This window comes from Embiotoca jacksoni, unplaced genomic scaffold (assembly GCF_022577435.1).
Source record: "Embiotoca jacksoni isolate LCO1_2020_lvr unplaced genomic scaffold, fEmbJac1.0.p SCAF_19, whole genome shotgun sequence".
Taxonomy (NCBI): Eukaryota; Metazoa; Chordata; class Actinopteri; family Embiotocidae; genus Embiotoca; species Embiotoca jacksoni.
Window position 1 is genome coordinate 9,527,756 of NW_027185329.1, and position 144,179 is coordinate 9,671,934.

The 144,179-nt window shown below is 40.0% G+C and overlaps 3 protein-coding genes, 1 long non-coding RNA gene and 1 pseudogene across 6 annotated transcripts; 2 read left to right on the forward strand and 3 right to left on the reverse strand.

Moving 5' to 3' along the window:
• The first annotated feature begins 29,459 nt into the window (after positions 1 to 29,459).
• Positions 29,460 to 61,131, forward strand: LOC138200597 (uncharacterized). 3 transcript variants are annotated; one of them, XR_011178408.1, is made up of 5 exons: positions 29,460 to 29,752; positions 41,245 to 41,360; positions 41,560 to 41,683; positions 52,667 to 52,805; positions 56,311 to 61,131. It is a non-coding gene; the product is annotated as an uncharacterized lncRNA (long non-coding RNA). The 3 variants fall into 3 exon arrangements; XR_011178409.1 differs by having other exon boundaries at positions 41,564 to 41,683; XR_011178407.1 differs by lacking the exon at positions 41,560 to 41,683 and having other exon boundaries at positions 29,467 to 29,752.
• Positions 61,132 to 63,224: 2,093 nt separating this feature from the next.
• On the reverse strand, positions 63,225 to 73,193 carry LOC138200664 (uncharacterized; annotated as a pseudogene).
• Positions 73,194 to 74,370: 1,177 nt separating this feature from the next.
• On the reverse strand, positions 74,371 to 80,693 carry alpi.2 (alkaline phosphatase, intestinal, tandem duplicate 2). The gene is made up of 11 exons (XM_069152893.1): positions 80,618 to 80,693; positions 79,973 to 80,089; positions 78,932 to 79,047; positions 78,065 to 78,239; positions 77,582 to 77,754; positions 77,029 to 77,154; positions 76,806 to 76,875; positions 76,279 to 76,417; positions 75,572 to 75,762; positions 75,303 to 75,419; positions 74,371 to 74,633 (listed from the first exon to the last, which is right to left on the reverse strand). Exons 1-11 carry the CDS (start codon positions 80,691 to 80,693, stop codon positions 74,371 to 74,373), a joined length of 1,563 nt encoding a protein of 520 aa, XP_069008994.1.
• A 1,942-nt stretch (positions 80,694 to 82,635) lies between these two features.
• On the reverse strand, positions 82,636 to 97,653 carry alpi.1 (alkaline phosphatase, intestinal, tandem duplicate 1). The gene is made up of 12 exons (XM_069152894.1): positions 97,317 to 97,653; positions 93,876 to 93,992; positions 93,068 to 93,193; positions 89,893 to 90,008; positions 88,598 to 88,772; positions 88,311 to 88,483; positions 87,002 to 87,136; positions 86,796 to 86,865; positions 85,695 to 85,829; positions 85,227 to 85,418; positions 84,781 to 84,897; positions 82,636 to 83,863 (listed from the first exon to the last, which is right to left on the reverse strand). The coding sequence occupies exons 1-12, from the start codon at positions 97,363 to 97,365 to the stop codon at positions 83,589 to 83,591; spliced, it is 1,680 nt and encodes a 559-aa protein (XP_069008995.1). The 5' UTR covers positions 97,366 to 97,653; the 3' UTR covers positions 82,636 to 83,588.
• A 6,175-nt stretch (positions 97,654 to 103,828) lies between these two features.
• Positions 103,829 to 109,351, forward strand: srek1ip1 (SREK1-interacting protein 1). The gene is made up of 5 exons (XM_069153408.1): positions 103,829 to 103,934; positions 104,352 to 104,399; positions 104,791 to 104,952; positions 106,892 to 106,970; positions 107,286 to 109,351. Exons 1-5 carry the CDS (start codon positions 103,922 to 103,924, stop codon positions 107,518 to 107,520), a joined length of 537 nt encoding a protein of 178 aa, XP_069009509.1. The 5' UTR covers positions 103,829 to 103,921; the 3' UTR covers positions 107,521 to 109,351.
• The last annotated feature ends 34,828 nt before the right edge of the window (positions 109,352 to 144,179 follow it).

The following is a 144,179-nucleotide window of genomic DNA, read 5'->3' on the forward strand; positions in this document are numbered from 1 at the left end:
TGAGGTCCTCAGTTTACTACTCTTCAAAAACCACAATGGAGGAGAGTGGGAAACAATGGTAGGTTAACATGATTGTGCTTGTGTGTTTGACTAGGCCTGGGAGCTCGCTGTTGTCTTTTCTGCTGCTCTCCCAGTGAAGAGGAAGTGAGGCGTACTGATGACAAAAGCGACGGCTGCTTGGGAACATAAAGGGGCTGGTTAATCACGGCCCTAAACTACAGGAAGTGTCTATTCAATGACTCGTAAGGCAGCGGAGCAACAGTGCAATATGGGTACTGAATCGGACCTGAGTTTAGCATCCGGAAGGTGGTAGCAAAGAACGAATGGAGTTATCACGGACCGATAGCAACATTTTGCTAATGGCTCCAGGGAGGTCAGGAACAGCTCAGTGCCCGACAACATCCGATGAAGGCGCATTTCCATGAGCAACGTAAAACATTTGCACAATGGCAAACATTTTCAATGTCAATGTCAATCCACTGCTTTCCACCTTGCATTTGTCCTGAGTTGTAACTAAACCCTGACTGAGACACTGGGAGATCACTATCGCCTGTAACCCATCTCAGACCAAAGATTCACGACAAGACGAAACCGTTTTAGAACGTTGCAGATAAAAGTTGCTGTAGTGTTAACTGGCCCGTCTCTGGCGGTGTCGCCTGCCACTCAGTTTGTCGAATTGCAAGTGGGTAGTGTTAGACGGTAAGGCAAGCCAGTTTGAGTTTTTGCTGCTAATTATAGGTGACACAGATGCCTCTAAACGAGGGAGCTGTTCCTGTGTTGTTTCAGAAAAAGATGGGAGAAAGTGACAAAAGAGGGAAGCTCTCCTGTCTCAGGTTCTCAACTCACTATCTCTATCTTCATTCATGTTTTAAGATGTTAAAAATCTTATCCAGCTCTGAACAAGCCTGAAAACCCTGCAGTAAAACAGAAGTACAGAGAGTCGCTCCTCTGCAGATGTTACACCCTCTCGTCCAATTGCTTTGATGTAAACTGTCAGGTTTCAGAATATTACAGGCTTGTGATGTGCAAGTAAGTTAGTGGGAAGTTTCAAATTGTCTCGTTGCGAATTTTCGATCTGAACTGGGCCGATGAGAGCCATCATGCCCATATGAACGCATGTGCACGCGCGATGCAGCACAATTTTTCAAGCTGCAGATTATAAACATCGTTGTTTGTTGTTGTTTTTCAAATGAAATAAAGAGTTATATTTCACTCTTTGTCACAGAATTCCGCCCTGGAGGTGGCTGAAAGCAAGCGAGACAGATGGACCAAGAGATGCACTGCCCAGCTCGGTTAGATAGACAGACGAGAAAGATGCAGTGCAAGCTAGCACATCAACTTAACATTACTGTCTGGAGGAGCTATAAAACAGTTCTGAGAATGTGCCTGTTGGAAATGTCTTTCTTTCTTTCTTTCTTTCTTTCTTTCTCTTCTGAGTTACAGATGCATTTTTTTTCTCTGCCCTCACCCTCACCCTTGGAATTTCAACATAATACAATTTAAATTTGTTTCATCTCTGCATGCCAAAGCACTGAAAAAAAAAACATGAAGACAGCAGAAGCCATTAAAAGCAAATGTTTATTATCCAGTTTGGGCGTGCACACATCCTGACTAACTGCTAAACCGATTTTCTGAGCTGAAGACATTAAAATATCTTTCCGATTCCACTGACTTGCACCAGAATTTGTGTGGCTGAAAATAATGAATTGCCTATGCCTCATGTACACAAATGCATCTCTAATGAGTAGTGTCCTACTTGTTCAATTCATTACAGAGATTTTCTGACGCTTTCATCTCGTGCACATGCCTCTGCGTAAAAACTACAAACCTTGTGTCTCACAGAAGTGGTCTGTGCTTTGTATGGGTGTGTGCGTGAGAGAGAGGGGGGGGGGAGTTGGTAGTTTGTACACATCCGTATTATCTCTTTCTGCTCATCCGGCTGAGAAGCTGGCCTTAATTACAACTGTCTGCCTGAGTCACTAGTATGCTCGCCTACCCACACAAATAGACAGCAACAACAGGCAGCATCTCGAAGGAAAGGCAAGAGTGGCTCTGCCTTGTAGCCAGAGGGCAACATCTCCCTGCCAACAAGATACAAAGGTACTATGGGCCCTCGTCCAAATGGATCCCTAGACCCTTTTCCCTTGGGCCTTGTTGACTTCCAATTGCTGTGCAGGGGCTGCAGTTTGGATGAGTAAAATCCATTGTTTATTTTATTTTTTTTGACTCTTGGTTAACTGGTTTTGTTCTCCCATCTCTTTCTAAGCTTTTTAAAATCAGCTGTATCAAATCAAGTTTGAGCTTTGAAATTGTGGCTGAGGGACTGGTTAGGAATTAGGCTCCACATTTTCACAGAAAGTACTTCCATCTAATTCAGACAGTGATCATCCCAGAGGCGTTGTGCTATATCTTGTATGGCTGCTTTGATAGAGTCTTCATGTGTAGGCAACTTTTTATATATATATATCCTTAACTCACTCCCACTGCCTGGAACTGTCTACTAAATGAAAAGCCATACATGGGAACCGTTGGGGCTTCAATTAAACATCTGGAAAGACCAGGCACGGCTCAACTTGGGTGGAAAGCGGGTTAAGACTATAAATAAATTCCATACATTTTCCATGGCCAGAGCCTAGCCCAGCATGCAAATAATTTCATTTGATGTTTCTATAAAGTTATAACAAGCCTTGGACTGCTGCCAACAAGTCTTGTTAGTTTCTCACTATTGACAATGCTCAAGCATAATGTTTTAATAGCTGGCACTGGTCCACTTACAGCCAATAAGACTACCATAAAATGGCAGATTGTAGTCATCTGTGTTGATGAATGTATATGCAAGCAGAAAACATGTAATCAATCACGGTTGGCTAGACCCCAAAACGTGGCTTTTGACTCACTTAACCCTCGTGTTGTCCTCGGGTCAAATTGACCCGCAGCTCTGTTCAACCAAGTTCTATTTTATTTTCATATTTTTTGGGATCATTGGTGACAAGGAGGCTGTGAGGGTTTCTTTAAAGAATGATGACCAATGATCCCAAAAAAATATAAAAATATAGAAATAAAATAGAACTTGGTTGAACACAGCTGCATTTTGACCCAAGGACAACATGAGGGTTAAAACTGAACTAAAAACTGTCTTGCACTTGCAGAAGGGCATTTGCAGGAAATATATAGCAAGTCATTTCAGAGTTTTAGTACTAAACAAACTATTTCTTCATTCTTCATTCTATGCAACATAATGAAATGTTGCATAGTCTGCATTTGAGCACCAGAATGGATTATGTCCCTGTATAGTTCTCCAATTTTTGTTTTGATTAGATTCATTTACAGTCTTATGTTCGTGCATGTTCACAGATGTGGATATATTCATGCCAATAGCAAATTTTCATACAAAATACGTTATTTCTCAAGGTCAAGGTCACCCTTAGTTATTTTATCTGCAGCGCAGATAAAGAAAAGTTATACAATTAAATCAATCTAGATTTGAGATAAATGGCGTGTCAGCTGTCTCAGCCAGATAGCTGCCCAGATTAATTCTGAAATTCAGATTTTTTTTTTTTTTTTTTTTGAAAGGAGGGAAGCACACATTTCTGAACAGTTTTACCGGAGGGACAAAGCCAGAGCGCAGCATGGAGTTAGAAAATATTACACTCAAGTAAGAAATACGATTCGGAGCACAAAATAGCATTCGCAATGCCACTGTAATGCAAGCTCAGCACCTGGAGCCACCGGTGCTGTGTTATTAGTGTGCAGGATGCAGTTCGTTCAGTCAGTCACCCGGTGTGAGGTGGCGGCCGTCTTTGCTCGTCCGGCCGCTGCTCTGCTCCTCTCTCACTGCATTAGCAGCAGGGAGTCGACTCCCGAAGCCTGGAAAAGACACACTCCATTAAGTCTCCTCCGGGATCCAGACACAGCTCAGATACATGACAAGGAGAAAAAAAAAAATCAAGAGAAAGATAACACACCCAGCTCAACCGAAATACTCACAGTCTTTTAGATAAAAAAAAAAAAATAATAAAAAAAAACCTTTGATGTATATATAATAGGTTTATATGGAGTAGAAGCACATAATATATGATTATCAAGTGTGTGTGCAGATCAGATGTCTATGAATATATGTTGAACTGCAGACAGCTTTAATAGACAGACAGGAAGAGAGAAAGTAAGAGCGGCAGTGTGCGTCTGCATGTTGGGACTGGAGCACGGAGGATTGACGTGAGTTGGGAGAAAAATTAAGGAAGGCATGTTTTTGTATGTTTCAGGGCATGTTTGTATTCATGTACAGAGTTCTGTAGGGATGAATTGTGAAGTCCTACAGTTTGCACAAGATCAAGAGAAACTGAAGACATGGTACATTTAAATTTCAATGTGTTAACACGATGACAAACACTTATGGATAGTTACAACAATACTAAAATATGAGGAATTCCAAGAGATTCTACATCAGTGTAGCAGAATTGGTTGTTTATTTTTGGCTCCGTAGAGTGAAGAGATGAGATTTATCCTTTAATTCTGACTGAAGGCTTGACATCACCCATCTCTGTGGCTAACTGCATTATTATGGTTTCTACTGTTTGAGTTTCAGCTGTGCACTTTTTTTAAAGTTCTATAAAACACACGTCGCTCCGTTGTCACAGCACTTCTGTGATGTTGACAAAACAAGCATTGTTGTTGATACTCTCTAAAAATATGTATTTCTTATCCATTTAATTTGAGAGTTAGATCCAAACATGTACAAATGTCTAATCCCTCCGCCCTTCCTTCCACTAAACACAAACCCTTTCGGCTGTGTGTTTGGATTTTGTGTTGTCATGCAGGAATACGCGCATCTTCATAATGACCACAGTTGTGTTGATATTGATTTGGACTACTTTGCAGAGGGACAGAGGCAGAATCAACCTCTTCCTCATCACATACGATGCATCAAAATAATTGTCAGTGCCCAATTATTCTGCGATTCGTGTGCAGGAGATCTGACGAGCCAACTGAAAACGAATCTTTAATCAGGAGAACTCGAGTATGAATGTGTTGCTGGAAGGTCAAAGCGTTTGGATTAAATAGGGCAGTGCAGATTGGTAAAAAAAATATGAAAAAGATGGGCATTGTTTCCATGCACTTCGGATTCTCCACATCAAAATTAAGCACAGAAAAATAATTCAATGACAAGATTTGCTAGTTTATGTGAATGATTCAACTGTGTAGTGCCACATGCAGTTACCTAACAGTCAGATAAAACCATGACTCTTCATGATCAAGAGTTTGTAAAATCATAGAGCTGTGAAACAAATACGGTTTATATAAGAGTCATGTCAGTGTGAACATGGTTGATGGAAATTTTTGTGTGACAAGACAAGTGATCTTTTGTACTCTGTTGTCGGTTGTGTTTGTGTGAGAGCGCAGTACTACCCAGAACTTAAATGTTCTTCCACTACTTATTATATATTATTTTTTACCTTTTAACGCTGAGTTTCTTGTACAAGGTTACTAAAAGCAGAGCATGTTCTTACTCCTAAGGGGACCTAAACTGGTAGATTAGAGTTCAGTTCAGTATGAGCAGCTGAAGAATTGCAACTTTTAAAAATGAATATTAGCTAATGGGCTAACTTATAATACAAACATATTAATGGTTTTAGAAGCAGAGTAAGCTGACAGGCTGTGTAACTTGCAATACCCGTCAAGATTAACAAGGAATCATACCACACATCGATTCCGCCTTTGACATATGTGAGCTACAGTCTCTTTTTAACCTTTTCCAGTGATGGACACTCACAAGAATGGCATAAATAAGAAATGTCTAAAGTCAAAACTCACAGATGACATGAAAGATCAAGAAAGATGTTCAAACACTTTAAGGGGGAAGGACACGGTGATAGGTCAAGCTTGAGACAAAGCACCCAGAACGAACGTCTCCCAAGCATGAAATGTCGTCGCTGTCAATCAGTGGGCAGATGGGATTTAAACTGGCACCAGCAATGACACGAAGGGGCTTCTGTCTGTGTGGATTTTTCATTGTCCTCTTTCAAACAAAAGTAAATTAATTACAATAAATGAAACACTCTGATGGGGAGCGCCTCATTAGCTCAGTGGTTGCGGCGCATGCCACTTGATTGCAATGTTCCTCGTTCAGTCCTCGCTTGGGACCCGTGTTGCATGTCATGTCCTCATCTGTCATCTGACTTTTTGCCTCTCCAGTGTTGACTGTCAAATAAAGGCAAAAAATGCCAAATAAATAAAATGGGAAAAAAACAAAAAAAAACATTAAGTTTAAATTCGGGGTCTCTATATGTCAAGCTAAATTGATAAGATGCTTGAAAGGAATCACATCAGTGTGATGTCAATGAATTAAAAGGATCTTCTCCATTGTGATGTTCCAATGCTTGAGCAGCTGCCCAGTTCCCAACTGGAGCAGAGGATGATAGGATAAACATGTGACAATTTGATAATTTCATACTGGTCACTATAGCAATTAAAGCATGCTAGAGCATACTTCAATTGTTTAAGATAAATGAGCATGAGTAAATCACCCTTGGTAGAAGCTGTGCCTTTTTTTTGAGTTTTTGCAAAAGGATAGACTAATTATGACTTTGTCATGAGAATTAGAAATTGGATGCACAAAATAATTAATTATCCATCACCTTTTATTAATAAAAGAAATGATTTTCAAGATGCACTCTGCACTAGAGGAAAATGTCCCTCGTGAAGAATTGCAGTGAAAAATAAGCTAAATAATGGAAAGGTGGACGAAGAGAGCGGTCAGGATTAGAGTGTGGAAAATATAGCTCTATTCTCTCCTTTATGGAATTCTACCAGATCCCCAGTGGCAATGGGGATGTGAAAGTAAAAGCATCTGTAAAAATATAAAAATTTCCAACAGAAAAATGTTATATCTGTCAATATGTAAAACAAGAGCACAATATACACTATGATGTAATTATGAAATGACAAACTGCATCTCCAAAGGGGCCTGTAATGTCCCTAAAAATCCAGCAAAGGGACATCAAAATATTGTAAAAAATCTCTAGTAAATCTCCAGTAAAACAAAGCAAAAATAAAATTTGTAAAAATCTAAATGTGTTTTTTCAGAATCTGTGTTTTACACAGAAATGTGTAAATATGTGCTGATAAAAGAATAAAAAAGAGAAAACAAAGTAATTTCACATTCATGCTGCTTATTTTTAATTGATCTCAAACTACGAATCATAAGCAGCAGACTTACCTCTTCAAGAAATAATTAATGTCCTGTGCTCGCTTCTGAACCACTCCTCCCCCATATGTTCCTTCTGTACTTTCTCCTGTGTAACAAAAAAAAATTACACATCTATGTCTACGTATTTATCACTGTCATTTTCTTAAGTGCCATTTCTTTATTTTATTTTATATATATCTCGCACCACATTAAGCTAAATCTGTCGTCTTGCTGCTCGGGGTCGACAGTCAAAAGCCTCATCTAAAGGCATTGAATTTAAATGCATAACCCACCAGTTAACACTAATACATGTAATACATACAACTATCTATTGAGATTGCCACTGTGTGACCCTCAGTCCAAAAACATTGAATTTTCTTCCAGCACATTATAAAATCCCATCTGAGATAAATGACAAACTCTGAGTTACCGTGCCGGGGAGGCAGAGGCTACATCGGCTTATGCTTGAGCGAGCATGTAGGCCATACGCCATGGATGCACCACACACCCTGAGGTGAGTGGAGCAGAGCGGTTTTTTCTTTTCATTTTTTTTTTATATATATATATAAACGTCAAGTAAGCTTCAATGCATCCTTGTGACACAACCCCTGCCTCAGAGAGGAGTCAGGCCGGTGCTGAATAAAATAAGCCAGTTATCAGCACGGAATACAGTAGATTGTTAAGGATAAAGATAAACTTGATGGTGTTTGCTAATATTTTAACTGCTTAAAACGAATCGTAATTTTGCTCCTCTCCTAAATCTATTTTCTGTATTTAAGGACACCTTTCACCTTAAGTGTACAGTCGATGCAGTGTTGAGGTAACGATACCGGAAACTAATGCTTATGCCGTGGGAATCGGCGCACACATTGTAGAGCTGGACTTACTAACTTCACCTTTATGAGTGGAAGCTAATTAGTCAAGCTAATTGGGAGTTTGCACTTTCTGAGGTGAATGTTCGGTGGTGTGAACGGACAGACCAGTGTCCAACGTTGTGGAGGCTTGTTGAAGAGTCAAAAGTCAGGAAATGCCTATCAAAAAGTTGGACACTCCTTCCAAAAATATATTAAAATGAGAACTTTTACCTAAGTAATATTATGTAAATCAAGTGAATGACTGATTGTACGTTCCATGTTAGACACGTTACGTTACTATGACAAATCCACTATGATTTTTGCCTTGTCATGGACTCAAACATCTGGTGAAAATGTGTTCCATCCAACCACCTTGTCCTTACACGGACTTTATCCCTCATTGTATTTTGTCACATGACCTTCTTTGACCAGGTTCATCATGTTAAACGCTTTCTCAACCCATCCATCCACCCTGACCTCTACCCTTTGGACATTTTGTGGTGCTATGTTACTTCACTTCGTCCTTTGCTCCCATTGTGGTTACTATGGCCAGTAGAGGGTGCTGTCATAACAAAATGTGACTAAGGCTTATATAAACTGGGAGTACAGTTTTAATTAAACATACTGAGGAGTGTGGTGTAGTCTGTTGCTTGGGAATGTGACCTATCACATCTTATGATGGGAATGGGCAAGCCAATCCTTTTTCCTTGTTAGAAATCCTTGGTGAGATTAGATGTGGAATTTGAATATGAATAAGGATATCTTGGCTAATTATAACCCCTTATCCAGCTGCCTCGTTAGCACCAAGCAATATTCAGTGGAATGAAAAAAAAAAACTCTGAAGGGAGGAGGAAGGCGAGGAGGAGGAGGAGGAAAGGAAGAAAGAGGAGAGAGGAAGAAAGGAGCAAGGAGGGAGGAGTCAAGAGATCAATCCCTAGTTTGGGATTATGTGTGCTCAGATAACATCCTCCACCCCACCCACCCCCACAAAGATCTGCTTCCTTTCAGGGTGAATGCTTCAAGGCTGCTCTGAGTGAGTCCCATAACCCATCGACACACACACTTGCACACATGCACACACAAAAGCACCTTCACTTACACCCTGCACCCCCATCCGGATAATGCTGCTGGCCAAGTTTACACCTAGCTCTGCCGCTACGGTCTCCAAATGCGATTAGCGCTTATCTGAAGGAAGACCAAACTACCTTCATCATCGGGTTCATCATCGTCACATCCATATTCATGCCGTTCAAATCCCCTCTGGAGTAAAACTAAAGGGATTCAAGCACCTGAGAACACACAGCGCTTAGCGGAGGAGGATGGATTGCGGATTTCTCTATTGAGGTCACAGCTCCGTATGAGGCTTTTGAGTAGCTACGTTCCACAAAGAGATATCCGCCACTGTAAAAAAAAGTGACAACTCTTCTCACACAGTGATTGATTGTTCATAATGAGAACAAATTAGGGTGCATTTAAAATGACAGGAGGTGATAGAAGACTGCTTGACTAAATAATCATCGACAATTGAAAATTAATGACTCTTTGCTATAAAATTGAGGGCAAACCTCTCCCATATTTTCTGTTGTGGCCTACCAATTATGATGCGAGTTTCTATGAAGAGTAATCATGGTACCCATTGTGAGATTTAATTATTCAAGCATGTCAGATATTTCAATCACTCACGTATAGACACCCTACACAGATAAAAGATAGTATTCAGTCCGTTGCAACATCCAGCAATCATATCACACATTTCACCACATTTTTTTCCCATTTACAATGTGTGTTTGTACAACTAATCACTGAAGAACAGTAATTAATTGTTAAATAAAAACATCAAAGAAGAACAGTGATGTGGCTTCCTATCAGCCAAATAGATGTGATGTATTACCCTCTGTCAACAGATAAGGGATCACAGAAATAGCTAAGTGCCTTAAACTGCATTACCACCGAGGGCCGCTATGGGTTGGCAACAAAGAGCCTCATACACTCCTATTCAACTTCTCTCATAAAATGCAAAGTTAATACATATTTTTCAAGAGTCATTATGGTGTCATACACTAAAGTCACTCCTCTTATTAGCTTTCTGGTGGTTCATCTGAAAATAATCCCATCATAATTTAGATATTAGGTCTTAAAAAGTGATACATGTGCGGACATATCTGTTTGATTGACATGCCTGTGGTGCAATCAGATTTAGGCTACAGGTGGGTATGGCGTAGCATCCTCTGAGATTGAGTCAGATCTAATACTTACTCCATATATGGTCATTTCTGACTCCAACATATAAAAAGATACTGAACTCAAGGCTGAAGACCCGCAGTTCCCAAACCAATGGGTGACATGACGGTTGGTTGCCCCTTGTAATGGTACATCAGGGTAAATATTTAAAACTGACATTTCAAAAACTCTGTAACCTTTTAGTTGTTTTTTTTTATCCTGATGCTTTGGTTTTCACAATGCATATATATACAGCAAGAGAAGCAAATTGCAACTCCTGTTGACACTGAATGTATGAAAATTGACAAGCGATATGTAGGTTTGGCCTCATGCTCAAATGATTTCTTTGTGTACACATACAGCTATATTTCATTATCTAACAATGTCGGCAAGGGTCTGTGCAAACTGCACACACTGAGTGCATGTGTGAACTCATCTTCTTGTGCAGAGATCCAGTGAAGTATAAGCGCAGCTAGTATTTCAGGGCATTAACTTAGCATGGAGCTTATAGGCAAACAGTGTCTGTACTTGTCAGTATTAAGACACAGAAATCTATATGACATGGATTAATCACCACACATTTCAGTGTGGTTTTAAATTGGCATTTAAGTTTTAGAATGGCTGCCATTCATATTATTTTTTGTATTTCATGTATTCTGTTCAGTTGAAACCCATTACCTGTTGTAAAGGCTTAGAAAAAAAAATGCTTTGAACTCAAAAGCACAATTGAAAGATAACGCCGGTAAAATCAGTTTCCTGACAGTCATGTGAACTTTGCTCTTCAGTCAAAAAACAAACAAAATCAGGTAGTCGTAGCATGCAGCGTTCAGGGTTAGGGCTTGATATAAATGACAGTAAAACTATTGCGGGAGCACAACAGACAATCTGAAAACAAGTGAATGAGAGTGGACTGTACTATTGTACTATTGGGCTGATGAGGAAATGGAAACAGGTGTGTGGATGGTGGTGCGAGGAAGGTCAGATGATGGGGAACAGCTGGTTACTGCAGAGCAAGTCAGAGTAGTTGGATCTGAACTTACAGGATGACAACCTGCAGCATGACCAGTATTGCTGTAACATACATTATTTGTACAGCTTTTGTACTGAACTGTTTCTTCAAGGTTCAACTCCTCTAATTGTAATTTGACTCATAATTTGTACCCTTCAGATGTTAAAACCAGAAGAATAAAAATCCTTTTCTTTTGGTATTTATCTAAAAGCCACAAAGTAAAAGATGTGGTAAACACACAACTTTTTCTTTCACTCTTTTTAAACTCTTCTTCAATTTATTACACTATATCTGCAATATAGTCTTGTTTCTCCATTTTTGTGTCTTCCGATGTCACGACGACAGCTTCTACGCTACTGTAACGAATGTTTCCCGTCATCAGCCACATAGGCCTTCCTTCAAAACCACGGCCTCAACGGTTTCTTACCGCTTCCACCTCCTCTTTCACTGTGTGTGTGTGTGTGTGTGTGTGTGTGTGTGTGTGTGTGAGGGCTGTAAACGGCACACAGCTGCCAAAAAGGCAGTCGAAACCTTGATAACATCATTGCACAGGAAAGAAGCAAGTGAGCAAGACACTAGCTTGTGCTGCTAAATTTGGAGGAAAGGGAAGAAGTGGGGTTAAGTGCTGATCTGTCTCTTTGTGGATAAACCAGATGTTCAGCAGGCATGGGAACTCATCAAACTTGTTCACTGTGGCTTCTCTGTGGAGGTCATGATAGCAACGTGTCCCTATTCAAAGTTTGTTACCACTACTAATTATCTAAGATGGGTGCACACTACGTGTAACCAAGTATTCACACATAGGCTTTAGGTATCTATCAAAAGGAAGATGAAATGCAGCCATCTAGACCTACATCCGTCCTAAAGAATTTTACACCCAAAGTAGTTTCTGATGATATATGTACTATTTTTGGGAGAATTTTGTTATTTGCATTTATGCCTTTTCCCTGACGATAAGGGATCACTGATGCAATGTCATATCAAGATATGTCAATGTAAATTATCAATGGCAGATGTCAAATTTTGTGTTGTGACCACTCACTTCAAGAGCAAGACCTTCTTTGAGGAGCCGCCATCCTGCACGAGCACTGAAAACCATCCGCAGAAGAAATACAGCCACAGTACTGCTGAATACTGAGAACAGAGGGCGGAACCATCAGCCTCCAATGTTCACACGCTTTTTGGCAAGGTTAGTGAAACTGAATTCAGATGCTTGTTCACTAGAGATATTTGGGAGCTACTGTATCTTTGAAATGTACAAAAAGAAATTCCTTGAAGTAGATGAAAGGTTTTGGGACAGGTGGTTACCAAAAACTTAAATACAGAAAACATCATAACATGAAATACATCAAATTTAGTTCATTACGGGAGTACTGAACGTTGGGGGACTAACAAAAGACAGATTAAAAGATGAGCTAAATAGTTCTCTGTATGATGACATTGTGTGTGAAATTGTTGAAGCGAGCGCCTCTTCAAAGGGATTTAAAATGATATCAAAAAATCATGCACACTATTTAATATAGTATTGTGTAGATTAAACTATAGCAACCCAGTATTTTACCGTACTCGATTTCATTTTATGAGATTATTGTAGCTTTTACATGAATAAAGCAACCTGACTGTCTCTCGAACTCTGTATGTGAGGGTCTACCTGGAAGAATTCAAATGCAAGCCTTTGTGAGGCCAGAGGCTAAATACCTACAGTGCACCTGCAGTATTTGTTACATGCCAAGAGTTTGTTTCACAGTATGTGCATTATGTAAATATATGTAAATGTGTACATATTATAAAGTTTCTTTGTTGCTTCTTTATTTTATTCCATAATTAAATATTAAACCAAAGTCATCCTGACTTTTCTAAAGTTTTAATACTGTAATTATTCCCAAGGCAACAGATGCATATCTGTCCACAATCTAGTTTACCAATCAGCTAATCTAATATGCTGCAAGTGAACTTTGTTCACACCCCACATGTTCTATCCCTGTCCCCACTGCCATATCCCTCCTCCCCTTCTCCCTTGCTCCACTCCTTTCATCACTTCACATCCACAGGGGAGATGTAAAGCTTTTGGAGTAAATCAAGGCTTTCTTCTTCATAAACGCCTGTGCAATTAACTTCGCTCTTTTTCCTTCTGATTTACGGCAACCATGTTGGAGACTGGAGTCAGCCAGGCCCTCTGGGTTTCAAAAGAGAAGGCTAGTTGGCTAACTTCCCTCTCTCTCTGTCTGTCTCTCTCTCTCTCACACACACACACACACACACACACACACACACACACACACTTTCAACCACAAAGATTGTATGCACACATGTAGACTCATTTACATCTGCTTCTCCGAAAAGACAATCATGAGTGAAAAGGCAGAAAAGAAAAGAGCACTGAGTGAAATGATGAGTCTTAATGGCAGAAGAATGGATGATTGGAAGTGGCAGTGTAAAGTAATCTGATGTAAGCCTTCTTACAAAGGTGTATATTCATTGACATGAAACACGGGTACAGAGCCTTGGAGTAAAAATTACTGTTCACTTAGCATTAACCATTTAAGAATAGTTGTACTTTTTTAATGTTTCTTTTTACCTTCAAGTAAAACACAAACAAATCTACAACAAATCTAAAATTTCCCTGGTATCATAGTGCCGTAAGAGAGTGATGGTACACACAATGTGGAAAAAACAACCTTGGAATTCTCCATCTGGTTGGTACGAGTTGGAAAAATCAGGGTTTATTGGTTCATTCAGTTTTTCCCACACAGTCGTGGCCTCTCCCTTTGAGGAAGCAACAGTGTTTTACAGACTTTATGTCTTCATTTGTCTCTAACTCTAACTGTAGTAAAGAAATGTGGACACGAATGATAATTAAATGCAACAAGTTCAGTGTCAAAGAGAAAAAAATAGGCATCTACATGATTGTTGCACAACACAGCTGTTGTATAGAGGACACCTGCAACTTTGGTGGTTTTATTTATTGAACTGGAACCAACGATATAGGTTTCATGGACTTTGAAGTTTTGCAAACTGTTAACCCCCGCCCCGTATGAGCTCAGTAATAGGTACATGGGAGGGGACGTGTGGTTGCATGTTTGTTTTTTTACTGTCAAACATCCCTACAATAATTGTTTTTTTCAACAGCTATGATAAACTGACTGTTGCTCTCATGATATATAAATGGAAGGTATACCAATGCAAAGAGAGTTTTTTTAAGTATTTACTGTGCCTGATTGTCATATTGAGGTTGAGAATTTAGAATTACATCATCATTATGATGATGCTAAAACAATCCTCGGTTTTCTTCTTGCCAGAAATGACCATATTTGGATGAGTGGGCGGAGCTGGACAGGAGTGAGGGTTCTTCAACCCAAAGTCACTTTGCTGTCCACATATACCAGCAACCTGACTGCTACCCTGGTTTGTCAGTCAAACCAGACATACTCCAAAACACACCTCTCTTTGAGGCCCGATATACAATTGTTTTTTAAGTTATTTATAGAAGGACCACTAGAACACTGATCAGAAGGAGTGAATTTAGCGAATGACACCATAATCAAAACATTATTGACTTTGTATTTCATGACAGAAGTTGAATGAGAGTGTATGGAGCCTTAGATAGATGCATAGAGCCTTTTTGGAGCCAACCTCAAGTGGCCTACAGTGGTATTGTACTTTTAGATTAAGATATTACATTTTCGCTTTGGCATTACTTTTCAAACCCAGAGATTACGTCTACTTTTAAACACCATCTATGGCTCTACCTTGAGTTCTCAGGTCACACCTACAGTGCACTAGGTAGTGAGATCGTAAATGTTGTCAGCATATTTCAGAGGCACTGCAGTGTACATCCTATACCTCGCATTCAACACAGACGCAGATGTAGTTTCATTATCTTAATCATCTGAAGCACCCTGAAAAATAAATCAGGGTAAAAACAGAAATTTTATCAGAATATTTCACTTAAATTGAACATCATCATACTCAGGTAATGTTTGTATTGATGACAGAATATGCAGTCTCTTTGTCTTCTCCTACTGGAGTTAACACGTTCGTCTTTTACAGCTGCCAAATTCTAATACAACACATATCATATTTCTCGTATTCCATTATCTAATTCTACAAAGAAATTCACAGTGTGAGCCCAGAAATCCAATAATGATGTACCTCCTATATTTTTCCGATGGCTAAGATGCTGTGTTTGCCGGTTCTGTGAAGTTCAGTAGAGTTTCAGCTGACATGAGGGTGAGCAGACAATGACAGACTTTTCATTGTGTGTTCAGCATTTCTTTAAAGGCACTTTTCTGCTCAAATCCTTTGAGTGCTTTTTTTAGACAAGCTTCTAAATTTAGCATGGAAACATCCATGATTTTAATAATTTATTCCCAAACTGGGCTGTAAGGATCAACTCTCACATCCTTCAAGGGCTTTGTACTGCAGATACGACCACAGATCTCCCAGTTTGTCATATTATGAGTCCCAGAATGTCTCGGATTCTATTTGCGACTCTTGTCTATTTACTTAAATGCATTTCAAATGTATAGGCTAGGGCCCCTCCCAAAACCTACCCACATTTCCAAGCCTGCTGTGCCCCTGACACACACCCACACCCACACACACACACACACACACGCCCCTGAAAAACCTCGGGCCCTGCCCTTGTCTGCTAGCTGCTTCACACACACTGGCTCCATTCTTCCACGCCACGGATTGAGAGGGTTAGTGCGTCTGTGCATTTGTGTGTGTGTGTGTGTTAGAGCGTATTGGTGCGTGCAGGGCATAGAGTGTGCTGGGAATCCAGTGTATATGTGTGCCTGTGTGGAAGCAGTGGATTAAAGGCTGCAGTTGTGTGCTTCATGTTTTTGGAGTGATTATACTGTTAGCATGTGTGGAGAAGGCACAGGCTGCAGATGGGCTTAGAGCGAGTTGGAGGCTAATGTGAGCATGACTGTTTGCATGTGACAGACGGATAAAGCGTGTCAGGATGAGTGCAGGAGTATTCAGGCAGATGACCCTCTGCAACCCTCTCTTACTCACCATCTCTCCCTCCCCCCTAGTCCAAACCACAACCACCACCACCACCACCACCACCCCCCCCCCCCCTCACCCAGTACCCCCTCACAAACCCATCCACCCCACCCCACCCAGATCCCCACCCTGCCATGCTCAGGCCAGTACACAATGTTCTCACCGAGGCTGGCCTGTCATGAGATGTCAGAATGGATGTAACTGGTCAGGGTCAGTCTCAAATTATATTTTCACTTGTGGATAAATTATATCAAAGTAGTATGATGCAACTTTATAATTACAAAGGGGAAAATACAAACAGGGAGAAAAGTGATGCCCACAATATGAAACAAAAAGTCACACATTAAAAAAATTATATTTGAAAATGAAACTTTTTCACACCATCACCAATCCATGCACCACATTACAGACCATCCTCGTCTAAAACATGGCTATACATGTCGTCTGTCCGACCAGCTTAATACAACCCATATTTGCATAGTAGCCATAGTAATTAGGAGCAAAGAGGAAGTCAGGTGATGGATTATCAGCAGTGAGAAAGTCCGCGTAGGAGGAGGATAGAGGTGGATAGACTTATTTTAACTCACGTATGTTAACGAAGTTAACGTATTCAACTTTTATCACGCAGACTATGTAATGTTACCTAATATATGTCATTTATGTTATATAATTAATAATATTTCATAGTTAATAATTAGAATACTTATTTGAACCCAAACCATTATCTTTTCTGAAACTTATTCAAGTACTTTTGGATTTTCAAATCTTAACTTGATTTTAAAAACTTTAGAGACCACTGATTTAGTAACTGATTAAATCAATGTTTAATAGTTTAATCATATAAACACACACCGCACACTTGTCTCTTATACTGAACGGGACTTTAGATCTCACAGAAACTCATGTAATAAAGGGTGACAGACTGATTGCACTTGTGGGAGCTGTGCTTTGCTCTGAATAAAAAAAAAAGAAAAAACAAACAATGTCATGGCTGAGAAGATGGAATCAGTATGGCTTATTTTTTTCAGGATGAGACTTTTCTCCAAACTTCTACTTTAAACTAACTGGTTTAAATAATAATGTTATGCTTAAGACTTGCTGCGTAGTTGCTTGCACCAACAATAAAGTAAAAAAACATTGATCTCCCATTTGTTCTCCTACCACGTCCTCAAAAAGATCCTGATAGAAGGGTTTTATAGCGCCAAGCTATAAAAAGGCTGGGGGACGTTATGTTTTTGTAGCTCAGTCAGTTAGCACAGTGGTATTGTTAGTTAGCATACTATTTGTAGGACTGAAAAGTAAAATATTTCACGTGGAATTTGCTCAACTGGGGATTCGGAACGGTAAAAATAGATGTCGGTGTAGGACACACCTGACCACAGAGTGGGGTTATTGCTCTAGCGTACTGCTGGCCGGGAAAATGAAGGGACATGACTGAAGAGGGACAACACTACACTTTTCGATCTATCGAGCGTGTTCCACAGTAGGCAGAGTGGCAAGTAGATTTACTTGACAGGGTGTCGTTGGTTCATTTAATCAATCTAACCCTGGTGGTTTTCTAATAGTTTGGCTTTGTACCACTATTTTCATTAAAGTCCATTGCGAGTGCCACTTGTTTTCCCTCAAAAGGGGGCGGGGCCGTGTTGCAAGCCAAAGTCCCCGGATGTGCCTGTCTGATCTGTTGGCAGTTAGTCTGTTCAGACCCGGTGAGAATCTGGAACGCCTTTGCGACTGTCAGTAGGGGTGAATCAGACCCAAAATCGGCCCAATTATCCCATAGTATGGAGCCAACTTAAACCTAAGCAGACTATGACAGTTTCACGTTATCTACGTTTATTATTATTACTATGACAACAAAGGTCTTGCATGCTTGTCGCTGGTACTCTCTAACGGCCATATATATTGTTTTCAAAAATTAGCTATTCCGTGGTTTGCATGTTGTTTATGGTCCTACAGACGGCCCTTAAAACACTCATATTTGTCGTTTTGGGAGTCACAAAAATAACTGTTCTGTCACTCTCATTCTCTGTCACACAACTATTTTAATATTAGATAAAAAACAATAAATCGTAATGAACAGTGGAATTTGACACAGGCTTTTTCCAGAACGACCAAATTAATGCTGATTTTGATCATAAATTCAACGCGGAACTTTGAGCACTGAATGGGAAAACCACTGCAGTAGGTTATGAATAAAACTAAAACGCACACAATGATGTGGCACGGCGTGTTGCATAAACCCTGAACCTGAAAGCTACCTTTGCTTTCCACTCGGGCACTAAATCACAGAGACAGGAACATAACAGCAGCTTACCTTGGTGTCAGCCCAAGGCACCAAGCGTTTTCTCGCTCCCTACATCTTCACTTTGTTGCCCATGCCAAACACTGTCACCCCAAATCTCCTACTAACCTGCCTCCTTATGGCAGCGGCACTCACGAGGCGACCGCAGTGGCATGGCGGAGCCACACGACACCATCTGCTTCAGCAGGACACGTGGTGGTGGAGTAGAAGGATGGGCTTCCTCCCGTCTTACCAGCACCATCCCCTCCACCTTCTTTATCCAAATCCTGCATCATGTGTCCTGTAGATCAACTCCCTCCGCTCACCACCTCCGGTCCCCACCCAACCCCCCCCAAAAAAATCCTCCCGATAATTTTCAAGGAATGAAGAGTCCCCCACTGCGCTTGGATTTATGAACTCCTGTTGTAGCCATGGCAACCATGAGCAACTTTGTATTTCAGGAGGGGAATAAGGGTGGGTGTGGGATGAAGGGGTTTTTGGGGTTGGAAGGGTGGTAGTGTGTGTGATGGTGGTGGTGGTGGTGGGGGGGGGGGGGGGGTGTCTTCAGCGAGAGAAGAGGCATTGTTGTATTGGTATTCAGAGTGTCAGCAAACCAGAGTAATTGCTGGGTCTTTATAAAGGGTAAGAAGTAAAAACGTGTCTGGGGGGTGCGATCCTCTAAATACTCCCAGCACATGGCTGGAGGGAATAAGCATTTGTCTGTTTATATTGCCTGTTGACTAATATTATTTTTAACATATTTTTTTGCATGACAGTGATGGGAGGGTCAATTCAATTTGTCTAGGAGGAAAATGAGACATGGCAAAACATCTTTTTCTTTTTTTTGCCAAATGTGTCCTGCTTAGTATCCCTTCACCGTGCTTATAGTCGGCCAGCCTTTTACACTCACCCTGTGCCAACACCTCTGTATTATATACCACATGTAAATCCAAGAAAAGTAATGTATGTGATCTGTTTACTGTCTCCCTGGCTGTGTATCTACAGCTCACTCCAGGATGTATATGTCTGCTTTCAGCTTCTTATCAGCCACTCGCAGTGTTCCCTGTAAAGCACAGACTCAACCACTATAGAGACGTACTCGCTGTGAAAAAAAAAAACAGAATGAGAGAGAAAGAGCAGAGTGAGAGAGGAAGGGAGAGAGGGGGATGGAAAAAAAAAAAAAATCCTGACACCTCAGACTCCACTTCACAGCCAGTGAAGGAAGAAAGTGAGCAAGCCACTAAGCCTTCCCTCCCCGCAGCCGCCTGCAAGGTGAAGATATTGCTGTTCACATTTGGACAGATGCGAGAATCCCACCAAACTGTGTGGGTCTGTGTGTGTCTTTGTGTGACCATGTGCGCATGCAGGGTTAAGGCCTTTAACTGTCACTGAGATTTCTGTTTACACTAAATGTCTATTACTGTGTGATTTTTCAGACGTGTTTTCTACACAAACAGCCGAAAACGAAGATGATTCCAAGAAAATCTTGCAACGTCCTAAACTTTGGGAAGAGTGTCAGTGTCAGCGCAGTTGTGGTTGAAGTAACTGTTAGCTTCTACCTACAGGAGACTTGGACGCTCGCTGGTAATGATGGATGCTTGCTGGTTTTATATATCCCAAGTGGTCAAGTTAGCGAGCCTCAAAATTATTTTGTTATGGTCAAATTTCTAAATGCACAGCAGGGTTATTTCTGAGTGTGAGCTTTGAAAGGCTTTATGATCGAGCTGCTATGGGGAGCAAAACAAACACATTGCAAGATTCAGGGGCCCCGATGGGTGTAATACTATGCACTGCATGTGAGATAATAATGGCATAATCAAACATGACATGATCTTACTGCCCTCCAAAGGTCAACTGTTGATTGCAAACAGTCATGATCAGAGAGTGGCCAAGCAAAGGAGAGCAAAGCTTCACAGTTTGAACAAGGTTAAACAAGCTTTTAAAATAGATACTCAAAAATATAACCAGCTGCAGTCAGCATATGAACCTACACAAAATGGTGAACAAGGAGGAAGTCTGAGTGACTTGTCCAAACCCTAGTCTCATGTCTTATGCACTTTCATGTTGCATTATATTTAATTATAGATCATACCGGGGCAGCCCTTAACAGGGTCTGCTTGCCTCACAGGTACAAACAGTTGAATAATTCAGTAGCCGGCGTGTAGGATAGGATGTTGTGCGAGTGCAGCAGGAGAATAAGCTCACTGTTATTCAACTCTCAGCTTTATCTTGCTGCGGGACAAAATGGAGATTCAACGAGGTTAAATGGTAGATTTTTACCAGCTTGTCCCGGGCATAAACCAGCCGGGACACCGCTCTGGTATCCAACAGAAAAAATACCAATACCACCGTTTACGAGAGACTGACAGCAGCTGGCTTCTGTTTCATTTTTAATGCCAGCACAAGTCATTGGCAAGCCATTTATCTGGAAATCAATTGTAACACAGAACAGGCTATAGAGCATTAAACCATGTCCACAGTTTTATACTTTACAGTTTATTACAGGTTGACTGCAATCATTTCCAACCAAACCCATTACCGTTATCTTACTTTTATCCTGTGTGCCCAATATCTTTTTAGACATTCTCCATTATGTGAGGGCAAATTGCAGATGGAGCTATAAATAAAAAAATAAATCGTGTTATGGCTACAAGGAGGGAGAGAGAACGCACTAATTTTTTTTTCTACATTTCTGTTTATTGCAGGAATTAATGGCCTCTGGAATGACCTGAAATGAATGGCAAATCAGGTGGAATGCAATGGAGGTAATATAATCCTGTACTTCCTCACAAAATAATAAGTGGTGTATGCTTCTCAAAAACTACACGTAAGCATGAATAACCAAATTTTACTATAAATTAAGATTTATATAGAGGAAAGCATGGAAAAGGCAAATGTAGTTGAAGGCCTTTGTTTTTGCACAGGTTGAACAGCATTTACAGAACTCCTTTTTGTATGAAACACTACAGTTTCAGCAGAATATAATGTCTAAGTGGGGCATAATTTGAGCTTGCATTTGTGTGATGAGTGCCAAAGTTGGGCCAGAATGAAAGCTGCTTCTTTCATTTTCGCAAACATGGCCAACTTGATTGGGCTGAGGATTCTCAGTGCTCCTGACAGATCTGCTCTTTGTGGAGTCCTCAGTTTGAAGCATCAACTGTAGCGCTTTCCTCTGTAGATTGAATTTAATTGCTGAATGTTCATCAGAGCTTGTTTTAATTGCATTGTGATAAATGTGATATTTTATTAAATGTAAGGCATTTAGCAGTATATCTGAGCTGTAGTTAATAAAGTATGTCTGGCATAGTTATACTCTTATCCAATCTCCGACCCTTGTATCCCCTTGTAAACAATTTGTAACCAAGCGGCAACCAACAGTGACGTCACCCATTGGTTTATAAACAGCTATTATGACGCCTCGAGTTCCGATTTTGGCCATCGCCATTTCGATAGTTCGGATTGGTTTGTTACCTGAAGTAACCATATTTGGACAAGTTGCAGGGAAGCGAATGCTGACTCAATCTGGTTGGAAAACCGACATCATTACGCCCCGCCCACTGATTAAACAGACACGCCCCGAAAACATGTTTTTTTTTTTTAGGCCTAATATCTAATTAATAATGGGATTACTTTCAGATGGAGCACTAGAAAACTAATAAGAAAGAGAGACTTTAGCAAATGAGACCATAACGACTCGGGGGAAAAAAATTACTGGCTTTGTATTTCATAAAACAAGTTGAATGGAAGTCTATAGAGCAGAGGCTTTTTGGAGCCAACCGCCCCAGTTTAAGGCACTTCCGCACTGGCCTGATTTTTCAGACCTGGAAGCTACATCCACTTTTTCATACAGTCATTGCTTGTAACATAAACAGCTGATATATCAACAGAAACTGTAAGTGCCAACAAGTTAAAATTGATTTTGTTTGCTGCTGTTAAATCATCATGGCTTGTAAGACTGGGCTTGCATGGGACAGCTTTTCAGGCTCAGAGTGTTCATGAAGTAAGTGCTTTGTTTTTATTTATAACTATAGATGAAGCCCAATGAAGAAACACACACATAAAGGATAAAGAGCCATTTTTCTCCATCTGCTCAACTGACATAGTAAAATGTAATCAACACTGCAGGAATACTATGGTGTTGTAATTTTACAGTACAGGCACACGTTGGGGGGAAAATAGGCTACAGACACAGTGTAGGAATAAAAAGGATGCTTGTAGTAACATTTTAATGTTTCCAGCTGCTGTCTCTAGCTGCTGTCTCTGCTGACTGTGTTGAAAAGAGGCTTTGGATTCACAGCGGGAGTCAGGGGTGGTGGGAATGTGTTGTGCTCCTTAGTGGTTCCCGCTGAAACTTTAGACTTTAAAAGGAAAACTTTGGATATTTGTGCCATCGTCTTCCCCAACACTCCTGCCAGCTAGATACAGGTTAAAAAAAAAAAAAAAAAGTGATGTATTTCCTGTGGCTTGTGGGATGTAACTCCACTCCAGGTGTTTAAATCCAGGTCAGGCAGTAGTAGTGGGAATATTATTGGAATGTAATACCACATGTGATAAAAGTTCAATTCAGATAGCTTGTGTTTTATTTGAGCAAAGCTACATCATTGTGGTGAATGTCGCCAAAGTTTCCTTCCTGTTTGGAAATTAGTTTGTTGTGCTCTTTATACATATCTTTTAATTCAAAATGTATACAAGTTAATAAAATAAAGGAAAGGGTTTTAGCATGTGTGTGAGAAAATAGAGATGGATAATGGGACAGATAGTAATGAGGAAGACATGGACAGGAGTGACAGATAGAGAAAGAAGAGGGAGAGGGGAGTGGATGCAATGAACAGGAAGCATCCGGAATGAATTCCCAGAGATGGCCACGCATGGCTGGGCTGAACTGGCCTGGATCCGGGAGGTGGAGGCTGGGTGGGCGGGGGGTTGAAAGGCTCTGCAAGTCCAGCTGGACAGAAAGAGAGAGACAGAAAGACGACAGAGGGAAAGAGAGACAGAGGGAAGAGAGAGAGAGAGAGAGAGAGAGAGAGAGAGAGCCCCCGGGCACTGACAGGTGTAGCCCTCCACTCCAGCTGAGGCCTCACAGCTGACCTGGATCTCTGGATATTTCTCTCCATGTCTATGTCTCTCTCTCTCTCCCTCTCTCTCCCCCTGTCAAAACACATGCTCGAACTCTGAGGGTTACACACACGACAAGGTACGGTATGTTACACCATGTTCGCTATTCTTCATTTAATATGGCAAGCCTCCCAACCCGCCAGCGTCACAACCACAATTCATCACACAAACTAGCACTCTAAGTTAAACACCACAAAAGTCTCTCCTCGTGCATAAATCCTGAATTGCGTTGCAGATATTTACTTCTTGACTGATATGCAAAAAGAGACATAGAGGGCAATGTTTTTTAACATCAGTACAACTTTGCAACTTTGTCCAAGGATCACACACAATGCAGCAGCAAACATGTAACAAAGTGGGTCATCTACGGTGGACAGAGCTGTATGTCGCATTCATGAAATCTACTGTCGGAGGAAAAGTAGAGGGACTTCTTTTATGTGATAGGTAATAGTGAAGAAAAGGAAATATGACATGAACTGACTTTGGCTGGATTTACACCCAGGGAACTGTAACTAAACAACCTCCAGGCCAACTGGACCCCACAGAATCACTGAAGATAATCAGTGTGCTGCCATTCCAATTGATGCAATTGCCGCAGAGACATAAACCATATAGAGAATAAAACACTCATGATGAGAGGATTGAAATAGGACCCCAACACTTATTAAATATCTCTACACAACATGCACCACTGATTGTTTGCGTGTCTGAAATTCAAAACCACTTTTCCCATAAATGTTCTTGCCTCATCCAACAAAGATAAAAGAGCTTCCTCAGTGAAAGTTTCGCTCTTTGGTTTTGCAAAGATGATAAATATGCTGAAAATGACTTTTTCACACGCTCCAACTCTGCTTGCAAAGGAACAAAATTGACCTCTTCCTGTTTTGCAATGTAAAAAAATCTCCAAATTCCCCTCATTAAATATGATGGATCAAATAAAACTTAGGATGCAGAACAAAATCTACTGATCCCCCTGAGCAGTAGTTTTGATTCTTTATGGTTAATTATTTGAAAAACCTCTCAAAATCAATGTGGTAATGATTTACTGGTTAAAATGATACCCACAACACATTTCACAAATTTTTAGGTGGTCAAAAAAACTGTCAAATACTATATATTATACAAGATAACCTTCAAGTCCTCATCTTGTGTAATATTATGATATTATAATGATTCAATCTATTAAAATATTAATATTTTACAAATTATCCCTTCCATCTCAAAAACATTCACTTTACCAATTAGTGTTTCTATCATCGCGCAGACCTTTTTTTCATGCACTGTTCTTTGAAATATCAACACGATTAAAAGTAGCCTAGAATTAATTTAATTTGCCTCGCTGCCTCGTTACGTGATGCGACTCTTAACATGATGAGTAAATGAGTATTCCAATATGACAAGTTAAAATGATAAGGTCAGTGCTGCTTAACAAAGAGTGACCATTTTCTGTCATTTGACAAAGTACTAGATTACACTCACGTTAAATAAACAGTGAATTAGAGCGAGTGAACAAGAACAGATTGATTTGCGGTTAGCGGCGCAGCAATTAATCTTACATCATAAATGAGGGAGCAGAAATAAAAAAAAAAAAAAACAAAGAATGAAAAAAATACAATGAGCACCATTGTGAAGGCAGCATGGCTTTGTGTCATTGTCGGAGGTACGAAGTGTAATGTAATGTACTTATTACAAGCTTTGTGTTTTCTCCCTGACAGGGGCTTCATACTTTTCATTTCCTTAAATGAAATACAGAAATCTGCAAATTAGGTCGTTTTGTTTGTTTCTGGTGCAGGTTTTTATGAGAATATCAATAAAAAAAAGTGAGGCAGATAATTCAATTAGCATAATGTCAGTCAGTGTGACATTATTTTAACAGGGTTACTTGATTTGGAAACTTTATTTTATGCATAATCAAGATGTAAGAGTTCAGTTCTACATGAAATTAGTTATTCACAAAGATGTTTCTGCAGAATTGCAGTTTCTTTGTAACTTTTTGTTTTTGCAGATTCCTAAAAGCAAAGGTATTTCTCACGAGGAAGCATATCTGTGCACACTTTTGTACACATTTGCAACCAAACTGCACGACTTAACACATCAGGGACAGGCATTTTTGTCTTAGCTGTGATATTTGACTATTTGGACAAACGTGTAAGCGTGCGCATCCATGCATACCGCAACTCCATCCATCCACACACACACACACACACACACACACACACACACACACACGTACACTCATGTGGATATTATCAGTGGTGCTCAGCTGAGGCTCCAGGCCTGTCCGGTCCCCACGGCGTAGTGGTGACCAGGGGAGGAAGAGCTTATCTCGGCCCCAGGCCCCTCCCTCGGCCCCATGCCTTGGCTCCAGGAGCTGGGAGGCAGATGCCATGCAGGCCCCCAGTGTGGCGTGTTTCTGTGGCCAAAGCGTATTGCGTTTAATGCTTAAGGGACAGGCTTTTTGAACCACGCAGTCCATCTCGTCCGTGTGTTTGTGTGTTAGCGTGTGTGCCTGTGTAGGCCACATAGCAGATGGAGGTAAAGGCTTTTAGTAGGACCAACTCCCACTGGCCCACCTGGACCCGATCACAGCATTTGGTACTGACACACACACACACAGGTGGAAATCAGCTGTACTCCCTGGATGATAATAAATGGGACTGGATTATAACCAGGTGTTGTGTTATTCCTGGAATATTGTCTTCCTCTAGATTCTCGTGGATGCGATCATTGGGATGTGGTGTTAAATTATGTGACGATGGAGATGAGTGATGAAGACGATGTCTTCAAAGATGAATTGGATGATGCTGTGTAAGAGAATGACAGCATCTTTTGGATTTCACATAATATCCATTCTCCCATGTGCAGCTGAGAGAGTCATTGACCTCCTCACATTGATGGCGCGCTCTCACTGTCACACTGCAGCATCACCGCCATTCATTAGAAACTATTTCCTCATTCGCAGGACAACAAAGACAAGAACAGGTGTTTTGGAATGCACAGCTGAAAAACTGCAAATGAGTTTTAAAGAGATGAGGTTAACAGCTTTGAAAAGCTCCTTTCGTCTCAGTGAATTATGCTAAGTGTTCACAAAACATTGGTCTAAATATAGGGCTAGAAGATTAGCTTGCACAGTGATGGGTCTATAAGTCGGCAGTGCAGAGCTGTCTTCCCTCCTTGACTGGCACGGCTTTGAACCCCACAGCTCAGATTCATTCCATGGTGGGTATATATCTGCAACTCTGTGTGTGTGCGTGTGTCTATATTAGCCTGACAGTGGATCTTCGTACATGAACCGAGGGTGAATGGTTTCTCAGTCTTTGGAGCAAATCCTGTGTGTTCAAATGTTTGGCTGAAACTGCTGTTTTGTAAGGCATACAAGGGACTGCAGTAGAATAAAAATGATGCTACGAGAGCACCTTCCTCTTGGCTGTTTGAAGGTATTAAAGAGAGACTGACATTTGGGCTCTCTGGGCTAACTATATCATAACAAGCTTTGAACCCCCGAAAACATTCAATGGTTTGACTTGCTCAAGTCCTGTTTCAACAAAGACAACCATGCTCTAATATTGGAGTCTTGCCTTTGATGTGTCATCACACATGCGCACGTCTTCCACTCACACACTCACATAGGCACAATACATTTGCTGAGATAAAGTGACTGCAGTGTATGACCCATTTTGCAGAGGCAGGGTTTTGCTTTCATAACGATGGAGTGCGAGTGAACGCATGAGCGTATGAATGTGTAACCGGTATCTTACACCGGGATGACGCCGTACGACAGGCTTTAAAATCTTGAAAAGGAAGTGCTAGGCTGGTTTCTTGTAAAAATGCTACTGTCACACGTCCAGTCATAATGCCGTTAGCCATACTCCCCCGGGGCGACAGGCAAGCCGGTACCGAAAGTACTCACAAGTGGCAAGAAAAGGGGAAGCATTATCCCCAGTCAAAAAAATTCAAAAATCTAGAGCATAGGGTGTGTGTTGTGCAATATACTTCATGTTTCTTAAGTGTGGCGACAAGCCTCGAAACCCCTGAACATGCTCCTCAAGCAGTTAATAATCATTGTTTCACGGTGCTGGAGGAGAAAGGCGGAGATAATGTTTTGTGTCGCGATAACGCGTTGCCTTATTCCTGCCGCCTCCCGTTAACGCAGAAGACAAATGGAACGGGCGCATCGCCTTGCAGCCATCCAAATGAGGGTGTCTGCCGTGGAGTGAAGTGAAGTGAAGTGAAGGAGGAGGTGGAGGAAGAAGAGGGGGGGGGGGGGGGGGGCAAGTGCCACAAAAATCAGGGAGCGGCTGCTCGACCCTCGCGGCGCATCACGGCAGCAGTCAAGTGAATGTGAAAACAAGAGAAAGCTTTGCGGAATATCGATTTAATGCTGCAGCCTGAGCAGGGAAAGATGCGTGCTCCAGATTACATGCGCTCTATTTCCCACCCATACAGAACCTTGAGTTCCTCTGTCTCCACACTCCAGAGAACCACAGAGAGACAGAGAGAGGATGCTCTTTTATGTGCTGCTGCTCGTTGTGAAGTCCAACTGTGTAGAAAATAAATGTGGAAATGAAGAAGAAGAAGAAACGGCATAAATATGCGAAACATATCACGCTCCCTTTGTTTCTATACATGTAAGAGGGGATATCAAAAGGACCTTCTGGCCGTAGAGCACCTATAGGTTCTATCGCTTCTTTCCAATTAGCTTCATCTGTCCTAAATAATACATTTGCTTGGGAACTTCTTTGAATCAAAAATGTATTGTAAAAGCTGGTTTAGATCTTTTCAAGCTAAAGAACCAGAAAAAAAAACTTTAAATATTACACCAATTTCAATGTTACATTTAGGCTGAAGGACTGCAATTCGTGATTTTGTTTTTTAAACATCAGAGGGGTTTCTCTTTTTTTTTTTAACTTCTTTTTTTTTCTCATTTGCATGTGAAAATGAGTTGTATTTGAGTCCTACTGTGATAATTTTGTTAATCATGTGAATACATTCTTAATCAACATGCCTGAGTTTATTATCCAGAAGTATGCCACAAATTAAATGACAGGAGGCATAAATTATATAATTTTCTGATCTTGTCATCAACAATACTTGCGCTTTTTTACGTTACATCGCAATACAAATCACATTTAAGTATACATGAGTTGCAAGTTTCCTGAAACTACGTGTCATAATAAACACTGAAAGAATTGTTAATACAATATTGAGGTAAAAACTAAAATTGAAAACTCGTGTTTTTGGAAAAAAGATTGACAGGATGTTATCATCATCACCACCGTCACATCATCATCATCAGTGCATAAAGACACCTTAATGGGCACAGTGCCCTCTAACTGTCTTTTGATGTCTCCAAATACATTTTTAATGGCATTTTTACTTCTTTTTTTTGGGATCATAATTACGAAAACTTCAATATCGTATTAGGCCCCATTTAGATGAAAGCGTTCACGTCCTCAAGTTGACAGCCACTCTGAAGTTGACGTGTAGACTAACCAGACATTTTCATCCATTCCTCTTTTACACAGCAGGAAACAGAATGTGTGCATTTGTCTTCCCGTCGATGACAAAAAAACAGAAAATCATAAGAACAATTTGTTACTTATGCCCCCCCCCCCCCTCCCACAGAGAAACATACACCCCACCCCTCCTGCTGAAAATTATGAACACTGAGCCGCACTCACATTCTTGAGCACAGCCAAGTGAGGAGGCGCCTCCGCTCCAGTCATGGGCCAATGGCGCACAGGGTAGCCTTATCATACTTATCCCCGACTGGCCAATGGCGCACCTCTCCATGGCTCACATGACGCCTTTCTGTGCGCTCTCTGTCCTCTCAGGGCTCAAACCCGGCGAGTGCAGACATCACTGAAGACCTGACATCGGCGGAATCGGACGTCCACTGGCCACGGCAGAACTGACCAGGTGTTATGTTACGCAAACTTTGTTGCCATCCGATGAAGATGACCACCCTCTCGATGCGACTGACCCTGCTTCGCCGGAGGAACACACTTTTTCCGTCTCCAAACGGAGAGACGCAGGGGCGAGACAATAACGCCCAGAAGTTATTGAAATGAATTGTAAGTAGGCGGCGTTATATTTTCCTTCTTCTAATCACTTTATTTGATATAATTCCTGAAAGTAGCGGTAATAGTTTTCATCTATTAGTAGTCTGCTTCATTTGTAAACTGCATGTGTCACTTTTACGCCGTATGCTGTGTCCATTTTTTTTTTCTCCATTCGAAGGAAAATTAAACATCTGAACAAGCTTTATAGTCTTTTATCGCTAAATATGTTTGACTTTACTTGATGCTTGAACGGCTCCGAGTTCATTTCTTGTCTCCTGTCGAGATTCTTTGTGCGTCTCCGTGAATTTTCTCATTGTCAACGTGTGGCTGTCTCCGCGCAGCGCCATAGCATGAAATATAGATAAAAAAGCACACGGTAAACCCGCTGACCCAAGGCGGGCAGGCTGTGCAACCGGGCCACACGGCTCAATGAGGACAATTAGGGAGGGGGACGGGGGGGGGGGGGGGACAGGAGAGGAGAGGACATAAATGGGAGTACTTGAAGCCACTAAAGCAGGGCTGCACTTCACTTCAACCCGTCCATGCAGGACAAGGTTGTATCTTCAGTAACCTTGTGTCATTTTTAATGTAGGACATGACAAAGAAAGATTAAACCTACTTTTTTTTTTTTTTTTTTTTTTTTGTAGAGTCGAGTTCCAGAAACATTTATTTATGTCAAATTCCAGTAAATTGAATTTCATCCTATGAGGTCATGTCACTCACTGAACCCTTTTATTGATTGGAAATTAGGGGGTTCTGGGGTCAGGGTAGTGGGTGGTGAGGGTGGGGCGAACAAAATTTATGTACATTTGGGAGTCAAACCAAAAAAAAAAAAAAAAAAAGGGGGGGTACCCTCTGATTTTCCGTGCTTTCTGCACAATCAGAGGGAAAGAGCGGGGGACCAGGGCCATTTGATGTTTTGAAAGGCTTCAGATGGCTTTAATTAGGACCTATAAAATCCGTCTGCCCTGTTCTCTGAAGCAGCACTCTGGAGAAGCGTGAAGGGGGGGGGGGAACAGGCAAAAAAAAGAAGAAAAAAAAAACAGAAAGAAAGAAAAGCAAACCAACACAGAAAGTCACTTCAGCGAAGGATCGTCTAATCAAATTTTTATAACCCTCCTCTTTTCTTCTCGTTGCTCCCTCCTTTGCCTCTCACCCTCCCTTCCTTGATGCTGGTGGTATGTAGGCAGCCCTCTTATTCCCTCTTTGTTTGGCTGCTGTTTTATCTATACTCAACCCTCCACCACCACCACCCCCCCCCCCCCAACCCAACCTAACCATCGCCTACAGTCAGCCCGACCCCAGACACCTGAAGGCTAGACATAATGATCAAGAGTAGTTCCTGTCTGTCTGGAGCGCAGGCGGTTCTTTTAGGTTTTCTTCTTCTTCTCCTCCCTTCTCTTCTCTTTTTTTTTTTTTTTTCCCATCCTGGCTGGTCCAGCCAGAGTTTCTGCATCTTTTCCTTGCTCCTCATCCACAATCAAGGCACGCTATGTTGTTTGTGAGTTTGTATGTATGTGTGTGTGTGTGTGTGTGTGTGTGTGTGTGTGTGTGTGTGGTATGGTTGCAGTTTCATTGCTACTGTGCTGCTGTCACTGTGTAGCCTATAAGGATCTTGGATGGAGTGTGGGTGACTCACAGAGCTGCAGTACACACACTCATGAGGGAAACATCAAAGACTTCTTCTGTGCTCTATTGTGTGTGTGTGTGTGTGTGTGTGTATATGTGTGTGTCTGGGAGTGCGTGAGAGAGTGAGATTTCAGCTATGTTTTTCTGGCGAGCATTTGCAAGAATATAGGTCTGCGTGAAATCAAATTTTTTTTTTTTCTCATATAACTGGGTTATGTTTTACTACTTGTAAAAAGCATGACATTAGTTTTGCTACATCAATATTGTTCCTTGTTATTCTAGACCACACCTGATGTTTTTCCTGTGTTGGTATTAAACTTCAGTTTTGAACTTGTTCATAAGGATTTGAGTTCATAAAAGGAACAATATCTCATCTTTAATGAACAGCAAATTCATAGAGTTTTTGAAATGTTAAAAAAAAAAAATTTGAACTACTGCTTGATGATTTTGTTTCTACTGTACTGACGGTTTTGAATGAGGCTGTCAGACACGGTGTGTGTGTGTCGTTCCTCAGCTCTGGCAGTGGTGGGTCTTTTGAGTTGAAGCTAAAGGTGAGGTGGCATCTGAAGTCGAGCAATAGGAAACACAAAACCCTAGTTAGAGGTCGGAGTTGGTGAAATTGCTTCTACCCATGTATTTCCTTTTGCATCCGTCTTTGTTTCCTCAACGCGTGTTGGTTAGGGATTACATCATTTGGCTTCTTGCTGCTGTTAGCGAGATAATAAGCTAGCTTGCTTTATGGAAAATGGCTGGTTGGAGTCTTTGTTGGGCAGTCATCGCAGTTACTGGTGGAACAAGGCTGGTGGGTTTTATGTGAATTCAAGAGTTGTTTTTCTCCACAGTGTCCATTTTTTGATAAACTTGTTTGTTAGGAGATTATCCTCTCGTAGCTGGATTGGACTCGCTGCGCATCCACAACAATGTAATCTTCTCTCGGATATAATGTTTTGAAGTACAAGCACTGGTAAAAAAAAAAAAAAAAAAAAATTTGCCGAGAGCTTCAGCTGAAATCCTGCCACTTGCTTGTGTGTGTTTTCCCGAAAGCTAACTCTGTGTATCATGGCATCAGGAAGATTGAGGTAGTCTCTTCTTCTGCCACCACCCTTTGAAGGGGGAAGTAATAAAAAGCTCAATGGGTGCAACAAGCTGTTCTTCCCTCCTACACTTTGAGGCTCTCTACCTGGGGATGAATAGGAGGCCCCTCCATAACGAAGGGGGAGAAGAGAACATTTTATTGAAGGAGAAGGATGTGGGGGGATGCTGCGCTATGGCCTATAGACACTTGGTGTGAAATAGTCTAGTTGTATCAGTTTTCAGAATAGTACCGTTTACTATTCGATTATTATTTCAGGTTCTTTTCAGACACTTACTTATCAACATGTGCACAAATGATGTCAATCTATTAAGAGATAAATAGGTCAAAAGAGTGTTATAGAAATGTTCCCAAATTATTCGGTTAAATCCTGCTCGAAGTAGAATACCGTCTTCATAGCTTGATAATAAAGCATCCATAATAATGACGTTGGACAATCACAAAGCCACAGATTAGGACTTTGGTAACCAGATTTATGCGTGAAGGAGTGAAGTCATGGTCAGGAATGTAAATGGCGGAGTCATTCAATTACCACCGTGCCCTTTCCTGGGAAAAGTCCCCAGCCGTGAAGAGGTTAATTGTTTTTGAATCTCCATCCGAGGGGAGAAAATAGGGGAACGGGAGGGATAATTGAGCCGCTGATAGTTGAGTGGGTTATGGATTACTGTGCCTTTCCAAAAGGAGAAAAGAAAAGGACGTTACCGGGAGAGGAAGGAGAGAAGGAAAGGGAAGGAAGGGGCGTGAAGGGCCGTGTTGTGCTTTGCAGCCGCAGGGGTCGTCTGGCCTTCTTAAAAAAGAGAGGGAGAACTCCAATCCCGTTTAGCCCACGAGGTGACCTTTGCCCCTTTGCATGCTCCTCCCCTGCTCCAAGTGCAAGCCCTCACTGCTGGCAGCTCACACACTACAAGCTAATTTTTCACACACTCTGCCAGCACGGTGGAGAAACGCCAAACGCAGATCCCTTTCACATTTTCACCCCACCCTTCCTCCTTTTTCTTCATTCCTTTCTATTGTCTGGGGTTAAAGATCCGGCATGAAGGGGCCGCCGCGCTGTGAATTTTGGTTATTTCTTCCCCTAATCTATACTCTTAACCAAAAGAATGAATAACTTTTGTTAAATGTGGGGAATGGTTGATTTGACATGGTATAATAATCACAGGAGTGTTAATCAGAGGGACGTCATGTATAATTACGACAGTGTTTGATAACACGGCAGCAAACCACCTCAGGCCATTAGCGAAAGTTTCCCTATGTTATTAATGGACGTCAGTAAAATTCAAGAAAACCCGTATGGAATGAGCCCTTTGCATGGCCCACTGGTTAAAGCACTGTAAGGTTAATGAACCAATTTACATACTTTCTGCTGCCATCTGGGTGGAGTGACTAGGCAGATGCTCCCCACTCTGTACTGTTGCGCTGCTGCGCTGTGCTGTTCAACATGGAGGAATGTGTCAAGTCCGCAGAGGTTGATGAGCACATTTAAGCCCGTGGTTGAAAACATCCGTGAACCAACTGAAAATCAATGTAGCAGAAAGGTCCTGCAGAAACAAGCACTGACCAGACTGCTCCTGTTGTACGCGTTTAATTTCATTAAACCCCGGCGCAAATGGGCGAACAATTGTTCGTCACAGAAAGTAACTCTTAAATGTGGATTATACTCTGACCCCTTCCCATTGGAGGGGGGTAAAAAAAAAAAAAGAAAAAGAAAGAAGAACGACAGGAGAGTGGAGTCTTTTGGGCCTCAGGTGATGAGAAACTTGACAGGGTCAATCCACAAGAATCACCGGAGACCACGCCGGAGACTGGGAGAAAAATAGGATTAGTATCCGTCCACCTCTCTTCCATCCTCATCTGGGTGATCACATTACAAATAGAGCATTCTCGAGGCATAGGAACAAAATGAGGTCTGTCGGCGATCAATAAAGCAGTGTGAAAGCGGAGGGATATACTCAAAAAAATCAAAGGCTCTGGCTGGCATGGCCATCATCTCCCCCCCGTCTGCTGGAATCAGATAAGGGAACGGGGAGGCCTTGCAGAAAAGGATGTTCGGCCCCAGGGCAGCTCGACTTGACGGATAACCCTCCCACTGGCACCCATTGCGGACCGATTTCATCTGCAAAATGGGCAAAATCTAAATGTTTTCAGGATCTATCTGGTGCCTCCCCGATACTGTACATGTAAAGGAACAGCTGACGGTAAAGATGAGTAAAAGGGGAGCAGAGTTTTTAATCCCAGCTGTGTGCATGGAGAGAAAATACACAGCTATTTCCCTAACCCCTCTGTTGTCCTCCACGGTGGATGGCTTTTACCTCATTCTCCACTTACATGATTTAAAGAAAATAAAATCACCCCGGTCTTGCGTTGACAATGTGTCAGAGCCGGTGCGAGTGTTCATCTCAGATTAGCTCTTTGTGCCGTGAGGAGAGAGGAAAGGAGGGGTGGTGGAGGGTGGGTCAGGGATGAGGGAACAATACCGCCACAATCCCAGTTGAAAGAAATCATTTGCACAATTTTATGAAAGCAGTATTTGTCCGGTTGGATGGTTCTATCAAAGCCCAACAGCCATGGCGGAACGTGATTTAAATGACGCGGTGTGCTACAAAGCCGGCGAGATGTCGGGTTAGAGTCATTTCTCAGCTGAACGCTCTCCAGGTAAATGCAGATAATGCGCTCTCGAGTTTCTCTTTCTTTAAGAAGCCTCATTTCTACAGATGGCTCTGAGCTGACACCAGCGCTGCCAGAGCTTCTGTTCTCAGAGCTAAGCTTGTACAACATTTATGTGGTGAAGATGAAAAGACATCATGGCTACACTTTATGCCTGTAAATGTATCCCTGAAAAAACTAGTTCAGAAAAGCACTGCGTTTCTTGTTCTTCTTAAAGTATTAGGAGGGATTTGTTTTTATTTTTCTAATTTTACCCCACTCACTTTTTTTTTTTTTTTTAAACACTTCCGATTCTCACTTTCAAAACTTTGAATATGAGATAAGTACACAAGTTGAGAGTTCAGGTAAGTGAGCAGGAGATGTAATGAGAGGATGAGTGTGATTTGGAATCTGTGGTTCAATTGTAGGGCAGATAAAAGAAGATTTGCCTCTGCCCATATCTGTTGTTATCTTCAATTTCAGAACCCCCTCCAGTACTTCCTGGTGACTCACTTCTCTCCGAGCCATTGATGCTTGAAAACGTCCTGAGGATGAAGCACACATATTCTGAGTTTTATCGTCATTGAGGGACCATTGGGCATAATGAAGTTCTGTTTCCCAGCGTGAGTTTGGGAGGCTCATGATTACAAATGCTCTTCTCATTGTCTCCCATCATCTCCTCCCTAATTGAAGACAATATAACGAGACAATGGGGTCTCGCTCATCATTCTGCATCAGTGCCATGCTCTATGGAACGTGCCAGTCTGTTAAAAGCGGGATGGTGATGGTGGGCGGGGTGCGTTTGTGTTTGTTTGTTTGTGTTTGTGTGTGTGTGTGTGTGTGTGTGGATACTTAAATGCGCTCGAGCTTGTTTAATTTGGACCAAGAAGACGGACAATTAAACTACAGCTCCCAGGGGGGCTGTTCATTTTGGTGAACTTCCCCACTTCATGGCCGCCTGCCCCTTGTAAATGCTCCTGGATGTGTCTGGGTCATGACTTGAGGGGAGGGGAGTGCGTGGAGGTTGGGGGGGGGTTTGTAGGCGGGAAGGTCTGCCTCTGGAGGGGTTGTCTCAGATGATTAGGACAGCCAAGTGAGGAGAGTCCCTCAGTGGCTGGCCCCCCTTCACCTCCCTAATATGCTCTGAATAAGTCCCCCTCCACTCTTGAGTTTGTTGTGGGGTTTGGGTGGGGGGGGGGGGGGGGGGGGGGGATTATGTCTGGCCCTGGTTTAGGAGTGTTTGTCATCTGCCCCCTTGAGGCCTACATTGGCTCCTTTGTCTGAGTGTCAGGCGTACAACGTCAAATTGCACAATGTGCCCATGCAATCAGGGCATCAAGGGTGAGGATGTGACACAGGATTTCACGTTGCAACGTTTCTTTCTTCACGACTTTAATTCTCTTTAGGAAAGATAATTAAAACAGGCAATTTACTTACTTTTTATGCTTACTTTGCAGTTAAAAACTTACAAATTGACACTGCATCACTTTTCGGGCTCAATTCCTTAGTTAAATTTGTTTATGTTGTATTTCACTCAATTACATGGACAACCCCATTGTAAAGCAGTAAACGGATTTTCTCCGAGTATTATCAGGTAGAGGTGCATTTTTTTTTATCTACGAGTAAACAATAGGTTTTGGTACGAGTCGAAAAACGATCTCTGCTATGTTGCACTGATGCTCAACAGTTACAAGAGGGGAAAAAAAAAAATCCATTACCGACGAGGAAGGGATGCTCAATTCTGGCATCAATAAACCAGAATGCTTTGCAGCGACAGATTGCATCTTTGTTAATTTATGATTGCCAATGTGAGAAATCCATCAAACTCTTTAACAGCTTTTTTACTAATGTGAACAATAAGGCATTCTGCTGTGTGTTCCCCAGTCTCACTTAATGTTGAATTTGAAATGAAAGTTCACTGCTATTGCTAATTTGCTCTTTTCTGCATGCAGGTTGTTGAAAAGCAGTATGAGAAACGAAGGATACCGAAGCAGGGCTAGAAGACGCTGGTTTACAGGAAATCACAGTTGCAATAGTAGAGGAAGAAAGACAGAAAACTCTTGATTCATTAAACTGGATCAGTGATATCTTTGATAGAATTAATTTTAAATCAGGGGCTTATACTTCATAACAGTTTATATAGAAAGTCCTCTTCCTGGTGGCTACACATAGTCGGGAGATCGGTTTAGTGGTCTCAAAGGTGTCTCTATGGTTTCACACAGAGCATCTCTGTATGAAATTTGGAAGAAAGATTCATTCATCTCCGCACAATGGCTAACAAAGAAGGCACTGAGTCCCGGCCAAATATCACAAGTTTCGCTGAAAACAAACAAAACGGTCGCCTTGCTGTGTACCGAGGAGGCAAAACCTCCCAGTGACTGATAACAGCGCTGCACGATTAAGGCGCTGTGGGAGAAATGGCCTCTGTGGCTTTGCATTCAACTCATTTTGGCCATTTGGAGCACCAGGAAATGACAAACATTCCTCATTCTCAGTGACAAAATAAACTCTTCAAACTTATCCACAACTAGTGTGTGTGTGTAAAATTCCACTGTTAATGACTGAAATTATGAAAATGATTCATTATCTTCATACTACTGCATTTTTAATCAAAATTGGAGTTCAAACATGGAGACCCTTGTGATTAAAATTTAAGGTTTCTTAAACTGAAGCATTCTTACACAAAACCTTTCTGTAATTTCAAAGTGTTATGTTTAATTTTGGAAGTAATCTTTGAGAAATAGAAACACAGGCACACATCCACATTACATTAATACGGAGACAAAGCCTTTCCAGCTCAACTAAATTAACAAAAATGGAATAAAAGCGTTACATTTTGGCCATCCCGAATCATACAGTGACCTCTGGAAACACACTTGGCGTCTTGACTTTTCTCAAATTAAAACTTGCTTCTCAGTCTGACTCACAAAGGGACACTGCAGTGACTAATCGTATCGCAATTCCCTCTTTACAATTTACATTGCTTATTATGTGCACTCTCCAAGGGTGTACCTTCCTACTTTGCAGATGAGTAAATAGACTGAGAAGTTTGATGACACCCAACAAGACTATTTATAAAGACTTATGCCTTCGCACATGATTGGGAGTGGGAGTTTTAGGTGTTTGCGCTTGGATTCGGTCTTACAGGTTGTGTTTTTTGCATTGACAGAAAAGATTTCAAGTTATTTAATGATATCATACTTGTACTTTATCTGCCTCAGCTGATCGTGGCAGTTTATTTTTTAGCTTTGAAGTAGTTGTTTGTTTGAAGTTACATTAAACCTATTTTTATGTAGATTACTGAATAAGTAACCGAGCATTTTAATTTAATTTTTTCACAGCTGAGGTTTTGAAGGAGAATAAATAGACACATGTGTGTGTGTCATTACAGTTGTGTGTGTAATTGGGGTTTGAGGGTGAAACTGACTATTAGCATGTTTTTGCTGCTCTTCTAAAAGCCTGTATCACATTTAGATTTGTGTAATTTTGCTGATTATACATTTTCAAAATTATTTTTCTGAGACTCTGATCAATACACTGGCAAACGTATCAGTCTATGCAAATCATCAAATGAAGTCTGCCTTTTTTTTTTTTTCTGGAGGTACAAGAAAGCTAATCCAGTACTGATGATCTCTGTGTGGGCAGGAAGCCTTGAAGGTTTGCATCATGTCTGCCACGTTCTACCCGAGGGCATTTGGGCCTCCTTGCATGGAGAGAAACACGCGCACACACACACACACACACACACACACACACGCACACGCTCCCGTTTTTCCTCAGCGCAGCATGAGTCTGTCTTCATCTGTCCTATTGATTAATGAAGCAGACGCAGCGGGTGTCAGGAGTCTAGATCAAGGCTTTGAGCTGCATCACTGGCGTAGTCGCACCACGCAGACACACACTAGCCCCCATTCACACACTCGCACACTCTTGCCCTGTCTCTGTCATGTTCTCTCTGTGTCTGTCACAGCAGACACCGTAGACACAGGCGGCCATGACACGCAAGTGTACATGCATACTGAGAGACGTGACACGCACATCATCATTGCTCACAAACACACAGTATCACACTTGCGCACTCACACGCGCTCAGAATGAATTGAATTGATATGGTTTGGTTGTGTGGGTGCCTAAACTGGAAAGGCGTTTTCTAGAAACATAATGTTTGTAGATTAGTCGGGGTTAATGATCCGATTGCCTCAGAGCTGCCATGGCGTGTGTGTGCGTGCGCGCGTGCATACATGTGTGTTTTTGGCCATGGGTAAAAGGTACAGCTCTACTGTGCTGTCTCTCTCACTTCCAAATGAGACATGGCCCAGGCACCATTACAAGAGCAGCATTTATGCTATTAGGGAACTGGGTTTGCCACGCTAGCTGTGGTACCAGAACGAAACGGCTAAAATTATGTCTGGACTAACCTCAGTGGGCAGGTCCAGTATTTTCTTTGCATAAATGAGAAATTACACGTTGTGTACTTTAAGGCTATTTTTACAAATGGCCTGTTTGAATATCACGCACATTATTTCTGAGCCATGTAAATGTAAAAGCCAAGGAACAAAGCTGTTTGTCATTTCAGAATAGAAATCAAAATGTTTTTTTTTTTCTTCTCCCTTTTCCATCTTTACTTTAGTGTTTAAAATTAGTTTCCCTGTTGAAACCAGAAATAATCCTCTGCAAACGGCTTTCAGCAAGTCTCAGTCTCGTGGAGTCGGTGGGTTCACTGAGGGTGTGGTTCCTTGAAACCCACCTCCTTCCCTCCCCACAAATGCCTTCTGAGAAACCCCTCTCTCTCTCTTATGGAATGCTGAATGGATAGAAAAGTGCCCAAATGAAAGAGAGGGGAGAAAGAATGACAGAAAAATAACTGTAAGACCCCTCGATTTTTTTTTTTTTTAAGTGCCCCCCCACACACACACCTACATTTCCCCTCCTTCGTTCCCTCCCTCCCTCCCTCCCCTCCAGCGTTCCTGTCGAGGCATGCCTCTGTCCCCGCCAACCAGCATCTCGTTCAGGGCAGGGTGAGGGGGCAAGAAGAGAAGAGGGGAGGAGGACAAACAAAGGAGCACTGTTGCTGCCTTGCTGGAGGGTCGACACCAGACTGGAGGGGTGCGGTTGGAGGGGTACAGACGGAGAGAGAGTGTGACTGAGGAGGTTTATCATTAAGAAAAGAGATTAAAATTAATGGGAGGGGGGAGAAGGGGTGTCTGTTCTGTTCACAGTAATAAAGAGACAAGCGGTGCCAGTCATTTCTTCATACATACACAGTTGGCACGCTCGTAGCCAATACTGCAGTTAGTGTGTGTGTGTGTGTGTGTGTGTGTGTGTGTGAGTGATAGGGGAGGGACGGAGTTGGTGCATTGTTTTCTGGCCATTGTACAATATTTGCTTAACCCTCGTGCTTTATCTGTGCAGCTGTACACTACAAATGAGATGGCGAAAAGAGAGTGTGTGTGTGTGCGCATGATGGCGGCTGTCACAGCTGCTAGTAATTTCATCAGTGCACTCTAAGACACCCCCCGCCCGCGTGCCCGCACAACACACACACACACACACACACACACAGCCAGTTTTTACAATGCAGTTTAGTCACGATAAAAGTATTATCCAAACTGCACAATTGCACGTCATCTCCGTCTATGTACACAAAAGCAGAAAGATGAAGCTGACACAGTAACAAGCCAACACGGGTATGCAAACCATCATAGCCATATAGCAACATAACAATCCTATATGCTCCTGTCTTCCTGAACCCTACTTGAACCTTATTCTTTGTTATACTGAGCAAAATTGTTCTGTGCTACAAATACGATCAGGATAACTCAGCATTTCTCGCATTTTTCAAATGTGCAGGTTTTTTTTTAATTTTTTTACTTTAAGCAGGCGCTGTTGGTGTCGTGAACTGCACCGATTTGTTACCGCTGCGCTTCTCTTGTTCTTACGTGACGAAGGAAGGAGGTTTTGAAAGACAACTAAATTGCTGGCAATACATTTTGTCCCACAAGGCCCAACGCTGTGAATGAAGAGATTTATTTATTTATTTATTTTTCTTGACGTCGTCAGATGCCGAGAGAGATATCTCTATTCCTCTCAAACAGTTCCTTAATGGTTCCTTTCCCCTTTACGTCCTTTGCCCTGTCAGGTCATGAAAGGAGCTGGCTCAAGAATGAGAAACGGAAGAGGGCTCGCAGCGCTGGTAGACCCCCCCCCCCCCTCCGAGCAGAATGCAAAGGGAAAGACGAGAGTGATTAAAGAGAGGTAAGAGAGCTCAGTTCCCTCTAACGTTATACATTGTCTTGTCTGTGTGCGTGTGTCGGTTGCCTTTCCACCTGGTTGCCTGAGTCGGCTGTGCACCTGGGGTTGATTTGGTATTTGCATGTGTGTTTTTTTGTTAAGTGAAACAGTGTGTCTGTTTGTTTTGTGTGTGTGTGTGTGTGTGTGTGTCCCTGTTGTCAAGCCAGAGACGCCAGGTGAAGAACGTGTCATCCTTTCCGAGTCATCTACTGCATCACCAGCTCCTCTGTCTTGTTTTCCACTCATTCATTTCTCTGTACTGATGAGGGCCTCACCACCAAGTCAATGTACGTTGATAAATTTCTTTATTTTTTTTTATAATTTTGCCTCTGTAGAAAGTACATGTATTGGGACAAGTTGATTGGCTGTTTGTCTACTGAAGATGAGCCTGGAATTAGATTTCTTTGCTCATTTAACATTAAAAATATATTTTTTTTAAATCTAGTTTGCAGTTTATTTTGTTTTATTCAATATAAATAAGCAATATGCATCACGTTGGTCTGAGAAACCATTGAAATAAAAACAATTTAAATCCACCCTGAGGGAGATTTTAAGGAAAACAAAACAAATCTAAGCATTTCCTGTTGTCTTTGTTCATGAATACATAATTAAGATAGAGGGCAAAGAAGTGTAATAATATCAGCCTATCTTAATATGTATTATTTTTGCTGAACCTCCTCACCATTACTGTATCCCACTGCATACAAACTTCACCTGTTATCCCAGATAATAAGCCCTTTCCTGTTTTATGTCAGAATACAGCTGATCCATTTTATGTTGTGAGGATTTGACCTTTTATCCTCAGTATCCGTTAAAATAAAAAAACAAAATCTCAGCAATGCAGTGAGGAAAAAAAAACAAACAAAAAAAAAAACATTGGAGTACTGCATATCCAAAAGGCAAAACACAGGAGTGAGAATGGGAGAAGAGCCACCTTATCGTCTTAACTGTGTTTCAACGGTTCCCAAAGTGAGCAGTCTCTCCGAGGCTAATCTTCTCTCTCTCTCTCTCTGTGTGTGAGCGCAGCAGTAAATCATTTTCCGCCATGCGGGCATGGACAGAATGGCTGCCACCATACACAGATAGGGGGATGGTTAAAGAGGAAGAGACAGCGAGAGCAAAAGGAAAATGTTTCTCTCGGTTCTTGTCATCCTCCCTTCTGACGAGACTCTCCTCCACCTCAACCTTCCACCCCGAGGTTACAATAGCAGAGTGGTTTCTCATTCAAAGCTTTCTTTCAGTCCAGTCCAGGGTTTCTTCCTTTTAGACACATAATAGATCCACTGCACTTCATGTTACTATTATTACCACTACTTCTCCTTGATCCCTCCCATAAATGTAGGTACTTATTGCATTATTACTGTTGTTATTATATTGTAGGCACCATAAAAGGCAACGTGCAGGTTCTCTACTTCCTTTCTTTTGGGTGATTCGGCTGACGGGGATTAAACCCGTGACTCTTCTGTTGCATAATGTGTACTGCCTTGGTGCTGTGCCCTCCCCAGTAAAAATGTCAATTTTGCCACTCTCTCTGTATTCGTCTGTCCAGCTCTGTGTGCAGTGCTTTCAAAATGAACTGCACCTCGCATTGATGTCCTATAGAAGACCGAGCAAATTCAATTCAGGGTATTTCAGTTCACTTCATTTCAGGTTAACTCGTTTTATCGCAACCCGGTCCAGTTGCACGCAGTTCTCTCTTCTAGTCTTGCACTCGCCTATTTTCAATCTGACTGAGCCAACGCTGCCTTCTGTCTCTTCTTACTTTTTCAGCTCCCTACAGTTCTTTTCTTTTTCTCTTCATCAACCACAGTTTCTCCTCCCCTGCCGTTCTCAGGTTTATGGACATGCAACTTTATCTTTATTTACGTCCTTCCATCACTTTCTTCTGAAGAAAAGTACTCACACTGCTGCTGCTTGATACAATCTTTCTATTGTCCACGACCACCAAAAACAGGGCATTCCACCACTTTAAAATGATAGGAGATGATGATGAAAGCTATTAGGGGGGGTCATGGGGTGTAGAGGGATGAATAGAAAACTATCATCCAAGGGGCTGTCAAAAATTCCAGTTGCAATAAGTTTTAATTATTGGGCTTTCTCCCATCTAGCATCTGTCCAAATTTCCCCAGCTGGACACAAAATTATCTTTTTTTTTTTTTTAATGGAAATGGTTTGAGGAAGCCTTCTTCTTCTTCTTCTTCTTCTTCTTCTTCTTTCCTCGCTCTTTTGATGGATGTGTCAACCGTCTGGGATTCGTTGAGTCACAAGTTGCACACAACTCCATTGTTTTACGGACTGGTCAAATGATGTAAGGGTAATCTCGGAAAGAAAAAAAGGGAAAAAGGTGGAGGATGTTGTAAGCAATTGTCCAGACATGCCACTGCTCTTTCTCCTCCGACCCTCCTTTTTCTTTCCTCTCAAGTGCGTCTGCCCTCTGCTCCCTTGGAAGAAGGGCCTTTCAGGAGAGGCCGAGTCTGTCTGTAAGCTGGCTTTAAAAGCTGCAGGAATCAAGTAGTAGCGTGGTTCTCCTACTGGTGTCCGTTTGTGCAAACGGAGGCGGGGTTGCGAGGTTCAAGCCACAGTGTGTCACAAGGTTTCATATTTCAAATGTACGTGTGAAAATGACAGGGAAATGAGTCACTCCGTCATGTCATATTGATTCACTGCGGGACTCGGGGACAGAGCGAGTAATTGTCAGTTTCATGCTCACGCAAAGTAACTGGCACATGATGGACAGTGGTGTACAATGGGGAGGGGGGAACACACTCAGTTGGGGAACAACCATGAAAACCTAATGGACAAGTGTCGCACAAAGAACTCCATGAAACAACAGAGTGCTCTTCTATCAAAGACGACGACAACCCCCCCTCCTCTCTCTCTCTCACACACACACACACCCTCCAAGCAGAGGATTGAAGATTAGAGCTTTTATCGAGTTTGAAGCTGCAGCAGTTTCAAAATGGATGGATGGGTGAAAGATTGATAGGGATGAGGAGGCAGAGATGGAAAAATTAAAAAGAGAGAGGAGGTGGTTGGCAGACAAGAATTCACAGAGTGGGAACCAACACAAAAAGAAAAGAGATGTCTGCAGAGAAAGTGAGAGAATTATCTCGAAGTGAAAACTAAAAAGTCTAGAGCTACTGTGGAAAGGGTAAATAGAGAAGTGAGGCAAGTGCCAATGGAGCGGTGCCTCTAATGTCTTTATAAGGTCATAAAATACTGCACTTCCTGCCCTCTCTCTAATTGCTGCGAGGAATGGGATGGGAGGGGGGGGGGAAGAGGTGGGGTGGGCTCTACTCTACCTGGCTACTAAATGAGGCCCCTAAATCCTCACTGCTTGGCCTTGGGGGCTTTCAGATTGCTATGCCAGTAACATGGACGTAGAGATAGAGCAATTCACAGAAGGTCTAAGTTTGTTTTAAGGAAGTCTTTCTCGCTCCTCTGCTCAAGATTGAAGTTGAAAAAGAAAATGTTGAGAAATGCCAAGAACGACATGAAGAGAGAAGGTAAAGTAGTTCTGTACTCTAATGATCCCCATTGAGATATCTTGCAGGAAAATAATGGTGAATGACAGAAAAGGGAGCAAGAGGGAAAAATCCAAACATAGAGAGCATACGAGTAAGAATACAATCTACTTATGCTATTCCTAGCAATAACCAATTTAAATTACAGCTGAGAAGAGAGAGGAGAGAAGAGTTTTATTGACTCAGCAGGAAAAGACTAGAAATGACTACGCTTCCACGAGGAGCTGTATGCTGAACTCTTAAAAACGTGAACAGTAACGCCTGCCATCATTGGAAGCGAAAACATTTTCATTTCATAAACTGCTTGTCTAAGGGACCTCTAACCCACAAATAAGCACAGTAATGAACAGAGCCTACAGAGAAGAAAAGCTCCGTTTTTTTTTTTTTTTAAACCATGTGGCAGAAGCTGTAAAAATCACTCAAGACTATTCCAGAGATAAGTGAAGAACGGAAGAACCATTAATTCCAATAGTTGTTTGTGAGACGGCATCGGTTTGAAAACGGTGTTATGAAATGATTTAGAGCATGAATCATAAAAGAAAAAAAAAAAAAAAAAGGTCCTTATTTATGGTAACCACATGTCCACAGATGTAATGCATGTAATGATGGGCAGAAAAGTAGGATTCAAAGTTTCGCTGGCAAAATAAATGTCGTTCAATAGATTGGCAGTGGTAACAACAGGCCATGTCATGCATGTTAAAGGAATTGTAATGCTATTTCTATATCATTAATAGTCTGCTGTCATTTGTCACTGCTGTGCATCATTGAAAATAATTTAAACTAGTCTTTACCATTGTTTTGCACCCCCAAGCTCATACTTCCATACTGTATATTTGAAATGAATGGTAATTTCAGGCATTGTGATTTTGTTTTCCAAAATGTAAATTCCAGTCTTTATCCTTTATCAGTGACTTATGAGTTCATGAGCTGCATGCCTAACTTTTTTTATTTTGATGACGAGGCTGTGGGGGTGAGTGTTGTATTGTCACTAAACTTGCCACACTGCTAGAGCTGTATAACAGTTGCTTTTTTTTTTTTTTTGCACTGGGTTTTATCAGTGGGTGAGAGAATGAAAAGGAGTCAAAGGCAGCCCCCTAAGCTTTTCATAATGCGTCCCGAGAGGAGACAAAGGCCCGCATTCACTGCAGGGTGTCGATAAGACCTATCATTAGTCTGCCATTGGAGGTATTACTGACACACACAAACACACGTACACACACACATGCACAGAGTGCAGCAGGGTACTTATTCCTTCACCCATTCTGTTTTTCTTTTTCTTTTTTTCCACATACAAGTACATAAATATTCCTATGCGTGCCAGAAGTAAAAGAGACAGCCTGGCTCGGGTTGAATCGAATAAAGGCAGAGGAGTGGACCCCCTGCTGCTTTCCCATCATTGCAGAATTAATTCAGCCTCACATAGCAGGGCCATCCACACTCGGCTATACCTTGTCGGTGACTGCATTTGTGCTCCTCCATGTGTGGCTGCAACTTCGAACAGCTGTTAAGTAGCTAATGATAAAGACTGTAAAGTACTCTGATAGTAATGTGTTTGTGTGTATATATACAGTATACCAAACCTTTCATGTGTACTTATGTTAGAGAACTTTGGGAAAACTAAATGAAGCCATGGTGAACGTCTTTTTAAAAGGTGGTATGTGTCGCATTTGTAATTGGCAGTATTGTGAACACAGGATGTTTCAAAACAGAGTGCTTCAATTAGTTGAACCGCGATTAAAACATTTGAAGACTTCGTCAGTTAGAAATAATATAAAAATAAACCTCCAGGAATTATAATAAAAATCAAGAGCAATTAAAATAAAAAAAAAAGACATGGTGCTCGTAAAACAAAGCAGTAACATAGATAATCAATCTTTTAAAATGATAATACGTTTTTTCGGAATTATTTAGAATTTGTCACTAATTTTTATATCTGTTTCAGAGGGGCCGATCACCCCAAGTCTTAAGCACGGACATGGGGATAAAAAAACCAAAACACAGATCTTGGTGGAGCAGCAATAAGGCAATATTAATAAAATTGTAGCAAATATTGCCCAAACAACTAGTGGTTTTTACGCTGATGTTAAAAGAAGTGTGTCGTAAAGTAGTGTTTTGTGCAGTAAAGCACAGATTGACAAAATCCAACCAAGTGGTTAAAAGCCATTAAAAAGGCCGGGGGAACATGCCAGCCATCTCGATGATTGAACTCCTTGTTTACAGTAATAATACCAATGGCCCAGAATTAATGTGCTATTGACTTATTGATGATAACATGCAACATGTAGTACATTTACTTAACCAGACAGGAGTAAAATTAGGTACAGAAGAGGAGTCTGTTTCCCATTAGCCTTTTTTTTTTTTTTTTTTACTGTATGTGTGTGTTTGTGTGTCTTGTCAACTGGAGGGGGAGGAAGACGGCACTGCTGTCCAGCTCCTAAGTAGATGATGGACCGTAGCTCGTATTCCAATTCCCTCTCATTAGCTCAGCCCCCTTGAGAATATATATGAGGTTACTTACCTTCGCTTGCTCCGAGTTCCCGGCCAAACGCCAAGCATCGGATCAGGGTCATTAGCCTCGCTACTTGGAACAAATGGCCTCCGATAGCATCTCAGCTAAAACACAACAGAAGTAGATTAACCCCTTGATCCTTGAAGGAAAGCATATTGAAAACATTAGGAGGGAAGCAGTGGACAAGCCGATGACCATTTATCTATTTTTTAACCTGTTTTGTCTTAAATTACCTCTTTCGTACTTGTGTACTTTTTTTTTTTTTTCCTCAAGCAGATTTTGACAATCGACTCTTTTTTTGTGGGCCTTGGAATCTCATTGCACTTCAGCTAAACATCACAGCTGTTTGCCTGACAAAAAAAACAACAACACAGAGACAAGTGGGCAGAGGATCAAAGCCCGAGGAGGATTTGTCTGGCAGATAGTCGCTGGGGTCCTGCCTGAGTAGAGACTCTCTGTCTTTGTAGGTCTCTCTGCACACCGCACGGTACACATCATGAAAAACAACAGTGTAGTCGCAACAACATCCTCCCCGGAGCAATTACCTCCTTAATACAGCGTATATGTGGGTGCACATGCACGCATCTAAGCATCTAAGGGCCTGCCATTGCGCAGGTTTTGATATTGCGTTTTTTTTAGTATCGCAAATAATTCACTTGCTTGATTTTGAAAGCCTTCAGATTTGTTATCAAAAGAAGCTCTGCAGGAACGTTTAATGTCCGCGATCACTTACACGTCTTAAGGAGGAGATAATCCAAATCTAAACGATATAAAATCAGGTTGTCTTTCAGTAAAAATAACTGAATACCGCAATACTGAATATGTTTATTTCCATCTAAGGTCAGCGTGTTCACCCAAATGTTCCTTCCACAAGGCCTCTTCATGAGGTTTGTGGCCTATTGGTTGGGTTGGGCGGGGCGGAGGGGGGCTGGGGGTGGGGGGTGGTTCAGATGTCTGTTTTGAGCCCAAAGACACGCCCAGAGAATGGATATAATTAAGACGAGTGCCTTTTTTTTTTTTGGTGAGTGAGGAGAGTGTTTGGGTAACTGCTCTGGGTGGTCTAGCTCTACATGTCTGTTCTAGTTTTATTGCAAACAGGCACAATATGCTAAGAACACAGACATATACAGACAAAGCGCAAGGACAACATGTACAGTGCGACATAAACGTAGACGTGAAACCAGCCATGTCCCTTGTTTCCTGCTCTGGTCGCCCTGTTGGTTGTCTGGACATGGCACAGCACATTTACAAAAAGCAGAATTCATCAAAGCAGTTGGCAGACATACCTGACATTCATAGATGTGCACTTAAAATTGGCTCCTTGGCTTCACAAAGCACAACAGTGAATCAGTGATTCTGCATTTCATCACATAACTAACTTTAGCCTTCATCCAGGCCTCTATTTAGGCGCTAAATAGAAGCCAGATGAGCCAAAAAAAAGGGCTTACATTTATGTGCATAAGGTTACCATAAAAACCATAAATGCATCTGTAGTCTTTGAAATGTATTTATTTCCTCTGCGCACTTATGTAGCTCAAAGAAACCGAGACAATATATTTACTAAACTGCAGGAATTTTAAAGAGCAGACATCTCTCGGTCTATCAGGTATCTTGCGTTTTAACCCTGGGTGGCCCAGTGGAAGTTGAACGTTAGCAATGTTGCTTTCTAACGATTACAGAGCATTGAAGCACAAGTATAGAATTTACCTTGAACTGCAAAAGGGCTGTTAATTAAGACCATCTAGTTTGGTGTATTGCTTGACCTTGTAGCTCCTCTGTAAAAGACACATGGCCATCTAGAAGATTTTAGGATCTTGAGAATGTTGGACATCTTCAATCACTTTTGGTGGTCAGAGGGATGACAAAGCTAACTATGTTTAGGGAAAAATCAAGATATAGAGGATTCAGTGTTTTCAATAGTGCAGTTTTCTTAGTTATCTTGTTAAAGTTAAACCACATCTAATAGTATCTATTGTGGAAACAAACTAATTTATATAATTTTTCCTTTACTTTGATTAAAAAAACAAAAACTGTCAACCGTGATTAATAGTGTCCTCTCATTAACACATAAACACCACCAAACGTCTATCAATTTGCAACCTTTTTCCTTCTGTGTGAATTGCCTCACTTAGCCGGCAGGGATAACACAGATCTCTATTGTTGCATTTTGTTTTGAAAATATGGGTGGTCCCTTTTTCTTTTTTTTTTTTGCACTGAGAGTATAAGTCTGTGACTGTGTGCTGGGTCTTTAATGATGGAGGTACCCTCCCTGGTCTCAGCAAGTCTGCTTACTGGAGCAGAGAGACGGAGTTGGGAGTGTGAGAGAGAGAGAAAACAAGGAGAGAGGTGGAAGATAAATGATGCAGGAAGTGGTTTGAAAAAAAAAAAAAAAAAAAAAAAAAAAAGTAGGAAGCACCATGCCATAGAAAAGAGCAGTAACTGAAGGTTATATTAACTTGTACAGACAGAAATAGCATGTATATTCCAGCAGATGCAGGCAATTGAACAGAGGTGGACTTTTAGAAAGGGAAACGAGGGAGGCAGCAGCTCTTAGGCGGGATAAAAGGTTTAATTTCTCCTTCGGCTGTGGCGAGCAGCTTTCCTGTGCTGCCCCGTTTCACTGTGTTTAACATCAAAGTGAAGTATGAACAATTGAGGCAATATTTCATCTGGCCAAGGTCAATCATTGTTCGTTCTCTGTGAATGTAGATCCGGCTGAGAGGAATTCAGAGGCACCATATTTTACTGGCAAGTCTATTTTAGCAACTCACCTTTTAACAACCTTTTGAACCGATTTTTTTTTTTTTTTCCCCCTTTTTAGTTTTTAATGTCTTTTAACTTGCAGCTACATTTTTATATTGTACATGTAATTACTGTGAATTTTCAGGTCGATTTATTACAGCTTTGGTGTTATTCTTTTTAAGCATGGGTTTCATTAAAGTTGTGTCTCGACTGTTTTAAATGAAACGTGCAACTAGCTGCATGTGATACGAGACAAAAAGAAGGTTGATATGATGATTGCCACAACATATAAATGAAATGTCAGAGTTTAACTTGGCCTTAAATTCTGCACACAAATTTGTAATTTAAGACGGGGAATCTGATCTTGGATCAGATTTAAGATCCAAAACTTCCACTAGGGATGTTTTCACAAACCAGAAATGGAACTGTTTGAGGTACGTGTAGAATATTCAACAGCTTATTTAGGACTTGTAGGCATGTTTAGTAAGAGGCACTTGTCACATCCAACCATGACCACTCGCTTGTGTTGTTGCCAGGGACCGAATAGTTGTTGAATCAAAGGAAATGGAAGTAAAAAGGACTCCAAGGGACTACTTAAAACTACGAATTGCAGGGTGTTTAAAGAAGTCATTAATACGGCTAAAGTGGCTCAAAAAGAAACATTTATGAATATGACGTCCACCGGAACTTTGATGTTCTTTTCGACCGCAAATTAACCGGCAGCTTTCAGAGTACACAGTGTGACTCATTATTTGTCACAATGGGAGACCAAAAGGCACTCGAATCAAAGAAAACATTAGGGGAGGCTGAGAAGAGAAAAAAAACAACTGGCTAACGGAAAAACTGAGGTGATTCAATACTAAACGATTACAAACAATCTAATTTATAATAATATGCTTTGTTTTTCCTTTATTGTCAGATGTGCCCACACATCCCATAATTAGTGCAGTCATAATTTCTAAGCTTTCCTGATGCTCCAGTATGGATGTTAATTAGGCTTGATCTACATTTTGATTTGCCGAAGGTGCAGAAAGTGATTTCTGGGAAATGTAGCACTAAAGCAGAATTATTATCTGGACCATGACGAGATTATGCCACTGCACACTTTAAATCTGAAACAGTTAGTTGACAGAAAATGAATCCCCAGTTACTTTAATTCAGCAAATCAGGAAATTTCAGGATTTGATCTGACTTTTTATTTTTTAGTTATCTGACAAGCTTTAGAGAAAATGACAAATCGATTTACCAAGAAAATAATAAGCAGATTATTTTAGTTATGAAAAGTATAATTAGCTGCAGCCATAGTTAACTTTTCTTTTCTTGGTTTCTTTTTCGCTCTTTTGTGTAAAAAAAAAAAAAAATGCAGCAGTGTTAAAAATGTAGTCATCTTTTATGTTTTTTTATCGGTCTGACACACTCATAATTTTTCTGCCGAGATCTCTGAGATTAAGTTAAATACATATTTGCCACATTGTTAATTATGTTTCTATACTTAATGTGTTTTTTCAAACACAATAAATAATAAGTACAGTTGAATATTAGGAAGGCTACAGTTCTGACCCCCCCCTGCATCTCCAGGTTGAACAGATTTTATTTTCCTCCCTTTCCATCTGGTCAATTTAAGATTTTACACTCAGAAATTCTTTTTGATAATTCATTCTGTCTCAGCGCACAGCCCTCTCAGGCTCATCGCGTTGCCGGCATGTCAGCGAGCCAGCTCTGTATAATACATTACAGTCAGTGCCATCATAATCCAGAAATTCTTTATTGTGTTTAGGGCACCACATTAAAGCACATCACTGACATAGCAGCTTTATTAAAAGAGACAGAACAGCCATCGCAACACACAATCACGAGCGTGTTGTATCAAGATCTGATATTAGAGACTGCAAAGGGACTTCAAAGGCTCATTCCATATGTTTGTGCTAGCGGGGGTCTTGTACTTGAGGCCTCAGTATTTTTTTTTTTTTTTTTCTTAAACCACATAGCTTACATCCATTATTATTATTTTTTTTTTTTTTTTTTTTTTTAAGATGAATCACATGTTAATGTACACATGCTGGCTCCTTGTCATTGTTTCTCAGGACCACCCAGAGTGTTTATAGGAACAGGCTTGTGAGTGGGCTTGTACATAAAAAAGAAAGGGAAAAAAAAGTGAGCTTTTTAGAGGGGATGAAGTGTCGAGTTAATACAGCTAATACTGTTCACACATCAGTCAGTGCTGTTTAATAATTTAAGACACATTTCAGCACTACAAACATATTTGGAGATGGAGCCGTTTAAACCATTTAGTGTGAAAGAGTACGTCAAATGCGGCGCAATAAAACAGGGTTGGTTACAAGAATTTGTTGCATACGTGTGTGCGCGTGTTTCTTTCTGATTCATTAACTGAAACTACATATCTCTGTGTGTGTGTATGGCATTTTAATAACATGGTTCACCAAACAACACCTGAATTTATCCTGTGCTTTCTTCTCCGTTTGTTTTCTTCCCAGGTCCAGACATGAAGGAGGCAAGCAAGCCTTCACACACACTCACTCTCTCTCTCACACACACACACTCTCACACGCACAGTGGCACCTGGAGTCTGTCTGCGGTCTACCACCATCTACCACACACACACACACATTTACGGTAAGAATCAGAGACTACCGAGTCAGGAGGATAATAATGTCATGAATGTGAGAAAATAAACTCATTATCTGCCGTTCCAAGTTATTGAAAACGACAAATTGACAACTTATAAATTCCCGAATGCCTAAACTTCAGCCATTTAAAGTGAATTAGATGAACTCAAACAACACAAGATACACTCCGAGAGGTCGTTTCTTGGTCTGATTTAAAAGGCTATTTAAAAATGTCTTTGAATCAAATTTTATTTAAGAAGTAATTGTAATGCATGTCATCTGTAACGTGTCCGTGTGTGCATGTATGTGGTAAACCTGCTTCATTTATTTATTTATTTTTTTTTGGTCTTTCCATCAGTCAAAACCAATCCACACATCAAATTTAACAGTTATACCACATATCCTGCAATCCCCTTTAACTCACCCAGCGTTCCAAAAAAAACAAAAACACATGTTGAAATTACAGTGCGTGAAGCTGCATTGTGGGAAACCCATCCCTCCATCGCACTCACTCACTGTATTTGACCTTATCCGTTTTCCCTCATCCCTCTACTGTTTTGGATGAGGTTGGGCAAAGTTTTATTTTGATGTTCATTAAACTGTCAAACAGCTGCCAGAGCTGATTTGCATCTACAATTACAGTGACTAAAGTTCAGAATGAGGTTAACAAGGTCAGAATGCAGGTTGGCCGCCTTGTATTGATTTTTTTATTTTTATTATTTGCTTGCCTTTAATAATTACAGTTAGGATGATAGTGTGTCCAGTTTTGAAGGGAGACGGAGTGTTTTATGACCTCCAATGAATACAACTCATTAGCCAGATTAATTCATTTAACTTAAATCTTCTGTTCAGTACATCTCCAGGTTATCACATTGAAGCGTGCAAAACTATAACACTATAAAAGTAAAATTGCTAAGGTTTTTAGTGAATTTAACCAAATTGGAGAAATTAACAGTGTGGACTTAGTTTATGGTTCAGTTTTAACTGCCAGCTTTCCCTGTAACCATGCAAATAATCATTGTGAGCAGCGATTGCTAGTAAAGACAATAGTGCCAGTGTTTTGACCATGACAAAACATTTGGCTCAACCTTGTGACCACCAACATAAATATTACATTACAATCAATTTCCCTCTCCTTTAGATCTAACCATTGCAACTCCAACTCGAGCTCTATGAACTTGTTCAAAAAGACATACCTCCTCGGATTTAGAAACAACCACACCCGCACCAGCTGACAACAATCCTTGCTCCTCCAAAGCATACAACAGCTGATCCTTAATCACTACTGAATGTTAAACTTTTCAGCAATGAGTTCAAGATTTTCCTGTAGTACACCCCTCCAACTTGTCGAGTTGGGTGACTAATAACATTTTCCAGATTAAACTACATTGTAGCGCAGACAATTAGAATGACAATATAGAATTAGGTACAAAGAAACCCCTTCAACAATGGAAAAAAAAAAAACCCAGCAGCTACACCTCGAGACAGCAGCCCCGCCCCATTCAGTGTTTCCATATCATGCATGTGTTTTCATGTACACACCAAAACTGAGCCCACCAGCAATCCACTTGGGCAACCAGAGTGTTGCAAAAGCTACAAATACTGTGTACAAGTACTCGGAAAGAACAAAGTACTCCATCAACAATAGCCCAAAGGCACGACACACAAAAGTGGTAATGCGACGTCACGAAAACCGCACATACCTGAAACAGATGGTTTTGTGAGCTCCCAAATATGTCACGGCCAAAAGGGGGAGGACCTGGAGCACGCCCTCTTAAACTAACTAAGATGGATAAACTAAACGAACAAATAACAACGCTTTTTTTTTCTTTTAAACTGAAAACTGGTCTACAAGGCCTCAATCCTCAAAAGAATAAAAGCAGACAGTCAGAGAGGGCTGCTTTGTTAAAGAGAGACAAAGCATGTTCTCCAACCTCCCGTACGGAGGCTGAAGTGGGCGGTGCCGTGCACTGATTACAGATCAGAAACACCTGAAGAAGAGAGGGAGAAGAACACAGCCAGCTGCACAGGCTTAACATAATATTCAACTCAAAAGAAAACCATCTGATTGCTGGTGTTAAAGCTACTTATAAGAGACAGCGGCACCACGCTCTTGGTTTCCAGCCCCAGGTTAACTGACAGCACCGCCCTCGCAGCGACCGTGTTACCAAGCAGCTGCAATGATACACTCCATCAGTTCAGCTTTGCCTGTACGGGGTTAGCTTGGTTACCAGTTGGCCGATGTGCAGCTTGCGAGCGCGTGTGTCTATGCCAGCTATTAAAGCACTTCAGAATCAGAGAGGAAAGGACTCGCAGTGCTAATGGATGTGTCTATTGATGTTCCCATTTAGCAGCACACTGTAAACGATAGGGCAATGATTGTGTTGAAGACGGAAGGAGGTGGAGGAGGAGAGGAGCGAGCGGTTCGGCTGGGCAGTGATAATGACAAGGAAGGTTATTATTTGGCACCCCGTGGAGTCTCACTCTTCTTTGTGTGTGTGTGTGTGTGTGATGGAGAGAGAGGGAGTCGAGTGGGCCTCTCTTCCTCCATGTCTCTCATCCCTGTCGCCTATTGGCTATTATTCACTTCTCGCTTTTTCTCCGCAGTCCTCTCTGACATTACTTAGTGCTGCTAGTCTACATCCAATTGTGTCTGTCTCTTTTCCACATCCACTTTTATTTCTCTTTTCTCAGTGGGCCTACCTTCTTTTTTTTTTTTTTTTTTAGTAGTGCACACACCTTTTGTGACGTTCGATAAAATAGCTTAAAAATTATTATTTTTTAAAACGCAGAATAAGGCGGCAAAATAGTTTCACGTTATAACATTTTCACGATAGCAGGTTGCACTTCAAATATTGATTTACTTCACCAGTGTTTTTTTTTTTTTCTCCCCAGCTGTGTGTGTTCTGTCAGTTTCAATCTGTGCGTGTGTGATGAATATGAATACAGTCAGCCTGCCTGCAGGGTTTGGCAAGAGACCACCTCCAGCTGGACTCAGACCCCTAGTCAAGTGTGTCTGTGTGTGTTTTGTGAGCGTGGTTGTACAAGTCAGCTTGTATCTGTCAGTGTGGTGACAACCTCAGGAGAAAATACCCCCAAAAATTACATATATAACATAACACGCCGTCTGGCACACCGTGTATCGCACAAAGGGTTGAATCAATGTTAAACTGCAGTATATTTGCACTCTCTGCTCTTCTTATTTAAAATGCACAAAGAATCTGCACAGGTTGGAAAGCACTGAAATTATATATTTGTCAGATTCAGGTGTTGCTAATCTCATGTCCATATTTTTAAGTCTGCCGTCACCACTTCATTTGCCACAATTACTTCAATCAACCTATTTCTCTCCAATCAAGCTCGTCGGTCCTTATGTGTATGTTTTCTTGTTGGTGGCATGTTGTTTGCTAGAAGATGTATAGTGGGTGAAATCATTTGCAAATATCTTGTCAGTGTAATAAAAACAACAAAAAAACTAAAACATGTATCATTCTCTGTGTCTGTAATCGCAGGGCAGCAGATAAAGAGGAAGACGCCATTCCAGCTGTGAGGAGATGGAAGAATACGCTCTGTCTCTCTCGCTCTCTCTCTCTCTCTCACACACACACACACACACACACACACACACAGAGAGAGAGAGAGAGCCAGAGGAGTGTGAGCAGGTGAGCATTAAGTCAGGCAGCTAAACAGATCACGTCGTGGTATGATATCTGCAGACAGGCAGACAGAGGAGGCCGGTCTGTACCTGCAGGGAGAGAGCAACAACTCACAGCACCCTCGCCAGGAATTTCCTCCCCCTCCTGGGAGAAAGAGAGCAAGGGAGGGACGGAGGGAGGGAGGGAGGGAGGAAGAGTGAAGGTGAAACACAGGCATAAACTGGAGTTTCCACTTATTTTGTAAACAAACCTAGCTTTTGCAAAACATTTTAAATGACAAAAAACACATCTGCTGGTAAATGGACCTTTTTGTAAAAAAAAAAAAAAAAAAAATGTCTAAATTCCTTAAATGTTCCAAAATGTTTTAAACAGTTTACTCTTGAACAGTTCCAGTTTTTGTGACAAACATTTGGTTCATATCTACACAGAAAGATGTACATGCAGTTCCCATTTCATTTCAAGTGCATTTAAAAAAATATGACACTATAGATATTTAAATATTACCAAAATTAGCTGATATTAAAAGCCTCTAACACCTATGCATGATTGTTTTAATATTTATATTTTGCATATTAAAGTAAATTAAATAAAATTAAAAAATATATATTTTTTTTATTATTAACTTTTAGATTTAGATTTTAGATTTCCTCTTATTTTTTTGAAAGTTTTCTTTCCAAATGTTCTTTTCTTTCATTTTTAAAATTAGTTTGATAAAAGGAACCTTGTATCCCAGATGTTATTTTTTACTTTCATCCATATTTCTTTCCCAAGCTAAAGCTTACTTTTGGACGGGCCAAATTAGCTTCATTTTGAGATAAAAAATGAAAAGCTTCCCTTAATAAGTGAGATGGAGAAAGGCAGTTTGAGAGTAGGGGGAAAAGCTACAAATCCTGTCTGGACAAAAAAGCAGCACAAAACCCGTCCCAAGATGCTCCGTCTTATGGCCGGCGACATTTTTTTTTTTGGTCTAATATTCTCGCTTAACCTTAAGCTGATGAAATGATATCCTTTGACAGTAATAGAAGAACAGTTTATTCACACGCTTCGGCGAAATCAAGTTCAGACAGTTCTTTTATTGTTTTGTAGTAATCTGAACACCTCCCGTATGATTTGTCTGTCTGGAGTTATTAAAGTCTGTTTTGACAGGGTCCACAGCGCTAGTTGTGGAAAAACTGACAGGATCCATTACACAAACTTGTTCTGCCAGTTTCCTGTTGTCAGCACTCCTTAAAGCAGTTTTGAAACTTCATTAACAATCTGCTCAGCATATGTGGCCTTAATCTGCGGCATCCTGGTTCACGTCGACGGTAATTCTACATTGCTTTATTCCCGCTACAGTTGTGGTCTCTGACTGTTGGCCACCGACGCTGCGTCACTGAAGCAACTGTGACTTATCGTGTTGCTCAGGAGAACCTCAACACTAGCTGACCTTCCCCTGCACAGATTTTTTTTTTCCAACTGCTCCGACAGTTCCCCGCCCCTTACATCACAAACCTGCGGATTTTCTCCTTAATTTACCCTTGTCCTCAAACTGACGTTGCTTCTACCATTAGGCAGATTATCCGCGTTCTGTGATCAGCATTATTCCCTAGCTGAGGTTTTTATTGTCTCTTTCAAAGCTCTTCATATTTAGCCTGAAAAAAAAAAAAAAAAAAAAAAAATGCCTCCTGGAATTTTTACAAGTCTCAACTCTCCCCAGCACATCCGCTTATCTAAAAATGACTCAGTGGTTAAATGTCAGAGCTGTCCGTGCCATTAAGGCCAGCATGTTTGAAGGAAGGACATCCTTGCCTGCCCCGTCCCTCCTCCCTCTTCCCTCCTCTGTCTCTTCTTATTCCTCTCGCTCTCTCTCCCTTCTCCTTCCTCTCTCCCCTTAGCTTCCTCATCATCATCCACCACCACCCCCGCTCACTCAGGCCAGGCTGGTCTGAGGGCTGATGTGCAGACCTTGTCATTCAGATTAGGGCCACATTGTCAGCTCAGGGCCCTTCTCTCTCTGGTTGCGTGTCCCGGATCTTTCTTCCTACTGTCACCCTCGTCCTGCGGCCAGAGAAGACCTTATAAAGCTACATCCCTTCTCATCCACTTCTGTCAATTCCAACACTGTCACTCAAATCACTGCTGAGAGTGAAGAGAGAACGTGTCCGCGGTGTCCCTCGCAGCAAGGACTGTGCTTTTTGGTCCGAGCTTGGGTGATGTGTCATCAGCCAGCAAACAGTTTTTTTTTTTTTTTAATTTGTTATTTTGAGATAATAATATGTATTTTGTTTTTACTCGGCACTTACGAGCTTTTCGGAACAATACATGAACTGATATAGAAATGATATGACACAGTAGAAGCAGCTCCGGTAAGCAGAATGAGTGAGGAGAAGCAGGCCACTCCGTTAAAGCTCATTGTGTTGCCGCTTAGTAGTAAAGACAGTCATGCTGTTATTTTTAAGTCTCTGTTTTTGATGTGTAAGGAGTATTTGGCAGGAGATGACACATCCACCACATCATCTTAGTCACTCCTTATGCTGCCCTGTAAAAGCATCCCGACACCGTATTTATCATCCGACCACATCTTGATTCACTGCCACAGTTAACGTCACGTCACATCTAATTGCTACGGGAGCTCTGTGGCATTTGATTTTTGTGCTTCTCTGCACAAACTATCTCAAGATGAGCAATGATTCAGCACCGTGTAATAAAACTTATCATACAGGATGGTGGACAGTTTCTTTACTGGTATTAACGCAAGACGAAGGAGAAAAACAAAAGAAGAAAAAACACCCCGGTTGTCAGCCACAGTGCCACATCATAGCGGAACAACAGATGCTATTGATCAGGGGTGAGTCGACAGTTTCGTACTCAGTGTCTTCCTCGTTCTCCACCTTGCGTGGAGCCATTGAGGCATGCTGGTGTCTCTGTGGAGGCTACGCCGTTGTTCAACACAGCATATGACAACAGCCTGCAGCCTCCACCCAGGTGTCGTGTTTACTGAAACCCACTATGAGTCAGGAGTTTCAAGATGACATCCCTCATCTAACTGCTACTTGCAGCGTGTTCCCATATGCTGACACTTTCTTTGGTGCAATAATGACCACGTATCATGGAACAGTGCAAACAGCACACCACGGCGTTGCCAAGATGGAAGAAGATGGTTTTTTTTTTTAACCAGGACGGTGGTGGAAGAAGCTCTCTCAGTAATGAAATCAACTCTGCAGGGTTTGGTCCAAGAAATATTAGATACCTCCAGCAGTTAAGTGTCTACTTTTAATCATTTCATTTGATGTGTATCTTAGCATGTTTGATGCCTTAAATAAGTCCTATTGTGCCTCTCTTTAGGTACTATGCGTTAACAAGAAACACAAAGATCCAAAGCTTATTTTGATGACCTTCAGAAATAATGTATTCTTGTACTAACAAGGTTACTTGTTTTTAGTTATCGTCAAATGTTTCTAATTTGCGACTGGAATTAGCACTACTAATGTAAATGGGTATCGGATAATATTTAATTTAGAAAAGATAGTGTCAACAAAGTTTGGTAAAACACATACGACCTTTTCAGTGTCCTTCCTGAGAATGAAAGAGAGAGATTAAGTGAAAGAGTTAGAAGCCTCTCCACCCACAGAGAAGACGCGCTCCCTCTGCATCTCTAAAGCAGACTGTCATCCCTGGTCACCATCAGGTCTGTGCCTGCCCCAGTGAACATTCAACGCTGTCGGTGAGTTTGGGCTAAATTGAAAAAACCATCGACCGTTGACTGTACCCTGTGGCCAGCTTTTGTCACTCGGTGTCTCCAAAAAAAAAAAAAAAAAGGAGTCAAACAAATGCAGAAACCTGCACACAGGCACGGCCAATGACTCATTGAAAAAAAAAAATATTGTATCATTCACATTACATGAAGAGCACAGCGTCCCTTCTACATAAAATATGCAAAATACTTCCAGCTTCCAAACCACAGCAAAGGTCACAATCAACATTCATTGCTGTCGGTGGGTTTAACTGTGTGGTAGAGCTCACTGAACGATGAATGCAACTGTGTCCCAGATTTCATCCGACCGTCACAAGGAATAGTGTCACGATATGCTGATGATGGCATTATTTATTTCTCCGCCTGTCCCCCCCCCCCCCCCCCCCCCCCTGCCTCCCCTCAACAACGGCCGCACATGAGCGGTGTGAATTGACAGGCAGTTCAGATTGCATCTCGATCACACTGGCTGCTGCAGAGGGGTCTGAGTTTGGCTATAGGAGCCGGGGGGGCGGAAGAAGAAAAAAGATGCAAGAGATAGTTGGAAAAATGACCTTTGAAGAATAATACGCGCATGGCTTGCATTGCGAGGTTTTTGTAAATAATTTACTTGTAAATATTGAATGAAAAACAAAAGAATGCGCTCAGTATGAATAGATACGATTAATATAGAATGACAAGTGACCTTTCTGAAATAAAAATAACTTGGTCATAATTTTATGAGAAATTTATCAGACAAATTACTTTCGAATAGTAAATGTGTCCTTTTTGAACAAGTTGTTATGTCTTTGCTCTTCCCTCGTAGCGTGTTTGCTTTTTGTCTGACAAACCAGTAAAGAAACATGAAATTATATAACTTTATTGTGTTTTCCTGATAATTTGACAGGGTGTGTACTTTTTATTTTTGTATTTTATCGAATAAATTATCACCATTTCAACCATCAGAGCGGTGCTGGTTCTTTCTCAATATTCTTTGGCTTCGTTAGAGGACGTGACAGTGATGTAGTCAAAGCCCTCTTTCGTATATTAATTAAAGTATAAAGTATCTGCCATACATTAACACCACTTATGTAATGCATACTTAAATGAAGTCAACATTGAGTTAAGTATCACAGCCGGCAAATTATTTATCGCTTTTGTAACGGTTTTCATATTTTGTGTGTACTTTTGGATCATACAGTATATCATTTACATTACGGCCATTTACTCTTAACTTTAATGCAATTTTGCTGCACTTAAAACACATTTTACAGACAAGCTTTTTCAAGCTGTTTCTGGGTATTAAAAAAAAAATTATTAATCATATTTTTCATGTTCATATATGAATCTGTTTGATGTTTATATTTGTTAAATTCAATTTTTGGTTTTCCTACATGCTATATAAATATATGATTGATAATTATAATATTTTAAAATAACTTTTGCTGTGTCAGATACATTTATATTAAATGATCCAATTTAAATTGTATATCACAAGTTGTGCCATACATCTTTGGATACGGTATATAGAAATCTCTTTTTGATTAATGAATCGGTGATCGCAAAAAGTGATGACACATGACCGAGCCATCTGAGCAGTCAGCACAGTTCAAATCAAAACAGCTTGCAAGAGACAACGACCTTTGCAAAGCTGTTCTCCACCTCATTTGCTCAATCTGCGACTAAAAGCAATGCAAGGGTATTATGCAAGGGCCATATTCGTATTCTCCTTAATTTTACGCTACATGGAATTTTACATTTATTTATAATGAGAGTAATTTATTTGATGTCTGTACTGTGTCCTTTCTTAGTGTAGCTGTGCGTCTGACCGCTTTTTATTTTATTTTGCACTGCATAAGAGGATCACAAAAGAAATAAGAGACAAGTAGTTCCTCACTGTTTAGCTAGCATGATGTATTTCACGGTTAAAGTATGCTTTACATAACTGACTTTCATAGTCTGTTGAGTGCGTTATTTCCTAACGACTGCTGTTCTACTCTCTCAGCAAAGTACCTGCTTAGTATTTAAATGAAAAACTGACGCGTGCCGATTCTTTATTACAACCACTTCTTGACCAGCAGAAATTTTAAAACAATAGTGGTTCGACTGAACCCCCCCTCCCCAACATACTCTTTTAGTTTAATTTCTGCACCACATGGGTCATAACTGTAATTTCAAGGTTTTGAAATAGCCTTGCAGTAAAGTATATTAAACATTTTTAGATGTACCTCTATTTTATACCCGTCTACACTGCATTACACTTATCCTGCAGATTTTTAAGATCATTATCTAAAGAGTTAATTGTGGGCCGAGTGCATGGAAAAGCAATTACTCAGAAGAGATACTATATGCAGCCCTTCTCTGTCAGATCATTTAATGCGTCAGTGAGGTCACTGGGAGTTTCAGCTCTGACACTCTACACAAATAGAGGACATTTGTGGTGTTGTAGTGTCAGCCATGATGATGCTTGTAAGAAAATACTGCCTAACCGCAAGCAAGAAGCTATAGATGAAACTGAATGAGTCATGATAACAGTAATTAAAAGCCATTCTTCCAAAATTAGATGTGCATCCTTTAACAAGAGAAAAACTCACTCTCGCAAATCAATCGAGTGCACGCGAAACTGCCTAAATTACTTCTTTTTTTTTTGTAGGAATGAACACAGAAGCCCTTGTTGGCAAAATTGAACACATTCATACAAACTGTTTCTCAGTGATTATTATTGAAATTAGGGCTGTGAGAATGAATGAGGTTTTTTTTTTGTTTGTTTTTAAATCTTGTTAAATAGAGGTATAAGACTTAAATACTATATACAAGTCTTCATGAAATAACTGCTTCTAATATTAACACCTAACTCTATTGTATTGAATCATAGTAGAAGTTCAGTTACTATATAAAGAGAAAAGCTCTGTACTGAAGAACAAAATTAATGACATCCTTTGTCCACTAGAGGGACACCAAAGAACAGGACATGAAAAGGACCAAACTCACCCAGTTCAGGTTTATAGAGTGTATTTTTTTTCCGTCTACAATTAAATAAATGCAAAAAAAGGGGCAAGACAACATAGCAGTGGTAGGAGTTAGTATAATGTTCATTAAATGTATTAAAAAAAAATATAGATGAATTGTTGCACAGGACAAATCAAAAACTACTCAGAAAAACAGATTACAGTGAAAGGCTTCATTTCTAAAACAATAAAAACCTCAAGGCTTCTGTGGCATCTACACACACTTTTGTGTACAATTAAGCGTTTAATATTGTTGCTGATATAGGTAATTATGCTCATGCGAAGTTCATGCTTTATATCATAGGTCTTGATTTTAAACCTGGAAATTGGGATGTAAAAAAATATTTTTCCTAAATTAAAATTTAGGTTTGCAACTTTTAGTATTAATGCTTAAAATATGTGCAGCTTCCAGATGACTTATCAATTGTAATACCCTGAGGAGATAATGGAACATCTGTGAAGCTCAGTTTCCTGGTCGTTAGCAAACTGAAAATGAGATGAGATTGTGAGACAAAGTGACTTGAGGTTACATTTTGAGTATGTCTCTATTTTTCATTTATTTGACTGCAGGAGCAGATCAGATTATGGAGATTATGACACCAAATAGCATCTGTAGCCTTGGAGATAACAGCATGCAGTCTAAATACCATGCTTACTACAACATGAATCCGTTTCATGTTGTAGTAAACAACTCACAAGTTCTGCTACAAATCCCAGAAACTCTTCTGATGTTGAAGTTTCAGTGTGCAGGATATAGGTTGATCTGCTTGGAGAAATGTAATATAATATTCATAATTCTGTTTTTATTAATCGCCTGAAACTGAAAATAGTTGTGCTTCCGTTAACCTCCAAATGAGGAGCGGGTCCTCACGTCATGCTGCGTTTCCACAGTAGCCCAGAAGGGCCAAATCAAACACTGACTCTGCAGAGCACCTCTCATGCCAGTCTCACGGCCCTCATTTATTCTCTTACATACTGAGGGTGGGGTGAGGCAGGTGGTGTTTTCCGTTGATTGCAATCTACAACAGCTAGTGTTAGATTGGATCAGCCGGAGGGATGGTCTGCCTGTGATTGGTTGTAATGTTGTGGGAGGGCTAGGAGTCGGGACTTATTAAATTGAGTGACAGTGACACAACAAATCACAACAGCGGTGACTTGGGCGATTGCGTCCCTCCGGCCGATCCAGTCTAGCACCAACCTTTTTAAACCTCGCGACTAGGTGCTACCAAAACCTACACACTGCTAAGAGCCGCCGTTCTTACTACAAACTAAATCACCCCGATGTATTTACATAACAAATACCATTCCAACGCGATCATATCATCAGCTCGCCTGCAGCAAAAGTACTTTTTTCTTAAAAACCGGACGGCACAACAAGTAAAATGGGAATCCAGCCATGTAAACTAACTATATCGCATTTTAACAAACACTGCGCTTTTAGGAAACCTATCAAGCTAAGCAAGATTTAGAAACCACTGGTAAATTCACGATCACATCTTTTTTTTTAACACTTCACACGATTAAAACTAAACGGTTTGACTGCCAGGCTTCCATTATTTGTACCGCTCTCTCGATTTCTTTGGAAAATATTTTAAGACATTGTGGATCTACTTGTGCAATGTAACAGCAGTCGGTTTGATGAAGCTGAAATACGCTTGAACTGGGTGATCAATTTGAAATAGTTATTAGCAAAACAACGGTGAAGAAAAATGTCCCACTAGGAAAAATGCTTATTTGTCTTCGGGACGATTCCATTATTCTTAATCTATAAACGGTTCTTTTGCTCCACCTTTGTGGAATCATTAGTCTTTCGTCAAATTTGGGCAGATTAGAGGAGATATGTTAAGGTAATGCATCGCCGCGTCCAAAATAAAGTAATGCAAAGTCTGCATTTTCAAGCCAAATGATCCAAAGTTTAAAGAATATAAACATTACCAGAAAATGTCACATAGGGTTGGGTGATTAATCAAATAAATCAATTCACGATCGTTATGACCAATCTAATTTCAGTCATGGTGATATGTTCAACCAATGAACTCTTTCACACAGGCTGTCACACTGCCCTTAATGCTCTGAGGATGCCTTCATTTACTTCTAACTTCAAGAATGAGTTAAAGGTCATCAGATATAAAATAATATTTTTTTTAAAATAGCTACTTTTACAGATAAGCAGTTTGTTAAACTAACACAATAGAGCACTAGAGTCAGGATGTTGCTGTAAAAGCAAATATAAAAAACAACAATAAAAAGCTTTGCAAAAGCAAAATCTTAAAAGTTATGGCAGGTCAGTGATGGTAATTCTAAAAGTTACAAGTGCGTATTTACAAAATAATGATATTGATTTTAGGTGATATCGCCCAGCCTAATGCCACATTTGATCAACTGTATCTCACTGGCAACTGAAACATCGGAGTCATTGTACAGCAGAAAGATAATCGAATGCCGCATGACGGCCTAAGAGCGCTTCATGTTGTGAACATCACCCAATTTTTGACCAACACAGGATTTCTTTGTGTTGTGAAGTAGTGGCATTTCCCCGTCTGTGCGTTGGCATTGTGCTGCTGCTGGTGTGTCCCTCCACCGGGCGTCTACTGTCTGATGTCTGCTGGTCTGAGCTGTCGCTCACCCTCGGCCAGGAAGATCTGCATGGCCCGGTATAGCAGGTGGGTCCCGAGTTCCCGTTTCCTCTTCCCCTGCCAGCTGGACACTACGCCATAGAAATCCCCCCCGCTTCTGATTGGTGAGCATCTTCAACCCTGGGACAATTCAACTGGTTACTGATGGGCGCAATGAGGAGGGGAGGGGAGGGGAGGATGGGACTGCGTTTCATCTCTTTAGAAACTAACATTCTATCATTTTGTGCTACTGGCGCTTTATATCCAAGTCAATTCATACACTCCCGAGTGAAGCATATAAATGAGAAACTTTGTGCTTCGCTGGTAGTGACAGCGCAAGGAGTGTAACAACAAGCAGCAAGTAGATGTCAACAATTAAGCAGTGATCACGTTTTCAAGATTATCATTTGTTGAAAGGTAAAACTGTCCTGTAACTTCACGCGAGTAAAGATTATACTTGTATTATCTTCAATAAAAGCGTATTTTTCTAAATCTTGAGACACCTGATGTATGGAAGTTAGACAGACATTTCCTCTGCTCATTACTGTGCAACAATCTACACTGTGTACTTCAAAAGCCTCAAAGGCCCTTGTGACAGGCACATAGAAACCTCCCATCATGGTGTGAGTTTCAAACCCACAATACATATTTAGCCCCCCCCCCCACACACACACACACACCCACCCCCTAAAAAAAAAAAAAAAAAAAAAACGTTTAGCGTCACCTCCGCTGCTACAGCTCCTTCTTATGGGACACACAACTCGGCTGTATTTTCTAATTTACTATTTCAACATAAAATATTAAGTGAGTCTAGATTGAATGAGAATGTTACAGCTGCTTTTGCCCTCTACTTCCAACTATCACATTATAGATTTCATATGACACTAATAACCAGCTGATATGCAGCTGATATGTGACAAGGTGATACAAGACCCTGATACAAAGCTGATAGGGTCTGTCTCTTTACACAGGAGTTCTCCCGTGGATGAACTCACTTGTTTAGCACTTGACAGATATCTTCTGTGATGAGTTTAACCCCACTCATACTCACCGATGGCCTCCACCATGCAGGCTTCTCTTGTGTAAGCCTCCACTGGGATGACATTCTGGAAACAGTGCAGAGAGACGACGCCCTGCTCGGCGTTCCACACCTGAAGGATGTGCTGCACTTTGGGACACAATTTCTGTCACAGACGAGAAAGAATCAAGTGGTTTTTACACATGTATCGTATCTCAATTCAAGTTTAGATCCATTGTAAGGCTGATCATTGTGTGCTGCCTTACCTTGGAGGTCTTGTCCCCTTTATAGTACTCTAGAGCCTCATAAAGGTGACTGTAGGGGCGGGAGCGTTTTCCTTTCCCCACATAAAATATCGCATGGACAAAAGTCTGGAAACACTCCTGTGGAGTCATGGTGTGATTGCGGAATGGGAGGTTTTTCGTCACCCTGACAGAAAAGAAAAGAAAATCCATTTCATTATTTGTAGGAGAGTAAAAGGCGTTTAACTCTGTTTTAGGAACAACTTTAGACTCAAATCACCCAATGAACCAGTCTTGTTCGCTCAGTTTTAGTTAAGTTTAATGAATAACAGGTGATGTGATCATAAGAGGTTTGTAGCGGTGAGTTTAACCCATGTTACTACTAAAGCACTTCTCCCGATTCAGCAAAGGTTTTGCTTGATTTTTAAGATTTTTGGGCCACATTTTATTCATCAAGTAAAAAACAGCTAAATATGCTAATACGACCCCGTTTCCCCAAAAAGTTGTGACACTATGTAAAATGTAAATAAAAACAGAACGTGATCATTTGTAAATCATGTAAACCCATATGTAATGCAGTATTTTCACGTGACCTTTCAGCTCAGCTTCAACTCAGCTCGCTTAAAACATCTACAGAAGTGATTAAAAAAAAAAAAGTCCCGGGTGCCATTCACAAATTCTGTCGGATGGAAAACCAAAAAAAGCGAGTAGAGCTTGAGCCAAGCCATTTGACGAAATGAAAGAGGGGCTTCAATCATTTTCACGTAAAATTAAAATGAAATTATCCCATCACATTTGCACAACAGTTAGTAACAACTTTTCTTGAAGAGCTGGCAACACTGCGCAGAAGAAAGCAAAACAAAACAAATGGTAATGAGAGACAGAAGACCTTGGGTCAAGTAGCAGGTAGTTGAAGCTGGACTTGATGATGCCCTCCCTCCACTTCCTGTTCTGATCGGGTTGGTCAAACTGCTGGCACAGAGCCTGCTCGTCAGCATGGCAAGCGGGCAGCTTGAAGGTCTGCAGAACCCGACACAATTCTGGACTGTAACCTAAATCTACAGATATAATTTTTTTAAAAAAGTACAGAAAATTACACACCGAGTCAGTGACAGTGATGATAAATTCAGTGACAATAAGTGTATCATATTGCCTCATTTGTTCTTGGGCTCTAATCTAATTCACCCACAAAGTGATTGAATCCCTTCACAGTGGGGCTGAGCTTCAATACCAAGTAATGAGTTTAATTCTCAATTGTTATGCTTCTTTATAAGAAGGATTTTGCTGTCAAATAAAGGCAATAACTTCACAAACATGTATTTAAATGGCAACAGAATTCTGAATTTAAAATCACATTAATATTAATAGTACCCTCTCTCTCTCTCTCTCACACATCATTTCACCCCAAAACTGCAAACAAAATCATATTTTAAATGAGATTAATAATCTGGAACATCAGAGGGCAAAAGTGTTACCTGTTTGTGATTGGTCTATCTGCTTTTGGTGATGTGGTGATTGGGAGTTTGATTCCTGCAGCAGGCGGCCCAGCCTTTGCATGTAGGTGGGCCTGGTGCGGCTGCTGATGGGACCCGGACTTTCCCCCAGCTCCACCAGCCTCAGTCTCAGCTCCTTGTCTGTTATCCCTCTCATTTCTGGCAACAATTTCTCCTCACACACAATATTTTTCTCCTTCTGAGCCACAACCTTAGGTTTCCGGTTCTCCTTTCCTTTGTTGGCCCTCATGTCCGTCTGCAAAGAACGCCAGTCATAAAGGATGGTCTCCTCACTGCTGGTGGTACTCATGCTGGAGCTGAGTGAGGTGTCAGCGGTAGGTGGGACGTGAGTCTCGATCAGCTTGTGGCCCTGTTCTGTATCAGTGTAGAGGTACTCCACTGGTTCTTCCAGATCCTGAATGAGCGGACGCCCTCCAGGGGTATATGACAGGTTTGCCAGGTGCTGCAGCCTGTGGCAGCCTGACAGCCTGCTCATGCTGTATCTCGGTGTGCATCCGGTGCCTGGGGTGCAGGGGAGGTCCGAGTCTTCCCTGGACCTCCTTGGGGAAAAGTAGCTGGAGGTGGGTGAAGATGAAGATAATGTGGAGTCTGGCTGAGAGCTACGATCCTCACTGATCCAGACATCTTCCTTGTTTTGGCTGTCTACCCGCTCCTCATCAGGGGCATCATTCACATTTCCCTTTGTAGTTGTTTCATCTGCACTTGTCAGATCATCAGTCAGAAAGTACCTCCCTTCGGCGAGATCCCGGTCCTGTCTTTGCATAGCAAGAACTATCTCTGCAAGGTTATTTTCATAAGCGTCCACTGAATTATCTTGGTTTTTATCGAGTGCAATTGTGTCACATAAAGTCTGTGATTCCACAAGTACACTCTTGGGAAGGATGAGTGTATCAGCCAGACTGCTGCTGACACTTGAATTGACTCCAAGAGTGCTGCACTGTGTGTCCTGGCAATCCGCAGGCAAGGAGTCTCCTCCTGTGCTGCTCCCAGAATAGGAAGGTGTATAGCAAGGTGCGTGTGGTGAGCTGTAAAAGTCCTTACTGCTCTGAGACCTGGGCGTCTGGCGGCGTGTTCGAACCGGAGTGGGAAGGGTCTCCTCAAACAAAGACGACGTAAGGAGGCTCTCTGGGGTTCTGCTGGTTATCAGTGAGTAGCGACTCAACCTCGAGCCGGTCCTGCCGGTCACGAAAGGACTGGGTGTGAATGGGAGGTCGGCGTTTTGTTCCAATGCTTCACTTGCATCAAATCTGGTGTCTGCCACTGGCCTGTCAACACCTCCTTCATTTAAAAGGTCAACAACAGGACCACTACAAGCCTCCACTATATCATTGTTTGGGTGCTTTGCCTCAGACAAGCTCAGTTTGTCAAGCATCCCCAATAAAGTTTCCGATGTTGAATCTATTTTAACTTCTGCTTGAACAGGTGGAATATTCCCATTTTGTCCGCTGATTTCAGAATCAGTGGAAATCTGAGTGCTTTTGTCAGATTCAGCTCCAGCAGAATCTCTATCCACCGCAGGCCGTATAAGATGTCTGGGTGATACGGAAACATCCAGAGCGCTAGTGTAATGGTCGCTCTCACAGTTAGTGTAGTGACTGCTCCCAGTCCCGCTGCTACTGCTGCCAATACTGGAAAACGCTCGCTGTTGAGTTGCCCTCACCTGAGACTCTTTTACATTTTCCCCTTCCAGTTCATCGTCACTCTCTTTGAAAGCAAACTGACTGACGACCGTTTTCTCCAAATCCTCTTTTGTGCACTCGCTGCTTTCCCTGCAAAAAACATAAACGTGATCCGGTGATGTGACATCGATGCCCTGCCTCTGTGAAATAGTGGCCATGCGTTCTGGATGCAGGAAATCAGAGTACTCAGACTTGTCAAAAGGCATTGTGCCATCGACAGGGGGACACTGTTTGGGAGATTCAAGACTAAAAACAGGGAAATATTCATCCATATCTCTGAAGCTTACACTCTTTCCACATGCTTGCCTGGTAAACGATGGAAGAGTGTCTCTTCTGGAAGGAGAGATTCTGCCATCAGTTGTAGCAGCCTGTTCATTTCCTTTTGATGTGAACACGCCGATGTCAGCACATAAATCATTATTTTTGAGAATCGGCATTGCCGTTGCGGGTCCCACTGCAGACATGCGGGTGCTTGATAGTATGGAGGGACCAGAAAGTCTGTTGTATGAAATACCTCTGCAACTTGGTCTCCCATTAATGTTAGACAGGTTGAAGAATGACGAGCGCCTCGTGCTGCTCAATGGGGCTTCGCCGAAGTCACTTATCATAGACGAATGGGAACTTAAGCTGTATTCGGATTCAGGATAGCTGGACATGTCTGTCTGGTCTGAATACACAGCTGTGGAGAAAGAAAAAAGGGGTCCGATAAATGAAAAATTCAGGAAAAATATAGCTGCAACTCTTCTGATTTAGTCGTTATACACTGCCAGACAGTTTGGTAGATGTTTAGCCTTGTGTCTCTGTTTTCATTTGACAGGAAAATAATGATTGTTACAGGTAAATGTTGCAGCAAATAAGGTACTGATGGCAGGCATTGACAAAGTATTTTCTTTGGTGCCCTACCTCAACATACAATATCCAAAATCAAGCTCAGCTTTAAGGAAAAAAAAAATGTAAGTTTAATTTGTGTTCTATGAAAAACGATTTGAAAAATAACTTTTAATTAGTTTACAATTAGTGTTATAACTGTGTAATTATTATGATGTGGAAATCTACTAGCAGACAAGCACAACACTAAACACTTGACTTGGGAAAGTATTACTATGACAATGATGGATCTAGTGAAAACTGGACAACCAAAGTTAACTCTTTAAGGACTGGAGATTTTTAACAGGACAAAGCTTTTCACAGTTCTTACAGTATTGGAACTGAGGCAAGTCATCCTCCTCTGTTTCCACGGAGCTGGCCTGGTGATTCTGCAGGAGACGGGCACAATTTCGATTTTCCTTTTGCTGTGCAAGCCGCCGTGGTGTGTTCCCTTCCTACATTAACAAAAAGATATGAGGAGTGAAGCAAACTGAAACACACATTCAAGGCCAAACACTGCTGCTTGTTATCTTGTAACACAAGTCTCTGTATTGATTCATCTGTAATACAGACGTCCAAAAATAACTTTACAATCACCCTGTATCTGTATGTCTAGCTGTGAATTGTTTTCAGATGTCCCCCTCAGCTGTCTAAAACTTGATCCATGCAAAAAACCTTATAGCAAATGATATATTTAAGCTAAAAGTATCTCTTACATCATCTTTAAAGTTTGGGTTCCCTCCATTATTTAAGAGCAGCTTGAGGTTTTGATAACATCCCCACAGTGCAGCAACATGAAGAGGAGTCAGGCCCTCTGATGACCTGAGAGAAACACAAGAAAAACACGACATTAAATTGTATTTAATGTCACTGCAGGGCTCATATGACCCAAAATGCAAAGACCAAATAAAAGCACATGGATATAACACATTAAGGAAACTGACTACAAGATACTTTGCAAATATTTTCACACATATGGATATATATGAAAGTCATGTCAAAGGCTGACATTGTTACATGTCACTGTGTTAGTAACTGTACCTTGTGTTGGGGTCCGCTCCATGTTGCAGCAACATTTTCAAGCAGCGAGTGTTCTTCTCTGTTTCTTTGCCAACCGCCAGGTGTATCGCAGCCACCCCTTCACTGCCCACCATGTTGGGGCTCGCACCCTGTGAAAGAAGCAGCTGCACGGATCTGTCGACAGAGAGACATCTGTTACATAAACGGTTTTAACGGCATTACTGAACTACAAACAAGAGTCATTAGTTCAATTCATTGCTGACTGATCGATGTAAAAGCTGTAGATTTCTTGTTTATCAGTCCGTGTTTTGTAAATCGGTGATGCATTTCTCATTACCGTGCTTAACACACAAACACTGACGTGGGAAACAATTATAATTGTTATTATTATATACTAGACTCCACAACCCTGTAATATACCACGGAGCACTGCAGTCATCCCCAGATTGATATTTACTGTATGACTATTATAATCACGTGTTTGTGGCACCTTTTTTTTTTTCTATAAACCATTAGTGAACATTAAGTCTTAGTAGAGTAGCAGTGTTTCCCAAAGCCCAAGACGAAGCAAAAAAAAAAAAAAAAAAAAAAAAAAAGTGCTGTTTAGTCCCAACCAGCAGTCCACAACCAAAACATATAGTTTATTGCAATAAGGACCGGAGGAACCAGAAAATATTAATTTAAACAACTGGAATCAGATAATTTAATGGAGCAATTTATTATCATGTAGTAGCGGATTCATGTTACGTCCACCAAGAAATCGTTTCAACTGTAACAACAAACGCATACAAAGGATCTAATCACTTTAACACAATTTAAGTCAACTCGGAAAAAGTTTACGTAAAAAAAAAAAAAATGGCTTGCAACCTCCGAACATGTTTGTGAAAGGGGTGAAAATGTCCATGTTTTTAGTGGCTCTCGCGTTTTTTTTTTTTGTTTTTTTTTTTATTACTCGCAGACATGTTCGACAAAACAAAGAGAAAGAGGGCTGAACGTCACCTGGGTTCTCCATCGCTCACGGCTTTACACAGCTGACTTTCCAGCCTCTTCGTGTTTCGGTCCATGGCTGAAGTTGTTGATACGTTTTGTTTTTTTTTTTAATCTAAATGAGGACCAGCATCTTCCGAATTAGCTCATGGCTAAAAAAAAAAAAAAAAAAAAAAAATCGTCCAGCGAGGTTCGGATAACTTTAAATAAAGGATAGCATTAGCTTAAGGAGCTAACAGAGACTGATAGGCTGCAAAAAAAAAAAAAAGGGTTTCCAGTGCTTGCACACATTGAACCACGCTCTTCGGTGTAGTCGGTGCTGCACCTTAAATACTTAGGGAGAGCTCTTTTCCAACACTAAACGTTTACTGATAAATAGTTTCTCCACGTAGTTCTACTTTTCGACGAAGCTGCGCGTCTATTTTAGTTAAACTTCCCTCCATCTGCAGCAAGCGGAAGTACCGCCCACAGGCGTCTCTGATTGGACAAGTCTTCACCAATGAGGTGAGTCGTTAAATGAAAACGAGCAGTGCCATTGAGTGTCTGTCTGTGAAAGTAAGATGTACATTTCAGGATCTACTTTTCGATCAAAATGTTTGGTGCTCCGTGAAATAATTATTAATACTTTGAGACATCATAGCAGGACTTAACAAAACTGCTTCGACTGCATCAATCTCATAACTTTTAGAAGATCTATTTTAATTAAATGACAGAATGAAGTAAAAATGCAGATGTTTATTACTTATTTTCATCATGAACACACACTGTTCTCTTTTTCTTTTTATAGAACGTAGAAAATGCATTACCCCCACAATAAATGTGGTGTCTTGGGTGTTTTAACTTTATTGTGTATAAAATTATGTTTATGTGTCAAAATAATGATGAAACAATACATGTAAGGCAGGGTGACAAATAATTAAACGTGAATAATGAAAAGACATGAAAAGAATGCTTGACAATTGTTTATATTTGTCTAATATCATTAGAAAGTCACTTAATTATTCAAAATATTTCTAAATAATTACAACCATACTTTTATGTACATAAGCATATGCAGTAATAACAGTAAGGTTTTTCAAAACTATGTTATCTGAAGTAAATATCCCTCAAAATAACACTGATATCAAAATCCGTGCCACTGTAGAACTCTTAAATTCATCACAGCACAGCGTAAAGAATAATTAATTTTCATATTAAAATGTCACAAAGCCCTGTTAGTCCATGGTCAGGACTGAGTCTCTAAAGGCATTAATCTCAGACAGAGCAGAGGGTGAGAAGGAGGCCCATCAGAAGGAGCAGCAGGCTGGGGTGGACTGCTCCAGCGAGGTTGGGGAGTGTGCAGTTCTCGTAGGGCTCAAGACAGGCAGCGTAGGCCATGACATGTGCAATGTAGCTCTGCTCCTGGACCCCGTGGAAAAGGTGTGACATGGGACCTTTGGCAAAGATGGCTACATCCTCTATGCCGTGGGTCTCTGAGTCAAGAGGGACAGGAGCTTGTTGATGGTAGTCTTTTTGCGCTGTAGGAAAATGGGACAGAGGAGCATTGCAGTGTGTTAGCTATATCAGAGTTTTCTGACACATAAACCAACAAACTGCAAACCGCAGTTAGCACAGACAGAGGTTGTTAAAATGACGAGGACACATAACGATCAAATCATAAGATCAAATCCAATACAGCTAAACTGGAAACAATTGAATATCAAAAACTTTATAATGATTGTATTTATTGCAGAGCCATATCATTATTGATATCCTTATATTATCGCAGTAGTGATCAGTCATAACATAAGTTAGACAGTCTATGATAAATTCAAGGAGTGGTCCAAGTTGTTGGACAGGGTAATAATATTAATGTATTTTTTTTGTATTATATGTTGTTATGTATTCATGATTTGATAACATTTATGTTGGGATTAAAGAGGTCTTCTGTTTTTGATTGTAAAACGATCTATGGTATCTGCTGTGTAAAGTTCCTGTCCAAACATTTATACTGCTGGTAAAGTGCTTACATTGTCATCCTTAAAAAATGCTATCATCATTTTGGACGTGTTGCCATTTTTTCATCAAACTGAGTTTCTGTGACAGTAAACCGATAGATTCAGTTATTTGTGCCTGTACAGTAGATATTGTGTCACACCACAAGATGGAGCTATTCTTCCTCAAAAAGGGTATCAATGATCGCTTACATGAAATCGTCTCATTCACATCTGGGCGTGTTCCATTCACAATCTGGTATCCTGGTCCATTACCATACAAAGCAGTGGTAAAGTGCTTGTTGTCTTCAGCCAGTTCACGAGACACTCCTGTAAATCACAGTAATGATCATGTAATATTGTTTTATTAAAAAGTTAACATCATTGGATGTTTGTTCAAACATCAGATTATATTAACTTTTTTTTTATTACAAATTCTCTCGGTTTAGATCAAATGATTTTTTTCCAAAAGTGCATTTTACCTAGAACTGAGTTCCCTCTGGCAGAATAACCTCCAAAAGAGAAGACATGGGAGTGGTCAGCAGTGACAACAGACAGAGTGTCCAGTTCATTGGTGAGCTCAGCTGCTCGCCCGATTGCTCGATCAAACTCCACAGCTTCATAGAGAGCCTTTTTGGCTGTCCCTCCGTGGTGGCCATGATCGATTCTCCCTCTTAAAGTCCATAAGAAATACATTGACATATAAGCATCACTAGTACATTTCTCTAATGAATAATAATATTGTCCATTGAAGGGGCTTGGATTTGCAAGGTGTTCTCAGTTTTGTTGTATATTTCATTTTATACAAAATATTATTGCATGTATTGAAATTTTACAATGAACTAACCAATTAATGATCATGCAACTCCAACGTGTCTAACTAAGATGGTACATTTTCAAAATAAGATATCCACTATTTGATGAGCTAATAATCCCAAAAGAATGATCAGTGGTGTCACTGCTACTTGGTGTCTAAATTAATCACCACTCAGCTGATCCCTGAATCTCTGATAAGTGTGTTTGGTGCAAGCTTAACATCTTTGCGTTTAACTTGTGGTGCCAATGTGCCAATGAGTCAGTGTTTATATAAACATAACTGATCATATAAAAGGTTATTTCAAAAGCTGACCTTTGATTTGACATTCATTGGATTGTTCACTGTCTGGGAAAGACATGCAGACAGAAATACTTATCTTCTACAAAGAGGAAAAATCCTTTGGGGTTCTTTCTGAGAATCTTAATTGCTTTCTCTGTCATCTCTGTAAGGGAGGGGTCCGTGGCCGGATTACGTTCCAACTCGTAGCGGCAGTCTTTGGGCTCAAACAGACCTGAATGGAGAAAGATGTTGCAGGCCTCACTTTTCCCAGCGAACAAATGCCATGTGTAAAAATATGTAAGCTTTTCTGTGAAAAATATTATTTTCTAATTATATATAAACTGCAAATCCACATTGTAAAAGAATAAAAGCAGCCCATTCTTCTTACTCAGATTAGGTGGTTATTTAAGCACAAACATAAAGGTTTTACTTGATTATTAAAAACATATTGTGATTATAAAAGTTGTCAATATTTATCCAGAAGCTGAGAGGTTTTAGATCTCTCTTGAAATTTGGAAGATACTTTTCAGTATTCAGAGCACCAAACTCTTGACAGTGTTTATAGACTTTGTTCTAAATATGGGGTGATTGTAACTGGTGAACTGAACAGTTCTTCTTACCCATCAGGAAGTCTGTTTTTTCAGACTTGACAGCATCAAATTCTGCTTTGTTCCAAACATATTCGGCTCTCTGCAGGCAACAATGAACAATGACAAACAAATGGGCAAAGTTAGAAATAATTAATGCTGATGTATGACAGTGAGGGAGAATGAGTGACAATAATATTATTATACATACTCAAACTTGAAACCACTGAATACACTTGTGGCAGATACCATTTACCTTTTTGTTCTTTAACCACTCCAAAGCAAGATTTTTTCCATCATCTCGGTCTCCTGTCACTTTTGGATACTCTGGGTCTTGCATGGTTTTGGGAAACATATACTGACGACCTCCACCAAGAATGACCTGCGTGGAGAGATGTGAGGTGAGAGACATACAATTTCAACCATTTCTATTCATACTCTTACACTGTCAGCTTCTAGCAAATCTTCTGATCCAGTGTGATCCTACTATGCTCTTCAACTGCCCTTTTGATTTACACTGCATGTCTGTGAAACACTAACAGCTACGGAATGAGAGATTTATTTGTAGAGAACTCCTGTGGTAGTGTGTTTTCTGTCAGGTCTCAGACTATAGAAAAATGTGAAGTAGCAGCGAAATCACAAAAACTAGACTTGGTGTTTGGCCTTGAAGACATGTCACCACTTATCAAAGAGATGTTATCAGGTTTACTGACTACTGAGACAATAGCCAGACCTTTTGCTTTTTTATTGCGTCTTTGTGGGAGTTCTTAGACGTTTTGCTTCAGAAATACCTTCATATTAAGACTTACATCTATCTCTGTGTTGTTAACCAGCTGGTAGGCGATATCAGTGCAGCCATTTTGTTTCGCCTCGGGGGTGAGATAAGAGTCAGCATACCAGCCGCGGTTGGCAGAGTGAGCGTAGCTCGCAGCTGGGGAGGCGTGCTGCACTCTAGTTGTAGTTACAATTCCCACAGATTTTCCTAAAACACACAAATCTTTATTATTTTATACTGGAATCCGTGTTTTCTAATGCCTGGTTAAGCTCTCAATACATCTCAAATGTATCTAGTTTTTTTATTTAATATTTTGTCGTGAATCAACTAAACATGCAGAAGTATTTTCATTCTATTCCAGAGCCAAATAGTGAGCCAATACTGTTAACTGCAACCTGATTAAAAAAAAAACTATTTCAGTAATTATGTGCCCTAAAAATTCATTTCGCTGTATTTCATAACATTCAGCAACTGCACTGCACAAATAATATTGTAAGCTTTGTGGATGTGGGCCTACCTGCTTGCTTGGCACGGTGCAGAATAGATGTGACTTCATTCCCATAGGTAGTACGACAGTTGTGCCTTTGGGTGGTAGCAGTGACACCCACGGTGCCATAGTTGGCTTTAACACCACATAAGTACGCTGTTGCTGTGCCAGCACTGTCTGGCATCTGCTGGTCCACATTGTACGTCTGAAGGGGCCAAAAACAATCACACAATTTAACATCACCATTTATCTCAGGTATTTCCTCAGCTTTCACAAGCCTTTCTCTCTTGAGTGTGTCAGCCTTAGTAAGCTGAACATTAGTAAGTAAGTCGTTGCCTATTGAATTGGGCGGCAAAGCAGGATCAAATTCCGCTTTGTAAATGTTGCAGCAGTAATGAACTTTGTGCCTCCTAACTCGAACCTGACCTTAAGTTATTCTAAGCGTCCACTCTCGTACACAGTCTATGTCACAGATTGACCGACTTGGTTCAAGTAATCTGCATGTCACTTCCCCACACTCCTATCGAATAAAGGCAAAAAATCCCCACAAAAATAAGCTTCTAAAAGAGAAAGTTAAGATTTGCAATAAAAGTGTGAGGTAAAATAGAGGTTGAAAATACTTTAAAAATTCAAATAAAAATATTTTGTTTTTAAATACTTTAATGTTGTGGGATGCTTTTATTCCGCTAAAGCAATAAATATGTGACATTTCATAATTAGGTGTATTAGCTAGTAATAGTAGTATTAGCTGTGTTTCATGGCATGTCTGTATTTTACAGTAATATTGGTCATTATTATTTTATGATAAAAGTAGCATAAAAGAATGTGTGGAATCTTTGAACAGTTAAAACACATTCCTACTAAGCAGTCTGAATGTGATGCTCAAAGTGGGCTGACCTTAGACAGTGCCAGGTGAGGAAAGGTATCCATGACCAGACTAGTCTCCTCCCCAGATTGTCCGGCCAACTGGCCTTTGAGGATCCGGGCAGCAGTCACTGTTGGTACCCCCATACCTGAAAGTAGAGTAGATAACATCAGCCGGGGAGGCACGGGGCTGCCATTGTGTTCTATGAACCTCATAATGCTCAGCTGATGTGAGAGTTTGAAGGGGAGTAAAATACATCCAAGTTATTTACAGTCACCCATGGTTGAAGATATGCAAAGCAAAATACAGTGTTATTTATTTTCCCCGACACACTTTTGTGTATTTCTGGAAAAATCCAGGGTTGCTTGTCTTGTCTTCATATTACAGAATCAGATTCGGTGATGTATTTGATAGTTATGCATCTGTGCTGTTTACGGATTGTCTGTCCATCCGTCTCATGCTGGTGAATCAATCAGGAATGCCCCGAAGGAATTTCTTCAAATTTGGAACAAACATTCACCGGGTTCCAAGGATGAACTGATTAGAATTTGGTGGTCAAAAGTCACTGTGACCTCACAAAACAAATGCGTGGTTACAACTCAATAATTCATACGCTAAGTACAACAAAATGTCACACAAATGTCTAGTAAGATAAATGTATGAAGTCCTCACATTTTAATATATGTAAAAGGTCAAAGGTGGCTTTGTGATTGACCTTTTTTGGTGTTAAAATCCATTAAAGATCCATAAAGGAAATTGCTACACATGCAGTGTAGACTGTGGTCTGGCTTCAGTTCATTTTGTTAGAGTTGGCTCTCCAAGCAGGTGATCAAATATCAACGTTCATCTCCTTCAACCCATAAACCCATGATCTTTTGGGGTCAAAAAGAGCATTTGGCTTAGAGTGCAGTCTCACTCTTTTCTTGGTTAACACCACAATGATGACGAGACTCACTCTTTTGAGCTCCAATGGCCTCTTTTCACCTGAATAAATGAACTGAGGTAGAGGGTGAAATACTTGGCAATTTAAAGAAACCACTTAAATAGGAATAGGAAGAAAAATGAAGACTCACCATCCCCCAAGAAGAGGATGAGGTTCTTGGCTTTGTGCAGATTTGGCTGAATATTCAGGGCAGTGTGAAGTGACTGCTTCCCTTTGTTGTTCCAGTAGTCAGCATGAAGCTCTTCCTCTGTTCCAAGACAAAGGCAACATGATGGTGCCATCCACAACCTTATATACACAACTCATATAGGTGAAGCTTTTTTTGTAAGAATAAAGGTACATACTCATCAGTTCTAGCATTATGGACATCAAAAGAGAATTATACTAATAAAAGGACAATGAGAAAAAAAAAAATCAAATAATATTAGAATAAAGACACACAACAAAATACAAACTAATGACATGAGGTTGATCTTGTGACCTTGTGCAGTCATTACATTAAATTGTAAGCATTTTTTCACACTGTTTTGTGTGTAAAGGAATGGTATAATACATTTGATATTGTTACGCATTCCTTTTTTATGTAAATTATTTTTTAGAGCAGGTACATTTTCCTGCAGCCTCAAAAGAGTTTGTGTAATTTTCTCTTTACTAAGGGAATAATATAATAATATGTAACTTTTTGTATTTTTTTTCTTACAAAAATTCAAAGCTAATACGATCATATTTGCATTAAGTGTCTTTACATTGTCCTTGAAATGTAACAACAACTTACCTTGAATGCACAAAGTCCATTGCACAGAGATGAAAATCAATAATCCCGTAAAGATGAGCTTGTGTTTGCTGGCCATTCTGTTCACTATGTGAAATTAAAAAAAAAAAAAAAAGCATAAACTTAGTACAGTAGCATTTGTCTGCACTCTGAGGTCCCTTTACAGCTGCAGCCTGGGAGCAAAGGGCACATGGGGTGTGAACATGAAGTTATGTACACCACACACATGCGCACATACAGACACACATAGAAGAGGGGACGAGGCATTAAACTGCACATTGGCATTTGAAAAGTATACAACAGGATCTAAAAATGGTGTGCAGTAACCAAGTACAGTATGTGGGGTGTTATTAATAAGGCGAGATATGACAGGAGTGTTTGTAGTTCACTTTGTTAAGTATTACACGATAACAGTATACAGTTGTGTGGATGGTACATTTTTTGGCAAATAGAGTGAACATTTTGCAAGGTTTTCTCACAACAGCTGCAGTTATCATGCCTAACAGCTAATTTCAACTCTCATCGCATATCTTGACGTCCCTTTGCACACAACAGTCACATCAGACTTGTTACAAAATTTTGCTATATTATCATATGTTGTTTTCCTCACTAGAGATCATAAAAAAATGTTGTTTTAATATGTTTTGTTATTGGTACATTGGACGGAAATGCTACATTCTTCTTGACTTTGTTCTGAAGTAAGTCTGTTACAGTGCAAAGTTTGCCACAGCAATTTGGACATTTGATCAAGTTTCTGATTTATTAATCTTGATTGTGAGCCCTTATTTATCTTTTTATTGTTGTGTTTATTAGATTCAAATCTGTTTAAGTACAAGCACACCCATAATTCAAAATGCTTCCTGTTGAATGTTAACCAGCAGGTCACTATTGTCTTATAGCCACTATAAATCATAACATAATGGTAACGATGATGTTAACTTGTATTGCATTATTGTAGATCTGTAGAGCTTATGTTTAACCCGACCACAATTGAGCCAGCATTCACTTCATTAAACCAGTTGTCTAACATTGTTGCAGAATTGACTGATGACATGTGAGTCTGTGTGTGTTCAGGTGGGTCTGACTGTACCTCTGTGTAGTGTTTTTGCAGTGTGGTTTAAAAGCCTCAGTACTTCAAACTTGACTGACCGTTGTGGTTCAGACGGGGTCTAATAGTTTTTTGTCAGTATCAGCATTTGGACGTTTTACAGCAAATGATTTTAGAAGAACTGGTGGACTTCTGACGGAGTCAGTGGAGTGCACATTGTCATTGTTAAAATGACATTCATCGGGGGTGTGTGTGTGTGTGTGTGGGGGGGGGGGGGGGGGGGGTAAAGTAAATAAATACTGCTGAAATAGCCACAGCATTTCACAGATTGTTTTGCAGGAAGACAGACTGGCAAATCTTCAAAAGGACAATGTCAGTTTTATGTGACTAGAAATGTTTTCTTGAATGTTTGTTTCTGAGTGACATTGTGATAAACTGACAAACTGCTCACAACGCTAACAACAACCTTGTATAAACTGTGTGACTGTAATACAATGGAAGGTGTGTCATTTTTGCACTTTGCTTTTACTTGCTGCCAGTACAATCGATGTATGAAAACTTTCATTACTTGATTGCTTTTGCTTCGATGTATTTTCATGTGGCAATTTGTTTTAATTTCCAGTTCTGGAAACACAAAGTCATGTGTTAATACTTCTTCTGTGTGTACTTATATGACACACCGTAGTTTCACTCTGGCTGACTATAATAATTGGCCTACTATTTTTCACCTTGTTTTAAATGGTTTAACTATAAATGTTTACATTTGACAAAAATGTGCCATGCCACTTTTGTTATGTTTTTCCATAGATATTAGCAAGACCTATCCTGATTAACACCTTCAATATCAGCTCCTTTTGAGGTTATCTTTATGAAACTCAGAGACCGATAAAATAAAGTGTTATGTTAAAGTAACTGTGATGAAATGAACTGGAGAATAGACTAAAAAGAAAACCAGATTTTTTTTTTATGCTCTCATACACTTGCAGAAAAAACTGTATAAAAATACATGTAAAATTTTCTTACAAAATACATTCATATACAATCCAAGTGGATTACATCAAGTGATACACAATTCAGCAAAGACCATGTACGATTAGAAACCAATGAGGTCGATTTGCATACTTGATAAAAATAAAAATAAAAAAAAAGCTACATATTTTCGACTCCTGAAAGACCCAAAAAGATGAACAGCATCTTTATGAGTTCTTGAAAAGTCTGTTGGTGTTGCAGCTCGGCATGGCATGATGGAAGCGATCGAAATCCACATTTCTGCTACCATCATAGAAATTTTTTTTTACCATCTGGACGGTGACAAGCTGTGTCCTGCCTATCTGTCCAAAAGTTGAACAATGACCCTCAGCCTGCTTGTGTGTTTCAAGTTATTCTGGGCAAACCCTCAGATTAATGTGTAAATAGTAAATTACAGCTCATTGTGAGCTTTGCTAGCAGTGATTGTATTTAATTTGTGAATGCAAGGCAAAACTGGAATGAAATGACTTGTTAGTGCAGGTTAGTCACATTGCAAGTATAAGTTGGAAATAGTTTAAATAAAAGATAGCAAGTATTGATGGTCTTGCAATGGAAACAATCGTAGGGTGTGTTTCCTGAATTACTGTTCATGCTGTCATATTTGCATGTGCACAAGCCTGCACTACCTGCCTTTTAGTATGACCCTGAAAAGAGTTAACACAAGCATGTTTAAGCCTGCATCCATGTTATGTACAAGTGCATGTCAATAGTTGAGTGATGTATTTTTCGGTCAACAAATACAGTACCGTGTACGTTAATCCCTGCATTACATTTTGCCAGCCTGTGCGCATACAGTACAAATGTGTGCATGTGCTCTGTGTTTAGTGCATAGTCTGTATTGCTGCATGCGTACAATGCAATCGTGTGACTGTGTGTTGATATGTATGTGTTTGGGGGTCATCTGATCAACCAAAGGAGGCCAAGCAGGCCAAGCATTAGGTTGAGAGGTGTGTTCACACGCCCAGTGGAGGAACGACTGTGAGGGTGAGGAGGGCAGTTCGTGTAGGGCTCCAGACAAGCAGCATAGGCCATGACGTGGGCCACATAGTTCTGCTCCTTCACCCCGTGGAACAGGTGAGCCATTGGACCTTTGGCATAAATCGCTACATCTTCTCCACCATGTGTCTCAGCATCTAATGGGACGGCAGCCTGCTGCATGTACTCCTCATCATCTGGACAGAAACAAGTAGAGCACAGAAGTGTGTCACCAAACAATGTTTATGCCTTTGAGGCAATGCCACCACCTTCACTGTAGTTTTTTTTTTTTTTTTTCAATGTGACTGTGTCACCTTCAGTAATCTATTCACTGAGACGCTGGACTATAAAAATGAAGTCTATTTTACTAAAAATTATTTTAGCACTGCTGTTTTCAAAACCCAGAATGTAATTTAAGTCCCTGAAATTACAGCAAACTTTCTGAAATGAAACAAACAATGCTGGAAAACAAGTGTAATAAAGTATTTTAGTATCTTTGGTGTGCTCTATACAAAGGGTCATTATGCAGTATTGTAAATAGATTGTTGCAAAAATCAGTTGGAAACCTGTATTTTCTTTTACCATTACTTTTCTAAAGATTGCAATATTATTTTGGCTTCATAGTCTTCATCAGGATATAGATGCTGAGTTTTGCAGTGCTTCATATTTTTCCAGATGGATAGGTTACATATTATTTTGAAAAATAAATCTTTCACTTGTAATTACACATTTACCCAAGGTGCCAGATGGGTTTCAAAAACACAAAATTGGGGATTTTAAAGGGTAATTCATCCCTAGGTAGAGGTCATTTTCTACACTCACGCAAGAACTACAGTGAATGATGCAGAACAAGAGGACGAGGAACTGGATCATTACTGTCCAATGTTCCACAAAGAAATACAAATAACCTTTTTAAGTACAGTACATGTAGAATATGAGGCCTGTGCAAAGAACAGAACAGATGGGATCATGAATACCATAAACATCATATTTCATGTTTTGCTTTCCAGAGAAAAACACAGACATGAGTCAGCTGTGACCACATCAGTTCAAGTTGTGTGCACACATCAGCACAGACGAGCGCTGCATCTGAAAGACATTAGTTTGTACTTACAATAATCCACCATTGTGATGTTCCCTCTGGTTCCATTTATATGGACATAACCGGGACCGTTAGCGTACAGGATGCTGGTGAAAGGCATTTTGTCATCAGCTTTCTTTGGTGCCAGACCTGAATTACAAAGAAATATATGTTTTGGTCTTGTATTTTACATGAAGGTAAAATAAGCACATACACCTTATAACTCTGAGGCCAATTCATTAAAAGTATTCAACATGCAAGTTAAATAGCCAAAATTATTTTTTTTCTTTATTATACAATCACCTACATGTATGAGTATCTGAAAACAAGATGGATAGGCAAGTTCCACCATTTTCCGCATACTAAAAATCCATTATTCACTTTGTTATTCTTACTCATTTTCACCCTCTGTGTAAATTATATGTTTGAGTATGACTTTAATCTGAACAGCATCCAAGTGTTGGTGCTCTGAATCGTACCAAAGATGGGATTCCCTCGAGGTGTGTTACCACCAAAGGTGAAGACATGAGAGTGGTCAGCAGTGACCACTGTCAGTGTATCAGACTCTCTCGTGAGCTGCGCCGCGCGTTGAATGGCACGGTCGAACATCACAGCTTCTGTCAGGGCTAGTTTGGCAATGCCATCATGGTGGCCATGATCAATTCTCCCTCGTAACAGAAGATAAAAGAAAAGGCACTTAAACCTTGCCCAAAACATATTATATATATTTTTTTTAATTAAGAAATAAGTACACAATTTTGGATTGAAGGTTTTCCACATATACCTCAGTATACTTGGGCTTTATACAAGTTTTAAGATTCCATGGGTTATAAATTTCACTCAAAGCAAATATGACCATTTAAACAATTACATTTTCTAACATGCCAAATAAGAATATTCTTGCTGAGTTTTAAGATTAGAGAATTGTCGTAGCCTATAATACTCATCTTCCACAAACAGGAAGTATCCTTTGGGATTCTTCTTCAGGATTTGAATGGCCTTTTCTGTCATTTCCACAATGGATGGGTCGCGGGTGTTATTCCGGAAAACCTCAAATCTCATGTCCTTGGGCTCAAACAGACCTGGAACCGCAGACAAAAAGGAAGTAAGAAGTGTGATGTTTGTTCAGATGGTAGCATGTAAAAGATGCAGCAGCATGCAGACAGCAATGTTGAACTAAATCTAAATGGGATGCATAAAAGTACAGCTTGAGAGACGATAGATAAATTACTAGAGGACTAAAAGTCAAATGCAAGACTAATGCAGGAGGACTGAACAGTTAGAAACTACTAACTAATCTACTTACCTGGTTATCTGTGGCTACAAAGCTTTGCCTTCTCAATTATAATCCATGCTGCTTACGAGATCATGAAAACCATTACAAATTACTACATTTATTTATCCCCGCTTATTATATTCACATTTGCTATCTTAATTTATATATTTTTTTTAAAAGTTGGTAACAGTGTTGAGACATACCCTTTCAGGCAGCCATCTGACTGACTGAAAACCTACTTATATCATGGTGACAATTTTAAGGAGCTAACTGCTAGCTTTTGGAAAAGCCTACTTTGTCTCTCTGGGATTCCTTATTTTAAGTATAAGAACACTTTCAAAAGCAGAAGGGATTTCAGACAGTACACATTCATTTCTAACATGAAAGCTGTATAAGTGTGCAAGATGATAAACATGATGACTCTGAGCTGTTGGCAGCTACACACCTGTATTACTGTCATACACATGGTCATAGCCAGGAACGCACCCTTTGATTTTTTTTTGTATCACTGGCTGTGAAGATGAAAACACGAGTTTATTGGTCTCGTGTCTAAAGCTTTGGGTAGGTTTCATAAGTTTACTTGTCAATATGTGTATAGCATTAGCAGAGAGCAAATATATGGGGTGTTTCTTTTTTGCCAGTTTATGCTGTGTATGTGTGTTTTGTAAAGGCTACTGCAGTGAGCTGTATGGTGTGTGATGTGTGTCTGCTTATCAGCAACATCTGATGCACAGTATGTTATGTGTTTAACAGACTGACTGTCTATACCCACCCATGAGACGATCAGTAGTTTTAATATTAATCTCATCGAACTGTGTCCTGTGCCAAACGTAGTGAGATTTCTTGTTCTGAAACACAAACCAGAGCACACACAAATCTGTGAGTAGTAGTAATGGTCATCAAAAATAAAGAAACATCTCATGCCAAAATAATGTTAAATAATCATTAACATTCAATAACTGTGTTGAATAATCGTACTGGTTTAGCCTTCAGCCACACATCAATGAGGTTTTTCTTGTCTTTGCGGTCCCCCTTGCGAGAGTTGGAGGTGGGGTACTCGGGGTCGGGGGTGCCTTTAGGTGTCATGTATATCCTGCCTCCCCCCAGAATCACCTTAAAAGGACACGAAACAGAATGTCGCCATCACACAGAGAAAGTGTGCTGCCCTGTCATTCCAGTTTTCACTTACTGCTAATATCCTACCAGGTATTTATCTGGATTCACTTTACATGTGATGCAAATCATTCTCTGATTTGATGACTAAAACTAAACAGTACGGATTCTTGAGGATCAAGAAGGAAAATGATTATGAGTATAGAATGTTCATATGTTTGAAGCCTTTTTGAATTGTATTGATATTTTGAAGAAGAAAAACCCACATTTTCTATTTATATTCTTAGTATATATCACAGGTGTGACCTAGTTTTGTCATTGTTGGATCTGCATGTCTGTGTCTGTAAGGTAGTGGGTTAAAAAGAGACAGTGTTGCCTGAACAGCAAAGCATTACAATCAGTTTGGTGGTTTCATCGATTAAAAAAGATGCCTCTCATCGGCTGTTCATAAAGTCATTGAAGATCTTCTGACTGCAGATCAATGCACCATCAGTACATCAAGTTCTATTCTATATCAGACACCCGGATTTACAGTAATAGCTCACCCCTGTTGTATTGTGTTAAAAGCTACTGTAGACTTTATACCGTCTGATATGTTTCCTTAGTGTGGCATGCATCCCAAAAGGGAAATTATCAAAACTAAATGCAATATGCAGCAACTACCAGTAGAACATACAAACTTAAAGTCGTCACTATACTTTAATGAACTCAATTGCCAGGTGTCTAAAATCAGTGGGACACCACCTACAACAATACAAGTATGAGAAAGGAAGCTAATGGATGAATTTAAAGATGGATATAGTTCAGTGTATGCACTGTACTCTCAAACTTAGTCCTGTGTTTTATGTTTTTTGCTACACCATGTTTATCAGTCCTATTCTGTGTCTGTCTTGTAGTGTCTTAAAAAACATTTAAATGGATCAAAGTCCTTGAGCACTTATTTCACTTTCCAAAGAAAATGAGTCATATTCCAGTAAACTCCCTTATATACTTTTGAGCGGCATATTGCAAGGTGATATTACAACCCCTATTATCAATATGAAATTAAAACAATCATAAAAGAGCACATTACTAGTGAAGAGAAGCTTTGTTTCAATTATGCAGTGATATACTAATGTGTATTATACAGAAGTTGCAATAATTGTTTTTTCAGATAGTTTTTGTTCTTACATACATCAATGTCAACGTTGGTGACCAGTTGGGTGGCAATGTCGATACAACCCTGCCGCCGGGCACTGGAAGGGAGATCTACATCACTGTACCAGCTGCGGCTGACAGAGTGGGCGTAGGCAGCAGCAGGGGAGGCATGCTGGACACGGGTGGTGGTCACTATACCTACTGATTTACCTAGACAACAAAAAGACAGCAGTCCTTGCCTATCTTCAGATAAGAATATAATCCAAACTGGCTGATCTCTTTAAGACACACACACAAAACAGCTGAGCCATCCAGTGTCTTTACCTTGTGCTTTAGCACGTCGTAGCACTGAGTATACTTCATTGCCGAAGGTTGTGTTGCACTCATAGGCCACTGCTTTAGCACTGAGTCCTACTGTCTTAGCGTTGGCCTTCACCCCACAGTGGTAGGCTGTGGCCGTGCTAGCGCTGTCAGCTACCTGCTTATCCACACTGTAGGTCTGTGGAGGAGAAACACCAATACAATTAAAGCGAGAGGAGGAAATAAACAGATAGTGGATTAAAACAAGAAGTCAGACCGGTTCACCTTTTGCAGATTTGATTGTGTTGTAGATTTTATTGTAAATAGATAACATTGCTATTTTTGCTCGTCAATCTAACCCCATTAACCCAATTTCCTGCAAATCAGTTAAAAATTTAAAACTGAATTATCTCATTTCAAAAAGTATTTGGATATCTACAACACAATCAAATCTGCAAAAAGTGAAGGAATATTTTCTGAATCCACCATATATAGAATAGATAACCAGTCACTCAGGCCGCAGGTCATCCGAGAGAAGATCTACCAGATTTAGCCAATATACATTTTTCTTGAATTCAGCAAATGCAGACTTGATTATAGGCTGAGACATCACCAAAGACATTAAATACTCATTCATTGTTGCAATTACACATAAGTCACAATAATTTATGGTTTATGTTTGTGTGTTGATTCTAACTAAATCCCTTGAAACTCTTTTGACATAGAGATTTGAGGGCTTTGGCTGCAGGGGATAGTATAAAACAAGATACGGCATGTTAAGGAAACAAAGCATGTGAAAAATGGATACATACACAAGCCCTCAACCCACCCTTGTACAAACAGGAGTATCCATCTGCAGTGCATGTTTCTCTGTCTCTATTTTTCCCATCACTCTTCTTTTTCATCACTGTTCTCCTTCTCTCTATGTGTCACACTGTACTGATTTACCAAGCAACCACAGACACATTTAAAGAATTATATGCATGCACAAGCATGAATACATGCTTGGTAAGCACTTAGCATGTGGTAGCCCTTTCTCTCTTGTTCTCACTTTCTGTCTTACATACACACACACATAATCTAAGTGTGTGTATGTGTGTGTGTGTGTGTGTGTGTGTGTGTGTGTGTGTGTGTGTGTGTGTGTGTGTCTGTGTGTGTTGTGTTTGTGTTAGAGGTCACAGAGTGCAAGAACATGTATCTGTGTTCCTGCAACTGTCTTTTTGTCTGAAGTAGAATAAAATACATTTGAAAAAAAAAAAAACAGCTCAAGTTATATGATGACTCTCTTAAACTGCATTGTTTTCTACACTTGTTGTCACCTTAGACAGGGCCACGTATGGGAAGGTGTCCATGGCCAGCACCATTTCTTCCCCAGAGCCACCCTCCATCTGGCCTCGCAGGATTCGAGCTGCTGACACTGTGGACACGCCCATTCCTGTGAGACAATGATTGACAAATGAAGGTCACTGACGTGGAACATCTACAGTTCATTTTTTAGCTTCACATCTCAATCGACTGACATAATGAATTACGTATTAAAGATACAGTGGTTTAGAAATCTGTATTCTGAATGCATTCACATTACATGAAAGTGTTGTTGTTCTAATAGTTGCTTTAAAGGAGGTATTAAAATGTGTCTGTTTCAAAAGCTCTGACTAAAATTGTCATGTTGACAAAAAATAATAGAATAGAATCATTTTCTAATTCAACAAAGTCAAAGCATGTTAAATCCAATAAAATCAATTGAACCCACATATGGACAGGACATTTAAAGCAGTGGTTTTCTAGGAGAACCACATTTTCCAACAAAATCATCACCACGACCAACACTGACTCTTCCGGAAACAATTCAGATACAGTTGGTAGAATATTTAACACATCAACACAAGTTACTGCTGTGTCAAACAATATTCTGTATTCGATCACTTTTTCTAAAGAACATTAAGGAATCTGTTTTAATCTTTTGCTGTGAACTGTTTTAATGTTCTCTCCTGACTTTAAAAAGCCACTTTGGTGCATTTAACTCCCCCTTGAAAGTGACATTCATGAATCTGAGAGGAGGCTCTGAGCAGGACAGACGCACAAAGAAAACTCAGCGCCGACCACCCAGAAATATGACTCAGTAGGTTTGATTCAAAGCAAAAATTGTCATAAACAAAGAAACAGTCTTAAATCATTGCCTTTAAACCTTTAAACACCATCGCTTACAAAAATCAATTTAATGCCTCGCCAGCTGTAAATGCACCACACAAGTGATAATTCATGTAAGAAGTTTTTTCCAATCAAATCTAATCCAGATGGAAACTTTCCCCAACTGGCAGTAGTTGTCCCAACATATCGTAGTGTCAGGGAAGTTTTATTGTTCAGTCCTGACATAATCTGACACTCCTCTGATGTGGGGTCAAGGTCCGATCAGTACACCCTGACCTTATGAACTAACTGCTCGAGATGAGTGTTGATTATACCTAAACTGGAGACAGCCTGGCTGACTATCTGTTGAACAAAATCAAGTCAAGGACACATTTATGTCCTTATCTGGAAGAATGTGTTGATTATAACTGAGCCCGTGTGACAGTTCAGGCAGTGAGGTTTAGCAACCTGGCTCTGCAACATGGTAAGACATCTCTCCTTGAACGAGCTGCTGCCAATAAACATCATTGAGTTGTCATCCGAACAGTCTCCTTTGGCTTCTTCAGTTCATCTCTCCAATTTTTATCACATACAGTACCATATTATTTTGCTAAAGGGGGACACATCTAGTGCCAAGTGGATCTTTAAGGTGGCACACTCAGCACAAAGATGCCCTGTGAAGTTGTTGACCACTAGTGACGTTACAGGGAAACATTTTTGCAAGTAGGCGACAGCTGTGGCCGGAGGCATTACTTCTTCTGCTTGTCTCTTGAACACAATCTCTCTTGAGGGAATTTCTTCATATTTGTCACAGTCATTTTGAATCAAGAGTGAACTGATTGGAATTTGGTGGTCAAAGTTCGCTGTGACTTCACAAATCACAGTTGTAGCCACGACTCAAGAATTAATGTGCTAATTATAACACAATTTCACCCAAATCTCAAACAGTATAGAAGGATGAAGTGAGGAGATTTGATATCCAAAAGGTCAACTTCATTATGACATCATCACACTCTGCAATAACACTTATCTGGACATTATTCAATGCCATAACTCAGGAACAGAATGAGGAATTTTGATCCATGTTTCACATTTGGTTAGACACCAAATTAGACACTAACCTTGGGTGTCCACCTTGAAACTGTGGTGATTATATAGATCTTATGTGCTGCCAGGTTGAAGATTTGTGTGGAGCTTCCACATTTTAGAATGTGTAGCTTCTTTGCAGCAACATACATATTTGAAGCATTCTCTATTGTACTGGCAACAACTTAGTGTTCAATCAGAATAAGCGTGGTCAAGCATGTGAAAACATACACGGAATATGTTTTTTGCTTCTTTCAATGAAATTAAACACTAATACAGCAGAGATAGCAGAACAATGAAACCAAATCAAACGAAACAGTCTGATTAACTTCATAAAATTCCTTCAAAGTCTTCCCAACATATATAATATGAATCTGGACAGACGTGGATTTAAACTGCAATTTGAATGATTGTGCAAGGCATAAACCCTGAGCAGGTAGTTCTACAGTTTTTTTTTAATCGTGCACATATAGGGGGATGTACATGCACCTATGCAGGTAGAAGCACGTGTTGTTGGTTTTTTTTTTAGCAAGGACTGTAATCCAACTGTTGATAGGAGGAAAGATCCACACTTGAGTGACTTGAGTTTCTTGTAACCTGTCTGATTAACCATCATATATAAACGCTAGAGCACACTGTCTTCGTAGTGTGTCTTAATTTACGGCACGTCTATTCTGCTGAGAGCTGCATGTCATGTATGAAATATAGCAGAGTCGCCTATTTCTCTAGATGATGCGCTGCAGCCACAAGGCATGACAAACACATCTCACAGACTGTGCAGGTGGTCTCTCCTATTAAAATGAGCGTTGAAATGAAAATCAAGACATTTCACAACTGCCGCGCACACGACACTCAAGCAGTGCACGTGTCCCAAGCCTGAGAGATGAATGTCACACTGCGTTATTTCAATCACTACTCACACAACTTCAAGAGTTTGTTTGTCAATTCCACACTAACATAAATTTAAAAAGCAGATTTAGCAGTTTGAACAAAGGAATAAAACTTTCCAAAGTTTTTTTTCCCCAGTCTCATCAGCCCCTTCAAATCGAGACACACACTCTTGCACTACTATTACAGTCCACTGTTCAAACAGTTTATCAATTCTGAGTACAGCAAGAATATCTGTAAAATCTGAATGCAGTTACAGTTTATACTAATTTGCATATTGAGCTGCATTTGTCAACACAGTGGAAAGTAGCACCTTTTCTGAATAAACTTTAACCACAACTAGGTCAGAACTGACTGTTCACTAGAGTTAATTTTATAGCATGAACCTACCGTCACCGAGGAACAGGATGATGTTCTTGGCCTGGTGCTCCCGAGGACGGAGTGTCAGCGCAGCTTCCAGTGTTTTCTTTGCTTGTGCATCCCAATATCCTGGCTCCCTCTCGAGCTCATGCAGCACTGCTCCATGAAAACACACACATGTAGAATGAGATGGATGCAGGGGGACTGTGAATGGATATGGGCAGATCTCTGAGATAGATTTCGTTGATAAAGATTAAGGCATGTGTGGGATATTGACTGCTTACTATGTGCAGGTGTGGTATGTTAAAGGTCTGCTGCAGAGGAGTTTTACACAAATTGTAAAGTGTCAGTGGGAGTACACACTGATTTTTCTTTGCTTTTCCCTGACACTTTGACACATATTTTGCCTTGGGACAAACAAGAAAAGGGGTTTCTCAAGATGTGTCAAAATGACAAAAACAGCCGAGAAGACACTTTGGTCTCTGTCCATTCATGCCCACTGAGAGGCTCACAGTCAAAAAGGAACATTCCTCCAGCCACACACCAAAATAACGGAAAGACAAACAGTCCATCCCACCGCTTACATAAACAGGTGGGCACAAGCAAAAATATACTGACACAGGTTTTTGTTCATCCACATTAACACACTCCATTACACCCACACACCTGAGTTTGTGCTCATGCACCAAAGCAGTTCAAGGTGTCAAGAACAGTCTGTCCTCTCACACTCAGGTTGAGGTTACCTGCTGGAGCCTCCCTGCGCGTCCATTTGTCTGCCCACAAAGTGCTACTAATATCCCAACCTCAGGCGCCAATAATAACTCTGTCGTCTCCTCACCTTGGCTGTCTGCAGTGTCCCGGCCCAGAGCCATCAGGACGGGGCCCAGAAGGATAACCAAAAGTTTGGGGGCCCTGCAGTGTGGCGTCAGCATCTCGATTCCACGCGACCTGGAGGCTGGAGAGGTTGACATAGCCAGCTTTCAGAGCAGCACCCAGACCAAGAGGCAGAGGCACAGGCAGAGAGTGTGTGTGTGGCTGCTGAGACCTCCAGCCCTGCCTTTATAAAGCCCTGCTGGGTGTGCAGTAAGGAAGGGCCCACGCCAGCTCATAGGCTTAAAGCCACAAAAGGGGGAAGAGGGAATGTGAGAGAAGGAGGAAGAGCCAGGAGAGAGACAGAAAGAGAGAAAGAGAAGCTTGGACCACACACGAGCAGTGTAGCATCACAGCCCCTCGACTTACTTTGACTCCTGAAAAAGCACCCGCCCTGTTTTATTGTTTTAAAAGGTTGCATTAATTTTGTTCCCCCTGCCTTTCCTGCAGGCTCTCACTCTGTATGATAGAGGTTCGAATGGTTCTTTGATGTGGTAAATGTCTAATGGGTTTTTTCATGCAGCAGTCCCCTTTAACAGGGGAGAGAAAAAAAAATGGCTACCCAATTTGTGTTGGCATCCATCATGATACAAATCATAACCGTGCCTCTTTCCATCCCTCCACCCACCCCACCCCCATCAATGTCTTGATTGAGTCTTGATGTGCTCTGGTTTTTATGTCAGGAAAATGGTCATATTTCCATTTCCCCCTCTCTGAATTTTTGCATTTAAAAGACCCCAATATTTTTTCTCTCTCACCAAGTCAACTTGGCTGGTTTTTCAGTGGGAAGTGAAGCAGGGTTAGCATTTTTCTTCTGTGAGGTAGTGGAGCCCGCCTGCAAAATGAAAATATCTTCTCTCTTCTATGCAAACACAACAGTTAATGTGTGAAATGAGGTGAATAGGGCCGACTTTGTTCCACACAGCCAGAAGAATCAAATTCCTGGTGAACGGCTCTCGCCTTGTGAACCCACGAGGTTGAATCGTGTTACGATTCAGAGCTCTGGAAGACCTCTGCTTTCTGCCAACCACTCACCCGTTGCCAACAGGGGTTTGTAGTTAGTCACATGTGCCTAATCAAGGATGCAATAAAATCACAGCAGCAATCTGGGTAAAGAGGCCTCACATGATGTGGCCCACACCACATGAACTGGAAAGACCAGCGGTAATGTGCAAAAGCAGGAAAACCTGTATAGGCATGTCTGTCTGTTCATTTGTTATGGGTTTGCCCCTGGGAGAAAGTCTAGCTTTGGTTGGGAAAGTCAAATTAGTTTCCTGTAAGACAAGCGTAAACACCTAATGGCTGTTTTAGGGCTCAGCGTGGATCAACCATCCACCTCAAGGTGCATAGGCGCTTTTGTTGACTGATTATATGGCAAGCTTGAATGCCCTTGAACTCCTGGGAGTTTAATAGACTGACGTGAACAAAACAAAGCACAACAACAACAACAACAACTCTGATGTATACGTCACATACAGTTCGGTAATAGATTGAATTCTCTGATAAGCAAAATTCAAACTCAATCAAAGCCACAGTACTTAACCGTATTCAGATGTACATTATATTCCTCATATCAAATCTTGGATTTTAAATGCAATCATTTGTAATAGTTATATTTAATGTTTTTGTAGTTTAACAACACCTCATATTTCATTTGCCCCAAGTAAAACGGCAGTGACTACTTAACCTGGCTTCTGATGGAGAGTAACTGGGATATTTATAATATAGCAGATGGTGACTTGTGTACACTATTGAGATCACGAATCCGTGGAAACCGCACAGTGCGGGGCTTTTCTTTGTCATGTGGGGAGTTTAAACAGACTTCCTGTCCTCTCCGACTAAAAAAAAGCACATATCCACAAATCTCAAAAGTATGAAGGATCGATCCTGCTAAAGAATAATCATGATCCATTCTGAAGACTAATACTAGCTGTTGCTGAAATAGTTTTAGCGTTAGTTTTGACTATTTAACTCAGAGACACCTATTGCTTCATAGTGATCTCAAATATCACATACAATGATAAATATTTAACTTGTGGAAGAAGCTCTTTTATATTCTGTTTTGCTGGTTTTGTCTTTTTGTTTCCTCAGTTGATGAAGGGTCCTTTTAGGTGTTGACTGTTACAGTTCATATCAAAAGAACCTAAAACAGACCTCTTTAAGGTACATATAAAACATAAAGCACTCCTTCATTTCAGCATCTGGAGTCAGACTCCTCTAAAAGTGAATTACAAACGTTACACTCCACGCAGCTTCTTTCTTCTCTGCTCTTACCATGCCGGGCTCCTTTAACCTATAGATTCTGTAAATTACAGTGGTTAGCTAGATTTTGCGTTTAGATTACAACTGGTGCATGGAAATGTTTAGGTTCAGGTTGTCAAAGCGAGTATATACATGTGGGTGGTGCCAGACCACACAGCCACAGTTTCAAAGAAAGGGCCAAATCCTTTCCTTTGACTTTTAAGACATGGTTTTAAAAAGAAAATGTACAGATAACAAAGATATAGGAAAAATAGATTGAGACAGGGATATTGATGGTGAACGCTGTAGATGCTTGAGAGGGCATCTTTGAGAAGGAGAGGGAAAGAGGGAAAAGACAGTCTGGCTGCCAGATCTTAAAGAGAATAAAAACAGAGACAGCACTGGTGGAACAATTAAACTATGTCTGCAATGATGCTTGTGATCTATTTTGGCCTTGTCACAAATACCCCCCTTTCCCTCAAACACACACTCATGGAGATTGATATCCACAAGACAGATGACTAATATATCTAGATCAATTTAAGGAGGTACCATAAATGATGTAACCCATATTTATGAGAAGCGCTGGTGACTGAGATCCCATCTCGGAATAGTTGGAAGGACAGTCATAAAAGGTTTTACTGCTGCATGGCATGCAACTCAATTGGGGGACAATTAGAGGTGAAGTACCATGAGACCCACGACTAGCCTCGAGACAGCATACTCACAGCAGCTGTGGCAAGAGGTGGCTACCTCAACATCAAACAATCTGACAGCTTTGAGAAGTGGCCTCACTTAGTTTTTAATTGGACTCATAAAATAAATATGGAGCTTATCCTAATTAGGCAAGAGTGTGAGTGTGTGTGTGCACGTTATTCTGTGTGTTTGTTTGTATGAATATAAACATGCCTACCACTCTGTGATGTATTACACTTGTGTTATATCTGATTTCATACCAACAAGCCATAACATGGAAAAAAGTAAATTACAGTAAACCCATTTCCAGGCACATAGAATATATTGCATTTGACATCGTGTCATAAAAAAATGCTTTCATGGCTTCATGGTGACCACATCAAATCTTTGCTTATGGTCGTTGTTGGTTTGTTAACCTTTGCTCTGCTATTTGCTGCCTTAGAAACATCACAAATATAAAATTCTGACTCACCTGTGCAGCCAAATCTCGTAAGGAGAAGTACGATTATATACAGTATCATCTTGCCTCTGCGCCTGAGAATCTCTTCAGCTGTCAGACTTAATTATTTTTCCCCCCAACACTGGTACAGTTCTCCTCACTTCCCTCTTCTTGCTGCTCCACTTTTTCTTCTTATGCTTCTCCCACTTTCTTGGTTCCCTAAATTCTTTGCAATTACAATTTGGTTCTTTTACCTCCTTCTATAACAATAGCTGGCAAGATTTCTCACATCCAAGGTGTCCAGAGAGGTAATAAATAACTGATGTAAAACAAAAAAGTTATTTTCCATCCACCACAACCATTTTGTAGCCTTGGCTTACATCTTTTGTTTGAGACAGAGGCAGAGGAGGATGGGGAAACACACTTATTTTAACACGCACACACATGTCTGCACCACCAGCAGCACTCACCTTTTTACCAGTGTGCGTCAGAAATATCCATCAAATCAGAGAGCGGGCCCATTTCCCTCCCCACACTGCCCATCTTTTCCCTCCACAATGCATCAAATCAAAGTGGTTTCTTCTCGCAGTCCTTTGTGGACACGTGTCTGTCAGCAGCTCACACAGGTTTGTGCTTTGTAGTTGGCTGCAGGAAAAGTCTGAATTGGTTTCAGAGGAGTCAAAGTGGGGCAAAGGGTTTGAGGAATGCAGCGCAGAGTCAAAATGCTGTACAATGCAGAGACAGGCATGTGAAAGTAAACGTGTACTACTAAGCTAACTGTTAACTGAAAACCAGGATTATGAAGGAGCACAGATACAGTAGAACTCAGAGATGCATTCATATTCAGGATGGTAGAGCGTGGTCTGATGGGACAAAGGAAGACTTCTAATCAACGCACACAACCGTGTCGTACCTGCCTCCCATTCCTCGTTTCCCACTCAACTAAGCACTCTGCTTAACCTAGATCTCCTCCACATCAAACAGCCGTCATTACAGAGGCCATCAAACATGCACAGAAAGATTCAGGGAAGGAGAACAAGAGAGCCGGGAGGGAGGAAGGGAGGTAGTGGTGGTGGTGGTGGTGTGTGTGTGTGTGTGTGTGTGTGTGTGTGAGGGGGAGGAGGGTGCAAGAACACTCTTACCGCATACAGAAGCATCATTCAAAACAAATCAATTCCAGCTACTATTTGCCTCACCTGGCAAGACCTTGGGCAAGACCAGGCTGGAACACAAGTTTCCAAAAAAAGTGTAACAAGATTCCCAAATCAGTTTTTTTTTTTTTTAGGCTGGGTGAAAGTAAGGGAAGGCCACAAAAATGAATGTTAGTAAATCAAGAGTCCAGTCAGTGTGGTGGAAAAGCATAAAGTGAAAGTTATGTTGTTCTTCATCATAGCTTTTGTTTTCCTTTTTGAAAGAGCGCCAAAGTGAGTTCCTTTTTCCTGCATGGCCACCCAGGCATGATGCCTTATGGGAGGAACATTGTGTCAGGTGGTGAGGTCAGGAGACTCTGTGACTGGCGCTTGAGGTCAGACTTAGGTTTATTTTCTGAGCCAGGCCTCTGTCCAAAACCATCCTCTGCAGCATCCTCAATATTCTCCAGGTGCTGACCAGACACAGTCTGTCAGCAGCACAAGGAGAACTGCCGTGAGATGGGCTGTTTTTTTTTCATTCAATTAGTTTAGAGCGCTTCATCTCTATTTATAAATTGGTCATTTAGGTCACACAGTCATGCATGGATTACCAATGTGGCTGACATTTTTTGGGGGTCACATTGGACCACCCAGGGGACTAAATGTACTAAAGCGAAATTGTAATTCACAAGCTTTTAAGTAAACTATAAGCTTCATCACTGACCTGCAAGCATTGTGACAACAGCATCATTTTACTTTGTCTTTTACACAGTCCACAGTTATGATGATTTTTCCTGTTCAGTAATTTAGGATTCCTGACCTTCATTAACTTGGAATGTAATGTCGCTGGGGGAAACATAGATGTTAAAAGGTTGTTTTTTTTGTGTCTGTTATGTGTTTATCTGCTATATTTCAGAACCCATTATACAGCTGATGGTCAAAGAAAGGATATCACACTCTTGGAGCCCTTGTCCAAATTTCTCTAAATTTTCAGCCATGCCACTCGTGTGGTTCCAAGGGATAGAAATTATAGACTGTAAACAAGACTTGGATGGATTAAGAAGCAATTTTGTAATAACACTGATGGTGTCTGCTGTCTTTGCTAATCCCCTGACTTTTCCTTTTGGCAGCACATTTTGGCTTTTTAGTGACACACCTTAAAAACAATTGCTTGTCAATGGATTTCAATATTGATTAATCACCAATACACTGACTTTCTGTATCGCTCCACCAGCAGGACAAAGTTTGCAGTGAACAAAATATTTTAATATGTACAGTCTTTACAGAAATTCCTAGTCCTTATAGGATAAATTGTATTGACTAATTTCCTTTTCTCTTTGGCCACTCTGAGGTTTATATTTTTGGTTCGGAGTAAAATACTAACAATCAGTGTATGGATTGCTGTGAAATTTGTCACACACATTCATGTTCCCATTAAAAAGAAATTAACTATTGTTGTTTTAACATCTAACTCCACCATCAGGTACTTTTTATTGTCTTAATACAACAAAATACAGAATTTGTCACTAAATACCTGCTGTACTTTGTGTTTGGTGTTGATGTTTGCATGCTAACATTGTAATCTTAGATGTTTTATCATTTAGCTCGCTCAGTATAGCATCAAAGACCCTGTATACTCTTAATCTTGTTTTCTGAATTTCTTGTGAAAACTTTGCCTCTCTGATTACAAACTGTTAACTGATGTAAGAGTGAGCATAAAGGGTGAAAGCATCTTGTTCAAGAACTCTTCATAAAAATGTGTGTTTTTGGAGATGATGATTTATCCAGCTCATGGTCAATCTAAATATTATTCAAAGAAAACTGGACTTGCTTGAAACTCTTTCTCCAAAAGGCTTCTTCACTTCTAACCCAGTTCTAACACAGACCTCATACATAAACATTGTTCTGCCCCCAGCCCAATTTTCCAGATGCTTGTTGGGGTAACATAAAACTGGGTGACAACAACATTCTGGTTGGGAAAAAAAGGTTCAAGGAACCACCAGAGTATTTTGTGTGAGGCCGCAGTTTGAAGCTGTGTCTCTGACTTGTGTTTGTGCCACAAAGATGTGAATAATGAATCTGAATGCATGCAAAAGCTGGTAACAAGGAAATAGGCTTTAAATTTAATTCACTGTGGAGCCTCACTGTAGAGTGCAGATTGTTCCAATGTCTTATGAGCTGTGCTCATAAACACATTGCCAAAACTTTATTAAAGCCATTTAGTAATGAATCGACTTTGTTGTGTGAAGACCATGATTCATCTCAGTTGGAGAATTTCACCAATCCTGTCAAGAAATAGGAGCCACTTTGATCACAACTCAAATTATATTGCATGTTGTTACTTCTTAAATCTTAAGTTTTAAAAAGTTATGTTTTTTTTGTTTGACCAGAAACAACAAAATGTTTTTTTTTCACAGTTGTTGAAAGAAGTCACAGATGATGCAGACAAACATTAATGTCTGTTTATGACAGAAGATTAAACCAAATCTATGATGAATTGCATGAGGAATTTAATGGGACTATTTTTACTGGAGACACAAGACATACAGGTCATTTCATTTTTAAAAACACAACTATCCTGTTTTTTTGGGTTTTTTTTTGATCAAGTAGCAGATGGCAATATAGAGGACACACTCCAATTAGGATGGAAACAAAGTATCAGCAGCATATACCTCCTGAGGAATGTTTTAACAGTCTTATTGCAATTCTCAGAGAGCTTTTTATATGTGCAAAGATGTAGACAAGTCTATGAGCCAGCCTTCAAGCAGGTACCAATAAAGCCCACTTTAGAGGCCCAATCTACCATTTAAAGAGTTTCAAGTTTAAAATCGACATGACAAAATCAGCTAGTTTCTCTTCTTGTTGATGATACTTCAAAATACTCAGTAGGCTTGAATCACTGAGAAGGTTAGCAGACTTCACAAACTTTGGGCTGACTTTTAGGCATCACAAAGTTGATTAACTTTTGACAAAGCTACATCCCCATCACAGCAGATTCAGCTGAATCATAATCTCCATAGGCTCCCAAAATCAAAACAGTGCCATATTCAGAATAAACTGACGAGAAGCAATGCGTACCAAATATAATCAATTTGCTTTTCCTGATAATTATACGTTGTATTAAAAGAGATATACTTTGGAGAATAAACAGTGACACGTGATAGCATGCAATTACAATACATATATGCTATAATGTAGTTGATCAACCAGCTAAAAATTTGCTTTGTCAGGCTCATCTGTGATTAACAGAGCTTGGATTTAACAAAAACCAAGTAACCAAAAGAGAGACTCGCCAAATTTAATTTAGAGCTTTGTGCATATGAATCAGTTTATATTTGGATCTTCAGACCCTGTTTAAGGCAATGCAACTTTGAAGATAAATGAGCTGGTGCACTGTTTCCAAGTGGATAATTTAATTAGATCCAGGCATGAGCTAGTGGAGACGTAAATAAAACTGGAAAGGACATCTGGAATAGCAGTTTCAGATCAACTGCATTTAACTGTGTAATATGATATATACAGTAAAGTAATAGCCAGCATGGGAGTCTGTGATCCCTTTCACACTGATCCCTCTCCAAAACAGTGAGTGAACAGTGAGTAGCCTAATAAAGTTCAACAATGATTGCCTCTTGCTGAGTGTTCTTTGCACCTTCCAGTGGCTGGAAAGTGAATTTACTGTAAACTGTCCCCACAGCAGAAAAAAGTCACAGCAAACAGCTGCATATGTTTCTGACAAATAGTCTTTGAGTTTTAATCTCTCACCTGGGGCAATAAACCAACAGAGATAAAGCATGCGCCTTCGAACTGCGTCTTTGGTGTCTTAAATAACGTGTGCTTCTTAACATACCTTGAATAGGTAGCACTTTAGTAGTGCTTAAAATGGCACTTACTTATAGCACTTTGTAGTTTGGCTTTCTTGAAGAAAATTGTACTTTCTTGATTCTTGTTGTTCTGGGTCTGTACCCTCATGGTTGAATGCACTTATTGTCAGTCGCTTTGGATAAAAGCGTCAGCTAAATGAAATGTAATGTAATGTAATGAGAGCTGAAGTTTGTTTCAAAAGCCCAGAGAAAGTACTCATACTGGGTATTGTAATGTTTAATAGGAGACATATTAATGGGCTAAAAGGAAATGTAAAAGAAAAACATCAGTATTTTGAACAAAAACACAATGCCCTACTTCAATGCTAATATGACCGTAATACTCAAATTAAACCTTTATATCCGGAGAATTACATTTTAGGGAAAATGCTTTAAAGATTGAATGATAGGAACCAAAGGAGCTTTAAAATCAACAACATTTCTACCATTGCCATGGCCTTAACATTTGAATATATATGCAAAAACTCAGGGTATAGGGGCATCTGTTCGCACAGTAGGGTCATGTGTTTTAAAGTAGATGAGGTGACTGCAAGAGTAGTACAAGAAAAGATAAGGTGAGGAGTAAAAGATCAAAGTTCTCTGGTTGAGTTGAATTTCAGAGCTTTGAGGTAGCATGTTGTGAGCCATCACCTGTTGAGATAACACTGTAATAATTTAAATTATTATTGTTAAATGAAGTTATTGTTATTGTTATTGTTATTGTTAAATACATTGAATTGGAGTATTAATTCTGGCAGTGTCTGAGGCAGATGGCATCATCAAAAGATCAGGCTTTAGATGGTGTGTATGTGTGAATGTGTGTGTGAGCCTGTGTTTATGTCACAGCCACAGACATGATGATGAGAGCATGTCTGGGGGCCCTGCATCCGTCAACATTTTCCATCTGCCAGTCTGACTCTGGCTGCCTTAAATTAACCCCTGACAAAAACCACAATTGGCTTTACTGGGAAAGCAATCAGGCATGCTGCAAATATTGCTGAAAATGCTTATTATTGTTTTACTACAGTAAGTTGATGCATGAAAATTCTGGAAACACAGACAAGATATACTGTAATTCACAGTATATGATGATTTAAATGTTTAAGCACCATATAGCAACCCCTGTCCATGCAGCACCTTAAGATCATCAAATAAACATTGAAAAATATGAAAATACATTAGCTTTTATTATTCATTCAAGTGTATAATACAGAGGAGAGAGAGCATTTTGCCTCTTCACTTCTTTTTCTAAACGCAGCTTTTGCTTTTGTCCAAATCGCTGGATTAACACAGGCATTTAAAATAGTGTCTCTCAGGTTTTATGGTTTAAAACATTCCACAGTTCTTTGGAGCTTTCTTTGGAGTGAAGCTGCTTTTAATGAAGAAAATACTTCAGATGATAAAAACCAGGTAGCCTATAATGCGGTCTACTGCTCCAAACCGCCGTCCAGATGGTGGCGATAATTCACCACTAACCCGGTTTTCCCACCCGCTAATGGAGAGAAGACCAAAAGTAGTAGGAACACAAGTTCGTAGAAACAATGTTTCCGGTCGAGGTTATTTTGCGGAAGGACTGGAGGAATTCGGTTGGTGCGCGCTAAAACAATCATACGTTTTGTACTTTTCCTGCTTTATCGTGGAAGGTTCAATGGCTGCACCGGGTAAATATTTGAATTTAATCCTGTAACTCTTATAAATTCGCATGTTCTGTATCTTTCAATGTGTAAACTACACACACACACACACACACACACACACAAAACTAGGGACAGTAACGTCATGGTTACGAAAAGTGGTGCTGGCGTTAGCTTAACGTTAGCTCCGAAGACCAACAAACATTTAAAAATAAAAAAAATAATAATCCGTGCTGTGAAAAGTCTTCGTTTCCGTCGGTGTCTTATGAAGCAGTACTTACAGCCGCGGTTTATTTTGTATTAAACGAGAGTCGAGCGTCGTAACAAATGACGGTAAATGCAGTTCTGCACGTATTTTACCCGCCGGATGGTCTGTTCATCTTGTATTTGGACACGTACGCGTGATTCTTTCAAACATCGATGAACTCTTTTATTATCTCGCAGGTCCTAATAAGGACAACATCAGAGCCGGGTGCAAGAAATGTGGATATCGTAAGTGAAACTTTTAACTTACCAGTTCAATTTCAAGTTAAAGGAGGAAATGTGCGTGATGCTGTTACCCCCCCTTTTATTATTATTATTATTATTATTATTATTATTATTAATTACTGGTTTTATAGTATCACGGTAAAAGTAAAACTCCAGTTTGGATGTTGTGCAGCTATAACGGATTGGTTTCAGAAAAAAATAAAATGTTGGTCGTGACTTGTAAAATGACAATTAACTGCAAACATTTTTCTGCCGATTCATACAGCAGCTGCAATGTTTTTAATGTTAAAAATGGAAATGATGTTTTATAATTCAAAACTTTCAACGAAGAAATTGTCCCGCTCTGCTCACAGTAACGCATCGATGCTTTCTTTCTTTGACTTTCATACATCAGCGGGACACTTGACGTTCGAGTGCCGGAATTTTGTCCGAGTTGACCCCCAGAAAGACATCGTCCTGGACGTGAGCAGCACCAGCACGGAGGAGAGCGAAGAAGACGAGGCGCCCGTGGTGCAACGCAGCGAGAAGCTGGGGCGAAGTGGCCAGCATCGTAAAGGTCAGGCTTCATTTACCTTCCTTTTTGTTTTTCTTCGACTTTCAAAATGTTCAACATGTGTCAAATAATGACCGGAGCGTGCGATATTGCGTGCCCGTGCAATTTGCATCGCTGGTGGACATTTATTTATAAATTCAAACTCAATCCAGAAGTTGCGTAACTTTACCAATAACAAAGTGTTTTTCTCTTCTGGCTCCTGTCAAGTGAAAGCGAGATAGAGCCCGAGTTAACTTGGAGTTATGTTCGGAGCTCCCGATCCAATAATCTTCTTGCAAAATTCAGCCGATATGTCCTCACAAAACGACATCAGAAAAAAAAAAACAACCCGAGCGTTTGCGCACACAGCCCGGGCTCCGTAAAAGGGAAACAAACAAACGGATTCATAGAGCCCGACACGCTGGGACAAATGCTGAACACCTCGAAATAATCGCGTTGTCGGGAGAAGAGACGGCTAAGGAACAGCCAAAAAAGGAAAAATGTCAGAAGCTGCGTTCACACCGTTGAGGTTCCCCCCACTGGTCGACGGACGCACAAGAGTTGAAAAGCATGAAGACGGAAGCAAAGGTTGCCGTGTCTGCTTGACAGGTGGGTGACGTCAGATCCTGTTTATCGACGTGAGCTCGGCGTGCAGACGCCGCGCATCCCCCTAAACGCAGCAATGAGTGAGACGTGCTGACGACAGTCTGATTAACATTTTTTTTTTAGCGAGTGCGTCCATAAAAATGTTGAGTTAAATACTCTGTGCCGGCGTTCATGTTCATATTTAGCCTGAGTGTATTTGCGGAGTTAGTTGTTGTTTCGTTTACATGCGGCGATTCAGAGCGAGCCGCCAGCTTCTAACAAAGCCTGCGAGAGATCGTTGCTGTTAATTCGGATGACTGTTTTCTGATCATTGCTCAGTGGCCGTTGCAGCGACTTATCATTTTCATACCCTGTGCGGTGTGCACGCCCTCGTACACTACGGTAGCAGGAGAGTGATGAGTGTCGTTGTCTGGAGCTGGTGTGCTGCCTCTGAGAAACGGTCTCGTCCTCCCTGCGTCGTTAGCTGCGCTGTGACAACTGGAGTGGCAGCTTGCTGACGCACAACGTAGGTCATGCTGGTTATATTGGTCGCTTTGTCATTGTTCGCTGTGCATCGTGATATTTGTTCCCAGAAGGGGTTTTTTATAGCCAAGAGGACCTAAAAACACAACTTTTGCTGGCACAGTGGGATCGTTTAGGACGACGCCTAATTTGAAATGCTTTGCCAGGGAACGTTATTTTCCTTTGTTGGCTTTGCTTCCGACCTACATTTGTCTCTTCGGTCACGGTGGTTTTGTAAAAACAATCGGAACGACCAACTGTTGCTCGTTTTGACTGTTCACTTATTATGTTCTACATCCGGCCATCATTTATTCCCGCTTTATCCTAAGCAGGAGTCTGTTCCAGCTGACTCTGGGCAAAGGCAAAGTACACCCTGCACAAGGACGCCAGTCCATCACAAGGCCGGCACAGAAAGACAGACCAATTACGCTCAGATTCACTTCTGTCGGCATTTTAGAATCGCTAATTAATCTAACAGTCACGTTAGGGAGGTTGGAGGAAGCCAGAGTACACAGAGGAAAAAAAAAAAAACCCACAGGCACAGGGATAACATGCGAACTCCAGACGGAAAGGCGACAGTAGGAATCACTGCACCAGTTCAAATATCAACAATCTTTCTCCATGTTCATTGACTTCACCTTTAAATACAACGTTTTGGGGATTTTTGTCATTGTACACGTGAACAGCAGCAATCATAGTGGCACTAGTGCTGTAAACAGTTACAATGGTAAAACATAGATGTATTAGTCATTGTTTTTTTGGATATTACAGGTGCTGTGCTACTTGTGATATGGGCAGCTCTTTTTCCAGTTGAAAAAAATGCTCTCAATTTTCACTATACATTTGTGTCTGCTAGGTTCCCATGATGATGACAATGATGACAGAAAAAAAAGACACAAAAGGAAGAAAAGCAAAGACGGAAAGTCCAAAAAACGGTACGTTTTCAGAGATTACATTTTTTATACATTAACACGGAAAAGGTCATCTTTTACCTGCCTTACTGTTTTTCTGGTGTCGCACTAAACCGGAAAATCCCTCTTTTTTTACTTGATTAGTCATTTCTAAACAGAAATTTCAAGTATGCCTCACATTTCTATTACGTGATTGGATACATTAAAACTGAAAATTAGGTGTTACGGAGTGAAATCAGACGCACACTCTGAGGCAATGATTATTTTACTCGTAGTACTCGTCTAATATTGAAGACATTGCTTTGGATTGATCCCAGCTGCATTTTCTCCTTTACCTAGATCTGATTCATCATCGAGTGATGAGGAGTCCTCAAAAAAGAAAAAGAAGCGCAGCAGTTCATCCTCATCATCTGACGAAGAGGAAAGGAAGAAGAAGAAAAAACTAAAAAGCCACAGCAAGAAAAGCAAAAAGAACAAAAGAGAGCACGGGAAGCATCACAAGAAGAGACAGAAGAAAAGGAAACACGAATCATCTTCCTCTACCAGTTCCAGTGACTCCTCAGAAAGTGACTGAGCCAACAAACGGAGCAGCTTCTGGATGACTAACATATTTCTGTAGTTCATGAAACGTTGTATAGATAAGGCACCTCATCTTGTTCCATACAAGTATCAATTCCTAGGCGAAAGAGGATAATGATTATTAATTAGAGTACACTGTTGACAACAGAGACTCATGACGACACCATGTGGCACCATTATGCAAATTAGAAACCCGGTAAGACTGTCTATTTTCTAGTAATGTGATTATCAAAGCCACTTGTTAAAAACCAACTGGACTTTTAAAGACTTGATACCAAAACATTTATTGATGTCAATTTTAAGAACTCTCAACTTGGCCACTTGCTTTGTTATTTCTTGTTCACCATTTATATTCTGTTGAACTAAAATATATATTTGTAAAAAAAACAACAACTGTCAATCTGTTTAGACTTTGAAATAATTCCTATTTACATCAATACAAGTTGCAACGTGACTGAAAATATTGATGGCGATTGTAAAGAGAAACCTTTTGACAACCTGCTCTACATAGTAATGGAGCAGATACAGGACAGTCTTGTTTTAGGTAGAGGGCAGCAAAACACCTAAAATGTCTGAGAACCTGACCGAATGGGTTGAAGGATAATCCCCGGAAAAATCTTTTTATCGTCGTTTGCAAGCAGATGTGTTGCTCCAGCACGTAAGAACCGAACCTGTCCCCTGCACGTCTCCTCCAATATACATGTTCCTGTATGAAATGGTAAATATTTACCTGCAAATCATAGGTGCAAGAAAAGTAAAAGAAAACATGAATACGCACAAAGAAAACTAGAAAGAAACGGCAGATGGCAAAAACAATAAATAATATGAACCATGATATGAAAGTAAGGCTTTAAGGCTGAAGATAGCAAAAAAAAAAAAAAAAAAATACATCATGAAACAGACCCATTATATTTGAAATACTCATACTTTCCACACCTTTTCTGTATAGCGTTACTCCACCTGGTGGTCATTGTGTGAACGTTCAGAAACTCGACTGAATCGACCACTGCCACAGTCCTCCAGATAAGGTGCAAATGGAAGTGGGCCAGCAGACTAAGACTTACGGGAGTGTTACAAAACTTCCGGAATCTTGTTTGATTTACCAAATAATCATGAATAGATACACTTTGCTTGGCTCCTTTATGGAAGAGGCACCTGTGACAAACATCAATCTCACTTTGCTGCAGTAAACGGTTGCAGGCAATCAGATAAACACACAGACTCTTTTATATCAAGTCCTCACACGGAGATCCAATTCATGTATTCAGTAAAGCCTTTTGAAGCCACACAAACAAACGTTCTTGTTGCAAGATGCAGGGTAGAAACACCGAAAAAAGCTTCATGCCGTTTTCCGAGAGTTTCAGCGGCAAGAGTCCCTCAGGTTGAAGAGGTGACGCCGGGACTAAATCACCTCCTCCCTTCGCAGTCATAGTTCTACCTCCATGCTGTCAAGAAGACATGAAACAGTAAAAACATCCACAGAGCCTAAAATAAAGAAAAACAAAAATAAGGATCTTTGGAACCTTTCTGCTTTTTAATCTTAGCTGTGTGACAGGTGTTTATAAATTGGCAAGCCATTAACTTCACTTTGCCTTGGGGAAGGTTATATCTTTTTAAAACATCTGCAACATCCTGACAGCTACACACATGGCTGCTGATCAGAGCCCAGCATTACAGCAAGCCATATCCTGCTCTACAATCTTTGAGGTCTAGAGTAATTAAAAAAAATAAAATTCCTCTTAAAAAAAAAAAGAAAACTGTTCTGATGCGACTTGACGGCTTGGTTAGGGCGGACAAACGGGAAATAAAGTTTCTGTTAATTTGGACTTTGTGATGTTTCATACCTGTTTGATGCACTTGCAGTTTGAAACCTGTATTTGGTTTGGTTTTGGTGTTCTTTGTGTGGTACTGCTACAGAATATATTAACAGTAAATAGATCTTATTAGGTTGCCAAAGTAACATTTGCCTTTACCAAAGCTGAAAAAGTGCCATCTATAGAGACTCAAATGTGTTGTAAAAATCACTTTGAATGTTGCGAATATTTGCACATGACACTTAAATAAGCTTTGCAAAGTGTTGACAAAAGAAACTTAGATTAGGAAACTTCGTAATTGCCCAGATGGTATGAGGACAACTTGATACAGAGGAGCAAATGAAGTCGAAGGAGTGCTGCCATGTGCAGCCGCACTGAGCAAACCATATGCTGTTTGTATAAGACAACAACTAGGTTTTCCTGTTTGCATCAGCTCATTGGCTTTTATTGAGGCTGTTGGAAAGCAGAAAACAAATGAGACTCCACTGAGCCATTTAAATGAAAATGAGATGGTCAAAGTCATCTCTCTCTCTCTCTCTCTCTCTCTCTCAGAGAGTTTAGCTGCAGCAGAATAACGATTTAGCTTCCATGTAAACATCTTTGATGCATTGATCTCAAAGTGCGCAAATCCTTTTTGTAAAATGACTAACCTGAATGATTGAAATAGGGGTAAATGACCTCTCATTAACATGAGGTGTGTTTTTCAATTTGTTTATATAACTTTAGCAGTTCACTCTCTGACATTTGTGGGCAGCCTGGTCGCCGGCACCAAAGTCTGTTTTTAACCTTTTTTTGGGGGATTTGGGCACACATGCTCTTTTTTTCCAGCAACGCCCTTCTTCACATTTGCACAGTTACATTCATCCAACCTGGGAGCGGCCCAGTACAACCACAGTCTACTACTGAAGGCAGTGCACAGCTCCACTGGAGAAACTGTTAAATGCTTGGCTCAAAGGCACCTCAGTGGAATGGCTGTTGAAGGAGGATAGCATAACTCTCTCTGCTTTACCATTCGGCCTGGGAACCTGCAACCTTCTGGTCCTCAGTTTCTTAACTTAGGATAACCACCACTACACAGCAAAGCATAATATCTTCCCAGAAATAAAATGAAAATCCCTTATGCTGCACTTTGGAGGGAACAACCCAAGCTGAGAGATGGCGCCGGTTTTGCGTCTGTAACCACTGTTGAAATATTATTTCAGAGGCAAGCCGTCCCCGCATCTTGGAGCACGGTGAGCGAGCACTTGAAAAACGCATTAGGGCCAAGGGGCAAGTCGGAGGCTATACATTTGCTACCAATTTAGTTCCTGCATCTTAGATTTCGTTCCTCTCTTCCTCTCTTGGCCCCGAAACCAGGCCTAATGTAGTAAATGACCTCTAGGATAAATAGACAGCAGGCTATATGACCCCAGCCATCAAAAACGGAGGCTGTAATAAATACTACATAGCTTTACAGGAAGCATGTTCGACATTCTCCCAAAACCTGCAGGGAAAGAAAACGAGGGGGCGAATGGGGTAAGTCTCTGTTCACCGCTCTCTCTTTGGTCAAAACTTTTTTTCCTCAGGTCTGTTATTACCGGCCTAGTTCCTGGGTTCTCATTCAGAGTAAAGCTTGTTCATATAAACCTTGAGGTTTTGAGGCATTGCTGGACTGACTGGGTGGCTTTCACCGGGGAATTAGCACTGGGTCGCATTGGATCACGATCTGTAGGCTCTCCATAGCTAACCTGCATTGGACCGGGCTGCTGGTGGAGTTGGTGGTGGTGAGGACAAATTTCCTGGCTCTGGAATATGGGTCAGACAGAACCCAGGATGTGTAGGCCCTGATACTGCGAACCATGGATCCTTCTGATGCTTTTCTACCTACTGTATCACTTCCAAATCATTTCATTCCACCACCGTTTTCCAGATTGGTCTTGGTGAGATTGGTAATCTCTTCTACTGTAAGACCCACCGTTTTTTGTTTTTTTTAATAGCTTGAGGGAAAACTCCAGCCACCCTGTTCGAGATAAAGTGGGCATAGATGATAGATGAATGGACTCCTTTCCATAACACGGCCGTTGTTATGAACAGTGATCACACAATGTATTGATTTAATTAATTCTGTTTACTGCACTTGGGATGAAGTTAACTAAAAGATTATTTTTTTTTTAAGTTTTAACTTTGAAGTTACTTTTTAAACTATCCACAGGAATATGAAACAAGAATATGTCCCTGTCTGCCCCACTTGAGAAAAATAGATATAATTTACAGTGTCCCATTTGTCCTTGCTAGATCTTCACATTCATAATATGGTTATTGGTACCAATACTATGTCAATTCAGCAGTCTGAGTCTCTGTCTCAGTAAGCTCCTTAACTTGGTGGAACACAGTCTGCATACCAGACCTGTTGTCCGTGATCATTTACGGCGTTTTCAAACCTGTAAATCTGGATCGAGGTCCAAACCAAAGTTCCTGTTTTTGTTACATTGTGTGCATTTGATCTGGTTAATTAGCGTTTCACATTGCAATTTTGCAAGTGGGCTAAAGAATGTTGGAGGACATACATTCTGTTGTAGTCATCTACGTAGGCTGCATCTCCTTATACTTGACAAAGATCGGTTTGCAGACGTGTGTGCGTCTGATGTCGGCTTGTTGTCATTTCACCCAGTAGCCTTTTCTGTTTGATTGGATAAAAAAGTGAACGATTAATTTTGTTTCCCCTGTACTGTTGTTATTATGTCATTACTATCATTGACTACCTACCACTGCCACTGACATGACACTGTTATGCTTTTATTTAAGTTGACTTTTGATTTTGTTCATCAGACCAAAAAACAAGTCTCCTCCTCTCCTCTTGTGCTAGAGCAGCTCATTTTTACTTCTCTTTCGATTCATTCACCTTTTATCTTTTATTGTTTAAGGGGTGTCAATAGCCTACCTCAAATTCCTGTAATTGGTTAGAAAGTCTGACCCCTCCAAAAAGTCCATAGCAGAGTTCCCTTCGATCCAGACTCAGACCACCTCTTGTTGGTCTGGAAAATCTGAAGGTCTGAACCAAACATTAAAACACCCTTAGTTCCCTTCCTTCTCTGTATTTGTTAGATTTCTCCTCATTCCCCTTTCACTTTTTTTTTTTTTTTTTTTTTTTTTTTTTTTTTACCTTTTATTGCCTTTCTTTTGCGCAAGCTACACAAACTAATTTGTGAATATCTAGTAATCTCTTAGTCAGTCAAGTTAAGTTCACCCACAAGTACTAGAAAGTAATTTTCGTGTAGCTTTTAGGGTGACGTCTATTGTCTTGTATGCTTTTGACTACTGTGTTTTTACGTCCTCCTCTGCTGCATTCAATCTGTCCTTAAAAAAAGTCCAGAAGGTGGCAGGAGTGGCACTGCTGACAACTTACCAGCAGAAAAGAAAGTGACAACAGACCGAACAGCTTCAGCACCACAGATCCTTTCCTCTCTGCTCCTCGAATGACGATAGACATTTTACATGTCCCCAACATCAGACACATGTGGGTTTTTCAAAGACCGACGACATGGTGTCATCTCTGTGTCGGGCACATCTGCTCACTCTTACTCTGGTTTTAGTGTTCTTTCCACTCCACATTTATATGGAAAGTGTTGTGTGCCTTTGTTCTGTTCTGTGGGGGGTTTCTGTCCCTTTGTTTGAAAGAGACATCAAACAGATCCAGAGGGGCACATGATGGCTTGAACATGATCGACATGGTTATTTTTTGTTCTAGTACTCTGTCACTATTCATCATAAGACTCAAAAAAGCACTCTGGCACAGATGTCATCACTTTCTTTCCTTATACACAGCTGTTGACAACTCTGCTAAAGTCTGTTCGCTGTTTATTTCAAGTGAGGTTTAAGGTATTTAGTCTTGTTTTAGTGGCAACTTAAGGGCATACGGATTTTAACAGATGCTTACAAAGAATGCTTCATTTTGAGCACATCCCATGTTTTGCGTTTTTACAAAGGTGAATTCTATTGTAATTATTTATTCAATTTGGGAATCTGAAAAAAAGTTTGCTGTTTTATAACCCTTGTGTTGTCCTTGGGTCAAAATGACCCGCAGCTGTGTTCAACCAAGTTCTATTTTATTTTCATATTTCTTGGGATCATTGGTGACAAGGAGGCTGTGAGGGTTTCTTTAAAGAATGATGACCAATGATCCCAAAAAAATATAAAAATATAGAAATGAAATAGAACTTGGTTGAATACAGCTGCCAGGTCATTTTGACCCAAGGACAACACGAGGGTTAAGCAAAGTCCAGTCTTACATTCTTTCCTAAAACAGACACCCAGTTGTCACAAATGGTTTTATTGGGTTTTTTTGGAGCAGTGCTCAAGAACATTTGGCAAATAAGTGCCATTCTCAAAGTCAACTTGACATCAGCCAGTGTACTTTTGGAATTCTCTTATGCTTGTCTAAACCCATATTATTTGAAGGTGTAATGACTGAATGTTGGATCATAATTTTATATTGTTTTATGTGAAAACTTTTACATATATAGTTAGAATTTTTCCATTTTTTTCCATATTTCAGGTGGGTGAGGAACCACATTTTGATGAAAGATCCATGTGAAAACCTATACGTTAAACCCCTTCTCTTCCCATTTTCTAAGGAGTGAGATATACATGTACGTGCACCATTTGTGTCACACTTGCTGTGTGAGGAGCTCTTAATTTTTTTCAGCAGGTTATGTTTTTAAATGACAGAGAAATAGAGGGATGTTGATAAAGAGTAACACTTTATGCCATTGTGAAACAAGAGGAGAAGGTGATCTCTTTTTTGCCTTTTTCAATGTCTTTTACCATGACTGATAGATAACAGCAATATTCGTAAATTGAAAAAGGTATGAGGCTGATCATTTACCTCAAGGTACAAGGCCTTGTGATATCTACGCCACATGGAGCACTATTTTATGGTCAGATTTTGCTGCTCTTTCATGACTGTAGCAAATTGTTTCTTCTTAAGCGCACTATCTGGCCATAAACTGTAAAAAGTTCCCAAGGCAAAATGAGCAGACTCTGTAATTGTCTAAGTGGTTGGGTGTATGGGTTTGTAAGATTGGAAAAGAGAAAAAGGATGGCAAAGGAAGTGGAAGTTAAGCTTATTAGGCAGTGGGAAAAAAGTAAATCCTGTGTGGGTTTGTTTTAGTGTGGGGTTGCTTGCTAACGCCTTATTCAAAGGATCATTTATGGAGTCAAGCCCGTGACGAGCTTAGCTTTTAATTCTGAACATCAATTAAGCTTAATATCCTGGCAATTAATTGGCAAATTGTAGACTAATCACCTTTTTTACTTTGCAATATCACAGAGAGCAGCTCTCTGTGGAATATCCTTGTGATTCACACAGATGGTTTTATCTTCAATGTCAGCAGGCTTGTTCTCTCAACAGTGGCTTGGGAAAATACTCCCTTTTAGAGAACAGCACGACTTGATTATTACCTCAATCTGGGGTTTGACGAATAAGTTTTCTTACAACCTATACCTTACTGGGGATATATGAAAAATAATCAGGGAAAACAGGGACATACGGAGTTGCTATTGCAAAGCTCCCAGAACCAGTCCACTTTGTGCTATATGTAGGCAAAGTGAAAGCTGTTAATGAAATTGTTTCACCACAAAGTCCATATAGTAGCTGCCAAGAAGTTTTTGATTGTATTACATGATCTTCACCAGCATATGAGGAGAGTTTGCACAGTTGTGAACTGTCCTACCTCAGCTAGACTAAAACCACTTCATGGTGTTGCCTGAGACTCGGGTTGTCAAGTCGCAAATGGTTAATTTGAATGTTCGACATTATTGTGTTTTTTTCTGCCACCATCTATCCCGATCATTTCTTTGTTCCAGTGATAAACTTGTATCACAAATCAGCTGTAAAACAGGTGACAAGTATGGCCAGAGGAGCTGCTGAACAGACTTTGTGTTGAGATTGTTTTGTCATCAAATGATTTCATGGTCAACAATGAACAAGAATGGCATGCATTATTAAGACGATTAACTGCAGTCTTTCTTTTCTATCTTTAAATTTGCAAAATAGGAACGGATTATTAACTGAAGCATTGATTTTACATATTGAGACAAGTCTTTAACATGTACTAGAAGTTATGGTGACACATTGACATTCCAAGAGAACTTGGACTCAATATTCAATTTTGTTGAAAGTTGCAGCCTGCATTACGCAGTTTGTTTTTTGTTGTAAACCTTACCTGCCAGAAAATTATCACTTTATCATGGATACTATTTTAACCTTAAATGAATGACTCTTTTACAGTCACTGTTGGTATTTATTTAAGAAATGGCAAATTTACAATTCTGTGCAAGTGTAGCTCTTTGCCTGACCCTTCTTCCTCTGTTTTTTAAGAACATTTGCACTCGCTTGATTAAAGCGTTTGATCACAGAAATAAGAAGCAGAAAGACTGAATACAGCCCAACGCTTGCATGCAGCACTTGAGTGAGGTTTCTAATTGCCAGTGAATAGCTCTCACCCACTGGAGAGTATTGCAATTTTTCATTCATGACTTCAAACAGACCAGTTGTAAAGATTGGTAAGAAGCATAGCCACAGAGACGGTGGTAACCAGAGATGTTTTCTCTGTAATTCCCTCTTGGATTTGGGTATAACCACGCCTGCAGTGTATGGGAAAGACAGTTCACAGCACCGGTGAACAAGGGAAAAGGAAAGAGAGACACTGAGATAATAAAGAAAGTTGGAAGGAGGAATCATGAAAGACTAGAACTAGGAAGACTGAGTGTGAGAGCACATATGGAACAACATGTGGACAATGATGACTGCAAAACAAATAAAAGTTCAAAAACATAGCTTACAATAATACAGAACTTTAGTAAGGAGTTACAATTTAAATATTTAAAACTAAACCACTTTTTATTTTATACATCATTCTGGGCTGCATTAGAAAATCAGACTAAACTACATCCTAAGTGCAAGAAAAGCAATTTTAGTAAAAAGGGTTTCGTTATTTGTAAATGCATAACAAGATATGCGTCAGTCGTTTCCACTTTGCACGGGTAAGAATGGTACAATTGGAACATTAAAATTGTAAAAGAAGTCGCTGATGTGCTGTGGCTTTGATTGGACTTGGGAGAAAACCAGACCTGTGAACCTAGAAGTGCAGTTGTAGGAGTACAATATCAGTACAGTATTATAATTTCATAAATAAAGTCTCAAGTTAAGTCAAGTTCCTTTTTCACTCTTTTTGCTTTGAATCCCCAAATATCTTAAGGTGCTATGGTTGTTGTTGTTTTTTTTTTTTATGGGAGGACAGTCTTTATTTAGGGTAGAGGGAGTAGCGTTTAATCCATATAAGATCAATCTTTTCGTCTCTGATGGGAAATGTTGAGGTACACAGCTGTGCTGATTAAAGCTCGAGGGTCGTTTCAACCTTGTGCGTAAGCTGCTAGTGTAAAGAATTTAAACGTCTTTATGTTTTAGGGGTACAGGAGTTTCATTCCCAACAAGGGTTCTTTGCTCGCCTGGCCCTGCCAGACTATTGCTAACAACTTCAGTTTTCTTTGCTGTCATTATTGTCTTGAAACTCTGTTCACAATCATTTTTGCACAGCCACTTTTAAGGGTGGACCAAACAACGACCAGTGTCAATGGTTAAGTGCGAATAGATGTGTATTACTGTATATGGGTGAGCAGCTACAGGTATTTGTCAGGCCTGTTGGATTGGTAGGGGTACAGTAGCAAGGCAGAGTCTTTCATCGATCCATGGTTGACCAGTGCTAAACTACTTTGATTGATCTGGGTAGGACATTAGTCTTTGCCTGTATAGGGGCATGTTGTTCTTTGTTCTGGCTATGACTAATTATATCAGTTTAGGGTAAGTAGTAGTTGACCTACCGATTTTCAAATTTGATATATAATATATTATGTGAGGGTAAACAAAGTGGACAGAGGTGTGCATCCAACTGTCTGATTACAGATCAACATCTGTCCTGCTGCGTTCAGATGGCTGCAGAGATTTAATGTCGGAGAAACCTTTCGTAAAGTATTGAGTTAGTTATCAAATTAGCATATTCATTTTTACAGACTGCTTTACCAATGTTCCTGCTTTAACTAGCCTACAATAAAGAATATGTTTTGTTGCCAATTTAACTGAATCCTTTGGCGGTTGAGTATAAAATTTTAATTATATATTTTAACCTTGATTAGGTTATTGTTAATTAGCACAAGGGTACAGTACATACTGTACAAGAGGCTAATGAGAATGTCTTAATTTTTGGCAGGTATTTCATGATCAAAAAAGCTGTACATCGGATACATCTTCTGGGAACCATGAACGTCTGCACTAAAATTTCATGACAAGCCATACAATAGGTATCCAAAGTGCTGGACAGACAGACATTGCCATTAGTAAATCTGTTAGCATGGCTGGTAAGTAACCTTAACAACAACACCATCTACCTCATGTCTGTAGAGACTTGGATTAATTCACTGAATTTCAATGGGAGGATACAGGGCATCTTTGTCATGTGAGGCAGCAGTTCTAAGTGTGGCCTGCATTGGCTTTTATCAAAGTCATTTATATTTTCAGTGGCTTAGGTTTTATATGTGGCAGCTGTTGTTTTTGTAATGTCTGATTAACTGCATGAACTACGGTAATTATTCTTCTCCATTTTGCTGCAGTCACCATAAAAACAGAAGCTAGTGGAGTACAAGAAAGCGTGAGAAATGGGGAAAAAGGCGAGAGACAAGGCTGAAGAATAGGACTGGGGTAATGGATAGCGTTTGTGTGTGTGTGTGTGTGTGTGTGTGTGTGTGTGTGTGTGTGTGTGTGTGTGCGCGTGCGTGCGTGCGTGTGCGTGCGCGTGCATGTAACTGAATGTTTAAAATTGTGACACTGCAGCACCATGTTGGCTTTCCCCTTTCACTGCTAGATGTCTTGAGATCTGAGGTTTGCTGACACACATTAATAATTAAGTGGAACATTTATGTTTGTTTTTTTTATAAAGTATTTCCATTGAGTTTGAGGTATGTTTTTTTTTTCTTGTTTGTTATTTAAACATACCTTGCATTTTAGTTTTCTTTGTCCATTTGGTCCATTTTACCCACACCTATAGTTTCCCTGAGAGGTCAGAGCACTGCAACTTGAGATAACGTGCAAATAGACAAAACACAAGCAAATCAGGAAAATATCTTCATAAATGTACACGTGCAGCTCCAAAAATAACTGGTATGCTGGTTGGCCAAGGCGAATAGTAGGCCTCTGATTCTTTGAGACTCTGCTTTGTGTCGTTTTAGTTCCAGAACTTTTAATCCTTTTTATTTATTTTAAACAGTTTTATTTTTGCAATGTAGGTACTTGGTAATGTTTGTATTTTAGGGTTTTCTTGTCATTTAGTAGCTTTTTCTGGCCTTATTTTACATTATTGTTAAAATCTTTCTTGGAATCATTTCAAATTTTTTGTGACCTTTGGGAACCCAATGCTGTCCTCTCCCTGATAACAAAATCCTAAACTATAGTTTTATTAAAAAAAAAAAAAATAAATAAAAAAATAAATCTGTGTAGTAGGTTTTATCATTTCTCAGTGACGTTCATAAATTGTTAGTTTCAGTCCTGCTCCTCTATCCTACAGCCCTGACAGGTACAGTCATACACACTCTATTCCTTTTGAGCTGGGCGTTTGCCCTTTAGGCCATACCAGCTGACAACAAAAGTAACAAAAACAAGAAGACAGTAAAGGTATTACATTTTGGATGGAAGTTGATCCAAAAGCAGAATGTATTGTTGGTTCATCTTCTCAGCTGTCATTGTTTGGAAAAGGTCAAGGTAATTGAAAACCAAAGCAAGTCAACCTTGAGTTTTTTATTTTTCCCGGTCCTCCCAGAATACATTTAAACAACTTTAAATTGATGATGTCACTATTTGGACCACAGAAACAGTTTGATCTTCCGGGGTCATGCTGCCAACTCGTACTTTGTTGTACTCAGTGAGAGTTTTGTGCTCACTGAGAGGCACTTTACTGAAAAGATTAAACCTTTTTCCTTTGGAGCCCCAGTTTGATAGATTGAAGTAGATTTCAAAGCGGTTGGGTGAAGGAATTATTTCCCTTTGGCCAGACTGAGCAAACTGAAAACCAGTATTACGTAGTTTGACAGAATCTTTGATCTCAGTTCAGGTGGTGGCTACTGTTTTGACCCTTATGTCAAGTTAGCTGCAAACAGTAGTTCAAACAGAGGACATAAAGAATGCAGGTATAATTAGATAATGGTGCTTCCCTTTGAGACAAAAAGTCTTTGTACTTCTGAAATCATCATTATTACCTAGGCCTGAATTCAGCATCCTTAAAATGTATGCTTGCTGAGCGACATTAGCAAAACTTTACAACTTAAGCACTTGTGAGATCTAATAGTTTTATGTCAGCATAACCAAACTATCAGAGTTTGATTTATTCAAGGTGACGTTATAAGATTTGTTATAACTTAAACTGCAGTGACTTATTTTAATATTTACAATAAGCCTATTATTTATATTTGTTTGGGTAGAAAATATTTAGAAAATAATTTTCAATTGGCGGAATTAGATTAAAAAGAACATAGACACGAAGATCTGAACCTCTGCCTCCAACCCAAATTGTTATGGTGCTGAAGGGTGTGTGTGTGTGTGTGTGTATGGGTGGTTCAAGGTAAAAGTCAAGTTCATTCTCTGACCCTTGGATAGCAGAGATTTTAATATGCTCTTTTCAGAAATAGCTGAGTCATATTTTAGGAAGTTGAGATTGATATAAATATAGGAAGAGAGTAGAGCACATTAAAGTCAAGCACTGATGTAACACCAAACAATGACGTCATCTAGTGGTGGATTGCTGCTATGTGACATGAAACAAATACCAAAGGATGACATTCAATTTAAACTGATTTTTTAGGGGAAAAAAAAAGACTAGCAGACTAAAACTTCATCACGTCATATATCATTCGCGCTAAGTAATTCTAGATAAGACCAACATAAGGGGACAGCAACATACATATTTTTAGAATAAATTGAAGTTGTGATTCATTAACAATTCCGAATTCAGTAGAGAGGTATGATGAGTTAATGTTGAGAAAAACTAATCTGAAGGGTGTCTAAATGTTTCCACTGTAGCACTCTTTGGAAAATCCAATTAACACAAATTTGTCATCAATTCGCTTTGAGGTTATGTTGACTAAGGACAGTCAGTTCGGTATATGCAGATGGAAAATTCCAAAAGAAAGTCATAGGTTGAGGAAAGATTCTTTTTGCATGTAGCACTGGTGCTGAAGAACAGCTCCACACTGTCCACTGGCCTCTAACATGACACACTGGGCTGTTCTGATATTTGAAGTTGACACAGTTTTTAATACTGGATAGTCATCACATGATGTGATATTCATGAAGATTGCAAGAAGTTTCAAGATAATTATCTTAAGGTTAACCATGAATTTTGAAACACCAACAAACTGCACAATAGGCTCAGAAATGCAACGCACATCACCTATAGATGTAATGCTAGTGTTGTAGGGTATTGAAAATACAACTCTCCTTTGAGCCAAAGTATAGCTACTGTAGGTGGGTCAAACTCTTTTCACAAGCTTCTGGGCTGGAGGCCAAGGAAAATAGGCCACTCCCCTTCCATTGCAACAGCTCTTTTATGAGTTTTTAACAAAGCTCTTGATATGTTTTTCTTTGCACACAGTTATACTCTTGAATTGCTTTTGCTGGATGGGTGCAGGTTCATTTTGTATTTTCAAGATGAGTTAATTGCATCAGTTTCTCCCACGATCCCTCAACCTTGTTAAGAGAGCTTATTAGGAATCACAAATCTTCAACAGGACTGCTGAAGTTTGCCACAGTTATACCACTATATCAGTATAACAGATACCGCCTATACATACTAACTTGATTTTACGATAGGCTAAGATATAATGAGTATTCTATAACACTTTAATTCTCTAAGTATCACCTTTTCTCTGCCATACAGTAGGTATTTCATTACCCCATTCAACACTACAACTCCCAGCCCCTCTTCTCATTAACCTGGGGCCTCTATGTTCATGAAGTCAGCATCTGTCCAGCTTTCCACCTGCATTGCCAAAGAACAAAGGCCTTTCCATTACTGCCCTGGGAAAGTGAACAATTATAGGCATCAGCAGTACACACAGTTGTGAGATATCTTAAAGATACTGAGGCCTGTGGGAACTTGTCTGTGTGCTCAGTGTATATGTCATTGTACGTAAACATAAATATGAGATTTCATGACAGTATTACAATCTTGGCATCTTGGGTTTCTTAAAATTAGAATGTGTTTTTTGGAGGCATGCTCTTTCCAACTTCCGACATAATTTCTGTAGCCGTACTTTATATCTGTTGGTTCCATTCGCTTCTCTTCTCCTTCAGCAGGGCAAGAAGCCTACAGGCTAAAGAAGCCCAGGGATTTCCATCTTGTCATGGAAATGACACCAATGCCCTTGTGAAATCCCCTTGAGTGATAAGTGATATCACTGGTTATGTTATGATGACTGCTGAGTCTGAGGGATGTAGTTATATAGGATTGCTCTCATCAAGGGTCCCTTTCTAATTATAGTAGTGCATTGCCATGACTGTCATCCAGAAACGATGGGTGATCCCCAAAGTCTATCCCTCATTAGCAGCATCAAATTAGCCTTCTTAGCCAAACATAAATCCCTTCGTGAATACCCCACATTGAGAATTAAAAAAGCAAACCATGTGTACAGTGTCCAGGCCTGGAGATTTATTACAGGTCTGATTCGCTTTTCAACCTCTCATGTACCCCAGTAAATCACCACATGGCATTTTGACTGAACAAGTTCTGATCCAACATGAAAAGAAAAGAAGGCCTTAAGTCAATTGAAATTGGCTCAACGTTGTTGACAGGAAGCCTCAATGGCCCATTAAAGCTCGGGCAGGCAAGAGAAATACAGCAGCAAACAGACAGATGGGCAGACCTGTAGAGTGCCTGCTTCTGTACTTCCTAAACTATAGGAAAGCCCTTCACACAGTGAAACATCCTGAGGATTCCCTGCTAGCATTTACCTGCCCAGCACGTTGCTGCTTCAGGGAACTGGTTTTATTGTGAGAAACTACCATGCTGGATACTATGCATACTGGGCTGGATGTTGCAATGTTGCAACCAAAATAACTCAATAAACTTTTAGTGGGAAAGTTTAATACCTATGCAGCTCTTGTGTGGTCTCCTTTTCATGATAAAGGCCTCATTTTCCACTCAAGCTTTGGAAACTCAAACTCCACAGTAACTTTAGTGGAGTTATTCGGTCCTACATGGGGGCATGACGCCAAGTTTCTGGAGAGCTGGGCCCCTGACAATCCCTCTGTCCTAATTAAGCTGAAAAAGGTCCACCTCTGTGTCCCAAGGCCTCCAAATGATGCTGGAATATTTTGGTATTACAAATGAAGTCATGACATGAATGTGTAATTGAAGTGAAATAGCTGAAGTTTTAGATTTTCTCATTTCATCACAAGTAACCAAAAAACAAAGTGTATATGTTAAATTGTTATCAATCTTTTTACCACTTGTCATTTTAAGTTAAGCTGCATCAGGATTTGATGTGCCTCAGAAACATGAACTTAGACGAATAGAGCATGTAAGCTTTGAGGGCTTACATATGCTAAGGGGTCAAAGTGGTTTGCTTGTTTGGCAAAACCCATAGACATCTCCAAAGTGCCAAAAGAAAAATATAGTAACGAAAGCAAAACTGTTAGTTAAAAAAAATTATCCTATGTTCTGCATTACACAAAATCTGTTAAATGGTATCAGGTGAAAACTGTTAAAAACAGACTGTTCTCTGTGGAATCTGCCTCATATTTATTACAGAGACAATGATTTATGAGTAAAGACAAAATGAGAGATAAAATGAGAGATAAGGCCTTGTAACACTGTTTACAACATATAAACATGAAATCTGTCAAACGTGTCTTTACCTGCTTAGTTTAATCACAGATGAGAGGAAGAAGTTGTTAAAATGAAAATGAGGCCACTAACCATTAGAAAATAGATCACTTATCATTAACCACATTTTGGTGCCACCCACACAGAGGACACACTTTTTCTTTTCACTATTTCTCTAAAAAGTACAATTATACAACAGGGCATCAGTCTATCACAAAATAAATACTGACTACTGTATGTTGATTTGTTTTTATTATTCATGAGGTGGCTAAGAAATTGCCTTAGGACATAAATTACCTGCACAGTAAGTTTGTCTTATAAGTGTACCACCACACAAAGATGATGTGAAGTAAGGTTATCTGTGTAGCATTTTTCAATCACAAAGACAATTCAAAGAGTTATAAGATGTGGAAAACTTTAAAGGGCCAGTTTAGGATTTAAGGTAATATATTGTCAGAAATTGAATAGAATTTTCATAATCATGTTATAATTGGTTTATAGTCACCTGAAACAAATAGTTGTGTTTATGTTAACTTAAATTGAGTCCTTCATATTTACATAGGTAGCGGGTCCTCTCCATAGTGCCCACCATGTTGCACTACCATCTTTCTGCTGTAGCCCAGATCAGAAAAAACAAACATTGGCTAAAGAGGGGGCCTTTGGGGTTTTTCAGAAATTTTGCAGCCACAGTAGATTCTCTACATGCTTAAAAGGGGAGGGTGAATTGAGTGGCATTCAGATGGTTGCAAGCCTGCAAACTGCTCCTTTGAATTAAGACAATCAGGGCTTCAAGATTTCCCCCTACACGCTACATCTGTCTAAGAACTGAGTCTGCCTCTCTCTGGATAGCCTTTTGTTTATTGGTGCAGGGTACACCTCTCATTTCAAGCATATTGTTTCCTGTTAGTATAAAGTTGACAGTAAAAGAGATGACAACAGGAATGTGTTTCACTTTTCTGGTGTAACTGTGGCGCATGCTGACTTGTACCCCACTCCACAATGATGACCCTAGGAAACTATGATCTAGAATCTGATCTCTGGATAATGCTTTATCCTGGCTTATGATTCAAAAAAGCACATTTGTATCAGAGGAAAGATAGGCAAGGAATAACAGACAAAACATCCTTGGTTATTTTGTGTTGGACCACTGGACCGTCGTGTTCGAAGGGATTTGGTTCAGTGCTCTCTTTTTTGCTTTTCCCAGATATTTCTCTAATAGGATAAGAAGCCAAAAACAATAGATATGGAATATGAGTTCTGAAAAAAGCATGTCAAGTCTACTGAAAACAATTTAAATACATCAGGTGCCTTTTCCAGTACTTCAAGTTACTCTTAAGAGACAAATATGTTGGTTTTTTTTGCCTCAGCAAGCAGTCTGCCCCTCTGGTCAGGGATGAAAATAACCTGTGGGAATGGTCCATGGAGCATCTTTGCTCCTCTTTGTGCCACATATGTGCAGACATTAAGGCAGAAAACGAGTCCCTGTTAAAGTGTACTACACCCATAATGGATTTCCTGTCTATCGCCATAATGTGTCATTGCACATAATGCTTTATTTACAGAGACCTTTATTGGCTAGACCCAGAAGTCCCCCAACCTGAATGACTACATGTTTCATTTGTCCCAGCTCTATAGGATCTACAGTATATAGCATAGATATTAGTAAATATAGCATAGATAAATTGTGCTTGTTTGATTAGATTTAAGCACAAAAATTAGCTTCAGCAAGGTTAAAGTCATGTAACTATCATTGACAGCCAGCTTGAAAAGGGAACAGCAGTCTTCCAACTTCCAACATTTTATTGACCCATCCATCCACCCTGACCATGTCTGTATTTGAATGTTGTGACTCTATAACTACATTTCTTCCTGCTTTGGCTCTGTCATAATTACTTTGCTGATGAGAGGGTATTGTCATAATAAAACGTAACTATATGTGTTCTGTTAAGCAGCCCACACCAGCGACCTATAGGGACATTTTTCATGAGAGTATAATCTCTTGTTTTCACTTGGCAGATGAGCAAAGGCATTTAGGGTTTTTGTAGTAGTTGAATGTGTGACTGCCCTGCTTGTGTGATGCACTGTAAAGTAACTGGGTGGAGGCTTTGGAAAATAATTTGTATGAAACTGTAGTTGAGGTGTACTGACTATGAAACATCTCTAATAATGTCAAGTATTTATGAAATATTGTGCCTCTGACACTGTGTACATACAGCATGTGCAGTGCATTACCATCAACTTCCGTGTGTCTAGAGGAGGCGTTCAGGCACAGCACTGAGTTTTGGGTTGCAAACATTTATTCAACACTCATACCCCAATACATAATCACTGCAGTTACATGGTAACAGAAAAAAATAGCATGTAGATAGTAAGTCAACTCTGACAATCCTGATAGGGTAAAGCCCATCTAATAACACAATTAACAATGATGCAGAGAACAAGTTGTTGAGTGAGATAGATTTGTAAAAGATAATTGAGAATGTTCCATAACATATTACTGCAATGATATGATGTACACTGCTAATCATGGCATTACTAGGCACAAAATATGTACATTTCATGTCATTCTCTGACGGAAATAGTAGTATTGCGTTATAAAATATAAATCTACAACTGATTTGGGTTTAAATTGAATTACATAATATTCATCTACAGTACACTGCACTCTAATACAATATTGTATTAGCTCAGTTGTCCCATACTGTGTCCATAGCAGGAATGTTTTATTCAAGGCAAGTAGTCAAATACTACAGCAGACATGTACCTCATACATTCCGCCCATCAGCATGCATTTGTTTTGATAGCCTTCAAAAAATAAAATAGAATAAAATGCAGTCTGCGTTCTATTTTAAAACCAGTTCCTTTTCCATTTGTGGAGCGGTCTTTTCCGCAAGTTTGATTTGTAAAACAGCCCTGTAAACCTGATCCTTTGGAGACCACAAGCAGTTGTGCATGAGTGTGCACTTTAACTTTATTATGTAGGTCAATGTGTTATTTCTTGAAGTTTTCTTAACTACTTAGTTACTTTATGGTGACAATGGAATGAACACTGGTTACCAGTACTGGTTTCTCTGTGATTCTTTCAAAGGCGCTCTGTGCCTGAGAAAGTTTGTAGTTATCAAATAGGTTGTGACTGCTCAACTTTTCTGCTCTAGTGCTGCCTGCGGAGGGTGTTGATAAGCTATGCAAAAAGACCAGCATTTTCAGTCCTGTTATTGTCAAAGCTTTCTTATGCCAGATCTACCCTGGCGATTGTCAGGCTTCATAAAATAAATGCTTCTTTCATCCATGTATCAGGATGTGGCAAAGCATATGAAATGGCAATATTGAAAGTACTCCCCAAGGAGAACGATTCCTGACATGCCAAAGTTGTTTGCTCCAAAGCGCTCAAGGGGGTAAAATATTGGCTTCGTACTGGACCTGTGCTTAGGTTGCAGTAATTACTATACATATATTCATACATTGCTTTGTATTGGGAGGCAGGCTATATGCTTTGAGTCACAGACTCATTGGATGGCGCTCAGCACTGTAGCCAGTTGGCTCAGGTTGCATAGGAAATTAGCATTCTGTCTTATAAAGCCTTTTAGTATGAAGTATGCACCCAAATACACCCTAGATCTCCTGAACTGAAGGTGTGTGCACACACACTCACATGTGCGTGCACAGTTGTCTGAAAAGAGGAAAGGTTCCAGACTTTGATGTTGATTTAAGCTATACTTTGATGGATATTGTAATGCATTAAAAAATGAAATTCTTCAAAACATATAGAATAGATACAGCATGTGCTAATGTCAGCATGACAACCCACTACCTCTCTAAAATCCTCAAACTAAGGCAATTGTAATATTATTAATCCTCGCTATCTGTTGAAATATTCTATTCCAGTTGCGTCATGTCCTTTTATTAACAGGAAAAAGATCGCCCACAGTGTTCACATTTCGCAATAGTGTAGCCTATAATTCAGTTTATTTACCTGAATTCTTCACTTGGAGGAAGACTGCCTGGGGTAATGCTTCCCGTACAAAGTGAGATCCCAAGGTTTTTGGCCTGATTATTACATATGCATACCAGTTTTACAGTAAACAATTAGGTCACACGGTCTGATAGATCAAGCTTACTTAATCTAATACTAATGTTATGGTGTCAAATATATGACCTCATAGTTTCTGCTTATAAAGTCAGCATCTTCACAAAGAAACAAAATTGATATCAATAAATATGGTTGATTTTAGTCACACCTAACAAAAATGAAATATAAATACTGACTAGTTGACCCATTTAGTCTAGGCTGTACTGCAGTAAGCACTGTTCTCTTATTATATTCTAGATTCTCAGTGATCAAAAATCTTTGATCCCTGAACCCTAAAAGACTTAGACAGTTAAAAGATCATTACATGAATTCATAATTACATGAATGCTAAAAAAAAAACACGAAAAGCATGGTCTCTAGTACTTGGCATATTGTACAGACAGGTGATTACGTATAATGTATATATATTAAAAAAGAGTTGAGTACAATAGAATATAGCAGGAATTAAAAAAAAAAAAAAAAAAAAAAAAAATCCCATTGCTGTATGTGTGTTTCTAACGCCGTGGCACTCATTGGTGTGCCCCATAAAGTTATGCTTTGCAATTAGGGGTCTGCCATAATTGGAGGTTGAACCATGCCTTGCACCTTTTTCACATGCCCAGAGAGGGTAAGCTTGTGCACATGAAAATAGGTTAGCCTCCTTGATCAAATTAGTCGCTGCATAATTAAGTCACAATGTTCCACATCACTCAGAACCAACACAAAGAAAAACGCCAAAGCCACACAGTTGGAATGCAGGGTTTACATGACCTCTGATATGAGTAGGCATAGATATTCCTGGCACGCACCTCTTCACAAAAGAAAACCAGGGAAAGAATCCCAGCTGCTTTTGCTTGAGGATCACTGGGTACTGGGTACAAAACCAGGCAACCAATAAAAATGAATGCCAAAAAAGGACGGAAAAAGGGGGAAAATGTGGAGAATGAGGAAAAATAGCCATTGATATGTTGCGCCAGACTGGGAGAAAAGTAGCATTGTCTTGATCTTTTTGTTTGCAACAGCAGGGGTAGGTTTTGAGTGAGAACTCAGGCGTATCACGTGCTTTACTTCAACCAGTGAAAGAGCAGAGAGAAGGCCAAAACTCAGTCTGAGAGACTGTTAAAGTCTTTGAAGTCGAATAAAGCCACCTCATCGATCACTGATTCAAAAGCCTTTTTTCCTTCTTTCACCCTTTATTTCTTTTCACTCTTGGGAAGCTTTTGTTTATTGTACAAATGAACCTGTTATAAAGCTACCTCACTTCCCTTAAAAAAAAAAGTCCAAACACAAATTCTCAGATAGACTGGATTATATAGATTTGGATTTTTCATGTTAGGGTGTGACATGTCATCACCATGATTTATACAAACCCTGACATTAATGACCCCTACAGAAATATGCCTATTGTACAGTATAAAACTATTATCATTTTGGGCAGATCTGACTTTGCGTCACAACTTTTGACACCTCCAGTTGCCATCCTAATTCCCTTAACATTACAGTGTACAGCGGATTGAGGATGGTGGCTTGACTTTGAAAATGCATTTGCTTAACTTGTAATAAAGGTGTATTAAAAATGTTTTGTTTAGATTTGCAATGTTTCAATAAATAAAACAGACTTGCAAGATAAGGAAATTGCTTTCCAGTCTAAAAATCCAACTCTCTTGAACCTGAAGTTCAGAAAGATTTGTAAGTCAAATTGTAAAAATCTCAGACAGATCTTTTACACCCAAGTATTTAACATATTCTAATTTTACATTTGTGAGCCAAGCCTTCTTTTATATTTTTAGCAACAAGAAAACAATTAAGTGTTCTGACGACATTAAAAATAGGCTCAACACGGAAAGATATTAGTTCTAAAAGAGGGTTTGACAATTAGACTTTTACATGAGTGTTTTAATAATGTGTTAAACAATTTAAACAGTCCTATGATAATGGAGCCCAGATGCACTAGTGCAGGAGCATTACAAGCTGTTGGGAGGTCGTCTAAGAAATATACTGTAACTGCACTTGTATCTTTTGCTGCTGACATTGATATCCCATGACAAACATCCAGGTGAAGAATCTCACCTGAATACACTCAGAGAAGTTACCTTTGAAATCTTCTTGTGAAAATTGTGATGGCCAAATTAGGGCAATTATTCAGAATTCATAGAACCATCGCTGCATTTGTAACTCTTATTTTTGCTTGGGAATTTATGTTCCCTGCAACATCATGGCTTCTGCCTCAGGGTCACAAGGTGTCCCATTAATTGCAAAGAACCTTGCAGCCACCAGCTAACAGGATTGGGAATCCATGGAGTTGTTATCAGTGCTTCTTCTGACCTAGTATGACAGCCTGCTTGAGTGGCACATGGCGTTTGTCACTCAGGTCTTGTGAATGTGATGGGCTCTCTAAGAGCAGCTCAGATCAGAATTAATTTACAATACTTTTAAAGCCTCGGCCTCCTTCTGTATAAAGATGAAATTAAGTGAAGATGAAGACATCCTAAAAATAATTAGTCAGAGACCCACTTAAAATGGACATGCACCATTATGGATAAATCAAGTGATGCAAACATTATGTGCCACTTGTGTGCTCACAAGTTCTTTCAAAAGTGCATTGTAGGTGACAGATGTTGGCATATCAACACAGGAGAGGGTTTAGTTTAATGTTTTATGATAAATGCAACCATATGCATCATAAGTTATTATTTGGTTTTATATATATATAAAAATAAGAATAAAAATTAAAGGCCTATCCATGAGCTCTCAAAAATAATTTGTAAATGCACTACAATAATCACCTAGTTTAGTACCATCATTAATATCTGTTAATTGAAAAATAACACAAAAAAACCCCCACTGGTGTTACATAGATGATGATGATGTTATGTTTTTTAGTTAACAAAAGTTAAAAAACAAAGAAAGAAACAACCCTGGTAAGAGAGAGAATAACCTGAAGAAGATTAAACAAATAAGAGTTAAATGCTGTGCTAAAGGCATCATACCCAGTTAGAGCTCTCAGATCATTGCTGAAGGGCTGGACTACCGGTTCTCATGGACTGAAGGAAAATTCATTCATTTTACCATTCAAAGGAAGGACAGGAATACTGGGCCATGATCTAATACTTTCCATACTTCCTTTTTTAAAATACTCTCACAGGGCCGCCGTCGAAGATTTTACCGTTTTTAGAACGGCAAAAGTGACACCTGAAATGTACAATAAGCCAATCGGAAGTATGGCTTAAATTAATTTGCAGTGGCTTTGCCTTCAGGAACCATTCCTTAGCCCTTTGCTGATGACCTCGACTGGGTTGTTCACAGTTAATTGCTTAAGTCATGTTTTGGTAAACCTGAACCCCTAATCGTTCTTGCTCACTCTGTCTTGCTCTCTATTTCCACCCCTCCCCTCTGTTTCTATTTCTCCTGCTTGTGGCTTCTTGCTCTCTTTCACTCGCTTCCCCTCTTCAGTGTTACTGCAGTTTTTGTGAGTGCTCCCCCACCCTCCCACATTTCCGCTGGTGCAAGTTGTGGGAGAGCTCAGCCAAGGGTCACTGGTGTACTCTTGCTACCTCTGTCCATGTGCACCTCTTTTACTCTCTTCATCTTTTGCCGCAATCATGCTCATAGATCTGCGATTTCACCCTCAATCACCAGCAGCTATGCTACCAAGGGCGCACACTGTCCTCCTTCTTGTGCAACATGTCATACATGGGACTCTTGATCATAATTAGAACAGAATGATACCAATATCCAATCTTCTCAAATCTTCATAAGGAACCACATCAAATGTTTAAAGTGAAAACCAATAAAGTAATGGTTATAGAACTCAAAGACCAAAGTAGGATTATATTTTCATGGGAAAACCCTTTAGGTGAGAACTTTTAAGAACGTTGGTGTCAATTCATCCTCAGAGACACCAGGTGCTGTTATAATTTGTTTGGACAGGGAAAAAAAAGAGTCCCACAAAAAAAAAAATCAATCATGAACATGCTCTCGTTTCAAGTTTTAAAGTAGCTATTGATATTTAACTGAGAAAAAAAAAACATAAATACATATATATCTGTTATTTCAGGTTGAGAGATAGTAGACTAGTGGAAATCTTAAATATCCTATTAAGTTAAAGAATACTTGGAAGAGAAAGTCATTGTTAAGTTGAAAAATGGAAATTTTGTATAAACTTTGTTATATACTAATATAAACTTGAGTAATGACAGATTTTTACGTATGTTAGAGGAAAGGCCTCACTCACATGGGAAATGTTTTGGTTTAGCAAAAAAAGGCTTTCCGAAAAGATGCCACTTTGAGACTTGGAATAAACACTGTCTGTCACTGTAGATTATGTTTGATTTAGTCCAGTCTGTTGCCAGTTGGCTGGGTTTCACCAAATGGGTAAATACAAAGAAATCTGGAAAGTTTAGGCCACTAAGAGATGTTTAAAAAGGTCAATTTCATGTACTTTTCCAAGACTGACAATTTACCTGAGGCTATCACAGTTGTTCTTATGCTCTAAATATCAACCAACTGGTACATCAAACAAAATGCTTACGGAGAAGGAGAGGGAAATTAAGTTTCCTTTCCTTTGAAAATTCGAAAGGTTCCGTTTCCATAACTGATTGCTTAAAAGTCATGTCATTGGACAATTGGCATACTCATTTAGCTTTAATTGCATTATACACTGACGACACTTATGAGTTATAATATGTAGGTTTTTTTTTTATAAAGAATTAAGAAAAAAAAAGATCAAAGTATCTGAGATATTGTGTTCACCGTGGGAAAGGGATGTGAACTCAGTGATCGAAAGCTTTCACCACCAACAGCTTGTCAGTTCATCCTTGACTCAAAGTGAATGTTTGTGCCAAATTTGAAGAAATCATTTCAAGGCATTCCTGAAATATTGCGCTCAGAAGAATGGGAAAGATGTGAGGTCACAGTGGCCTTAAGCTTTGACCACCAAAATTGTATCAGTTCATCATTGGTACGTTAAGTGGATGTTTTTGCATAGTTTGAAGAAATCCACTTTAGGCTTTCTTGAACAGGATGGACGGCTGAGGTCACACCTTGAACTCTGACCTTTGACCAACAAACTGTGATCAATTCTTCCTTGAGGACAAGTGAACGGTGGTGTAAAATTTAAAGAAATTCCTTCCAGGCATTATTTAGATATCATGGTCATGTGAATGTGTCAAATTGGGTCACAGAGCTTGACCATGGACCCTTGACCCTCAAACTTTAATCACTTCTTCCTTGGTATCAACAAATGTTTTTGCCAAGTTTGAAGAAATCCCTTCAAGGCTTTCTTGAGATATTGTGTTCACGAAAACGGGACAGATGGCTATGGCTACCGTCGGCGCAGAGGCGTAAAAAGTGCCGTGCCAGAGTGCAGTGCCATTACACACAACTGTTCACTGTGTTAACCTTTTCTAAATCACGTATAACTGACAGCCGGCTGCTACAAATTTACCCATATCAACAGTACACACCTCAGACAGATGTGTTATTACTCAGTGTTCTGTTCTTTATGAGGAAGATGTCAGATAATAGTGGCTTATTAATTTGATTTGCTTTTTAGCAAAAGTAGCATTTCATGATTTGATCTTGAAATGCGTTATGGTGCAAATCGTGTTGGCATTGCGTGAGATCCAGCAAAAATTAAAAGGAAAAATCTTGTTTGATGTGGTCGTAAATGGCTTCAACATTTTTATTACCCATTTCCATCATCATTGCTCAAGTGACATGAAGGCCCACCATCTGCCTCTGGCTGAAGTTTTGAGATGTCGTGTGTTCAGGTCATGCTGCTTTGCATCATTCAGACGATAGTATAATTTCCCAGAGAAGCCTCTTTCCATTTGTTGTGCTGTTACCGTCATGCATCACTGTGACTGCCACAGCTGTTCAGACAGATGAGGCCTTTGATGTGACTGACCAAGAGTGGATGTACTGATCATCACACCTTCTGATTTTATATTCCTTCATAAAACCATTACAATAGAACCTTTGTAATTACAGAGCATAAAATTACAAAATTATTGCCTTAACAGCACTTGTTTCCAAATTTTTAGGGCCTGAGCACCAAGTGGTGTGAAAGCCCTATTGTTTTTCAATGAATTATTATTTTTTTCTTTTCTCTTCTTCTTCTGGCAAATAAATTGCTTTTTTGGAGGCATTATCATACTCAGAAACTCAGGAAACACATCAGTAGTGGGGAAAATGTAGGTATTCTAACGGTTTCGGGCATGGGCGTGGCGCAATGGCTCATTAGTGCCCCCTGAACATCAACCGAGGCGACTGCTTTCCCCTAAATGAAAGAAATTCGTTACATATGTGTATCATACCTAGATCTAAAAACTGTAGGGCGAAAAATAAGCATTTTTGAAAAGACGTGTACAACTACATTTACATAGTGCGATGTTCACGACGACAGCTGCAGCTTCCTCTGCACCAATTTCAGCAGTTTGAAAATAGGTTGGTGGTCCCTCCATAGCTACATAGCCAAGACGGCAACTATTGAGGGTAAGAAGTGTACAGTGTTTTATACTCAATTTGTTTGCCGTATGAGTGCCCTGCATGTTATCATGCTTGTTGCTGTGAATGCACTTATGCAACCAAAACTGCATGTGTAAGTACGTATGTATGTGAAATCCAGATAAAACCAATAACGTGAACAATACTGGCCGTAGGCAGAGGTTTTAGTGACAGTTGACAGTCCCAGCACAAATCACGCAAGTCCAGAATGGAAATTGAACTGAACTGAACTAAAATTCTGTTTTCTTTTGTACTTGCTCAGACACACACACAACACAGGTGTTCTCTGTTTTTATGTCTTGATGCTGCAAAGTTTCAACAGGCAACTATTGTCTTCTCAGGCATGTGTGTTCCTGGCAGCATGCTGCTGCTTAAGTAGGGGAGAAAGAGTCATCAATAAATATGTAGCACCTGTGCCAATTAGATGCTCCCTCCTACAGCTGAACTAAAACCACACCCACTTTAGATTCCTATTTTTCAGTTTCATGGACATGTTGTGGAAGCTGTCACATGATGCAAGAAAAGGTTTAAAAACAACAACCTGTATGTCAAATATTTTGTCAAGATGTCACAAGGTGTTCCACAGGCGGCAAAGATGATCTTAAATATGATACATGACAGCGGGTAAAATGATCAGTTATCGTGTCCGTTGTAAATTTTTGGTCGTGACCTTTTGTGTATTTCTGGCCGTCCTTTTTTCATGCCAGTATTGTGGACTCTGAACTCAGTATTTCACACAAGCAGTGATATTGGTCATCTTGTTATCTGTCATGAAATATTTCAGTAATGTTCAGGACTGCACATGAAGAAAAAGTCCCTATTACCCCTATATATAGAATGTTGTTAAAGTATGCCAAACATTACCCACTGTACTCAGATCATTCAGGATTTAAAAGTTACTGCCTTACAATCACAGGATCACTCCCCTATACTTTTGTCTCCAGTGTACTTTACTTGCAGTGGGTGTCCGAGCTGTCCCCGACAAAGTGATTTCATAGCGCTGATTTAAAGAACCAAGATGTTTGTGTGAGAGAGAGAGTGTGTGTTGTTGTGGGGTAATCAGTGTACCAGTTGTGCCTTAATGGCTTGCATCTGTTCGAGGAAGACTTCAAAACACGTACTCCTCAAGAATCATCTACTGATATGACTCACCGCAACTTTACCTACATCCACTTGTGGCAAAAAGTATGTGGTGTGTCTTTTATGTATATTTTCTAGATCTCTAGATATATATTTTCTCAGTCCACATTGTAACATAACATGCTTTAAACTTATTGCATACTTACTATCAACTAAACTGTGTGTGGGGCCAGTGGGCCCTTCTGTGATCTGCATCTTGTATTTTTTAACTGTGGGGATACACTTGTTTGAGCCATGATTTCATACTACTTGGCAGGAAATCAAACTGCTTTGATATTGTCTGTGAATGTTGCTTTAACACTGCAGAAGAGATTAGGGTATTTTAGTGTTGTTTTTGATAAGATTACAGTACGTGCGTTATCCCGCATCTCTTTCGGCCGAGCTGGCAATTCTGAAAACAGTTTTGATGAGGAGTGCTTAGGGTTGATTAAGAGAAAGAAATCTGGTATGGATTGCTCAAAAACAACTCAATCACACATACAACCACACAATAAAAAACACCCATGCATGTGCTCACGTAGCACATGTCCACATATAGTTTTCATACATGATGCTGAACGGGCAGAACTCTTATGACATCAGTATTCAGTTTTTTGTCTTTTACTTAGTTTAACTTTCGCTTCCTTTTTCTCTGGCTCCTGCCCTTCAGGTCTGACACTCTTTCTTTCTTTCTTTCTTTCTTTCTTTCTTTCTTTCTTTCTTTCTTTCTTTCCTTCTTTTTCTCCTGTTTGCTCTTCCCACCTCTCCTTCTCCCAGTTCCCCAATCTGCTCACCTACAGCCACTGTGCCAAGCAGCCCTGTTAGTGCATGTACTCCCAGTTTACCACTACTAGGTTGCCAATTAATGGTTACCTCCCTTGCTGTCAGAACTTTATTCATGGATCTGTACTGTCATTGACCCTGTTTTTACTTTGAAATTGTCCTCAGTCGGCTCTTTGTGTTTCATTCTGTGATTATCTGGATTCAAAATTTTGCCTGAGGCAGACCTTTAGGTTTTGTGGACCTGCTTCTCCCCGTCTACAAGCTGTGCCCTGTGTCACACGTTTAGGTCCTCCTTCGTGTGATAGTGTGACAAGAACCCTGCGAAAATGTCAAAATAAAGGGCATTTTATTGTTTTATTTTGATTGTCTTTCATGAAACAGAGAAAACAAAAGTTCCCATGTTTGTTTGTGATTAAATTTATACAGGCACCTGTTCGTACGACTAGTATCTTCAATTAAAAACAAATAAATCATCATACTTAATGTTCATGGTATTTATGAGCCACCCATTACATGAAGATATTTATGCCCGTCTCCATTAGCTTTGTGCATCACCACTGGAAGCAAATGGATGTTTCAGTCCGTAATTCACACTTCTGCACCTTCCAAAAATGCAGTCACACCATCCAAAAGTCATAAAACCAGACCAAGAACTTGGCGGCCCTGCTGCAACTGTTAAACATTACAGTTGCTTAAGGGAAACTGTGTCTGGGCTTACAAGATGAATTACAGTCTAGCATGACATCTGAGGACACGCTCCAGGTTTCAGTCAACACACCATAAAATGTTGTGTAGCTACAAATTTAAGAGTGTTTCATGTGCAACTTTCTGAAGGTGCAGAGGAAAGTAGCCTTTAAATGGAAGCGCTTCAGTACGGGTCGTTTGCATTTCGTCATAGTTAAAAATAGATATTTGGGCGTTCTACAGACAGCCTGCTCACAAATGGGAACAATAGTTTGACTTGGTCGATGCCAACGCATGCAAAACCAATCAGTGAGGATAATTAGAATCGTTGTTCTTTCCTTCACACAGCAATGTGATTGGACTGCAGTAATAATTTTCTGGTTTCTCTGTTAAGGAAATGTACCAGTAGTCTGGCACTATACACACAAAAATACATGCATGAACGCTTAAAATTGCACCACTAATTACTATTTAAGGTGAAGAAAAGCCGAAAAAAATACAAATGTCACTGGCATTCCATTTATTTGTTTCTATTCTGTACACATACATTGCTCCAAGACTCATTGTCATTGGGTTTTCAGAATTTTCACCAACATATAAAGACACAATTTTAAAGTATTAGAGAAGGTCATCTTGTAGTAGACACAATTCAGAACTCAGTTTTCAGTCATACCAAATAAACAATCTATATGTAGAACATTAAATCAAACAGCTTCATGTCATCATTTTAAAAAGGACATAAATGTTTTGATAACATTGTAATTTAAATATATAAAAGAACCTGTAGCTTTACCCCTCCTTGTAGACCCAAGCGTCATCATCCCACATTTACATGCACCCATCCTTGACAGGTGTGAGGCAGTAGTTAATGTGGTAGTGGGAGGTTAATGCCAGACAACAATGCACATTGACCCTTATCAAACTCAAACACACAAGCTTTGCTCTCACACAAGAATCCCTGTCAGACGTCACTCTGACAACATCCCACTGTCCCATTTGTCAATTACAGGCATTGTGGGAGTGATGTGTGTTCTCTTGGGATAACACCTTTTCAAGATCATCTGTAAATTGCTCATATAAAGTGTTGGTATGTCACTTTTTAATATGTTTTATATTAAGGCAGAAGTTGAATTTACCTGTGTGTCAGTGGTTTAGGGAGATTGTTTTCCTAGAACCAGTCTATGGGGTTTTCCTTTGGAGGTAAATAGTGACTCATGATTGCTCTCAAGGTGTCATTTATCTGCACTGGATTAGCAGACTGCTCATTTTAATAGCTGTCACCACCTCCATATAATGCAATGTCCTCAAAGTGATTACATTTGTGATGGCCATTAGGAAAACAAAACCATAATGTCACAGAAAACTATTATAAAAGGATGAGGAATGAAAATAATTAAGGTAATATTTTTAGTTCATTTTTTAAACCTAGAGTCAACCCTATTGCCAAAGTGTGATTTAGCGATCTCTCCTACTCTTGACTCACTAAGCTCCTGAATGGTGCCCTTGCAGCAATTTGCCTCAGCAGTCTCTTGGGAGGACCTCAGGATGGCAATGCCTTGGATTTATACTGGCGACATGACTATTATTCATCCCTGCTCATTGCAGATAGGCAGCCTTTTAAAGGTTAATTGCACTGGCTAATTGCTCTCCCTCCCTTTTTGCTAATGAGGGTGCCCTCCTCGATGATGTCATTGAATGGCCGAACCAAAATACCTCTCCAACTACTTTGGTGATGGCTTCTCACTTCAGAAGGACACAGCAATATCCAATCTGTTTTGCTGTGGAGATGTAGGCTTTGGCAATGTGACTAAAGGCACTACAAGCCAAAAAAAAATAATTGTTCTTCAACCAGTTTACTTTAATCAATTGTCTGGAAAAGGTATTGATGACATTTAAAATGGCTAGTACCATAACTCAAAATGATAAAGGAAAAAAAGCCATGTCTATATCATCATCTGAAAATATGACAGTACGAACACAGTTACCGCCATCAAGCAATTTGCACATTGAGAAGTATTATGAATCATACAAAGTGAATTTCATTCTTAAACAATAGCACAGTATCACTCAGTGACAGATAATAGACAGTGTGCCCTTCAGGTTGTTATTCTTCTTTCCTGCCTTTTATCACACCACACTACTGTAAAAAGAAAGAAAATGACTGTAAGGCAGCAGAAAGGGTAGAGTTATTCATTCAATAAAATGACAAATTGGCTAAGGCAATATATGAAAAAAATGAATCATCATATACTTTTTAGACCAAAAATTTAAAAAATAATAATAATAAATTAGGGAAACTAATCTTGAATCACAGTGTACTTGCTCCCAAACTATAAATTCCCATTTCAGTGCTGTAGTTCAGCCTCATTTCCTTCCTCTAACTTCTTCTAATGTATTTGACCTGGTAATCAACCCCCGTATGAGGTTCTACTTGATATTTCTTGATATATCCAGAGTCATTCCAAGTAGGCCTTTAGTAAGAAATCAGGCCACAATTTGCATAGTTCCATTGCCCCAGCAAAACTTTAGAAAAGTCCCCCTGTCTATATCCTCTTTACATCCTGCAAGTAAAAAAAAAAAAAAAAAAAAAAAAAAAAAAAAAAAGGTGCAATAGTCAAAGGAAGCAGATAAATGTCGGAGAGGTGTGCCACTTTTGAAATTCTTTGAGATGCTCTAGTGCACCTTTGTGCGTCAATGGCACATCTTTTGTAAGAGCCTTGTCATTGTAAAAACAGAGATACACACATTATCTAACTGGGCGTTTGACCAATACAAATCCCACCCCAGCGGGGCAATCCGGCTGCATAAAGTGAAAGAAACGAAAACCAAAAGGTTTTTTAACCCTACTTAAGAGGGTCCCAAGCACGAAGTACTCAAACTCCTCCAATACTTCAATTGTCTGCTTGTATGACTATGAAGCAATGAAAAGCAGCAGAGGGCTGCGAAAGTAAATGTACTCAGCAAAAACTCCTAAGGACAAAATAAGAAAAAAAAATGCCTTATGATATTAAACTTGTGCAGCTCCAAGAGACCTGTTATACAGGTACCTCATGGGAAATGAGTGTGCAGTATTCATTTATGATGGTCATAAAGAGGAATGAACCCTGATGGGCTTCTCAGCTTGAGGATGATGTTATCCCCCATTACTACTTACCACATTTATCGCTCAGGCAGCTGTGCCTTCCCTCTGTGAGGCAGCAGGGTGGCCTAGTGCCTGGAAGTTCACATTTGCTCTCTACTAATGTCAATGAGTCCATCAATAGGCACGTGTTCACTTCGGGTGTCCAAGCAAGTCACTCAACTCCAAAGTCTGGTTATAATAATGCATGTAATTCATGTATTCACATGAAAAGTCTCTAGTCAGAAAATATACCAAGTTCAAAAACTGACTGTTTACTTTGGCTGGGTAACAAATTTCGATACTTTTATGGCATGGACGGAATTGCTTTGGTACTTTTTTTTGGTACCTTAATGTTCGGTACCAAATTTTGATAGCTCTGCTACATCCACACTAATACGTTTCCGTTTTAGAATATGTAACTTTTGTCACGTTAACACAGGAGTTTTTTGTTTCGGGAACATCGGTAAATTGTACTTAGAGAAAACAACCTGGGTTACACTCTCCACCTCTAAACTGAGACTCGATGTGTATTGCAAGCTTCTTTTTCTTAAAATTGATTTTATTAAATTGGTATTGGAAAAAAATAGCGTTCAAGAATAACATACAATTCTTCAACGATACTCAGCCTAGTTATTGACAACTAATTTTTGATTTTGGAAAAGCTCGATATACTTAAAAAAAACACACATTTTGTCTATATTTCAGAGGGTCATAATGAAGATCAAACACACTGATTGTATTTAACAAAATTTAAACCAAAAAGTATAATTTTAGTATAGTCAGCAATTCTATAATGCCAATTTGTATGATAGTCTTTTTCTTTGAGTATGACACTGACGTGTGTGATGTGTGTAAAAACATGTACACCCACTGCCATATTACACATACCCTACTGCACGTCTACGATAGACAAAACAATAATGAACTTCACAGCTGCAAATGACACACAACAAGATATCTATTAGATGTGACAGTGGCGATATTATTGTACAAGCAGTCTCCGTGTTTTACCAGTGGACCCTCCCAGTAAAACCAACATGATGAAACAGCAGAGAGGGGTCATGTGTACATGTTCCAAAACATTGTAACACACTGGCCTGCCGCTGTTTCAAATCTCTCAGAGATTAGATTGGGCAGGTAACTCCATGGAAACACATGAGTAGGTTTAGGGGCCGTGAGGTTAGGAAAAGGTAATGTTGCAACTGAAAACCTGATGTGACCAAAAGTTAAGACCTGAGGTTTTTTCCCAGGGACTGCACCAAGGGAACAGGATGGGAATGGCAGAGATGGCCTATTATTGCTATAAATCCCCCAAAACACAGCATAGGAAATGATTTATGTGCATAAATCTGCCTAGTGGGGAAAAGATGACGGATCACATTACTGTTTCTGTGTTTGTGCATCTGGGGTTCACGGGTGGTGCGTAACGGATCCTAGTGTACACACCTAAGTTTTTGCGTGGGTTGGCAAAGACATCTCTCACATCATCAGATCATTTGTCCTGCATATACAGTGATTAGTGGAAAGCGCCCTAAAGTTTGGAGAAAAATATCCTTTTCGGATACAACATTTCATGTCTGTTCAGATTAAATATAAGACAGTTGACAGGTATTTAAAAAAGAAATGGACTTGAAAGAGGTCTAAAAGAGAATGTCAGACCAAATTGGAATGAGGTGTTTCCTAAGTGATCAACTAAACTTAAGAAGTGCATCTTACAGTAATTAATCTAAGTATGAAAAAATAATCGTATGTAAAGCTTTTCAGTTGCGAATTATGGATGCTCCTTTTCACTGGCGCTCCATTTCTACTTACTCCTTTTTTGCAAAGAGGAAGTCTTCTCATTTGTGTAACTGTAAAATGGTTGTTCCCATTCAATTTTACATCTGAAGTGAAGCTGATTCACATGGATGGTGTTTCTACAGATAAGCATCTTGGAGTCCACCGACGTCACATGAATTTGTTTACGTGTTTGATCACTTTGATTCTTTTTGCCATTATTTATAATGCCCATTGCAATCATATCAAGTACTGACCTTTTGCTCTGACACAATCTTCTCTTTGACTGTGCTATTGCTTCACTTTGTTCTTCAAAATATACAGCTGTCAAATGCAGGGGATGATTCCCATTTTGCCCCCCTTCATTTTTTGCGAGCTACAAATGCTTTTTTCTGAAATGGAATGTTATCTGCTATGTTATGCTGTCATCATCATTAGTAATTTAATGATAATGCAGTCACTGGAGTAAGCATGTAGGTATGTAGGTAACTGATCAGGTAGGGGGTGTTTTTCTTAATAATTGTTAGGTAAGGTATAGCTTAAGAAGTACACATCAAGATAAAAAAAAATATATACTTGCTGACTTCTTTCAGGAGTTTCAGGAGTTTCTTTCCTGAAGTTCCTACAGTATATGCCCACATCGCCCTGTCCACAGGTGTGATTTTTGTCATCCTTATCAACTCGCGGTAAAAGGAAATATTTTTTTAACGGTGCCAATGGCAAGATCTTGGAAGTGAAAGTTTAAACTTAAGACTGGAAACAGTCAAGAGCTGTAGTAAAATACCATAATGCATGTATCTCAGCAGGTGGAAGTTGTTAACCTAAATACAGTGATAAGTTTACCACATGTGAGGAAAAGAAGAGGAAAGGGACTGACCTTTTGCCCACATCCCCCTGTGGGTCAGAAGAAGTCCGCACTTAAGATGCAAACCATTGAGGATTTATTATAAAACAGTTGACAGTGAAGTAGCCAGACTAGAAAACAAACAGGATCATTACATTTATCTCATTGGATAATCAGTAGGGACGAGCTCGTACAATATTATCTGAGGTTGATCAGAAATTGCTAAATTGATTATTTATTAGAAAACTATTCACAGAAGAGCCCCAGAATTGAGCTTCACAGCAATGTTTTTTATCACAGGGGTAAGAGAACTAATTATAGGGGGGAAAAAAAGTTTTTTTAATAAAAGCTAATATATTTATCGTTACTGTTGAGCTATAGTGATAAAAAAAAAAAAGGCATATGAAAATAAAAAAGAATACAAATTTATTTTGTTCAGCAAATAATGTGTGTGTGGGAGGGCGGGGAGGGGGGGTAGATCGTTAGCTTGGTTTTATTGTTTTATCAAATAAACTGACAGTGGGAAGCTGGGTGATTTATGCAGAAAGCCCACATCGAAATATGCATTCAGCCTTACACTATATTCTCACTGAAAGCGGTCAGCTGAGTGAAGATATCTTAACGAGGTAGGAGCAAGCCGATGGGAAAAAAAAGTACCAGCAGAGGCAAACTGGCGGAGTCTGAGTCGCGAGCTTTAACTTGCGACTCGTCCGGAAAGAGCAAAGTTCTCCAAGTAATTGGGCTGAAGATATTTCATACAAACCTGATTGAAACGAGCCGATGCCAGAAATTAACCAGGAGATTCGTGACTTGTAGTTAATTGCTGTGGAGACTGAACAGGCTGACATAGAGTATCTCAGAGCTGCAGTCTGTGTGCGGGGGAGGTGGGTCTCTGTGTGTAGCTGTGTGCACACAGCTAGTGTCTGTTTGGAAGTCTTCATCAACATGGATATTGACACAATTGCTTGGATGATACTCGTACTCGTCAAAAGTACATTATCCGTACCGGATACTCATTTTGGCCAAGTACTTGTCTCATCCCTAATGATCAATTAGGGTTAAAAGAGTTGACCTGACATTTTGAATAAATCAGCGATTTAGAAGTGATAAGCAACCTTTGTTGGCCTTCTAGTTAGACAGTATGGTCATATTTTCTTCTGCCATTGCAGAAAAAGGTCAAATGTATTTCTTGTGGGTTTGCTTTTTGTGTTGGGGTGATCAAAACCATTGCATCATGTATGCATGTCATGTCCACATCAGAACTTGTAGTATAATAATTTATTGTTTCATATTTTTAGTGGCCATTCCTTGAAATAAAATAAATATATTAAAGACATTATGTACTTCCACAGCAACAGCTACAACTAAATAGTACTAAAATTCATCCACCTTAAGACAACATTTGACTGAGCTTCATCCGGTATGGTCTCCCTCTCAGAGAAAGGGATGATGATGATGATTAATCGGAAGTTAATGGCTGTAATTTAGTGATGAAAAGAACCAGCTGAGGTCGTTATTCAGGTCTTATGGTGCAAGAAACCGTCTCCACAGGTCCCCGTGACTGTGACCCCATCCTTTTCTCTTTTGCTTTCTTATTGCCCTCTGTTACTTCACACACTGAGGACGTTCCTGCTGCTCTGCATATTTACGTGCCATTTTGCTCTGGTGAGACAAAGTAGGAAAAAACAGTCTTCATCGGATTGTGATCAGATCCTCTCAGGAGGGGATAAGACATTCACAGCTAGCAAATATAATATCTGGAGGCATAGGAGAAGTAAAGAGAGAGGACACAGGAAGATAGATAGAAATAAGTCAAATGTGCAGACGTGACTTCACTCAGAGGAAGAAATGATTCGATACTTTGTCTTTGTAATCTGGTGCATGTGTTGATAAAAACAACTGCTGTCACCTTAGAGATGCTACATGCACTGAATGTTATTTATCATCAGTAAATCAGATATTCTGTAACCAAAGGCTTAGGTCATCTGCAGTATGATCTTTTCAACAAATGCTGTGCCGTAATTCCATAT

What these genes read in the sequence shown, in the direction of transcription:
- alpi.2 (XM_069152893.1), bottom strand. Translation starts at nt 80,693, where the DNA reads ATGGCCAGCAAACACAAGCTCATCTTTACGGGATTATTGATTTTCATC. An exon ending in TTCCTCTTTGTAGAAGATAA is followed by an intron (nt 75,763 to 76,278) that starts GTATTTCTGTCT and finishes ATGGACTTTAAG; the next exon opens with AGGGAGAATCGATCATGGCC. An exon ending in CAGAGGGAACTCAGTTCTAG is followed by an intron (nt 75,420 to 75,571) that starts GTAAAATGCACT and finishes TGTGATTTACAG; the next exon opens with GAGTGTCTCGTGAACTGGCT.
- alpi.1 (XM_069152894.1), bottom strand. Translation starts at nt 97,365, where the DNA reads ATGATACTGTATATAATCGTACTTCTCCTTACGAGATTTGGCTGCACA. An exon ending in GGACACTGCAGACAGCCAAG is followed by an intron (nt 93,194 to 93,875) that starts GTGAGGAGACGA and finishes TTCATGGAGCAG; the next exon opens with TGCTGCATGAGCTCGAGAGG. An exon ending in AACTACTGATCGTCTCATGG is followed by an intron (nt 85,830 to 86,795) that starts GTGGGTATAGAC and finishes CTGCGGTTCCAG; the next exon opens with GTCTGTTTGAGCCCAAGGAC.
- srek1ip1 (XM_069153408.1), top strand. An exon ending in AAGTGGCCAGCATCGTAAAG is followed by an intron (nt 104,953 to 106,891) that starts GTCAGGCTTCAT and finishes TGTGTCTGCTAG; the next exon opens with GTTCCCATGATGATGACAAT. An exon ending in GACGGAAAGTCCAAAAAACG is followed by an intron (nt 106,971 to 107,285) that starts GTACGTTTTCAG and finishes TCCTTTACCTAG; the next exon opens with ATCTGATTCATCATCGAGTG.